Source organism: Capricornis sumatraensis, chromosome X (assembly GCF_032405125.1).
Source record: "Capricornis sumatraensis isolate serow.1 chromosome X, serow.2, whole genome shotgun sequence".
NCBI lineage: Eukaryota > Metazoa > Chordata > Mammalia > Artiodactyla > Bovidae > Capricornis > Capricornis sumatraensis.
The window spans coordinates 16,414,687-16,558,865 of NC_091092.1; the positions used below are offsets into that span (position 1 = coordinate 16,414,687).

The 144,179-nt window shown below is 40.3% G+C and overlaps 2 protein-coding genes and 1 pseudogene across 2 annotated transcripts; 2 read left to right on the plus strand and 1 right to left on the minus strand.

The window, feature by feature from the left end:
• Nucleotides 1–12,200: 12,200 nt before the first annotated feature.
• LOC138071124 (histone H2B 1/2-like) lies at nucleotides 12,201–12,728 on the plus strand. The gene has a single exon (XM_068962543.1). It carries the CDS (start codon nucleotides 12,201–12,203, stop codon nucleotides 12,726–12,728), a length of 528 nt encoding a protein of 175 aa, XP_068818644.1.
• A 4,595-nt stretch (nucleotides 12,729–17,323) lies between these two features.
• On the minus strand, nucleotides 17,324–17,824 carry LOC138071125 (histone H2B 1/2-like). Its single transcript, XM_068962544.1, has one exon. The coding sequence runs from the start codon at nucleotides 17,822–17,824 to the stop codon at nucleotides 17,324–17,326; it is 501 nt and encodes a 166-aa protein (XP_068818645.1).
• A 14,048-nt stretch (nucleotides 17,825–31,872) lies between these two features.
• On the plus strand, nucleotides 31,873–118,118 carry LOC138071126 (large ribosomal subunit protein eL31-like; annotated as a pseudogene).
• The last annotated feature ends 26,061 nt before the right edge of the window (nucleotides 118,119–144,179 follow it).

A 144,179-nucleotide genomic window follows, 5' to 3' on the forward strand; every position in this document is an offset into this window, starting at 1 on the left:
ATGGCATCACTGACTCAATGGACTGAGTCTGAGTGAACTCCGGGAGTTGGTGATGGACAGGGAGCCCTGGCATGCTGCCATTCATGGGGTCGCAAAGAGTCGGACACGACTGAGCGACTGAACTGAGAACTCGTGTACAAAATGCTAGTGATTAGGTCAATTAAACACATTCATTTATTGTCTCATACTTGTGGAGGCTCTAAGTCCAAATCAAAATTTCAACGGCGTTGGATCTTTCACAAGGTGTGAATGCATAAGGGGCCTCCATTCCTGGCCACTTTCCTTGGCTTGTAAATAGCTGAAATCTCCCTATATCTCCCCACATTTTCTTCCCTATATGTATGTATCTATGTCTGATTTTCCCTTTTCCAGTTCAGTTCAGTTCATTTCAGTTGCTCAGTCATATCCGACTCTTTGGGACCCCATGAAACGCAGCACTAGAGGCCTCCCTGTCCATCATCAACTCCTGGAGTCCATCCAAACACATGTCCATTGTGTCGGTGATGCCATCCAACCATCTCATCCTCTGTCGTCCTTTTCTCCTCCCACCCTTAATCTTTCCCAACACCAGGGTCTTTTCCAATGAGTCAGCTCTCCGCATCAGGTGGCCAAAGTATTGGAGTTTCAGCTTCAACATCAGTCCCTCCAATGAACACCCAGGACTGATCTCCTTTAGGATGGACTGGTTGGATCTCCTTGCAGTCCAAGAGACTCTCAAGGGTCTTCTCCAACACCACAGTTCAAAAGCATCAATTCTTCGGTGCTCAGCTTTCTTTATACTCCAACTCTCACATCCATACATGACCACTGGAAAAACCATAGCTTTGACTAGACGGACCTTAGTTGGCAAAGTAATGTCTCTGCTTTGGAATATGCTATCTAGGTTGGTCATAACTTTCCTTCCAAGGAGCAAGCGTCTTTTAATTTCATGGCTGCAGTCACCATCTGCAGTGATTTTGGAGCCCAGAAAAGTAAAGTCAGCCACTCTTTCCACTGTTTCCCCATCTATTTCCCATTAAGTCATGGGACTGGATGCCATGATCTTAGTTTCCTGAATGTTGAGCTTTAAGCCAACATTTTCTCTCTCCTCTTTCACTTTCATCTAGAGACTTTCCCTTTTTATATGGATATAGCTCATTTGGATTAAGACCTATTCTAATGAACATATTTTAACTTGATTACTTGGTAAATACTCTATCTACAAATATCATCACATATGAGTATGAGTGTTTATGGCACAGATACATTAAGTTTAGAGGCACAAAATCAACCCATAAGAGATTCATATTTTGAACTAATTGTGGGCATATCTCCTTCCTCTTCCATCTTATTAAAAGAACACTGGTCACCACTTATGAGAAACAAGGTGGGCCCACCACAGTCATTTTCACAATTCTGTGAATGTTCAGTAATGCCATTTTAGTATTTTATCTCTTCTTCCCTCTGTGAGGGAGAAGATCGTCTGTCATTCGCAATTGGTACAAAGTATTCTTTACACCTACGTTTGTAATTATTTCCTACTGTGTAGGATATAAGAGCCTGAAAAGTACACCACTCTCAGCCAAACACTGAGATAAAATCCTGATAATTCACAAAATCAAACTTTTCCTGAGCCCTTCAGGAAAGGGACATGGCTCTACAGGACAGAAAAAAAAAAAACAAAAGATTTTCTTTAAACTGGCAGAACCTCATGAGATAAAGAAAAAGAATCGAGGTCCTCATTTCACGCCAGTCAGAATGACTGCTATCCAAAAGTCTACAAGCAATAAATGCTGGAGAGGGTGTGGAGAAAAGGGAGCCCTCTTACACTGTTGGTGGGAATGCAAACTAGTACAGCCACTATGGAGAACAGTGTGGAGGTTCTTTAAAACCTGGAAACAGAATTGCCGTATGACCAGCAATCCCACTGCTGGGCATACACACCAAGGAAGCCAGAATTGAAAGAGACACGTGTACCCCAGTGTTCATCGCAGCACTGTTTACAATAGCCAGGACATGGAAACAACCTAGATGTCCACTGGCAGATGAATGGATAAGAAAGCTGTGGTACATATACACAGTTACTCACCCATTGTAAAGAATGCATTTGACTCAGTTCTAATGAGGTGGATGAAACTGGACCCTTTTATACAGAGTGAAGTAAGTCAGAATGAAAAATACCAATACAGTATACTAACGCATATACATGGGATTTAGAAAGATGGTAACGATGACCCTATATGTGAGACAGCAAAAGAGACACAGATGTATAGAACAGTCTTTTGGACTCTGTGGGAGAAGGCGAGGGTGGGATGATCTGAGAGACTAGCATTGAATCATGTATAGTATCATATGTGAAACAGATCACCAGCCCAGGTTCGATGCATGAGACAGGGTGCTCAGGGCTGGTGCACTGGGATGACCCAGAGGGATGGGACGGGGAGGGAAGTGGGAAGGGGGTTCAGGATGGGGAACACATGTACACCCATGGCTGATTCATGTCAATGTATGGCAAAAACCACTACAATATTGTCAAGTAATTAGCCTCCAATTAAATAAATAAACTTTTTTTAAGTAAAATAAATGTATTAATTTTAAAAAACCATAACGAATTTATAAGGACTGAAATGAAACAGTAACTTCTCTCTTCAAATAGAGGGGGAAATCAGAAACTTTTATAAAGTGAATAAAATTATTCACTATTGAAATAGTTGAGGAATTTACATGAGTGGTGTGACTTTATTTTCCCTTAAGTGCTCACCAATGTTCTCTGTATTATTATTAATATGATATGAGTATGTACACACCGTTACTTATTATCAAGCATCCATTTTAGAATGCAGAGAAGTGTCTTATATACTATTAATTATGAAGCAATGTTATATAAGTTGTACAAGGGACCATGAAAAACAGAGGGAGCTACAAAAATCTTACACTTACTAGCACATCAGCAGAAACAGTCATAGATATATAAGAAATCATAAATAATCGCTCCCTTAATGCACTAAGTTCTGACATAATTTATAATGCATCCATCGATAAATGACTTGTGATTATCAAAAATTCAATATTTTCCAAATTGCACAAAGATTTGGATAACCTCATTCATCAAAAACTTCTATATAAGTAAGACTTTCCCTCAATATTCTACATTTATATGCTTGAAGAATTAAAAATTGCGACTATACCACCTAGTAAATGTCATATCAGCATTTATCTGTGAAAAAAAATTGGTTTCAATGCAATGGAAAATTCAACAGCTATGCCCACCTAAACTCAAAATTCTTGTCTTCTATGGGTTGAATTCCTTTCCCTAATACATCTGTTCAGTTCAGTTCAGTCGCTCAGTCATGTCCAACTCTTTGCGACCCCAAGAATCACAGCACGCCAGGCCTCCCTGTCCATCACCCACCCCCAGAGTTCACTCAGATTCGCATCCATCGAGTCAGTGATGCCATCCAGCCTTCTCATCCTCTATCGTCCCCTTCTCCTCCTGCTCCTAATCGCTCCCAGCATCAGAGTCTTTTCCAGTGAGTCAACTCTTCTCATGAGGTGGCCAGAGTACTGGAGTTTCAGCTTTAGCATCATTCCCTCCAAAGAAATCCCAGGGCTGATCTCCTTCAGAATGGACTCTTTGGATCTCCTTGCAGCCCAAGGGACTCTCAAGAGTTTTCTCCAACACCACAGTTCAAAAGCATCAATTCTTCGGCGCTCAGCTTTCTTCACAGTCCAACTCTCACATCCATACATGACTACTGGAAAAACCATAGCCTGACTAGACGGACGTTTGTTGCCAAAGTAATGTCTCTGCTTTTGAATATGCTATCTAGTTTGGTCATAACTTTTCTTCCAAGGGGTAAGTGTCTTTTAATTTCATGGCTGCAGTCACCATCTGTAGTAATCTTGGAGCCCAGAAAAATTAGGTCTGACACTGTTTCCACTGTTTCCCTATGTATTTCCCATGAAGTGATGGGACTTGAAGCCATGATCCTCGTTTTCTGAATGTTGAGCTTTAAGCTAATTTTTTTCACTCTGCACTTTCACTTTCATCAAGAGGCTTTTGAGTTCCTCTTCACTTTCTGCCATAAGGGTGGTGTCATCTGCATATCTGAGGTTATTGATATTTCTCCTGGGGAAATTAAATAAATACTCTTGTTTAGGCTTCAGAGACAGCACAATAGGCCTCTGACTTTGCTTCTGACCAACCTGGACACTGCCCTGACTACTGCTGTGGCTGTCAGCCACATCTACTGTGAGTGTGGAAGAGAAACACAATTGATAGATAGGAAGTGGATCTTGCAGTTTGTTAAGTGCCTGGAGGAGGTCTGGCCAACCATTCCAGGATTTAGCAACTTTCCAAGATTTGCAGAACAAAGCAAACAGCATTGGAAAAAATTAACATCGTACCACAGCTGCAGTTTTGCTTACAGATTGAAGATGATAATCAGTCTGTGGCCTGGGATTATAAGCAGGGAACCCGGAACTGCAGTCTTTGAAGTCTCACCCATGGAGTGGACGGGCTGCCTGGGACCTTTTCCCAATTGGGGCTCCAGATGTGCTGTGTCACGTGACTTCCCAGAGCTGTTTAAGTCTGAATGCTGTTCGAAATCCAGATTGGTGATGTATCCTCTGCTCTATTTCTCTTCTTTTTTTAATGTTAGTAGATTGCAAGTAAGTTAGATAATTCTCTAATAACACTTGTATTGTTTACTTCTGTATAATGAGTAGCTCATTTTGTTAACAAATCCTTTGAACCTGCGATGAAAGTGAAAACTTTTGACGAAACGACTGTGGTAAAGGAACTCCTAAGAAATGTTTGTCACATCTGGTAGGCCGAGGAGATGTATTTTCTTAGTCCATTTCTTAGGTTTCTTGACCTCCATTTAATTCTTTGATTCTTTTTATGAAGTATTTTGTAGTATTCCTTTCATCTATCTTCTAGATCATATATTCTCTCTCCATTTTTGTCTCAGCTGTTTAAAATTTCTTTACCCTTCTGTTATGATGCTCAGTACTAGAAAGCTTATTTGTCTTCTGATAATTAGTTATTTATTACTCATGTCTTATGCATCTTATCATCTATTTAAATATGTTAGGTATATTTCTTGTACTTCGTATCTGATTATTAGTCTTTGCAGGTTTCCATCTTGGTTTATAGTTTATGCTGATGCTGTCATTTTGGAGGGGGAAGCAGTATTTGCTCGGAGAGGGGGCATTAATTGTAGGAATACTTGTAGAAGCCTCAATTAGGGTTAAGCTCCTCTAGATGCAATTAGATTTGCATTTGCCATACGTTTGCAAACAGAAATTACTTGGGCCATGCTGACAGTATTAATTAGAATACCAAAGCTACATTGGGGCACTCTTTTGGTTACAAATGCTTTATCAACATTTTATTCCCCACCCATAGCTAAAGACAAAAATTAGAATTTTCTTTGGTCCTTTCTTAGTTATGAGAAAGAAAGTCCAGTTTTGCACTATGGGTATAGTCAATTAATCAGTTAGAATTATGTGTGTGTGTCAGCTGTCTATTGATTTGAGCCACTTTTCAAGCACATCTGAGTATTTAAAATACTCTTTAGCATAACTTTGCATATTACAATTTATAATGGGAACATTTAAAAATTTTCTAACACAATTTCCAAATGTGAAATATAAATATCTGTTAAAAATATGAACCATCCTAAGACCACTCAGTGATAATCACCTGATACCTAAGCTACATTGCAAAGTTCCAGGCAACCTTCACACACATATCTGGTGCTGAAAGGGGCCTCTTTTCTTGTGGGGAGGTCTAGCAGGACAGACTAACCCTTTCCATGGTAGCTCTATGTCCTCAAACAGCAAGGCAGAAGGACATTCCTTCTTAAACCTTAGGCTGGTAAATGGCCTAATACAATTTCCACCAGTTTTATTTATTCATTGCTCAAAGTAATCAAAAGCTTCATCAGCTCAAGAGGAGGGGGAAACAGACAAGACTTCTTATTGGAAGGAGTACTCAGGGACAAGCAATATTCCTGAATCTAATAGCCACGGAAATTAAAGTCAAGCTTCTTGCAATATTTTTGTGTGCCATACACAGGGTAAGGCTATAGAAATAAGTGTTCACTGTAATATGATGATTTCCTTGGATTGGCTTACTATTTACTTACTACTAGGAGAGGGACACCTACTCTTTAGTGGAATCTTATACTGCATGCCACAGCTTTCACACCAAAGTGGACTGAAATTTCTAACCATTATAGACATCGTAACCATTTATATAGACAAAGAAACACGCAGATAGACAGCAAGGAGAATGTAAGTACAGATTTCTTGGTGAAAGGAACACAACAGACCTGGCCTGAATAACTAACTTTTCTGATTTAGGAATACAGAGTTTTCTCATATACCTCATGGCCTTCTTCTTTTTGGGTCCTCTAATATCTGACATTTATTTGTAATTCGCCTCCTCGATTGTGGAACGTGCATAGCCACAGAGTCATAAATGGGGCAGTTTTGAGGAAAAAAATTAGGGAGAGGGAAAAGCATAAAAAACTGTCCTTGTATGATGTTGGAGTTTGGTTAAGGGAAACACTTTATTATATGTTTTTCACTTGAATTATTTTCCAGAGGATTATATGAGATCATTGGAGGTTATGCTTTTATATCGAGATATTTCCTATGAAGCAGGCTCATCAAGAGAAGCATGGTTTCTGTAATCCTCTGATAGAATCACTCAAAGGCAAAACCATGCATAATACTGGATCAGACACTGAAGTGAGATTCAGGAAATCACCTGGATCCTGGTGTCAGTTCTAATTCAGTAGCTATGTGGCTCTGGGTAATGCTCTTCACCTACCAGAGTATGGTAAAGGACTCGAGTTTTCAGACAGTTATATTACACGGATATATTACATAAGCCAATCGATTGACTTCCACAAGCACAGTAACCTTGCATGTTACTCCTACTTAAAATAAATTTCCCTCAGGTGCATGACAAAATACCTGCTCAAGCATCAGCCCTACCATGCTCTATGACTTCTGCTTATCTTCACTTCTCAAAGATCGATGAATCTCACAATGCCTCTGTATAGAGGAATACTGCAGTTATTTCTGCAATATTTTGAACTGAACGAATTTCAGCTCTCGTTTATGTTTTACAATAAATTCTATCATACAGATGATGTTGAAAAAACATTTGAACTATTTCCCTGGGGTTGAGACTTCTAGTTTGTTATTTAAGCAGTAAAGCCCTTGTGCTAATTTGTGTTTGCAGCAGCCAACACCACTAGGTCGTGATTATTCTTTAGGTGCCTGTTTTCTTCAATCACCCTGTGAAGTGAACAGTTACATATGCTCATTTCCCCTCTTGGTCTTCAGCAGTGAACCTCATTTCTCTCCCTCCTTCCTAGGTGGCAAGTGTCAGTCACCCATGCACTTCTGTCTTCATGGACTACATGATGCGGTTGTACAACTGGTTTCCTAACGCCTGTATTTGATTATTGGATTCACTAAATGTGAAACACACCTAGACCAGTAAAAATATGCTAGTGGGTTAGGTTTGCTGACAGGAATTCTCACATAATAACAATCTATAAGAACTGACTGGAAAAACATTTGTATGTCATATGGGTAAACACTGGGATATTGAAAGCAGCAACAATGAGCACAATAGAAATGAAGTTATCTGTGAAATAATGTCTTTTTCCTATGGGTCCATAGTTCTCTTTTCAAAAATGCAATGGCTCTGAAATGAGCTTTTCATTTCCAAAATTATATTCAGCTTGTCTACAATCATCTCAAGGTCCCACCTAGAGATATTTTCTTGCCATTGCTTGGGTGGAAGAATTTCCTGCTCTCCTTTGGAATCATATTCTTTTCTAAAAGTTCTCTCATGAGATTTCTCTAATTTTCCACCCAATGCTAAATACTATTCTTGATAATTGGACTCACATTTCCTAAATATTTAGTGCAGTGACCAAAGAGAGCCCTGGAGGTATAACAGCCCATCACAATTCTTCTATATTGGACCAAAAGATACAGACCTTCATTGCCCATTCTTGAAAAGGCACTGTCCACTTCATACCTGTACTACTCAGCGAGGATCTCTCTAGTATCTTGCCACAGGACCTAAATTCTTTCTCCTTATCTCATGAGGTTCTGCCACTTTAAAGAACGCCTTTTGTTTTTTCTGTCATGTAGAGCTGTGTCCTTTTCCTGAAGGGCTCAGGAAATGTATGCTTTCGTGGATTATCAGAATTTTGTGTCAATGTTTGGCTGCTGCTGCTGCTAAGTCACTTCAGTCGTGTCCGACTCTGTGCGACCCCATAGACAGCAGCCCACCAGGCTCCCCCGTCCCTGGGATTCTCCAGGCAAGAATCCTGGAGTGGGTTGCCATTTCCTTCTCCAGTGCATGAAAGTGAAAAGTGAAAGTGAAGCCGCTCAGTCGTGTCCAACTCTTCGCGACCCCATGGACTGCAGCCTACCAGGCTCCCCCATCCATGAGATTTCCCAGGCAAGAGTACTGGAGTGGGTTGTCATTGCCTCCTCCTCTTATATCCTACCCAATACGAAATAATTACAACTGCAGGTGTGAAGAACACTTTGTAACAATTGAAAATGACCCACTATCTTCTCGCTCACAGAGAGAAAAAGAAATAAAATACTAAAATGCAATTACTAAACATTCACGGAATTGTGAAAACGACTGTGGTGGGGCCACCTTGTTTCTCATAAGTGGTCACCAGTGTGCTCTCTTTTTATTTATTTATTTTACTTTACAATACTGTATTGGTTTTGCCATACATCAACATGATGGAAGAGGCAGGAAATGTTCCCAGGTTTAGTTCAAAATACGTATCTCCTATGGGTTGAATTTGTGCCTCTAAAATTAATGTATCTATGCCATAAACACTCATATTCGTATGTGATCATATTTGGAGATGAGCATTTACCAAGCAAACAAGTTCAAATATGTTCATTAGAGTAAGTCTTAATTTAAATGAGTCATATCCATATAATAAGGGAAAATCAGACATAGACACATACACAGAGGAAAGAAAATGTGGACAGGTATACGGGGATTTCAGTTATCTGCAGGCCAAGGAGAGGCCTCACACCTTGCATAAGATCAATTCAGATGAAACCTTGATTTGGACTTAGAACCTCCACAAGTATGAGACAAGTGAATGTTGTTTAAGTGACCTAATCACTAGCATTTTGTACAGGAGCTCTAGAATACTTGAGAAAGTGTTGAAAGTGTTCCTCGCTCAGTCGTGTTTGACTCTTTGTGACTCCATGGATTGTAACCTAGCAGGTTCCTCTGTCCATGGAATTTTCCAGTCAAGAATACTGGAGTGGGTTTCCATTTCCTACTCCAGGGAATCTTCTGGACCCAGGGATTAAACCTAGGTCTCCTGCATTGCGGTGGATTCTTTACTACCAAGCCATTTCCTAACACTGATAATATATATAAGTGACCTTGATTAGTTTTATAAGACCAACTATAGATAATTGTGCTTGTTACCCTACTGTCAGAGTAGATAAATAATCAAACCTGTCACCTGCTGTCACCAGACCTGAACACCCCAGGAAGACAGTTATTGGTTCAGTCAGGAAAACCTCACTGTAGAGTGGTTCAGTGACTGTGCCTACCAGGTTGAGTCCCTCCTTGGCTGACATGGAGTCAACATGAACTTTTTTAGCTTCTCTGACTGAATGGATGCTCTCACCATCCCTATGGTGTTAAGTTGCAAATCATGAAGGTTTTCCACTTCAAAAACAATAGAATGAGGGTTGAAAAAGAATGACATTAGATTAGCTGAACACGTTAGGGTAGAAACTTGTGATTCTAGGAAGTGTGAAATGGGTTTTGGTTTTTTTTTTTTTTCCTGAATTTTCTGTTGCACTTAACTTCTATGCTGTGTCGGAGTCCTCTTTTTATGTGAATCCATAAACAACGGTAATGTTGAGAAGGTTTCTGAATGGAGTATGCCTATCCTATCAACACCATCATTCGTGAGTTGAGACCGGCAATTGTTATTTAAGCCGTGAAGCCATTTCCCTTATTTTGCCTTCACAGTGATCCACAACATTGCAAGGTGATTGCTCACTAGGTGCTCTTATTTCCTCAATCATCAACTGAAGTGAATAATTACCAGTGTTACTCCTCCTTCCAATCTTCAACATCAAACTCTGCTTTTCCCATCTGCATCCTAGATTTCCTGTGTGTCAGAGACTTTTGAGGTCCCAGTTATCCCCTCAAAACCCAACTGTGGTTATTTTCAGTGGGTTTTTTTTTAATATAACTGATGTGTTCATTTAATGTCTGAATTTACAAATGTGAAAGAAACACAGCTCATTAAAATATCTAATGGAATCTTAAAATGACTTCCTACACAACATATGTATTATATTTAGGTCTTCAGTCCATTTTGAGTTTATTTTTGTATATGCTGCTAGAGAATGTTCTAATTTTACTTTATTGCATGTAGCTATCCAATTATCCAAGCACCACTTATTGAAGAGACTGTCTTCTCTCCATTTGTACATTCTTGCCTTTTTAAATTGTAGATTAATTGATCATGGACTGCAAGGATATGCAACCAGTCAATCCTAAAGGAAATCAGTCCTGAATATTCATTGGAAGGACTGATGCTGAAGCTGAAACTCCAATATTGTGTCAAATGATGTGAAGGACTGACTCCTTGGAAAAGACTCTGATGCTGGGAAAGATTGAAGGCGGGAAAGAAAGGAATGACAGAGGATGACATGGTTGGATGGCATCACCGACTTGATGGACATGAGTTTGAGTAAGCTCTGAGAGTTGGTGATGGACAGGGAAGCCTGGTGTGCTGTAGTTCATGGGGTCAAAAAGGGTCACACATGACTGGGAGACTGAACTGAACTGAATTGACCATAAGCCCATAGGTTTATTTCTGAGCTCTCCTGTTCTATGGATCCATGTGTCTATTTTTGTGCCAGTACTACACTGATTGGATTACTGTAGTTTTCTGTTCTAGTCCAAAATCAGGGAACCCGATTCCTCCAGTTCTGGTCTTCTTCTTGAAGATTGTTTTGGCGATTCAGGGTCTTTCATCTTTCCATACAAAATTTAAAATTGTTTGTGTTAGTTCTGTGGAAAATGCCCTGGTATTTTCATAGGAATTGCATTGAATATGTGGATTGGCTTTGATAGCATGGTTTTTTTTAAAGAATATCAATTCTTCCAGTCCATAAACAAGGTAGACCTTTCCCTCTGTTTGTATTGTCTTCAATGTCTTTGATCAGGGTCTTATTCTTTCTAAGTACAGGTCTTTCACCACCACCTAGGTACATTTATTCCTAGGTGTTTTATTTCTCTCTTTTTATTCTTTTTCTCTCACTCTGGTGGCTTTCTAGCAATAAGAGTGATCATGTTTTTGAGCAATAATCACTATAAATCATTAATCAATTCCACATTGTCTGGTATTTGGGGGACCTAAATAATGTTTAAGAAAACAGTTTAAAATTTGCAAAATGTTAAATATTTTTAGTATGTATTCCTATTTCTGTTTGTGTTCTGTATTTGGCAAATGGGATTTTGCCGTTCTCTTCATAGTGATCATTGTCTTTGATAAGTTTTAGAGATAATAGCTGGTCAACTAATTCCTATGCTTTTCAGGAGCACTGTGCTGAGGATGTCAGGAAATTTCTGCTCCTGGCACTGTAGGTCAATCAGAAGGAAAAGATTCTGTGTTGGAGTAAAATGTCCCCCAAGTGACCTGAGTCATTCTGATGTCTGAAAGAGCTTGAGTTATGGAGATCAGTCAGACTCTTTCAGGAAGCTCTAACTGATTATTACATTTTTCAACTTAGATGACTTTGGTGACATCTTTGAAACTTCTCTTGCATCAACAATAGACACAAATCAGCTGAGGTGAATAGATGACTGGCTGTCTCCTTCATGGGGCAGAGTGCAAAGATTTTCCTGGTGGAAGTCACGGAATGTTTAAAGATACCACTGAGTTTGACTGTCTGTGTGGTTAAACGTGGGGGAGGGGCAGTGGGAGTTGGGCGTGGAGCGTCCAGTGTCACGTGACATGGGCTGCCATAGTAACAGGCCTCCTGCCTTGCATTTTATCCAATCAGATATGGACAGTGTTTGTGACTTCAGGGAGGGCAGGGCTTATAAACTCCGCCAACTGCCTTCAATTCCCGCATGTCCTTTCTTCTGAGTAGTGGGGACTGGTGGCTCTGACATGGCTCAGCCATCCTCTGACAACTCTGAGAAAGACCTGGGCACCAACGAAGCCGGAACCTCCAAAATAAAGCCCTCTGAAACGGAGTCCTCTGAAACAGAGACCTCAGAAACGGAGCCCTCTGAGACAGAGACCTCGGAAACCGAGCCCTCCGAACCAGAGCCCTATGATGCTGAGCCAAAGAAGGCGAAACAGAAGACAGCTAAAGGCCGCCGCCGCCGCCGCCGCCGTCGCCGCCATCTGGACAACTTTCCAAGCTTCGCCACATATTTCCCCAGGGTGCTGAGGCAAGTGCACACCGGCCTGAGTCTCTCTCACGAGGCCATGAACCTCATGGATTCGTTCGTGAAGGATATGTTTGAGCAGATCGCTGAAGAGGCCGGGAGCCTGGCCCGCTCCAACAAGCACTGCACCATCACGAGTGGGGAGATCCAGACAGCCGTGAGTCTTCTCTTGCCTGGGGAGATCGGCAAGCACGCAGTGTCCGAGGCCACCAAGTCGGTCATCAGATACAACACCCGCAGATGAACTGCCTCATGACCACTGCAACATCGCAAACCAAAGACTCTTACCAGAACCAGTTGAAGGGAAAAGACCTGTAGTGATAAAGAGCCACGTCCATCCACTCTGGCTTCTTTACGTAGGCCCTACTTTCCATCTTTAAAACGTTTCCATCCCAAGGAAAACATTAAAAACCTCATCAAGTGTGCTTCAAATACGGTCGGTTGTGTCATTTGTTTGATGGAAAAATCGTGTACTTTCTTTCTTAACGTATTGCAACTCGTCACTTTCCTAAATGGTTATTTCTGTTCGTGGTTTATCAGTCAGCGATTTTAAGAATCTTTATGGTCAAAATTCTTTCCCTAAAAGTTTCATTGGCCTTTTTCATTTTCACTCTCCCACCTATATTTAGGTATCGTCCAGGGATTTTTATATGGGATATGCTGCTGCTGCTACTGCTGCTAAATCGCTTCAGTCGTTTCCAACTCTGTGCGACCCCAGAGACAGCAGCCCACCAGGCTCCCCCGTCCCTGGGATTCTCCAGGCAAGAACACTGGAGTAGGTTGCCATTTCCTTCTCCAGTGGATGAAAGTGAAAGTGAAGTCGCTCAGTCGTGTCCGACTCCTAGCGACCCCGTGGACTGCAACCCACCAGGCTCCTCTGTCCATGGGATTTGCAACCGATAAAGAGCAGTGTGTGCTTCCCGGGTGGCTCAGCGGTAAAGATCCGCCTAGAATGCAGGAGTTGCAGGAATGGCAGGTTTGATCCCTGGGTCAGAAAGATCCCCTGGAAGAGGGCATGGAAACCCACTCCAGTAGTCTTACCTGGAAAATTCCATGGACAGAGGAGCCTGGTGGGCTACAATCTATAGAGTCTGAAAGAGTCAGAAACGACTCAAACCACCTAGATGCCGGCATCCATTTCTTGGGGCTTCGCAGTTGGAATCAGTGGTAAGAAACTTGCCTGCAATGCAGGAGACACAGGAGCCCCGGGTTTGATCCCTAGGTGGAGAAGGTTCCCTGGACGAGGGCATGGAAACCCACTCCAGTATTCTTGCATGGATAAGCCCCATGGACAGAGGACCGTAGTGGGCTACAGTCCATGGGATCACAAAGAGTCTGACATGACTCAAGAGGCTTTAGCACACACAGATGCATCCATTTCTTGTTGTGGGACATGTCCCTAGCTCTTTGCATCAGTAAAAGAAGAGGAGGATCAGCAGTTAAGAGAAATAAGATGACTCCTTCTTCTACCTCAAGTATTTGACTGCTAATGCTTAAGAGAATATTTACTGAATTTAATGTCCATTGTGTTGTATGCCTTTCTATGAAAATCAGACTGCAGATTAATGGGGAAGGAACTGTGGTACTGTGCCAGTTCACTAAGACACTGCTATCGTGCTTTGTGTATTTTGTGTTTGTAAATACAGAAATGCAATAGGATCACTGTTGAAAGATGTTACAGATGCAGCAAAATTGCTCTAGAGAGTGAAGACTGGGAGTGTAAGGGAGGACAACACATAAGAAATCTAGAGAGGAAAAAAAGAAAATTGGAATATTGTATATCAGTTTCTTCACTCTATCTATTGTATAGCACACATAAACTGCTTCTGAAGCACTCCATAGTACACTTTGGGAGAATGAGAATAAACTGGGAAATGAAATTGCTGGGAAAATAATTCAGAACTTACCGAACTCTGTCATGACTGACCTAGAGGAAATACTACAGCTATAGTCAGGAGGTTGGAATTTTGTAGATCCTCCTAGCTTTTCTCTCATTGTTTTGCTGAGAATCAAATACTTCACAGATTTTTACATCCAATAACAGTGGTACTAATAAATTCTTCTCAACTTTAAATTTTTTTATGGATATATTCATGAGTTGCAATATTATATTTGTTCAGGTTTACAACATTGTGCTTCAGTTGTTTTATATATTATACTCTGTTTACATTTATTATTAGATAATTGGTATATTTCTCTGTGCTGTACAGCATATCCTTGTTGCTTAAAGTTCAAAATGAATAGTTTAAAATATAATGAAATATTAAGTTCTAATGAAAACCATTGTAAATTAAAAAGGACTGAAATCGCAGAGTGCTTTCTCTCTCTCTAAGGATGTCGTAACCTTGAAATCAATCTTTTAAAAAAGAAATAGGAGAATAGAATTATGGACAGAGGGAAAGGGGAGGAGAGGGTGAGATGCAAGGAAAGAGCAACATGGAAATTTACATTACTGTATGTAAAATAGATAGCCAACGGGAATTTGCTGTATGGCTAGGAAACTCAAACAGGGGCTCTGTATCAACCTAGAGGCGTGGGATGAAGAGGGAGTTCCAAAAGGGAGGGGATATATGTATACCCTAGGCTGATTCATGTTGAGGTTTGACAGAAAACAGCAAAATTCTGTAAAGCAATAATCCTTCAATAAAAAATTAATTAATTAAAAAATAAAAAGTATCTCAAAACAAAAATAAAAGGAATAGGAAAATAAGCAACTAGTTTGAAATTCAGCAATATACTTATAGAAATAAAAATGTCAGTGCACCAAGAAGAAAACATATGGACATTAAATTCAGTAAATACTATCATAAGCAATAGCAGCCAAATACTTGAGGTAGAAGAAGAAGTCATCTCATTTCTCTTAACTGCTGAACATCCTCCTCCTTACTTTGATGCAAGGAGCTAGAGGCATGTCCCACAACAAGAAGTGGGTGCATGCATGTGCGCTAAGTCTCTTCAGTTGTGTCCCACTCTTCGTGGCCCTATGAACTGTGGCCCACCAGGCTCCTCTGTCCCTGGGAATTATCCAGGAAAGAATACTGGAGTGGGTTTCCATGCCCCCCTCCAGGGAACCTTCTCCATCTAGGGACAGAACCTGGGTCTCCTGTGTCTCCTGCATTGCAGGCAGGTTCTTTACTACCGGCACCACCTGGGAAGACCCAAGAAATGGATGCATGCATGCTAAGCCCCTTCAGTCGTGTCTGACTCTTTGAGACCCTATGGATTGTAACCCGCTAGGCTCCTCTGTCCATGGGATCTTCCAGCAAGAATACTGGAGTGGGTTGCCATGCCTTTCTCCAGGGCATCTTCCCACTCCAGGGACTGAATCCATGGCTCTTAGGTTTCCCACATAAGAAGGCAGGTTCTTTACCACTAGCACCACCTGGGAAGCCCCAAGAAATGGATGCCTGTACTTCAATCGCCATGGTTAAAAGCAGGTGCTTGAATGGAAAAACATCAGGGAAACTATCACCCCAAGTTCCCACTCCATCTCTAGGCTGAGTGTCACAGGAAGGTTGTTATTTGTTCATCTCTCCTCACTCCACCATACGTTTGGCCAATTGCTTTGGCTCACGGGCTGCCAGTCCCTCATTGGCTGCTACTGTGGAGACTGTGGCTACATTCTCTGTCACTGGACTATCCCATCATCCCTGCAAGTGTGCAATTCAGTCAAGATTTTTTCTTTCTTTCTTTTTTTTTTTTTAAAGCAAAATATTCTAAGTTGCAAACAAAAAAAAGGATCAGAGAAATCTGGATAAGGTAATTTAAAAAGATATGGTGCTTGATTCCAGAAATTTAGAATTTTCTTATTTTACACTGTGTTTGAGTCCTACTTTACACATGGAAGTGAATTGGGATTGAAAGAATAGAATGGGTAAATGTGATTTTTATATCTGCTACTGCTGGTGCAGTGGTCAAGAATCTGACTGACAGTGCAGGAGACAAAAGAGACACAGCTTCTATCCCTTGGTCAGAAAGATCCCCTGGAGTAGGAAATGACAACCCAGTTCAGTATTCTTGCTTGGAAACTTTCAAGGAGATAGGAGCCTGACAGTCTCCTGTCCATGGGGTCAGAAAGAGTTGGTCATGACTGAGTGACTGAGTGTGCACACACACACACACACACACACACACACACACACACACACACACTGCTCTTTGTGAGCCTGTGTGCTACCTTGCTTCAGTGGTGCTCGACTCTTTGCAGACCCTATGGACTGTAGCCCACCAGGCTCCTCTCTCCATGGGACTGATTCTCCAGGAAGGAATACTGGAGAGAGTTGCCATGCCCTCCTCCAGGGATCTTTATGACCCAGGGATGGACCCTGTCTCTTCTGCGACTCCTGCACTGAAGGCAGATTCTTTACTGGTGAGCCACCTGGGAAGACCACACTGTTTTTGTTTTTTGTTTTTTTTCTTTTTATTATTATTATTTTTTAATTTTATTTTTTTTACTTTACAATACTGTATTGATTTTGCTTTATCAGTTGCTATACCCATATAAAAATCTCTGGATGATACCTAGATAGAGATGGGAGAATGAAAATGGAAAAGGCCAATGAAACTTTTAGGGAAAGAATTTTGACCATAAAGATCCCTAAAATCACTGAGAAACCACGAATAGAAATAACCATTTAGGAAAGTGACGAGTTGCAATATGTTAAGAAAAAAGTACACGATTTTCTGTCGAACAAATGACACAACCGACACATATTGAAGCAAAGTTAATGAGGTTTTTAATGTTTTCTTTGGGGTAGAAATGTTTTAAAGATTAAATGTAGGGCCTAAGGGGAGAACCCTTAAGTCTGGTTTGCAATGGTCAGACAGTCCTGAGGCAGTTCATCTGCAGGTGTGGTATCTGATGACCGACTTGGTGGCCTCGGACGTGGCATACTTGCCGAGCTCCCCAGGCAACAGAAGACGCACAGCTGTCTGGATGTCTTCGGTCATGATGGTGCAGCGCTTGTTGCTGTGGGCCAGGCGCCCGGCCTCTTCGGCAATCCGCTCGAACATATCTTTCACAAACGAATCCAGGATGTTCACGGACTCACGGGAAAGACTCAGGCCTGTATGTACTTGCTTCAGCACCCTAGGGAAATAGGTAGCAAAGCTGGAGAAATTACCCTGACGGCAGCGGCGGCGACGGCAACGGCGGCCCTTAGCTGTCTTCTGCTTTGCCTTTCTTGGTTCAGCATCATACGGCTCTGGTTTGGAGGTCTCTGCTTTTGCCATCTCCATTTCAGAGGGCTCAATTTCGGAGGTGCTGGTTTCTATGGTGATCACGTCTTCCTCATGGCTGTCAGAGGATGGTGCAGACACGGTAGAGCCACCATTCTCCATAGCGCAGCCCAGAAGAACAGTGAGACCGTTGAAGGCCGTTGGCCGAATTTATAGGCCCGGCTTTCCCTGACGTCACAGACACTGTCCATATCTGATTGGATGCAAGGCAGGGGGGCCTGTTACTATGGCAGCCCATGTCACGTGACACCGGACGTCCCACCTCCCCACTCCTGCCCTGCCCCTCCCCCGTGTTTAACCCCCAGTCAGCACAACTCCCCCTGGTGGCTCTGATGGTAAAGTGTCTGTCTACAATGCGGGATACCTGGGTTGGATCCCTGGGTCGGGAAGATCTCATGGAGAAGGAAATGGCAACCCACTCCAGTACCGTTGCCTAGAAAATCCCATGGACAGAGGAGCCTGGTGTCCATGGGGTCACAAAGAGTCGGACACGACTGAGTGACTTCATTTTCACTTTCAGCCAAACTCAGTGAAAGTCACCTAAATTGAAAAATGAAATAATCAGTTAAAGCTTCCTGAGAGAGTATGACAGACCTCCATAGTTCCAGCTCTTTCAGGCATCAGAGTGACTCTGGTCACTTGGTGGACATTTTACTCCAACACAGAATCTTCTCCTGGTTGACCTACAGTGGCATGAGCAGAATGTCCTGGCTTCCTCAGCAGAGTGCTCCTGAAAATCATAGGAATGAAATGAACAGCTATTATCTCCAAAATTTATCAAAACCAATGATCAGTATGAAGAGAATGACAGAATCCCATTCTCCAAATACAGAACACAAACAGAAATAAGAATACTTACACATACACACTAAAAAAATTTAACATTTTTCAAATTATAAATTGTTTTCTTAAACATTATTTAGGTCCCCCAAATACCACACATACTGGCATTGATTAATGATTTATAGTGGTTATTTCTCAAAAAATGATCACTCATTGCTGAAAAGCCACTAGGGTGAGAGAAAATGAATAAAAAAAGAGAGAAATAAAACACCTAGAAATAAACGTACCTAAAAAGAAAGTGAAGAGGAACTAAAAAGCCTCTTGATGGAAGTTAAAGACGAGAGTGAAAAAGGTGGCTTGAAGCTCAACATTCAGAAAATGATCATGGCATCTGGACCCATCACTTCATGGGAAATAGATGGGGAAACAGTGGAAACAGTGTCAGGCTTTATTTTTGGGGGCTCCAAAATCACTGCAGATGGTGATTGCAGCCATGAAATTAAAAGACACTTACTCCTTGAAAGAAAAGTTATGACCAACCTAGATAGTATATTCAAAAGCAGACATATTACTTTGCTGACTAAGGTTCGTCTAGTCAAGGCTATGCTTTTTCCAGTAGTCATGTATGGATGTGAGAGTGGGACTGTGAAGAAGGCTGAGCACCAAAGAATTGATGCTTTTGAACTGTGGTGTTGGAGAAGACTCTTGAGAGTCCCTTGGACTGCAAGGAGATCCAACCAGTCCATTCTGAAGGAGATCAGCCCTGGGATTTCTTTGGAAGGAATGATGCTAAAGCTGAAACTCCAATACTTTGGCCACCTCATGCGAAGAGTTGACTCATTGGAAAAGACTCTGATGCTGGGAGGGATTGGGGGCAGGAGGAGAAAGGGATGACAGAGGATGAGATGGCTGGATGGCATCACAGACTCAATGGACATGAGTCTAAGTGAACTCCGGGAGTTGGTGATGGACAAGGAGGCCTGGCGTGCTGCGATTCATGGGGTTGCAAAGATTCAGACACGACTGAGCGACTGAACTGAACTGAACTGAAGGTGGTGAAAGACCTGTACTTAGAAAAAATAAGACCCTGATCAAGGAAAGTGAACATAATACAAACAGAGGGAAAGGTTTACTTTGTTTATGGATTGGAAGATTCATATTGTTAAAATAAACATGCTATCCAAGGCAATCCACATACTCAATACAATTGCTATGAAAATACCTGGGCATTTTCTACAAAACTAGAACAGACAATTTTAAATTTTGTATGGAAAGATGAAAGACCCTGAATCGCCAAAACCATCTTAAGGAAGAAGATCAGAACTGGAGGAATCAGGTTCCCTGACTTTGAACTATATCAGAAAACTACATTAATCCAATCAGTATAGCACTGGCACAAAAACAGACATGTGGAACAGAAGAGAGAGCCCAGAAATAAACCTGTGTGCTTATGGTCAATTAATCTATAATAAAAAAGACAAGAATATACAGTGGAGAGAAGACAATCTCTTCAGTAAGTGGTGCTGGGGTAACTGGATAGCTACATTTTGGATAGCAAAGTAAAATGAGAACATTCTCTAACAGCATATACGAAAATAAACTCAAAATGGACTAAAGACCTAAATATAATACATATATTATGTAGGAAGTCATCTTAAGAAACAGAATTCATTAGATATGTTATTGAGCTGTGTTTCTTTCACATTTGTAAATTCAGAAATTCAATGAACATATCAGTTATTAAAAAAACATTAAAAATACAAAACAATTGGGTTTTAAAGAGATAATTGGGACCACAAAGGTCTCTGATACAGAGGAAATCTAGGATGGAGAAGGGAAAAGCAGTCTGATGTTGAAGACTGGAAGGGGGAGTAACACCAGTACTTATTCACTTCAGTTGATTATTGAGGAAATAAGAGAGCCTAGTGAGCAATCACCGTGCAATGTTGTGGTTCACTGTAAAGGCAAAATAAGGGAAATGGCTTCACGGCTGAGTTAACAACTGCAAGTCTCAACTCACGGATGATGGTGTTGATAGGATAGGCATACCTCATTCAGAAACCTTTTCAACATTACCATTGTTTATGGATTCACTTATAAAGAGGACCCCAACACAGCATAGAAGTTAAGTGCAACAAAAATTCATGAAAAAAACTCATTTCACACTGCCTAGAATCAGAAGTTTCTACCCTATCTCATTCAGATGATCTATTGTCATTCTTTTCCAGCCCTTATTCTCTTGTTTTTGAAGTGGAAAACCTTCATGATTTTCAGCTCAACATCATAGGGATGGTGAGGGCATTCAGTCAGAGAAGCTGAAAAGTTCACGTTGACTCCATGTCAGCCAAGGAGGGACTCAAACTGGTAGCCACAGTCACTGAGCCTCACTACAGCGAGGTTATCCTGACTAAACCGATGATGGTCTTCCTGGGGTGTTCGGGTCTGGTGACAGTAGTGTAAGAAGTATGATTATTTATCTACTTTATTGTTCATTTTATAAAACTAATTAAGATCATTTAAATAGTATATAAGTATTAGAAAATGGTCAAATAGTAAAGAATCCACTAGCAATGCAGGAGACTCAGGTTTAATCCCTGGGTCCAGAAGATCCCCTGAAGTAGGCAATGGAATCCCACTCCAGTGTTCTTGCCTGGAAAATTCCATGGACAGAAGAGCGAGGCAGGCTACAGTCCATGGAGTCACAAAGAGTCAGACACGACTGAGCGACTAATGCTTTCAACACTTTCAAATATTCTAGAGCTCCTGTACAAAATGCTAGTGATTAGGTCAATTAAACACATTCATTTATTGTCTCATACTTGTGGAGGCTCCAAGTCCAAATCAAAGTTTCATCTGAGTTGGATTTATGCAAGGTGTGAATGCATAAGGGGCCCCCATTCCTGGCCACTTTCCTTGGCTTGTAAATAGCTGAAATCTCCCTATACCTTCCCACATTTTCTTCCCTATATGTATGTATCTATGTCTGATTTTCCCTTTCCAGTTCAGCTCAGTTATTTCAGTTGCTCAGTTGTGTCCAACTCTTTGTGATTCCATGAAACACAGCACGCCAGGCCTCCCTGTCCATCAGCAACTCCCGGAGTCCATCCAAACACATGTCCATTGTGTCGTTGATGCCATCCAACAATCTCATCCTCTGTCGTCCTCTTCTGCTCCCACCCTTAATCTTTCCCAATATCAGGGTCTTTTCCAATGAGTCAGCTCTCCGCATCAGGTGGCCAAAGTATTGGAGTTTCAGCTTCAGCATCAGTCCTTCCAATGAACACTCAGGACTGATCTCCTTTAGGATGGACTGGTTGGATCTCCTTGCAGTCCAAGGGACTCTCAAGAGTTTTCTCCAACACCACAGTTCAAAACCATCATTTTTCGGTGCTCAGCTTTCTTTATAGTCCAACTCTCACATCCATACATGGCTACTGGAAAAAAACCATAGCCTTGACTAGATGGACCTTTGCTGGCAAAGTAATGTCTCTGCTTTTGAATATGCTATCTAGGTTGGTCATAACTTTCCTTCCAAGGAGCAAGCGTCTTTTAATTTCATTGCTTCAGTCACCATCTGCAGTGGTTTTGGAGCTCGGAAAAGTAGTCAGCCACTGTTTCCACTGTTTCCCCATCTATTTGCCATGAAGTGATGGAACCAGATGCCATGATCTTCGTTTTCTGAATGTTGAGCTTTAAGCCAACATTTTCACTCTCCTCTTTCACTTTCATCAAGAGACTCTTTCCCTTTTTATATGGATATAGCTCATTTGGATTAAGACCTATTCTAATGAACATATTTAACTTGATTACTTGGTAAATACTCTATCTACAAATATGATCACATATGAGCATGAGTGTTTGTGGCACAGATACATTAATTTTAGGGGCACAAAATCAACCCATAAGAGATATGCATTTTGAACTAATTGTGAGCATATCTCCTGCCTCTTCCATCTTATTAAGGGAACAGTGGTGACCACTTATGAGAAACAAGGTGGCTTCACTAAAGTACACCACTCTCAGCCAAACATTGAGATAAAATCCTGATAATCCACGAAATCAAACTTTTATTGAGCCCTTCAGGAAAGAACAGGGCTCTACAGGACAGAAAAAACAGAAGATTTTCCTTAAACTGGCAGAACCTCATGAGATAAAGAAAAATAATTGAGGTCCTCATTTCACGCCAGTCAGAATGGCTGCTATCCAAAAGTCTACAAGCAATAAATGCTGGAGAGGGTGTGGAGAAAAGGGCACCCTCTTACACTGTTGGTGGGAATGCAAATGAGTACAGCCACTATGGAGAACAGTGTGGAGGTTCCTTCAAAAACTGGAAATAGAACTGCCATATGACCCAGCAATCCCACTGCTGGGCATACACACCAAGGCAGCCAGAATTGAAAGAGACACGTGTACCCCAAAGTTCATCACAGCACTGTTTACAATAGCCAGGACATGGAAACAACCTAGATGTCCATTGGCAGATGAATGGATATGAAAGCTGTGGTATGTATACACAATTACTCACCCATTGAAAAGAATGCATTTGAATCAGTTCTAATGAGGTGGATGAAACTGGAGCCTATTATATAGAGTGAAGTAACTCAGAACGAAAAACACCGATACAGTATACTAACACATATATATGGAATTTAGAAAGTAGGTAACGAAGACCCTATATGTGAGACAGCAAAAGAGATACAGATGTATAGAACAGTCTTTTGGACTCTGTGGGAGAAGGCGAGGGTGGGATGATTTGAGAGACTAGCATTGAAACATGTATATTATCATATGTGAAACAGATCGCCAGTCCAGGTTTGATGCATGAGACAGGGTGCTCAGGGCTGGTGCACTGGGATGACCCAGAGGGATGGAATGGGGAGGGAGGAGGGAGGGGGTTCAGGATGGGGAACACATGTACAGCCATGGCTGATTCATGTCAATGTATGGCAAAACGCACTACAATATTGTAATTAGCCTCCAATTAAAATAAATAAATAAAAGAATTTGGCAATAAGCCCCCTCAAGAAGTTCATTTCTTATTATTATTCTGTAATGTTGAAAATTAAATTGAAGGAATTTGAAGGGGAAAAAAAAATCTTACTCTGCGAACTAAATTAAAATCAACCATGAAATCCAGTGCATACCTTATTGTTGCAGCAATTAGAAATGGGAGTATCCGCTGGGGGGAAAAAAATCAGAAGTGTACAGGTGACTTCTAGGAGAAACAAGTGTGAAATTTTCAAGTTCAAAACTGTGAAATTTTCAAGTTCAAAACTGTGAACTTTTCAAGTCACACTTTGAAAAGAGTGACTTCAGAAAATGCCTTAATGTCTACGTTGCTAATAGTTGCTGCTTCAAAACATCAGTTTTTCTTCCTATGAATCAGAAATGCATTACCAAGCTGGATTTAAAAAAGGCAGAGGAACCAGAGATCAAATTGCCAACATCTGTTGGATCATCGAAAAAGAAAGAGAGGTCCAGAAAAATATCCACTTTTGCTTTATTGAGTATGCCAAAGCCTTTCACTGTGTGGATCATAGCAGACTGTGGAGAATTCTTTAAGAGACGGAAATACCAGACCCCCTTGTCTGCCTCCTGAGAAATCTGTATGCAGGTCAAGAAGCAACAGATAGAAATGGACATGGAACAACAGACAGATTCCAAATTGGGAAAGGAGTATATCAAGGCTGTGTATTGTTACCCTGCTTATTTAACTTATATGCAGAGTACATCATGCAAAATGCTGGACTAGATGAAGCACAAGCTGGAATCAAGACTGCCAGGAGAAATATCAATGAACTCAGATATGCAGATGACACCATCCTTATGGCAGAAAACGAAGAGGAAGTAAGAGCCTCTTGATGAAAGTGAAAGAGGAGAGTGAAAAGGTTGGCTTGAAACTCAACATTCAGAAAACGAAGATCATGGCATCTGGTCCCATCACTTCATGGCAAATAGATGGGTAAACAGTGGAAACAGTGGCAGACTTTATTTTTTGGGACTCCAAAATCACTGCAGATGGTGATTGCAGCCATGAAATTAAAAGAATCTTACTCCTTGGAAGGAAAGTTATGACCAACCTAGATAGCATATTCAAAAGCAGAGACATTGCTTTGTCAAACAAAGGTCCATCTAGTCAAGGCTATGGTTTTTCCAGTAGTCATGTATGGATGTGAGAGTTGGACTGTAAAGAAAGCTGAGTGACAAAGAATTGATGCGTTTGAACTGTGGTGTTGGAGAAGACTCTTGAGAGTCCCTTGGACCGCAAAGAGATCCAACCAGTCCATTCTAATGGAAATCAGTCCTGGACATTCATTGGAAGGACAGATGCTGAAGTTGAAACTCCAATACTTTGGCCACCTGATGCAAAGAACTGACTTATTTGAAAAGACTGACACTGGGGAAGATTGAGGGTTGGAGGAGAAGAGGACGACAGAGGATGAGATGGTTGGATGGTATCACTGACTCAATGGACATAAGTTTGAGTAAGCTCCATGAGTTGGTGATTGACAGGAAGGCCTGGCATGGTGCAGTGCATGGGGTTGCAAAGAGTTGGACAAGACTGAGTGGCTGAACTGATGGTTATTTTTGCACACTGGTCCCAAAGCGATGGTCACTGCAAAAAGTAATTTCAAGATATCTAATACACTAAGACAGTTCTGTTTTTAGGTGATTTGGGTGTTTTGCATTTGTAGACACAGAAATGAAACAGGATCATTGTTGAAAGATGTTACAGATGCAGCATAATTGGTCTAGAGAGTGAAGACTGGGAGCGTAAGGGAGGACAACACCTAAGAAATCTAGAAAGAAAAGAAGAAAACTGGAATTTTGTTAATGGTTGTTGAAGATGGAAGGGGGAGTAGTGATTCTGATTATGCACTTTAGTGGGTCCTTTTGGAAAGAAGGGCAGCTAGTACCCAATCGCGATCTAACGGTGTGGTTTACTGTGAAGAGGAAATGAGGGAAGTCCTTCACTGCTTAATCAACAAATTATAATCATTAATGCATGTAAAATAGTATTGATAGGTCAAATGTACCCCCGTTGAAATTCTTTTCTCCATTACCTGTGTTATGCAATTCATTTGGAGTGTGGATTCAAACACAGTGAATGAATTACTAAATCATTTTAAGGAAAAAAATTATTACAGATTCTAATCTAACCGGAAAAATCTTAAATCTTCTAACTGAATGGTCTATTCTAACTTGTTCTGGTGAACTGTTTCTTTTCTTGTCCAGGCTTTACTCTTCTAATTTTGAAAATGACAACCTTAGTGATATTCCCCTCTGATGATGGACATCCAATCAGAGAAGTGCAAGGGCAACTCTTCTATGAGTTAGCCAATCGGAGATTGGCCTGAGTGAGCCATAGCCATTGGTCAGAAGTTCAAGCCACTTTTCTCGTGCCCAAGGAGTACATGCTTTCCTGGATGTTCAGCTTTGGTAACAGGGATGGTATCAGGTGCCATTCTTTGCCTGCACTGTCTTTGCTGAATTGCTTGAATGATTCTAATTGTGGTCATTTAATGATATCATATTAGTTACCTGGGATGATGTACAAAATGCCTGAGATTGGTTTACTTGAGATACTTAAGGTCTCACATATCTGGAGGTGAAAGTTCAAATCAAGATGACAGCTAATTTGGGTCCTTCAGAGTGGTATGAAGAAAGCATCTGTTCCAGACTTCTCATCTTGCCTTGTCAAAATGGCAAAGAGACCCTTACATTTGTTCAGTTTCCTTCCTATGGGAGAGTCTCTGTGTCCATATTTCCTCTTTTTATATGGCTATAGGTCATTTTGGATTAGGGGGCATCCTAATGAATATAGTTGAACTTCATTCCTCCAGGTTAGATTGTATCTCCATAAACAATCACATGTCAGGTACTAGGGTTTAGGACATCAGCATAGGAATTTTAGGGAGAATTAATTCAACTCACATAAGGCATGAATTTTGACTTGTAGGTGGGCATATCTCCTCACACTTCCATTATATTAAGAGCACATTGGTGTTTTTCACACATAAACTGTGGTTTGATGCTTACCAGGTGGTGTAGTTACAGTTTCTTCATTCTTCTAAGCCATGTAAGCATGAAATATTGATGGAAAGTCTTATTAAACTTTTTAATTTTGATAAATCAAAGTTTTCAAATAAGTCAGCAGTCTGTGATAAACTTGAATTTTCATAATATGTATCCTTTAGTGGCTGTTCCATTGTAAATTGTTTCAGAATTCAGTGAATTAAAGCAGCAATTATTTATCACTTCTCATGTATCGGTGGGCTGGCTGAATGCTTCTGTTGATCTGTCTGGTATGAATCAGTATTCTATTTGTAGCTCCCTCTTTTTTTCATGGTTCCTTGTATACTTTATATCACATTGCTTCAAAATTAATAGTGTACATGTAGGACTTTTCTCTGTTTGGTAAAATTGCTGTTTGGTTATAAGCAATGTTTCCTAGATTCTCCTATAACAATAATAAAAAAGAGAACAGTAGTGACTGCTGCTGAGCTCAGTAGCTCAGTCGTGTCCAACTCTTGGCAACCTTATGGACTGTAGCCTGCCAGACTCCTCTGTCCATTGAATTTTCCAGGCAAGAATACTGGAGTGAATTGCCATTTCCTTCTCTAACACTAACTTAAGGGAAAATAAGGTGACTGCACTCATGTAATTTTCCTCAACTATTTGAAGGCTGAATAGTTGTATTTACTTTTAAAAAGTTTCTCACTGTCCATCTCGGAAATGATGGAATGTATACTTTCAATTCAGTCCTTACAAATGCTTTAAAATATTAATTATCATTTGCATTAAACACTGATTATATTCTGTTATATTTGGTATGTGTTATTTGCTTGTAAAATAAGTTTAAATATCTCTATTGATTAGGATGTTTAAATCTCAAAAGGATGACACTCAGTCAGTGAGACAAATAATGGATAACCTACAGAAATCAAAACTATTTTTGAGGCCTTGAGAAAAGGGACAGCCCTGTCCTGAAGGGACAAAACAGCAACTTTTTAATATTCCAGAAACCCACAAACTCAGGAGAAAGACATGGGCAAAGCAGGATACTAGAGAGCTAAACCACTTCGAGTGTGTGCCGGTGAAGGGGACCATTTCCTGATCAAGGAGGACTCTTTCTTTTTTTTTTTTTTTGGTCCACAGTAGAACTCTGTTCTGCCATTACCTCTCAAATGTCTTGGGGACATTATACTAAGGATTATGACAGGTAAGCCACTGGAATGGGAATATAACATATGCTTGAATATCATAAGAATCTTATGAAAATATTTCCAAAACATTGACTTCCAAGGAGACCAGGAAAAGCTATCACCAAAGGACCTGCAGGTAAATAGCTCTTTGTAGTACCTCAGGATGCTCTTACACACCTGGAACAAAATTTTGCATGAGAAGAACTCTTGGTAAAGCTCAAGGACGACTGAATCACAGGAAATTTAACAAAGAGTGAAACAGTGGGGGTTGATGCTGAGAAGACTAAGGCCAAATAAGCACATATGTTACCTGACTTCAGTAGGTATTCAAGGAGAAAGGACACCTAGTGAACAATCATAATTTAACACTGGAGTTTGTGGAAATGACAACATTTGGAAAGAACTTTATGTTTAATAACAAAAGATGAACAAGAACTTGGAGAAAATAGTATTAATAGGATAAACATACCCCATTCAAACCTTGATGACAGTATTTGTATCATAGAATTCATTTGGAAATATAGTCAAGGTCCCAAACCCAGTGCTAAAATAAGTATAGCAAAATGTTCCAAAAGCAAAACATATCCAAAGTGGAAGAAACTGAAGTTACTTTTCTGATTGGTTCAGATCAATCTTATTTGTTTTTTTCCTGAAGAGTACATCCTCCCGTTTTGGAAAACTGGGAGCCTTCATGGCTTGCACCTCTGTATTGTGAAGATGCTGGAAGCATCCAATCAGAGCAGCCCAAGTGCCACTTGGGACTGGCTCAGCCAATGAAAAGCCTGCAGCTCCTGAGGCACAACCCTTCACTCAAAGTGGGAATACTGTCCTGGGCTGAAGCAATAGGAGTCTTAATGGCACCTGCAGCCTTTGATATTGAGGTAGGCAAGGGATGTGGTTCCTGGCCATTGGGCCAAAATGTTATAGTGTGACACAGGATACACCAATCACAGCCTTCTGGGGAGGTTGGCCTAGATTATGGAGTGTATTGGTATGGTTCACTCCCTGTGGTTTGTCTCTTGGCTGCTGTTTAATCATGGTGGTTTAATGATATGAATTCAGAGACTGTCCTGGATATGTCTTTTGTCCCTTGCATCAAAAAATGGCAAGAAGTTGATTGCTAATATTTCAGGTAAGATTTTTAAATTCTTAGTTGTAAATGGAACTCTTCAGATATTGAATGGTAAGATTTCACCACTGTAACTTTCCAGTACATTTTCTAGGAATAAAATCCAGCTTTTCCCACTTCATGACTGACATCATCTTTTTAATGGTAGAATTGGCTGTCCCTTAAATGTCCAAGAGGAAACACCATAGGAAGCCTAATCGTTGGGAATGAAACCACATTGATGAGTCCCATTTCTTCAATTCTTTCAAAGTCTTATTTTTGGTTCAATTTCTTATTTCTACATAAGTATATTTTTTAAATACCTTTGACTGCATTATTGTATATTCTTGAAAGTTATATGATTTTATTTTTTGTGTGTTTCTCCCTTATTGGTTCCCTTTTTCACCCCATGGTGGCTTCTTAAACAATGAGGTAACATTTTTTTTTCCCCCAAACAAGTACTCTTAGATACATTCACCATGTGGGTTATTTTTCAGCACCTAAATTATGTCAACATTTTTTTTAATTTGGTATATACTAAGTATTTTTAATAATTTGATACCAGCACATTTCAGTTTGTGTTCTCTACATAGAGACTCTGATTTTGCCATTTCACTTTCCTGATGTCATGAGAGTTTTGATCAGGCCTGGAGAAAATACTAGGCCAGTTATCTCCATGATTTCCAAGAGCACTACTCTGTGTACAAGGAGCTGACTTTGCACTTCTATGTCCATCTGTGTCTAGCAGGTTGTGGAGCACTTTTTCATTAAATTTGGCATTTCTTTAAACGTCATGTGTGAATGATTTTCTTAACAATATCATTGAGAGTTGATCAGATATGTTTCCTTCCTGGCTCTTTCCATCAAGGGCTTGATCCTCACCTCCAGAGAGATCCTCTGCACAGATCCTCTCTCCAGACAGCACTCTGCACCTGGTACTGCCAGGGGAGATTGGTGAGCACAATGTGTCTGAGGCCACCAGGGCTGCCATCAAATATGCCACCCACAGATGAGCTGCCTCAGGATCACCTGAACATCACAAACTGAAGATTTTTTTTTCTTTTCTTTTTTTTTTACAGAGCCACTCCCTTGGAGGGAAAAACTTGGAGCTCTCAAAACTAGGATGTGTTCCAGTTTTTGAACCTGTGCCATTTCCCCCTCTTTGAAAATCTTTAATGGTGAAGGAAACACTATCTCACATTATCAGATCTACAGAAAAATGGCTCTAGTGCAGTTTTTAAAAGGAAAATCATGTATTTTCCCTAAGCATATATGACTTCACCACTCTCTTAATGGTCATTTTATTAGTTATCAGTCTAGGTCTGCTTTTTGGGGTCTTTATCATTAAAATTATTTTCATAACATCTTCACTTATTTTTTACTCTCACTCTCCCACCTAGTGCAGTAGTATCGTCCAGAGTTTTAAAAATTCATGCCTCTTTTCAGTTCAGTTCATTCGCTCAGTCGTGTCCAACTCTTTGCGACCCCATGAATCGCAGCACGCCACACCTCCCTGTCCATCACCAACTCTCCGAGTTTGCCCAAACTCACATCCATCGAGTCGATAATGCCATCCAGCCATCTCATCCTCTGTCGTGCCCTTCTCCTCCTGCCCCCAATCCCTCCCAGCATCAGGGTCTTTTCCAATGAGTCAACTCTTCGCATGAGGTGGCCAAAGTATTGGAGTTTCAGCTTCAGCATCAGTCCTTCCAATGAAAACCCAGGACAGATCTCCTTTAGGATGGACTGGTTGGATTTTCCTTGCAGTCCAAGGGACTCTCAAGTGTCTTCTCCAACACCACAGTTCAAAAGCAACAATTCTTGGGTGCTCAGCTTTCTTCACAGTACAACGCTCACACCCATACACGACCACTGGAGAAACCATAGCCTTGAATAGACGGACCTTAGTTGACCTCTGCTTTTGAATATGCTATCTAGGTTGGTCATAACTTTCCTTCCAAGGAGTAAGCATCTTTTCATTTCATGGCTGCAGTCACCATCTGCAGTGATTTTGGAGCCCCCCAAAAGAAAGTCTGACACAGTTTCTACTGTTTCCCCATCTATTTCCCATAAAATGATGGCACCGGATGCCATGATCTTCATTTTCTGAATGTTGAGCTTTAAGCCAACTTTTTCACTCTCCTCTTTCACTTTCATCAAGAGGCTTTTTAGTTCCTCTTCACTTTCTGCCATAAGGGTGGTGTCATCTGCATATCTGAGGTTATTGATATTTCTCCTGGCAATCTTGACTCCAGCTTGTGTTTCTTCCAAAATTCATGCCTAGCATTCCTCAAAACTTTCAAATCATAATGCTCTCAGAAAATAGTCTTGTCATCTTCCTAATTCTAAATAGGAGTGACAGTAGCATTTTATCAGCAAACATTATATTGGGTTTTCCTTTGATGTCCATGTTTTTTCACAATACCATTTTTGGTTTCAAAGCATGTTAGTTACCCAAGAGATATCAAACATGCACTAGAGTCATTTTAACAGCGACTCACACGTCTTGTCTTTCTGCTTATTCATATAAATCACTAACATTTTTCCACTCTTATATCACGTTAGCATTCTGGGGAGGAAATACCTTACTCAGGTAGGTTTCCTGGGCCATTAATTAGGTCCTTTCCCACACAGACTCATGAGGACGGCTGCCAGCATTGTCAGAGCTCTCTTTTCTCATGACTTCTCTACCCTTGGCCACTGGATTCCTTCAACAGTCCCTGAAGTCCTACTGTGTCCTGGGGGTTTCAATTTCCCTGTATAAGTCCACACCCAGGGCCTAGCTAGACTCTGATTTAAGGCTAAGCAGGGGCTACTGGAGTGAGCCTGAACCCATACCTAGTCTTTTATCACCTGTTTTTGTTAGAGTCCTCAATTCTCCATGCTCCACATATTTTATGCACAACTGTGCTGAGAGGGTATCTGTATTCAATGGCACTGGCTCCCAAGTAGAGCACATTCTGCATTCCAGGCATACTTCTACCCCTGTTTCTTGACTGCTCAAGGACCAACAAACTAGAATGTACACAAAAACCCTCAAAAGCACCTTTACAATGTATTTCTCCTATATTCCATCTCATGGAGAGGTGTGCTACTCCCCTCAGGTCGACCTCGAATCTCACGCAGGAGCACCTGCCCAGCAGGTATGCCAGGGTTGCACAGGGACATGATGTGTGAAGCTGTTCACCTCTTCATAGGGATGATCACTGTATAATTTCTTGTCCAATTATGCAGACCCTTTTGAGAGTCAAAGGACCACTACAAAGAATTGTGCTGGGACAACAGGGAAAATCAGGGCATGTGGACACACTTCAAGGGAAAAACCCTGGGGAAAGAGTAAAGACATCACTTGGGACTGGGGAATTAAAGAGCACGAGGGGTGAGTGAGAAAAGGAGAATGCCTCACTCTTCCAAGTTTTGTTCTCCTCGGAATTCTGGTGCCTTTGATCTCTAGAGACAAATAGTACTGCATAGCACATGAACAGGGAATAGACACACAACAGGGTGACACTGTTTGTTTGGGTCCTGTAAATACTTTGAGCAGTGCGACTATAATCGGCAGTAAGAGTGATTAAGGACAGAAGTTTGGGAGTCCAGTTAGACCTGGATTGAAACGCCAGCTGTCCTTCCTAGATGTGGTGCTTTGGATAAGTGACTTGGCCTCTCTGAACTTCAGTTTCCTCCTCTGTGGAAGAGGGTCTATAAGATTGTTGTGAGGACTCAGTGAAATAACGCAGATGGAATGCCACGTTTCCTTGGTGTCTTTGGGCATTGCCAACTCAGGTCTCTGTGGGCCAGCTGTTCCTCCTCACTCCAGTGAAAATTCGCCCCTCGCCCTCTCCCTTCCTAATCTTATTCACCTTCCCAGTTTTGGCTCCAATCCTTACTCCTTGATGAAGATGACTTCATGACCACAGCCTACTGTAACTCCCCTAACCTTCAGCGTCTTCACCTGCACATGTAAAAAGGTGACAATGCCCCTACAGAGGGGCTGTGATCAGGACTGAATGAGAGTGTAGACGAAGCCTGACAAGTGCAGTGTCTGGTACAGGCCTACGGTGGGTTCTCAGGCTGTTTCTCTTCCCATTCCCTGAACCTTCATGATGTTCATCATGGTTGTGATCAGGTGCAGCCTTCTATAGGCACTCAGCTCTTCATTCATTTGTAATGTCATAGAGTTTGGGGTCACATTTTAACCCTCCTCACTCTTCAGGAGCCAGCTCCACACAAATCGCCATAGAAAACCTTTTTTATTTAAGCACTTTAGGATTCTAGGTAGCAGGTACTCTGCTGGATATGTTATGCTCATCTATCTAGAACTTAAACTCTGTTCTTATATTTTCCTCACAGGACAAGCAGGTGAAAGTCTCCCTGTCAAGAAGACTGAGGCTCTGAGACATTTGGTTAAGTACAACCCAAGCTCCCCACATAAGTAAGTGTCCTGGCCGGAAATCAAGTCTGAGTTGACTTCTATGTGAGATTAAGTAAACAAGGAATGGCTCTGAATGGGTGGGTGGGAGGACAGAGAGAAGTAGACACCAGAGGAGGGACACCTGCGTCCTTACTTGGACTTGCAGAGGGAGGCTGCTTGACAAAAACCTTTAGATAATAAAAGAAGTTGGATTCAGTGGGTCCCCAGCTATTTTCAAGAGAAATTGTTAAACAAACAGGGGTTAAACAAACATCCATTGAAGAGGATCATTGGCCTGAAAAGGCTTGCACTCTCTTGTAATCAAGGCAGAGCATTTCCCTCCAATAGGTCCTTGGTAAAAACGAGGACCGTTTATCAAGCCTGCATTGAATTATTAGGTATGGAGATAACTTCTGCTGCACGCCTGCATCACGTGTGGTGATGGAGAGAGCAGAGGGTATTTTACATTTCATTCGGTGGACTCCAAATTTGTATGCCTTTACACTGGCCTGAGAACCCATGATAATGATCTCACAGTCTAAAAGGCTGGTAATCCTCAGCAAAACACAATGCCAACACTTCCGGCCATTGGCCTGAGGGAATCAGGGTGGCGGGACTGGGCTCAGCTAGGACTTGCCCAGCCACTAGAGGCAGGTCTCCTACAGGTGAGTGCTTTAGGGGTCTATGAACTGTCTCATTGGGCCCGCCAGATGTTCCAGAGGCCTCCCACACTAAGACACAGGGAAGAGCCCATCCTTGGCTGAGTTCTAGGTTCCAGCTCTCCTCCTGCCTTGGCTGCCAGACGTTATTAGCCTTAGTGGGGGAGCAAGGATCACCCAGACTCTCCCCTGCCTTGACTGGCGGGCCTCGGGAGCATCCTACCCATTCCCTGCTTCTCCTCACAGTAGCCTCCCCTAAGCCCTGCTTAGGGAAGCCTTGGGACACAAGGAGCATGAAACTTTCCACGGGTGTCAGGGAGAGACCTGAGCTCTGATCCTGGCACACTTGTGTCCTGAACTGAGTGAGGCATGGAAGTTGACTCAAAATTCCACTAATGGGTCTATTCTTTGTCCATCAGCAACATAAACAGCACTCACCTCCCAGGCTTTTAGAGATCCTTTAGAAGGGTGATCATGTGCCTGCTCCCAACTTCCCAGAACCGGGGAAAGGTGAACTCTCAGAAAGGCAATAAAACTGTCAGATCTGTGTGAAATCATCCATGTAAACTGTGCAACATTATGTCGCAGTATTATTTTGTTTCTTCTTCTGGGCAACAGGATAAAAATTGGTAACTGCTTATTAGTACAGGGAAAAAAAGAAAAAAGTGCTATGGCCACTTTCAAGTCATTTTCAGTTCTCCAACCACAGTATTTTAATTATGCTATCCTCATGAAGTTCAGGAAATTTCATTGTAGGCTTTAGAGCCCACCTGCATTCCTTTAGTCAACAAACATTTACTGACTACCTACGACATCAGGCACTGCTAGCTGCTGGGAATCACAAAAGCACAAGCTGACTCTGTGAACTGGTTAGTGACTAGAAAAAGGAAGCAGATACTTTCGACTGATATTGAAAGTATATTAAATGTTGTGACAGAGCTGTGTCCTGTCGTTTGAGGAGCATAGCAGAAGGGAATCCATCCCCGATAGGGGGTAGTCAGGAAAACATGTGGTTAGAGGGGAAGCAGAAATAACCCTCAGTGTCTGGCATCCCATGTTGGAGGTGGAGATGTTGGTAGGAGAAGGGAAGCTAGGTTTTATTTCCTTTTATTTTAAACAATTCTCTGTCCAGTAGGAAAATTCAGAGAAGCATAGTTTCTAGGTGCCTCAGATATGCTCTAGAAATGAAAGGGTGATATGACATTGGAATGAGATTCCAGAGATCAGCCAGGTTCCTGGAGTCAAGTCTAGTCAGTAGCTCTGTGACCTTGTGTAAAGCCATTCACTACTCTGGGTATATCCCATCTAGAAAAAGTCACTGAGTTCCTAGAAGTAACACAACTCACTATGGCGTTGCAACCATTATAAACAGCACAGAACTAATGAACATAATTCCCCCTTAAGGGAATTAACAATGGTAAATTACCAACTTACCAATGGCGTATGTAAAATACTTGGAGAAGTATCATGTCTTCCCAAAGCCAAATAGTACTTGGCTGACTTCAACACACAAGATCTGACATTGTTTTTCACTACCCTTCTGTAGGAAGATGTTGGAAGCGCGAGAGTTACTTAAGGACGGCTCATAAGATTTCAGAAGAATCCTGATGCAACAGCAGAAGTCATGAAAATCAGTTCAGTTCAGTCGCTCAGTCACATCCGACTATTTGTGACCCCATGAATCGCAGCACACCAGGCCTCCCTGTCCATCACCGTCTCCCGGAGTTCACTCAGACTCACGTCCATCGAGTCCGTGATGCCATCCAGCCATCTCACCCTCGGTTGTCCCCTTCTCCTCCTGCCCCCAATCCCTCCCAGCATCAGAGTCTTTTCCAATGAGTCAACTCTTCACAAGAGTTGGCCAAAATACTGGAGCTTCAGCTTTAGCATCATTCCTTCCAAAGAAATCCCAGGGTTGATCTCCTTCAGAATGGACTGGTTGGATCTCCTTGCAGTCCAAGGGACTCTCAAGAGTCTTCTCTAACACCACCGTTCAAAAGCATCAATTCTGCAGTGCTCAGCCTTCTTCACAGTCCTACTCTCACATCCATACATGACCACAGGAAAAACCATAGCCTTGACTAGACAGACCTTAGTCGGCAAAGTAATGTCTCTGCTTTTCAATGTACTATCTAGGTTGGTCATAACTGGCTGCAGTCACCATCTGCAGTGATTTTGGAGCCCATAAAATAAAGTTTGACACTGTTTCCACTGTTTCCCCATCTATTTCCCATGAAGTGATGGCACCGGATGCCATGATCTTTGTTTTCCGAATGTTGAGCTTTAAGCCAACTTTTTCGATCTTCTCTTTTACTTTCATCAAGAGGCTTTTTAGCTCCTCTTCACTTTCTGCCATAGGGTGGTGTCATCTGCATATCTGAGGTTATTGATATTTCTCCCGGCAATCTTGATTCCAGCTTGTGTTTCTTCCAGTCCAGTGTTTCTCATGATGTACTCTGCATATAAGTTAAATAAGCAGGGTGACAATATACAGCCTTGACGTACTCCTTTTCTTCTTTGGAACCAGTCTGTTGTTCCATGTCCAGTTCTAACTGTTGCTTCCTGACCTGCATACAGATTTCTCAAGAGGCAGGTCAGGTGGTCTGGTATTCCATATCTCTCAGAATTTTCCACAGTTTATTGTGATCCACACAGTCAAAGGCTTTGGCATAGTCAATAAAGCAGAAGTAGATGTTTTTCTGGAACTCTGTTACTTTTTCCATGATCCAGTGGATGTTGGCAATTTGATCTCTGGTTCCTCTGCCTTTTCTAAAACCAGCTTGAACGTCAGGGAGTTCACAGTTCACGTACTGCTGAAGCCTGGCTTGGAGAATTTTGAGCATTACTTTACTAGCATGTGAGATGAGTGCAATTGTGTGGTAGTTTGAGCATTCTTTTGCATTGCCTTTCTTTGGAATTGGAATGAAAACGGACCTTTTCCAGTCCTGTGGCCACTGCTGAGTTATCCAAACTTGCTGGCATATTGAGTGTAGCACTTTCACAGCATCATCTTTCAGGATTTGAAACAGCTCAACTGGAATTCCATCACCTCCACTAGCTTTGTTCATAGTGATGCTTTCTAAGGCCCACTTGACTTCACTTTCCAAGATGTCTGGCTCTAGTTTAGTGATCACACCATCATGATTATCTGGGTCGTGAAGATCTTTTTTGTACAGTTCTGTGTATTCTTGCCACCTCTTCTTAATATCTTCTGTTTCTGTTAGGACCAGACCATTTCTGTCCTTTATTGAGGCCATCTTTGCATGAAATGTTCCCTTCGTATCTCTAATTTTTTTGAAGAGATCTCTAGTCTTTCCCATTCTGTTCTTTTCCTCTGTTTCTTTGCATTGTTCGCTGAAGAAGGCTTTCTTATCTCTTCTTGCTAGTCTTTGGAACTCTGCATTGAGATGCTTATATCTTTCCTTTTCTCCTTTGCTTTTGGCCTCTCTTCTTTGCACAGCTATCTGTAAGTCCTCCCCAGACATCCATTTTGCTTTTTTACATTTCTTTTCCATGGGGATGGTCTTGATCCCTGTCTCCTGTACAATGTCACGAACCTCATTCCATAGTTCATCAGGCACTCTATCTATCAGATCTAGGCCCTTAAATCTCTCACTTCCACTGTATAATCATAAAGGATTTGATTTAGGTAATTCCTGAATGGTCTAGCGGTTTTCCCTACTTTCTTCAATTTAAGTCTGAATTTGGTAATAAGGAGTTCATGATCTGAGCCACAGTCAGCTCCAGGTCTTGTTTTTGTTGACTGTATAGTGCTTCTCCATCTTTGGCTGCAAAGAATACAATCAATCTGATTTCGGTGTTGAACATCTGGTGATGTCCATGTGTAGAGTCTTGTGTTGTTGGAAAAGGGTGTTTGCTATGACCAGTGCATTTTCTTGGCAAAACCCTATTAGTCTTTGCCCTGCTTCATTCCACATTCCAAGGCCAAATTTGCCTGTTATTCCAGGTGTTTCTTGACTTCCTACTTTTGCATTCCAGTCCCCTATCATGAAAAGGACATCTTTTTTGGGTGTTAGTTCTAAAAGGTCTTGTAGGTCTTCATAAAACCCTTCATCTTTGGCTTCTTCAGCGTTACTGGTTGGGGCATAGACTTGGATAACTGTGATATTGAATGGTTTGCCTTGGCAACGAACAGAGATCATTCTGTCATTTTTGAGACTGCATCCAAGTACTGCATTTCAGACTCTTTTGTTGACCATGATGGCTACTCCATTTCTTCTGAGGGATTCCTGCCCACAGTAGTAGATATAATGGTCATCTGAGTTAAATTCACCCATTCCAGTCCATTTTAGTTCGCTGATTCCTAGAATGTTGATGTTCAACCTTGCCGTCTCTTGTTTGACCACTTCCAATTTGCCTTGATTCACGGACCTGACATTCCAGGTTCCTATGCAGTATTGCTCCTTACAACATTGGATCTTGCTTCTATCACCAGTCACATCCACAGCTGGGTATTGTTTTGCTTTGGCTCCATTCCTTCATTCTTTCTGGAGTTATTTCTCCACTGATCTCCAGTAGCATATTGGGCACCTACAGACCTGGGAAGTTCCTCTTTCAGTTTCCTGTCATTTTGCCTTTTCATACTGTTCATGGGGTTCTCAAGGAAAAAATACTGAAGTGGCTTGCCATTCCCTTCTCCAGTGGACCACATTCTGTCAGACCTCTCCACCATGACCCACCCATCTTGGGTTGTCCTGCAGGCATGGCTTGGTTTCATTGAGTTAGACAAGGCTGTGGTCCTAGTGTGATTAGATTGACTAGTCTTCTGTGAGTGTGGTTTCAGTGTGTCTGCCTTCTGATGCCCTCTTGCAACACCTACCAGCTTACTTGGGTTTCTCTTACCTTGGGCGTGGGGTATCTCTTCATGGCTGCTCCAGCAAAGCACAGGTGCTGCTCCTTACCTTGGATGATGAATGGCCTTATCACAATGCCAGAGGCCAAGGCCTGGATTCATGACCTGCTAACAGGGATCTGGGGTGCTTTCTTGCTCCACTAATGTCCACCAGTGATCCTACTTTTTAACTTCCTTACAATATGGAAAAATCATAAATGCACAGTTTTTTCAAAGTTGCTTTTCCCCCACCCCACACTCATTCTCCTCTCATCCAGGTGTGACAGAAGAATGAGGAAAACAATGGATCAGGAACCAGGAGCTGCCCATTTCCTTGATCCCTGTACTAAAAGCTGGGTGTGATTTCTTCCTGCCAAGACAACCTAGTGGGTTCTATTTCTGTCAGGTGGATTGCTTGGAGAAGAACAAAGAATACTTCAAAAATTTTATAGCTAGAGAAGGAAAACAGGATCTAGGCAAGGGGTGATTATTATAATAACTGTTAATGGCAAGGAATCACATCCCTTTCCCACTTCAATCTCAAAGGTTGGACGTTCCTGGAAGACTTCTTTTGCTTCAGCCCAGGACAAGTGTTCATCCTTTGAGTCAATGGCTGTGCCTCAGAATCTGCAGGGCTTTTCATTGGCTGAACCAATTCTTAGTGGCAATTGGGCTTCTCTGATTGGATGCTTCCAGAATCCTCATGATGCTGATCTGCAAGTCAAGAATGCTTCCATTTCTTCAAAGATAGGAGGATGTATTCTTGGGAAGAAACCAAATGTGATTAATCTGAAGCAGTCACTTCAGTTAATAACTTCAGTTTCTTCTGCTTTGGATACTTTTTGAAAGAATGTTTCATGAACATTTTGCTCTAGTTATTTCTGTGCTGTGTTTGGGTCCTCGATTCTGTTTCCAAATGATTTCCCTGACACAAGTAATGTTGAAAAAATTGAGTGGGGTGGTGGTTGTTTTGTCGCTGTCATGTCTGACTCTTGGGACACCCTGGGCTATAGCCCGTCAGGCTTCTCTGTCCATGGTATCTCCCAGGCAAGAACACTGGAGTGGGTTGCCATTTCCTCCTCCATTGAATAGCATCTGTGTGTCCTAGTAAAACTATTTTGTCTGAGTTGATGGTTTCCATTTGTTTTTATATCAGTAAAGTTCTTTCTCTTAGTTTATCATTTCGGTAAACCACACTGTTAGATCATGATTGCTCACAAGCTGCCCTTTCTGTTAATCACCTTTTGAAGTCACTAATCACATTTGCTTATTTGGTCTTATCCTCTTCAACATCAAATCCCATTGTTCCTCCCTTTCTTAGATTTCCTGTGTTTTAATCATCCTTGGACCTCCAGTCTTCACTTGCTGTCTTAACTGTAGTGTGTTTTAAATATTCTTTAGTATTGCTCCTGCTTTATTTCTGAATTTACAAATGCATAACGTCCAAGCATAATTAAGTATATTGTAGTGATGTAGGTTTCATAAAATGGCTTCTCACCAAATACAATGACCATGATAGAAAATACATCACTTACTAAAAGTGCTGTTTTCAAACTGGCCCATGACACTGTCTTTGACAATGCACAGGGCTTTACCAAGAGCTCTTCTTGCTGAAAATTTTGTTCCAGGTGTGCAAGATGATCCCGAGGTACCACACAGGCACATCTACTTGCAGGTGATCTGGTGTTAGTTTTTCTTGGTCTCCTTTGAAATTAAATTCCTTTCATCCAATGAAAGTGAAAGTCATTCAGTCGTGTCAAATTTTTGTGATCCCATGGACTATACAGTCCATGGAATTCTCCAGGCCAGAATGGTGGAGTGGGCAGCCTTTCCCTCTCCAGTGGATATTCCCAACCCAGGGATCAAACCCAGGTCTCCCGCATTGCAGGTGGATTCTTTACCAGCTGAGCCACAAGGGAAGTCCAAGAATACTGGAGTGGATATCCCTTCTGCAACACATATTCCAGACTCAGGAATCGAATCAAGGTCTCCTGCATTGAAGGCAGATTCTTTACCAACTGAGCTATCAGGGAAGGCCCAAATATTTTCATAAAATTCTTATCATACACAAGAATAAAAATGATCAATATCAGGGAATTCATTTACTTCAAATCCTTAGTCTAATTATCTCCAGGACAGTTCTTCAGTTCAGTTCAGTTCAGTTCAGTTCAGTTCAGTCACTCAGTCGTGTCCAGCTCTTTGTGACCCCATGAATTGCAGCACGCCAGGCCTCCCTGTCCATCACCAACTCCTGGAGTTCACTCAGATTCATGTTCATCAAGTCAGTGATGCCATCCAGCCATCTCATCCTCTGTCGTCCCTTTCTACCCCTGCCCCTAATCCCTCCCAGCATCAGAGTCTTTTCCAATGAGTCAACTCTTCACATGAGGTGGCCAAAGTATTGGAGTTTCAGCTTTATCATCATTCCTTCCAAAGAAATCCCAGGGCTGATCTCCTTCAGAATGGACTGGTTGGATCTCCTTGCAGTCCAAGGGACTCTCAAGAGTCTTCTCCAACACCACAGTTCAAAAGCATCAATTCTTCGGCACTCAGCCTTCTTCACAGTCCAACTCTCACATCCATACATAACTACTGGAAAAACCATAGTCTTGACTAGACGGACCTTTGTTGGCAAAGTAACATCTCTGCTTTTGAATGTCTAGGTTGCTCATAACTTTTCTTCCAAGGAGTAAGCGTCTTTTAATTTCATGGCTGCAGTCACCATCTGCAGTGATTTTGGAGCTCCCCAAAATAAAGTCTGACACTGCTTCCACTGTTTCCCCATGGTGGTAACTCATTAGAGTTCTACATAGGACCAAAAAAATTAAAAACAAAAAGAACATTCTATCCATCCTTGATCATGCCCCATTTGTAGCCCCATAGCACTGAGTGATTAAGGTCTTTCTAGTATCCTGCCTTGCCCAATTTTTTTCTCTTGAGTTTATGTATTTCTGAAAATGTTTTTCTTTTAATGTATTTCTGAAAAAAAAAAAAACATTTAAAAATACTTTCCATTTTGTATCTCCAGTGTGGTGCTGTCTCTTTGCTCAGCACCTGAAGAACAGTGTTGATTTATGTAGGTTGTCCATATTTTGCCTTTTGATGACAGTGACTTCCTTTAGAGGTTTTGATATTCTAATTGATAGGGAAAATTGCAACTTGTTTTAAAAGTTTAAAATGAACCCCAAACATAACTAAATAAACATTGGTGTTTAAAACAAAACCAGAATCGGGGGGGGGGGGCAGTCCTAAGATGGTGGAGGAATAAGATGAGGAGACCACTTTCTCCCCCCATAAATTCATTGAAAGATCATTTGAACGCTGAGGAAATTCCACAAAACAACAAACAACTTCTGAACATTGGTGGAGAATACCAGCCACCCAGAAAGTCAGCCCATTATCTTCGAAAGGAGGTAGGACAAAATATAAAAGATAAAAAGAGAGACAAAAGAGTTAGGGATGGAGATCCATCCCGGGAAGGGAGTCCTGAAAGAGAAGAAGTCTCCTAATACCAGGAAACACTCTCATCGGCGGGTCTGTGGGGAGTTTTGGAATCTCAGAGGGCAACATAACCGGGAGGAGAAAAATAAAAAACTAACTGCTCGGACATGGGAAGGGCACAATACGAAGGCCCAACCGAGTATGCACCTTTGCGGAGTACCCAAGAATCTGAACATGAGCGGCTTAGACCTGGGAAGTGCATGCAAGCCAGGGCCCACCTCAGACAGTTCCCCGGCAGAGCAACCTAGAGCCTGAGCAGTGTAGACCAGGAAAGCACACACACCACGAGTTGGGGGAAGCCCAGTGTGGCTGAGACACTGGAGCACTCCCCACAGATGCCAGTGTTATTTGTTTGCAGTGTTCCTCCCTCCCCACAGCACGACTGAACAAGTGAGCCTAAATAAGTGACCACCTTCGCCCCCTTGTGTCAGGGCAGAAATTAGACACTGAAGAGACCAGCAAACACAAGAAACTAAAATAAACAGAGGGAACAGCTTTGAAAGTGACAGGTGCAACAGATTAAAACCCTGTAGTTAGCACTGACTACATTGGAAGGGGCCTATAGATCTTGAGAAGTATAAGCCAGATCAAGGAACTATCTGAAACTGAACTGACCCCACACTGTCTGCAACAGCTCCAGAGAAATTCCTAGATATATTTTTACTATTATCATTTTTTAAATTAATTTAAAAAAATTTTTAAGTCCTCTATTACTCCTTTAATTTTCATTTTTATAATCTACTATTACCTTACAAAAAAAGACCCTATTTTAAAGCAAACATCATATATATATATATTTGATAATTTTTGTGACTTTGTTTTGTTTTTTTAATATTGTATTTTTGAGCATCTAGCATCTACTCTAGATTTTTAATCTTTGATTTTTGGTATTTGTTATCAATTGCATAGCTTTAAGAACCCAATCCTCAATACCCATTTTTACTTGGGAGTGTGATTACTGGCTTGATTGCTCACTCCCCCTTTTGACTTTCCTTTTTCTCCACCAGGTCACGTCTATCTCCTCCCTCCCCCTTCTCTTCTCTACCTAACTCTGTGAAACTCTTTGGGTATTCCAGGCTGTGGAAAACACTTAGGGAACTGATTACTGCCTGGATCTGTCTCTCTACTTTTGATTCCCCTTCTCCTCCTAGTCACCTCTGTCTCCTTCTTCCCTCTTCTCTTCTCTGTGTAACTCTGTGAACATCTCTGTGAACATCTCTGAGGGGTCCAGACTGTTGAATGCCCCAACCAAAAGACAAAACTGGCTGAATGGATACAAAAACAAGACCCCTATATATGTTGTCTACAAGAGACCCACCTCAAAACAAAGGACACATACAGACTGAAAGTGAAGGGCTGGAAAAAGATATTCCATGCAAATAGCGACCAAAAGAAAGAAGGAGTAGCAATACTTATATCAGATAAAATAGACTTTAAAACAAAGGCTGTGAAAAGAGACAAAGAAGGCCACTACATAATGATTAAAGGATCAATCCAAGAAGAAGATACAACAATTATAAATATATATGCACCCAACATAGGAGCACCGCAATATGTAAGACAAATGCTAACAAGTATGAAAGGGGAAATTAACAATAACACAAAAGAGACCCAGATGTATAGAATAGTACTTTGGACTCTGTGAGAGAGGGCGAGAGTGGGATGATTAGGGAGAATGGCATTGAAACATGTGTATTATCATATGTGAAATGAATTGTCAGTCCAGGTTTGATGCATGATACAGAATGCTTGGTGATGCACTGGGATGACCCAGAGAGATGGTATGGGGAGGGAGGTGGGAGGGGGGTTCAGGATGGGGAACACATGTACACCCATGGCGGATTCATCTCAATATAGGGCAAAAGCAATACAATATTGTAAAGTAATTAGCCTCCAATTAAAAGAAGTAAATATATACAAAAAAAAGAAACTGTCGCTACACAAGTGCAGACAGACAGGGGCACTGGCTAGCCACGTGGTCTTAACAAAGAGCAAAAAACTTCAGATTCACTGTAAGAGAAGGGGGGGAGGTGTTTCTCTGAATATCTATGTATTCAGTTATCACAGTAGAATGGAAAATATATCAAATCTGTATTCAGATGATTTGGGTTAAATATTAGATCTGTCACTCACTAGGTCTTGGACTTGGTAGCAAACTTTACTGAGCCTTGATTTTCAGATATATAACATTAATCTCAGAAATATTTTCATCATGCATCAAATGAGATCATACATGAAAAGCACCTGCTTAGAAATCATTTATCATTATTGTCATTGTTTCAGTGCACAAGTTTTCAATTTACTAAAACAAAAACTTACATTCCTCCAGGGTACTGTCAACTACAGATCAATATCAGGCCATCCATATGGCCTTTATTGTGTTAATTTGCAACTTCAACCTCATAATATTTACTCCCTGACAGTGCTTTCATTACTACAAGAGATTCTTTCTGGATTTTGGAGATATGTACTTCTTCTCTGCAGAGAGAAAAAAATTGGTCAAGGGTGGACTTTCCTAAAACGTGGAAATCCTTCATCCTTAGTATTGTTAAGAATTCACATTCAAGAACAACCGATTTTCAAAATACCCATCAATGGTGGCCATGCACTCTTAATAAGCTGATTGTTCAACATTCTGAATAAAAAACTTCAGGAAGAAAAGTATGGCTAGTTCCTAATGAAATTTGAGTAAAATTTATTAAAGTGAGAAGGACATGGTGTCCAGTTTGATATTTTCTTGTTTACACCTATGTGCTATCAGACCACAGATACAGCAGGTTAGTTAGGTGGTTCTGAGAAGGATAATGGATTTTAATATTGAATAACAGTACCTAGAATTTACAGAGCACCTGATATTCAAGTACTTCTCAGATATCATCTCATTAATTTTCAAGCCCATCTTATGAAGCAGATGTTGTTTTCAGTATACTCATGTGAAAAATAAGTATCCAAAAGGTCAAAAGGCAAGGTAAAACAAGCTAAAGATAGAGCTAAGGATTAGAATTCAGGCCCATTGACTTCCACTCTGTTCCTTTTATTATTTTCTGAAATGTCAGAGGTAATAATTTAAGTAAAAAAAAAGATGTTCTTTCAACAACATCAAGTTAACTAAAAGACTGTCATTGAGATGTCTCACATTTGGGCTTTGGTTCATTTGTTAACTGATTGTTAACAGTTTGTTTACTGTGCCTACCATAGTACAAAGTTAGAACCAAATCAAACAGCCTTCATACCTGGGATGATCAGAAAGTCCTTATTACAACACTTTCCTAGGTGTGTTTCCCAATTTTTTAATTTACTACATCTCTTCTACATTGAAACATGTATAGTGTCATGTAAGAAATGAATCGCCAGTCTATGTTTGATGCAGGATGCAGGATGCAGGATGCTTGGGGCTGGTGCACAGGGATGATCCAGAGGGATGGTGTGGGGTGGGAGGTCGGAGGGGGCTTCAAAAAAATAAATAAATAAGTATATCAATGATCATATGTTTATGAAAGAAGAAAATATTAACTAGATCTAAAATATTTGTTTTTCCTATTTACTATATCACAGATCTTTAAATGTTAATTTTCCATGTGAAATGTTAGTGGCCATGTCTCAACACAGTTTTAATCAAGTTATATCCACCAAGTAAGCCATGATCACTATCTGGTTATTGTTCAAGTGCTCCAAAATTAGTAGTCTACAATTCTAAGGAATCTGACATTGAAAAGATTCTTGGAGTCTTTTCACCCTTCAAAATTGTTCACTTATAAGCAGGAAAGAAACTTACTGAAGTTGTGTCAAAAGGCTAGAAAAATAATGGAGTAACTAATTTGCTTCCTAATTCCAAGTATTAGAATATAACTCATTTATATATATTTATCTCTTAGCTGATATTATGAGTGGACAATGCATTCTTTTCTTTTTTAATTTATTTATTTTAATTTGAGGCTAATTACTTTTTCTTTTCTTTTTAAAAGTTATTTATTTGTTTTTGATTGTGATGGGTCTTCATTACTTTGCATGGGCTTTCTCTAGTTGCAGCAAATGGGGGGTACTCTTTGTTGCTGTGCATGGGCTTCTCACTGCAGTGGCTTCTCTTGTTGCAGAGCATGGGCCTTAGGCTGTGGGCTCAGTAGTTGTGGTGCATGAGCTTAGTTGCTCTATGGCATGTGGGATCTTGCTGGACCAGAGGACATAAGTTGGCAGGTGGATTCTTAACCACTGTACCACAAGGGAAGTCCCAGTGCTATTTTCTATAGTTAATCTATTATGGAATAGTAACCAGGGGTATTTTAAGGTCTTCTGTTCTTGACAATAAAGATTAAGGTAAGGTGGTTCCATGTTGATTTCTTCCAAAAAGTTAGCTAACAATGATACTGATTATCTCCCTCTTCTTATTCATTAGCTACAATCATAAGGGAAAGTAGAGCCGGTGATGGGGGGGAGATGCAATGTTTTCAGTCTCATGCCACAAGTACCAGATTTCATTAAGGAAATGACAGAAATGTATTCATATCAATAAAGTAAATTGTAAGAATGGGATATGGAACCTGTCATCATTGGGCAGTAGAGTTTTCTTTTCTCTACCCAAGGATTTCTGGTTTTTCTCAAAGTGCTTATTTGTGGGAGAGAATCATGTGGTTTCCCTTTGCATTATATTCACCTTGGAATTTTCCCATTTTCATTATATCCAGTATCATTAATGAAATAGACATTTCCTCTAGTACTCTGACGGAGAAGGCAATGGCACCCCACTCCAGTACTCTTGCCTGGAAAATCCCATGGGTGGAGGAGCCTGGTAGGCTGCAGTTCATGGGGTCGCTAAGAGTCAGACACAACTGAGCAACTTCACTTTCAGTTTTCACTTTCATGCATTGGAGAAGGAAATGGCAACCCACTCCAGTGTTCTTGCCTGGAGAATCCCAGGGACAGGGGAGCCTGGTGGGCTGCCGTCTCTGGGGTCGCACAGAGTCGGACATGACTGAAGTGACTTAGCAGCAGCAGTAGCAGCTAGTACTCTGGAGCCATTGAAAAGTCAGGTAATGGATCTCTGTTCTCACTGATATGTGGGTCAAGATATAGCATATTACATCATAAAGTTACCAGGGTTTTAAGGGCTATAAATTAAAACAAACAAACAAACAAACAAAAAAAAACAAGCCTTGTTATTTTCAGTTCAATAGCGCTTTATTGAGCCATTACATTGGGACAAGCACTTTGTGAGGTGTTGGGATACAAAGATGAAAAGTCATAGTTGTTGTTGTAATGATGCTCCCAAGCTGATGGCAGAAACAGACATGGAAACATATAACTTCTAAACCAATTTGGTAAGTACAGAGATATGCAGAGGATGTTAGAAGAGCAGTCTCTTATTCCAGATGAGTCTGTTGTGAAACCCAGTGTATTCTTCCAACATCTACAAAAAAGTAATTTTTGATATCCTGGGAGATTGTTTGAGCAAAGGCTCTATTATAAACAACCCCAGACCCATTTCATGCCTCTGCTATTTGATTGCTATGTTTTGTCTCCTCCTTTTATACTAGCTTGAAAGATCAGTTGAATGACTCAAGCCCTAACTTGGATATACCTATCTATTTCAGGGAGGAAGATTATATCTTTCTCATTTTTTATCCCTGTGAGGTAAGTGTATGTCATGGATGAGAAAACTGAGGCTCAATGAGTAGGACTTTCCCAAAGCCACATAGCTTATAAGTGGCAGAGCAGGGGATTAAAACGTGGGAGAATTCTTAACTATAGCACAAATGTTTCCCAAATTTTGTTCTTTGGGTACCACTTTCATGATTTTGCCACGTCTATATTAACATCTATATTATTACTTACTTAATTTAAAAAATTACTCTTTCCTTTTTAGAAAACTTAATCTTATCCTAGGCAATATAATCTGAGTAATCACAGTTTTCTAATACCACCCATGTGTGTGTATACCCATTCAATAAAATAAATGTATAAATATTATCATCAAAGTAATAGTTTGTTGTTGTTTTTTAGTCGCTAAGTTGTTGCTGACTCTTTGTGACCCCATGGACTGTAGCCCACCAGGCTTCTTTGTCCATAGGATTTCCCAGGCAAGAATACTGGAGTGGGTTACCATTTCCTTCTCCAGGGAAATCTTCCCAACCCAGGGCTTGAACCCATGTCTCCTGCTTGGCAGGCAGATTCTTTACCACTGAGCCACCAGGGAAGTTCAAATATTAGTTTATGTACCACTTAAAATCATCTTACATATCACAAAAAGTATGCATGCCATTCTTTGGAAACAGTGCCCTACTCTATGCTATTTGTATATCTAGCTAATTTATCACAATTGCATGCTTGGTAATGGATATGTTGAATGAAACTTGGGTCATTAGGTGCTGTCTCTATTTTTTTTTTTTTTTACCTTCTCCAGAAGAAGAACTGACTGATTTGAAAAGACCCTGATGTGGGGAGAGATTGAAGGTGGGAGGACAAGGGGACGACAGAGGATGAGATGGTTGGATGGCATCACTAACTCAATGGACATGAGTCTGATTAAACTCCAGGAGTTGGTGATGGACAGGAAAGCCTGGTGTGCTGGAATCCATGGGGTCACAAAGAGTCAAACGTGATTGAGTGACTGAACTGAACTGAACCAAAAGAATTATTTACAGAACAATGAGGACCATCTGAAGAAGTGATTATGGCCCCGATACAAGAGAAAGTGAGGGCTGACTGATGGAGCCATAGCCAGGAAAAAAAAAATGTTTTAGTAAGAAGAAAATCTGGACTAAGGAGAGAACAGACTTCACTAGTAAGCAGTTAAGGGGTGGAAGCTGGAACTAAAGCACTGAAAAAATTGGCAATATTGAGGGACTTGAAGCTATGTACCAGTGATTGTAATATATAGATAAGTAAAGCAATACAAGCTTCTTTTACTCCAGTGTTGTCATAACTCAGTTTGAGGAAATGTGTCTGAAATCAGGGTCATCAATGTTTTCAACACTATTGCCACTCCACTTGAGAGACTCCCAAGCCTTCAGGTGCTGGCAGCTTGGGTGAAGAATAAGCAGTTAACTGGCTGCCTGACTGTTCTAGGGCTTCCTGATAGCTCAGATGGTAAAGAATCTGCCTGCAATGAAGAAGACCTGTGTTCGATCCCTGGAGGAGGGCATGGCAAACACCTCCAGTATTCTTGCCTGGAGAATCCCCATGGACAGAGGAGCCTGGTGGGCTACAGTCCATAGGGTCACAAAGAGCCAGACATGACTGAAGTGACTGATCATGAAAGAACACGGTGGCTGTTCTAAGAGCCAAGAAAACAGTTTGTATGTGTGAGCAGGCCTGTATTGTTATTATCTTTGCTTCTTTGGGATAAGGTAATGATTATAGATATTAATGAGGAGTGTTTGCTTGAACCTGGTGGACTGTACTCAGCTTAAACGTGAGTTGTTGCTGTTGTTGTTTTCAATTTGTACCATTAACACAAAACATTTAGGGAGAAACCATAATGTTAAGGATGATATCAGAAGGCTTGTGGTGAAACCCAATAAGGTAGTATCCCCGTTTTGTCTTAATTGGTTTTAACTAGCAATCAAAGAGGCCAGATGGCCTCCCCTGGGTAGGAGAGCATTACATTTTAGGGAAATACATGCTTGTCCTTCTTCATGAATATTCGTACTCTTGTTCCTGCCAACATCATAATTTTTCACTTTCTCTATCCAACAGCAATTCAGATTGCATTTGCAGTCTTTAAGAATATGACATTGATATTAAGACATCAATCTGTGGAATTTTTTTCATTAAGATGCTAGCTTTGTTAACCTGCATTTTGGTGTCCTGTTATAAATTGGGGAAAATATCCCTCTTTGGATTATACTGAGAACAATTTAGAAACACACTACAGAAAATGACAATAAAATAGTAAGTTTGCCTTTTGAAATCTGGAGTCATTTATAGCAAAAAAAAAAAGAAGAAGAAGAAGAAGTAAGAGCTGATGAATTTGATGTCAGATGTCGAGCTAGTCAACAGGATAGGATTTGGGGGGAAAACCAGGATAAAATTTTTCTGGAAAAGCCTTGGGAAGTGAGAGAGAAAGGCAGTGAGAGTTACACTCAAACTGTCAAATTGAGTTGGAAGTTTCAGTATGTACTTCTGTTCTTATGCTCAAAAAATGAGATTGATCATTCCATCTTCTAGGGTCTTCTCTATTTCCTTCCATTTGGTTTGTGTTAAAAGCTAATTTTGACACTATGCCATCATTTATTTTATATGCTCTTTCTGTGTTTTGCGAGTTTTTTCTATTACACATACTATGTTCTGTTCAAAACAGCTCAGATGAGATTTACTATTATTTTCACATCTAGGTCATAAGTCCCAAGAGAACATTTATCATATTGATTATCAATGTAAAGCATCCTTTAAACATTAGCTCTTTTCAAGGCACCAAATAGGGATACATATAGAACCATAAAGAAACTACAGTCCCTGGCTCTTAACATGTACAATTAAGCTGGCCAGAAAAGAAATTAATCCCTGAAGTGACAACTAATAGTCTAAAATATAGCCTCTGGTTTTTTAAAAAAACTTCAGACAAATATATTATAACTTAGGAAAATTATTTCTCAGAACTTCAGAGTTGTTCCTTTGGACCTTACAAACGTATTCTAAAGTGGCTACCACTGTTCAAAATGATCTTTGAAAATCCTCTTTAATATTGTCTTCAGAGCCTGTGATCCATTCTTTGGCATTTCCTCAGATGCCAAAAACATTTCTACTGAGAAGATGAAAATTGATTTCAGGGAACAGTTAAGAGTCATTTGGAGACAAGGGTGGTAAATAAGAAAGCCAAACAAGCTGAGTAATGCCACTTTGGGTTGAACTGAGACATGCCCACAAATCAATAAGGCTGGTTTTCTTGGATGGTTAGGAAAATGATTTTGACTTCCCAATTTTTTCCCCCAATATTAGTGTCATTGGAATAGTTGGATAGCCTCCAAGCTATCAACAGGCAATTCTCAATCAGGATACTTTGTCTTTCAGAGAATTGAGAGGGAGATTTTCCCCATAGAAACAATGTCATAAGTGGTAGTTTGATCTCCAGATAAGATAACAAAAAAGTATAGCTGAAGAGAGTAATATTGTTCTTTTAACCACACCTAGTCAGGATTTAGAGCCTTATTTCTATGGGGAAATGCAGTTGGTGTTCAAATTCTCCCATAATTCTTGCAGCAGAATCTAAGATTCCCTTATTTCCATGATAACATGGCTAGGAAGATCACATATTCCAGGGGGAGGCATACTGATAGATACTACAGGTACCACTGATTTGTTCTGTCTGTGTTTATGAAACAGTCATTTCTCAAGTGTTTTTGAAACAGTTCTCTCCTTTTCAACTTCTCCTAGTTCTTTCTATATCAATTCATCCTCTCTTGTGTTTTCTCTGTAGACTTACTCATTTTTTTTCCATTGAAACCAACAGGCCTCTGTCCAACTTGATATTACCCCCACTAGACTTCATGTTTGCTATGACGAAAAAAAAAAGCAAACACGCTCATCGAACAACACAAGAGGAGTCTCTACACATGGACATCACCAGGTAGTCAACACCGAAATCAGATTGATTATATTCTTTGCAGCCAAAGATGGAGAAGCTCTATACAGTCAACAAAAACAAGACCTGGAGCTGACTGTGGCTCAGATCATGAACTCCTTATTACCAAATTCAGAGTTAAATTGAAGAAAGTAGGGAAAACCGCTAGACCATTCAGGTATGACCTAAGTCAAATCCCTTATGATTATACAGTGAAAATGAGAAATAGATTTAAGGGCCTAGATCTAGAGTGCCTGATGAATTATGGAATAAGGTTTGTGACATTGTACAGGAGACAGGGATCAAGACCATCCCCATGGAAAAGAAATGCAAAAAAGCAAAATGGCTGTCTGGGGAGGCCTTACAAATAGCTGTGAAAAGAAGAGAGGTGAAAAGCAAAGGAGAAAAGGAAAGATATAAGCATCTGAATGCAGAGTTCCAAAGAATAGCAAGAAGAGATAAGAAAGCCTTCTTCAGCGATCAATGCAAAGAAACAGAGGAAAACAACAGAATGGGAAAGACTAGAGATCTCTTCAAGAAAATTAGAGATACCAAGGGAATATTTCATGCAAAGATTGCCTCAATAAAGGACAGAAATGGTATGGACCTAACAGAAGCAGAAGATATTAAGAAGAGGTGGCAAGAATACATGGAAGAACTGTACAAAAAAGATCTTCACGACCCAGATAATCATGATGATGTGATCACTCATCTAGAGCCAGACATCTTGGAATGTGAAGTCAAGTCGGCCTTAGAAAGCACCACTATGAACAAAGCTAGTGGAGGTGATGGAATTCCAGTTGAGCTATTTCAAATCCTGAAAGATGATGCTGTGAAAGTGCTACACTCAATATGCCAGCAAATTTGGAAAGCTCAGCAGTGGCAACAGGACTGGAAAAGTTCAGTTTTCATTCCAATTCCAAAGAAAGGCAATGCCAAAGAATGCTCAAACTACCACACAATTGTACTCATCTCACACGCTAGTAAAGTAATGCTCAAAATTCTCCAAGCCAGGCTTCAGCAATATGTGAACTGTGAACTCCCTGATGTTCACGCTGGTTTTAGAAAAGGCAGAGGAACCAGAGGTCAAATTGCCAACATCCGCTGGATCATGGAAAAAGCAAGAGAGTTCCAGAAAAACATCTCTTTCTGCTTTATTGACTATGCCAAAGCCTTTGACTGTGTGGATCACAAGAAACTGTGGAAAATTCTTCAAGAGATGGGAATACCAGACCACCTGACCTGCCTCTTGAGAAATCTGTATGCAGGTCAGGAAGCAACAGTTAGAACTGGACATGGAACAACAGACTGATTCCAAATAGGAAAAGGAGTACGTCAAGGCTGTATATTGTCACCCTGCTTATTTAACTTCTATGCAGAGTACATCATGAGAAACGCTGGACTGGAAGAAACACAAGCTGGAATCAAGATTGCCGGGAGAAATATCAATAACCTCAGATATGCAGATGACACCACCCTTATGGCAGAAAGTGAAGAAGAGCTAAAAAGCCTCCTGAGGAAAGTGAAAGAGGAGAGCGAAAAAGTTGGCTTAAAGCTCAGCATTCAGAAAACGAAGATCTTGGCACCCGGTCCCATCACTTCATGAGAAATAGATGGGGAAACAGTGGAAACAGTGTCAGACTTTATTTTTTTGGGCTCCAAAATCACTGCAGATGGTGACTGCAGCCATGAAATTAAAAGACGCTTACTCCTTGGAAGAAAAGTTATGACCAACCTAGATAGTATATTCAAAAGCAGAGACATTACTTTGCCGACTAAGGTCCGTCTAGTCAAGGCTATGGTTTTTCCTGTGGTCATGTATGGATGTGAGAGTTGGACTGTGAAGAAGGGTGAGCGCCGAAGAATTGATGCTTTTGAACTGTGGTGTTGGAGAAGACTCTTGAGAGTCCCTTGGACTGCAAGGAGATCCAACCAGTCCATTCTGAAGGAGATCAGCCCTGGGATTTCTTTGGAAGGAATGATGCTAAAGCTGAAGCTCCAGTACTTTGGCCACCTCATGCAAAGCGCTGACTCATTGGAAAAGACTCTGATGCTGGGAGGGATTAGGGGCAGGAGGAGAAGGGGATGACAGAAGATGAGATGCCTGGATGGCATCATGGACTCGATGGACTTGGGTCTGAGTGAACTCCGGGAGATGGTGATGGACAGGGAGGTCTGGCATGCTGCGATTCATGGGGTCGCAAAGAGTCGGACACGACTGAGCGACTGAACTGAACTGAGACTTCATGTCCTCTTCTTGTCTCCTCCTTGTCCAACCTTTTTCTATCAATCGATAGATATCTATTTAAATAGATATGGCTCTGTATATATCTAATAAACATAAAGACATATTCCTTTATTTGGCTCATGTGATTATGGAGGCTGACAAGGCCCAAGATCTACAGGGTAAGTCAGCAAGCTCCAAGCCCAAAAGAGCCCATGCCATAGTTCCAGTTTGAGTCTGGAGACCTGAGAACTAGAACCTGATGATATAGTTCTAGACTGAAGTCCAACAAGTTCAAGACCCAGGAAAAACTGATGTTTCAGTTTGAGTGCAAATACAGGAAAAAGCCAGTGTTCCAATTTGAGAGCAGTAAGGCAAGAGCACTTCTGTTTTACTGCGAGAAGGTCAGACTTCTTTTTCTATTCAGGCCTTCAGCTGAATGGATGTAGGCCACTCACATTAGGGAGCATGATCTGTTTTACTATTTACTGATTATCTCATCCAAAAACATCCTCACAGAAATACCCATTGTTAAAGTGTTAGTCACTCAGTCATATCTGACTCTTTGCAACCCCGTGGACAGTAGCCCACCTGGCTCCTCTGTCCCTGGAATTATCCAGGCAAAAATACTGGAGTGGGTTTCCATTGCCATCTCCAGGGATCAAACCTGGGTCTCCTGCATTGTAGGCAGATTCTTTACCGACTGAGCCATCAGGGAATTGGCCAGAATCATGTTTAACCAAATATCTGGGCACCCATGGCTCAATCAAGTTGACACATAAAATTAACCATCTCAGGAAGTAAACCTAAAATAAGTTAAGGTAGAAAGAAACCTTAAGTTTCTTCTGAGAGCTCCAATTCAAGGCCACACTTTGGTAAGCTAGCTACCAATTGAATTTAGGGTATAAAAGCTACAAAAGGCAGTGGAGCACTGAGGCAAATAATTTTAAAACTCTGCTTTGCAAATTAGCAGCTCTCCTGTTTGTAGTTCTGAAAAATCTTCATTTTGAACCACATTCTCCATCAGCTTACATTAGTGTCCAAGCCTGAACATGGGCAGACCCACTCCTAAGAGATGATGAGGTTGACCATGAGTAGTATTATAACTTTTTCCATCTTGACATTCTTGTAAATATTTCAAGTAGCTGCTGGTATTTTTCTGAAAGATCACCATCATCAAGCTTCCATTCAGCAGGACTTAAGAGCCCATTTCAGAGATGTGGATGATTATGAATAATGGCACTCATTTTAAATAAAAATTAACCAGCACGCCATGTGACCCTAGTAATAGGCTCACTGTTTACTGCTAAAATATTTATGAGAATCTCTAGGTGCACCTGGACAAATATAATGTTTTTGTATTTTTCAGACTGACTCAGTCTGTAGCTTGGTTTTGAAAATGCTGTTCTTCATGTCATGAAAAATTTTCTTCAAATAACTACTCATTGGAGTCCTTTTATACTCAAGGGCCATTTTTTTTATACAAATGTACCAAGTATTCATTTTTAAAATCTTTTTTCACTGCTTCTCTTATTTTTTTTTTTGCTTATTTCCTTCTCATCATATTTTCATGCTTTTTAAAAATTGTGATAAAACATACATTACATAAAATTTGCCTTTTTAAGCCATTTTTATTGAGCTTTTTTATTTTTAATTGGAGGATAATTGCTTTACAATGTTGTGTCGGTTTCTGCCATAAACAATATGAATCAACTCAAGGGCCATTTTTGACTATTGCTTTCAATATTGATCATGATTTCTAGTGTCAACCGACTGTATATATTGCTGAGGTCATCCTGAATTTATGGCTGCCTGCAGTAACATTCTCTAGCATACTGTCACTGGGAGATGTGTGTGTGTGTATATATATTTGAAAATAACAGCTCAGAATGGGTTATCAAGTATGGAATTGTTAGTAATGTGGAAGCATATAGCAAATATACACTGTTCTTCAATTTAAGTAGTCACATATGGACCAGTCACCATGGGCCACATTAACAAGACAGGACAATTCCTGAATATTTTTGTGTAGTTTCCAGGCTGATTCTGGTAAGTGTTACAGAGTCACAGAGGTGTTGTTGCATCCAGAACAGGACAACCAAGAAGATTCTGCTCATACTTTCCCCATTAACCCCAGGCAAAGAGGGTACACCAGTCTTGGCCTAAGTCTCCAAACTTTATGTGCAAGTTCAGGATCAGAGGGGGTTCAGAATCTATAGAGAACACGTAAACTCTTTGTTTACATGCTGTTGTTCCCAAAAGTACTCTTATTGGTTTAACTTAAATATTATAATTTGAAAAATCTTCCAAAGCTCTTTATGGCTTCTCTTTAACTGGATCAGTATAACTTGGTCCCTCATTGGACCCCAGTGTGGAACTTTTCATGATTGCTTGACCACTTACTTAATGGTTCCTCATACCAATATGACTGGTGGAACCTGTATGGGCCATCTGATCATCTTATTTTTAATCCACTCATTAAACCAGCTTTGCTTTCAGTTTTCATTCCTGAGTAACATTTTGCATAATGTCTATTGGATAGATATTTAATATGGTTCCAGAAAGTAACCAACATAGGAGTGAAGCTAGGTATCACTGAATATTTGGTCTTGTCTGTGCACATGTTCATCAAAGCCTATAGAGCAATCTGCATCCTGTTATTATCATTTAAATTTGGGTGTAAAGATCCCAAAGTGCTTCTATGTACCATGTTTTCTGTGTTCTCCACAAAAGGTATTCTTTGCAGACATTAAAGGCAGCACTGAAGAATGACATGCACCTAATGTATAAAATCCCACTCCCACAACTATTTAAAGGCAACCCACCTTTCTTTCATGAACCCACACCATATCTGGACAATTCAGGCTGAGAACAACCACATGACAGTCTAAAATAATTTGTATAAAAGCAGAAGATTTTTGCCTAAATTACCTAGAGAATGGTACATGAATAAAGAGGGTGCTAGGGACATTTCATTTGGGTGAAAAGACAATTAGACCATCCAGTTTTATTGACTATTAGTGTCATTCGAAATATGATGTGCTTAATTCTCAAAGATGATTAAACATCCTTTTCTTTTATCTGTTATGAGGCCAGTCTTCAGGTTTCAACTTCCTGGAAAGGTAGCTGAGCTGTACAGTTCAAAGGAAATATTTAGATGAAAAAAAAAAATCACAAAGATGACCATTGTTGCTTCTGGGAAACAGAGTGAAAAATGGGGTACTTCTCATGATGTCATAATAATATGGATGTCAGTCAACATTTTGTTGTATAAAACAGTGTAAGGACCACAAGTATGCTATCTAGAGCCAAATGCTTTCAAAACTTATGTTTCCAAGAGCCAAAGACTGAACAAAGAGCAATGTCCAAAACAAGAAAATAATAATAAATTCATTAATTCATTTTTTTCACATATTGTTTCTTTTTAAATATAAATTTATTTATTTTAATTGGAGGTTAATTACTTTACAATATTGTATTGGTTTTGCCATACATCAACATGAATCCACCACAGGTATACACGTGTTCCCCATCCTGAACCCCCTCCCTCCTCCCTCCCTGTACCATCCCTCTGGGTCATCTCAGTGCACCCACAAGACAGTTGTCTAAGTGAAGCTTTCTACTCAGATCAACACTATAAATATCTAAGAGTATGAGTCTGGTATTCTGGTATAAAATGCAAAATTGTGAAATGCCAATATACTTGAATTTCTAACATCCTGCTGAACATCTCCATAATATTTCTCCAGACTCTTAAACTCAGTACATCCAAAAAGAAACTGGCAACCTGGCACTCTGCCCCCTCCTTCTTCCTAAACACTGGTTTTATCTTGTTCTACTAAGTTAAGAGGATCTCCAATTAGTTTATTAATGCAGAATTTTTCTTCATTGAAGTTTTTACTAAGACTCCTGTTCCTGAAGATACCAGAAGAGAAATGTGGCAAGTGTTATACACACAACATCACCTCAGAATTTGTTTTGATTTCAGTGATTTGGAAGGATAGATTTGGGGTGTGCATGTGTGTGTGTGTGTGTGTGTGTTATTTTGATAGGGAGATGATGGGGAAATATTTTAAGAATGCCCCAAGAAGAATAACTGAACAGCAATTTTTACTTGATGCTGGGACAAATGAGGATTAAGGACCCTATCTATAGTTCAGTTTTAATTTTCGTCTTCTCCTGAATATAGTGCAAAAGTACAGGACCAGGTATTTTTATTACAGAAAGAGGTTATTACATGTACAGATAGGGGGAGAAGTGCCTTTTTGTATAGAATCATTATTGTAGAGAATTTGTATAAGCAATTGATAAACAAAGAAATGTTAGAATGGGTCACCTACCCAGGCACTAAAATGGTTCTGTTACACTGAATGTTTCCCAATAGCAACGTTTTGCCTTTAGAAGTTTTTACTGAAAGAAAATTGATTGACTTTGCCTATTGGGAGCAACAGAATTGTTCTTTTCTTCCACCACCTACCTATGCATATAGTCTTCTATTTAAACACAGCCCTTCAGTAGTATTGCTACAGAGTCTGGATATAAAGTGTGTAGTTAGATTGATTAAATGGCCTTAGCAAGCAGTACATATATGTGGACTTCATTTAGTTTGCAATTTTATGAAAGGAATCAGGGTAGGCTTCTACAAATTTAAATTGCCTTTTGCACAGGGATGGAATAGAAAAATGTTCTGGGAACAAATGTTAACAGCTGGATTTATGAACAAACCATTGATTTCCTCCAGAAGTGAAAGAAAGCAGAGGCAATACCTTGAGAGTCAGGGACATTTTAAGGCAGGATTTGAAAAGGAAGAGGGAAGAAGCCAGTTAGACAGATGAACAAAGGTTCACCAGAGGATCAGGGTAATCATTCTCCAAATAACTGTGACATCCTAAAATAACAAATGAGAATGGCAATTTGAATTTGTCCAGAGTGGCATCTCCTGGAGTCTATGACAAAACCAGCTTCTCCTTGGATCCTAGTGCTAGGGCTTTCCTTTGAAAAAAATCATGGGATGGTGAGTGCCTCTAGCTTAAAGCCCTGGACTGCATATGTCACATACTGAGGCAACCCTTGTAAGAGAAGAAGAAATGAGTGGTGGAAGCAAAGTGATGTGGCAGTGAGCTTGTCAGATAGAAATAATAAAGCTCCATTCTTGATAGCAAGCAATTTGAGAGTCAGGGGTCTGAGGAGGGATTGATTAAGGTGGCCATGGTAACAAGAATTGAGGAAAATTTTAACAGAAACATTTGATCCATTTCAGAGAGAGAAGATGGGCTGGATATGAGAAAAGACACAGTAGAGAAAGAAATTATAAAAAGTATAGATCATGATTTCAGCTGTCCAGATAAAGAAGGAATGGAGGTTAAGGAAACTGAAGAAAAGACATTTAGATTTTGCAATAGCCTAAACTTTAGTTTTGCCTTACTAGTGCTTTATTGATCATAGAACAGGATGAGATTTCTCAGGGTTCCTCACTTTCTCTCCTCATCTCAGGGACAGTTTTGAGCACTGGTTCTGAACTTGGGATCTATGACCCCCCCAAAGAGTCTATGAATATGGACCCCAAGAGTGCCCTGAATTTGTAAGGGAAAAATTTATATCTTTATTTTAACTAATCTCTAATTGAAATGTAGCATTTTCTTTATGAAAATAGGCAACACACTGCAGTAGTTTTAACCATCCCAGTAACTTTTCTAACAGTAATAATCACAGATATTTGCATATTATACTAAACTTTTACCAGATATTTTAAAATACAACTTATATTCATCACTATTTTGAATTTATGACATTTCTTAGTTATCACTGTCTTATTATCAATATTTAATGCACGTGTTCCCCATGCTGAAACCCCCTCCCTCCTCCTTCCCCGTACCATCCCTCTGGGTCGTCTCAGTTTGTAAAGTAATTAACCTCCAATTAAAATAAATAAATTTATATTAAAAATATATTTAATGCATTAATTTAAAAGTATATATGTTAATATATCATAGTGTGTGTAAATGTTTTGAAAGCTGTATATTTCAATTTAATTAGTTTCCTTTGGAAACATGTGTATTTAATTTTACCTATTTGAAGAGATTTTTAGAGGAGATCAGCTTCTGACATGACAGTGTGAAGAGCTCTGCTGATCTGCTCCCCAATAAAATGGAGATTATATATTATATAAAATTATACATTTACATATATTATATGTAATTTTATATATTTATGTATATAGGTAATATATAGATATAGATGTCCCCATTTAAAGCCTCTGGAAATGGTCATAATGTAACCGAAAAGGGTTAATTTAAAATTTACTCTGAATCTCTGTGACTTTAACCCTTTTTTGTTATTATAAACATACATAATGGCTGCTTTGGGGAGACAACCTGAGCTGCCCACCCACCTGTGAAGAACTGTGAGAAAATGAAACTAACACATTCCCCTGCCTGAGGCTTGTCATTTTTGAGGACATTTGCAAGGAATGAATAATAGCCTTTTTTCTCTATTTCCTCACCTCCCCTCCATCTCTGATTGATTAAAAAAAAAACCTGGCGACCCGGCCCTGACAAGATGGTTTTATTTTGAGGCACTAGCCTGCCATCTTCTCCATCAGCTCCTTTCCGAATAAAGTCGTTTTCCTTGCCTCAACACCTCGTCTCTTGGATCCACTGGCCTGTTGTGCAGCAAGCAGAGCAAGCTTGGACTCAGTAACAATAAGGGCAAATGAGGAATGAAAAATCAGCTATTCAAGAAAATGTATGGAAAATTTTTTCTTAATACATATATTTTATTGAAGTATAGTTGACTTACAATGTTTCAGGTGCACAGCAAGGTGATTCAGTTATACATATATACAGATAATATTTTTGAGATTATTTTCCATTATAGAGTATTACAAGATATTGACTATAGTCCCCTGTAAGAAAGTCTGGTATTTGAACCAAGACCACTCTCTCCCTCTGCCCTCTCAGTTCAGTGAGGAGACTCCACTCCAGATTGCTAGAGCCAAGAACACAGGGCTCCCTCTCCCCACAACTTTCAGCTTTCTTCCCAGGAGGACCAAGGTGTCAGTGTTTTCTCATCCTACTCTCAGCTGTTATTGCTGAGGCTAAGCCCTGGGCAGTGCAGTTGAGGTGGGGATTCCTTTCTTCTCTCTACTCCACACTTGTGAAACAGTGGCTGTACGTTGGCTCTGGCATGCTGAAAATACTTGGGCCTCAATAGCCCATGCCCCAGTTCATAAGGTGGTGTTTCCATACCAGGAGAGACAAGCCAAGAAAACCTCAGATACTGCCACCCCACCTTACCTGAGCACTGAGCTCCTAGAATGGGGTTGTCACTCAAAAGAGAAGGTTACCTTCGTCCCCACCCCTGGAACTAGAGCCCAGGCCCAGAGATTTTCCTGGGATGGGGAGAGAAGGAGAGAAGTAGACCATTAAGCAGCTCGCTCCTGTTTTAGTAAGACTTTCTTTGCAGTAGAGCATGAAAGTGAAAGTGAAGTTGCTCAGTCGTGTCCGACTCTTTGCGACCCCATGGACTGTAGCCTACCAGGCTCCTCCGTTCATGGGATTCTCCAGGCAAGAGTACTGGAGTGGGGTGCCTTTTCCTTCTCCAGGGGATCTTGAACCCGGGTCTCCTGCATTGTGGACAGACACTTTAACCTCTGAGCCACCAGGGAAGCTCAACATGGAGAAGTGTAAATCTAAAAAAAGAGTAGAGATTGTGGTGAAGGAAATGGGGCAGAGGACTGAGAACCTAATGCCTATACAGGCTACACTATAGGTCAGCTAGTTTGTAGGAGAAATCAAGGTAATGAGTGAGCTGGGGGGAACCCTGAAGCTGCTGCTGCTGCTAAGTCACTTCCATCATGTCCGACTCTGTGCGACCCCATAGACGGCAGCCCACCAGGCTCCCCCGTCCCTGGGATTCTCCAGGGAAGAACACTGGAGTGGGTTGCCCTTTCCTTCTCCAATGCATGAAAGTGAAAACTGAAAGTGAAGTCGCTCAGTCGTGTTCGACTCTTAGCGACCCCATAGTCTGCAGCCTACTAGGCTCCTCTGTCCATGGGATTTTCCAGGCAAGAATACTGGAGTGGGGTGCCATTGCCTTCTCCAACCCTGATGAAATCAGAACAAATATCAAGTAGTGACCGCGGAAGTTACTGATTAGATTAGGCTGTAGAGGAATTCATGCCTCAGGGCTGTTGTAATGGCTAATAGAGCAATCAGCAGGCAAGTAGTGGAGCTTAACAGCCGAGTGTGGTCAGGGAAAGAGTAGAAGAGTTGCTGGTGTTCAGTTGCTTCAGTTGTGTCCAACGCTTTGCAACCCCATGGACTGCAACATGCCAGGCTCTTCTGTCCACGGGATTCTCCTGGCAAGAATACTGCAGTGGGTTGCCATTTCCTCCTCTGGGGATCTTCCCGACCCAGGGATAGTTCTTTACCGTTAGCACCACCTGGGAAGCCCTCCTGAGGTGGTTAAAAAAATGTTCTAAAGTCAGCTGTGGTAATGGTTGCATATATCTGTGATTATACCAGAAACCACTGATTTATATAAAAGGGTGAATTGTGTGGCACGTGAATTATATTTCAATAAAGCTATATTTTAAAAGAAAGGAAAAAAAAGACTTTAAAGAAATTGTCCAGTAGGTTCCACCAAACTTCCCAACAGGTCCATGGCACTTCAAAATGGATAAGAACATCTAATTCAAAGCTACTTTAGTAAGTAACATTTAGTCCGCTAAGGCTGTGCTGTGGCTGTATGACACCCAGTAGTCACATATGGCTATTTACCTTTGATTTTAAATTTAAAGTTCAGTTCCTCATTCACATTAGGCACATTTCAAGTGATCAACAGCCACATATGGCTAGTGGCTACAGAATTGGAAAGTGCAAATACACAACATTTCCATCATTGCAGAAAGTGCTATTAAACAGCACTGTAATTGCGCCACTTTACCCAGATCCAACTATCACCAAATTAGGTGAAAGGAGCAAATGGATTTCTTAGAAAGCTGACATCAGTATCAGTCATAGAGCACCACTGTGTTCTTGGAACTTTACATGTTTCATTTAATCCTCTAACAACTGCATGGTATGCTATTTCTCATGTACAAATGAATTTCTGAAACCAAGTAGACTTTAAATTGGAGCTAAAACCTCCCACCACTTCAAGAGGTGGGGTCAGTCATCAGAGATCCTAAAAAAGGACTTGGAGCTTGCCTGGAGAACTCCGGCAACCTTATATTAAAAGCTGCCAGGTATTTCAGATCAGTTGAAGTATGCTTGGTTGGAATATCTGAGGCTGGATGCAGTTAGAAGATGAATATAAAATGTCTTTAATAGGAGCATAAAGAGCACAAGCTGATTAACAATATTGCTCTGCTTTGTCTTGCCACTGTATTTGGATCACTCTCACATTGTTTGCTTCACAACTATAGCTGTAAAAATAGCAGCAACTACAACAACAGAACAACTTGCAGTTTAGCCAAGATTTAATGAAAAGGCTGTCACTGACTTGTCTGACTGCCAGACTGTGATTTTAAATTCGTCTCCTGGATTTTAGAAACAAATGCATTTCCCACCCTGAAGCCATCTTGTAGATATATTTTCCAGTTCTTCTTCGTTTTCACACTGAAATGTGCTCCTTGATATGCATTACAATTTATGAATATTGGAAACAGCGAAAATATGAAAATATGCATTACAATTTATGAATATTGGAAACAGTGAAAATATGAAACTAAAGCTAGGAGCAAATTTGACAATGTAAAGAAATTGCATCATTACAGGCTTCCAAAATGAAATGTTTATAATGCATTTATCACTGTCATTTGGCATACACTGGCTTCTTCATTGTAGCAGATATTTTCCTGTGGTTGCATGGGGATTTTTTTTTAAGCAGTCAAGTCATAATGACCTTTAACAATGATTTGATTCAGACGTGGACCACCAATAAGAGTCAAACATTCTGTTATCGCCAAAACAGCTTTCCATTTTACTGTTTTGTTTTTTTAGGAAATAGGAAATGATATATTAATTATGTTTATTCCTACTTGCAAAATGTCAATTTGAATTTCATGATTTGAAAGAGCTTCACTGACGGCTTAATTTATATCAAAGTTGCTTCTAATATTGCTTCACATAATACTTTAAAGAAGGTGTATAAAGGAATGATTCTCATCTATAAGAATGAAAGTAAAGAAGGGACTGAATTCAGCATTTCTTTTCTGAACTAATGTACACCAAGCATTTGAGCGAGTATTCTTATTAATCTTCATTCTTCTCCATCATGAAAAAAATCTTTGCAATAAAGTGCATAAAGTGCACTAATCTGGAATGCACATCTCGAGTTTTTCCATATGTCTACACCCGTGTAACCATGACCTAGATCACGAGTCAGCAAACTTTTTTGTAAAGGCCAGAGAGTAAATATTTTAGGCTTTGCAAGCCATATGGTCTCTGTCGCAACTACTCAACTTTGCCTTCTTTGCACAAAAGCAGCCTTAGACAATATGTAAACAAATGGGTGTGGCTGTGTGCCAATAAATATTTATTTAGGGACACTGAAACATGAGTTTCATGTAATTTTCGCATGCTATGAAATATTCTATTTTTTCATTTTCCCCCAACCATTTAAAATATAAAAATTCTCTGACGCCAAAGAAATCTTCCTCAAGCCCCTTCTTAGTTTATACCCTCCCTACTGAGGCAATAGTCATTCGAACTTCTATTACTATTACCATTCATGAGATTTGCCTGCTTTTGAACTTCATACAGGGCTTCCCATGTGGCTCAGTGGTAAAGAATCCACTTGCCAAAGCAGGAGATGTGGGTTCCATCCCTTGGTGGAGGAATTGGCAACCCACTCCAGTATTCTTGCCTGGGAAATCCCATAGACAGAGGAGCCTGGCAGGCTACAGTCCATGGGGTCGCAAGGAGTTGGAATCGACTTAGTGATTGAGAATGCACGCCTGAACTTCATAGAGGTGGAATCATACAATACGTATTTTTTTGTGTCTGATTTCTTTCACTTATGGGCTTCCCTGGTGGCTCAGACAGTAAAGAATCAGCCTGAAATGCAGGAGACTCTGGTTTGATTCCCGGGTTGGGAAGATGTCCTGGAAAAGGAATTGGTTACCCACCCCAGTATTCTTGCCTAGAAAATCCTGTGGACAGAGGAGCCTGGCGTGCTACAGTCCATGGGATCACAAAGAGTCTGACACGACTAAGCAACTTTCACCTTTCCTTCACTTATAGGTCCTGTCTGCTGTGCGATTCAACTAGGTGGTTTTTGTTGTTGTTGTTTAGTTGCTAAGTTGTGACCCCGTAGACTGCAGTCTTCCAGGCTCCTCTGTGCATGGGATTTCCCAGGCAGGATTATTGACCTGAGTTGCCATTTCCTTCTCTAGGGGATCTTCCTGACCCAGGGATCAAACCGTGTCTCCTGCATTGGCAAGTGAATTCTTCACTGCTGTGCCAGGAGGGAAGCCCCTGTAATGTGGTATACATGAGTAATTCATTTATTGTTGTGAAGCATTCTGCTATAGGAATACATAATTAATTATACATTATTTATTTGCTCTACTTTGTATGCTTGAGTTGTTTCCAGTTTGAGGCTATTATGAATAAAGTGAGCTTTCCTGGTAGCTCAGTTGGTAAAGAATCCACCTGCAATGCAGGAGACCCAAGTTGGATTCCTGAGTTGGAAGATCCCCTGGAGAAGGGATAGGTTGATGACTCCAGTATTCTTGAGCTTCCCTGGTGGCTCACATGGTAAAGAATGCTCTTGCAATGTGGGTTGACCTGGTTCAATCCATGGGTTGGGAAGATCCCCTGGAGGAGGGCATGGCAACCCACTCCCCAGTATTCTTGCCTGGAGAATCCCCATGGACAGGCTACAGTCTGTCCTCCTGGTGGGCTACAGCCCATGGTCTCGCACAGAGTTGGACACTACTGAGTGACTAAGCACATAAATAAAACTGCTATGAACATTCTTGTGTACATTTTTGGTAGACATAAGCATTGATTTCTCTCTCTGTGTCTCTTTTTCTCTTTGAGTGTGTGTGTGTGTGTGTGAAAAATGGCTCAAAACTGTTATATGTGCTTGTCAGAACCACTTGCAAAATATGAACTTGTGAGACCATGTGAGCCTCTCCCTTTTTTCATTTTTTTATGGTGAGAACTATTACAGCATCCAGTGTTAGATGGCATTGGGAAGATTCCTGGCAGAAAAGGTAAGATGGAGAACTCCCTGCTGAAGTGAGCACTGCTCAAACCAAGAGCACAGAGAAAATCCTAAGACTGCAATGAGCTCTAGGCACACAGACATTGAAAATGGGCTACATTCAGCCCTGTATCTGCCTTACAAGGAGTACACCCCCCAGAAATCACATAGCCCTGCAGGGCTAAGGAGGGCTGTAAATGTCTGGCACTAGAGATCTGGAAACCTGCTGGTCAATTCATCATGTTGATCCCCTGTCAGCCCTGGCTTCAGCTCTGGCTCACATACTACCGTAATTGTGATTCCCAAACAATTGCATTTGTTAACTAAAATGGGAAAAAAAAACATATTTTCTAGAGACAGATTATAATAATTTGTTTCTGAGCAGGAGATACTGCTGTAAGCAGTTTGCCTCTGAATAGGAGATAATAAAACTTAATTTCCAAGTTACATGGAGCACAAAAGAAACAAACATTGAAGGTTTCCAATGAGAAAAAAAGTAATGGGAGTGATTTCTCTCTTCCCTGATCACCATGATTTTCCTTCTTGTATGTCTCAGTTTTCTCCATCACTCTCAGCCTCCCTCTTCCTCTCAAAGATTTTTCTTTCGTTTCCTTCTCTGTGTAGATCTGTCTCTCGCTCTATTTTTTGTGTGTACCTCTCTCAGTTTCTCAGTCTCAATCTTACCTTCTCTCTGTTTCACTCTGTGTATGTGTTGCTGTTTTTTATCTTGACATTTTTCACTGTCATTGTCTCTTTCTCTCGTATCATTGTATGTGTGTGTATCTCTCTGTATACGTGTGTGTGTCACTCTCTGTGTTTCTATTTCTTTTTATTTCTGTGTGTGTGTGTGACTTTGTGTCAGTCTTGTGTCTTTGTGTGTGTCTCTCTCCATGGATGTCCTCTGTCTCTCTCACACCACACATACTCACACACACAGGCCTAAAGGCCTTTCTCTCAATCATAGAGAAAACAAAGCGAAGTATTCTGGAACGTTGCACCTATTCAGAAAGAAGTTCAGTAAAGTGGAAACCCCTAAAGAAGAGTGGGGGCACCTTTCACCCTCATTCTGCTTGTTCAAATCTCAAGATAGAAATGGTCTAAATGCAAATTCTTATTGAGGTTTTGTCTGAAGCCACTCTTTTTAAATGAGCCAGCAGGGTTAGGCTTAAATATTGAGTAAATATGAGGTTGCCTATAGCGTGTAATTTGAGGAAGGCCACACGCAGCAAAATTTGCCATGGTGCTGTCATGCTATCTTTAGTGATTCACTTCATTAGTTTCACCATTGCTGTCTTCCTACTTTTCTCTTTGGAAATGCAAATATTCCTGGAAGATAGAATGTAATAAAGACATTCACAGTGAGATGTTAGCAGGTTGTGAGAGGCAAGAGAAGCTTCTAATGGCCACCTGGGATGGTGCGTGTGTGTGTGTATTTGCACATGTGTTTCTTTTGCTAGAGATACAGTGAAAGTGGAAGTCACTTAGTTGTGTCCAACTCTTTGAGACCCCATGGACAGTCCATGGAACTCTCCAGGCCAGAATACTGGAGTGGGTAGCCTTTCCCTTCTCCAGGGGATCTTCCCAACCCAGGGATCAAACCCAGGTCTCCCACATTGCAGGTGGATTCTTTACCAGCTGAACCACAAGGGAAGCCCTAGAGATATAAGGGGGTAGAAAATGGAGGTGAGGATGGCGAAAGAAAATTAGGAGTGAAATTAACTCTAAGAGTGTTAATTGGAAATTGACACACTTATTGTTGAGGGAACTAGGCCAAGTCACTTAGTTTCTGTAAACCTCAGCTTCTCTGGACAACAAATGTGGGAGAAGGTGTGGTGAGGGAGTACACTAGGTTTTAGACTCCCTGATCCCTACTTTAATTAGAGACTCTCCTTTTTACGAGGTTCCTATATTGTTCTTTCCTATGTTGATTGAAGAAATTTGAAGAAAAGAAACTTGAAAAAATAATGCTAGATAATCTCTAAAGTCTCTTTCTACTCAGAACATCTCTGATTCCAATCCTAAAGCACACAGGTGTGGGACTACTTCCAGGATTCAGATATGCTTCATTTAAGAACATGTATACTAAAAGATATGCCAAACAGTTTTAATATTCAGTAATTCTTCAATTTGTATATTTCACTACTTTTGATATACTCTTTAAAACTCTCTTAAATCACCCTTGGTCATTTTACAGATTTATTCATATGGACTTGTAAGCAGAAATTTGTAAACAAAATTCCATTTTCTCTTTGATTTACATTCTAGTGTCAAAACTCAATATACCCATAGAAAATATCAGAACCTCAATATGAATAAAAACATACTTAGAAGGCAGCCTTGCTTGCTTTTAAACTATGGTACATAAAAAGCAAGTACTTTTCTGAAAAATCTTGATTTTTATCTATATAACACTAAATTTGATTGTGCTACCATTAGAATATTGTGCTAATTTGGCATTTGGGGAGATAAAGGTGGGGGGAGGGAACTTGGACCTTTTTATCTTCTTAAACTCCTAAATAGAAGTCATCATATTCTCATCTCCATGATATTCTCATCTCCATGATATTCTCTTCTAGAACATGTCCCTTTGAAATTTGCAAGCAGATGCTTTCCTTTCAACTTTTCCTTGAAAGTTGTCAGGTATGGATCACTATTCTTGAATCCAGTAACCTCACCCCATTCAGTATAGTCTGTTAATAATGAATTCCTGTTGCTCCTTTCCAAGCATGATGTTTGTTTGAACTCCAAAGCATAGAACTTCACACTAGTGGCCCCATGACCTTGTTCGACAAATTTAGTGACTTTTGAATAAAGTTAATCCCTTCAAATGTACTTCTAATGGTTTGTAAGCAAAAGTTCCTCCCTTATTTCCCTAGTTTTGGCCTGCTGAACAATTTCAAGGACCCCTTTCATGAATCCTTTGGGTTAAAACTGAAGACTCTCACAGTTGCAAGAAGTACACTCTGATTAATGATTTTTACAAAAAGGTAGCAGTTTTATATCAATCGACTTCCCTGATAGCTGAAGAAAAGCTCGTATGATGTTTCCATAGCAAGACATGGAATATCTCCATTCTGAATGGCAAAGAAACACTCTAAGACTACAAGGTAAACTATGGTGGAATGTTCCTTTTTGTCAGTTACCCACTTATCTCCACACTATCAGGGATAGAGAGTCAGGATGCATAGAAATTCAAGGACCCTGGCCTCCTAATGGTCCAGAGAGACTTTTGTAGAACTCATCCCTCATTTTTTCCCATTTTTGGTTAATTGTACAGGAAGAAATTATTGCTGAGCTATGAGAAAGGTAGGATGGGAGAAGGCTGGTTCAAATTGATGGGAAGCCTTGATTATAAGCTATTCAAAAAGAAAATAGTATGGCTATTCACTTCCATACACAATAAAGTAAAATATGCCAAAGAAGGCTTCTTAATAGGACTTGCTCAAGGGAGCTGCTTCCAGAAATTGGTAAGAAATTTAGCTAATTAACGGTTATACTTAAATGAAGGAGGTGCTATTTAAGTGTTAAAAACTTAATAATTGTACTTAAATGAAGGAGGTGTTATGTAACTATTAAACACTGCATGGAAAATTGGTGTTTTAAGGAATTTTATAAATCTTTGCAGGAAAATCTTATTTACTATTATAATTAGCTTACCAAATTGGCTTCTTGCAGCATAAAAATAAGGTAGGCTGGTTCATCAGTTTTTACCAATTCTAAATTAGTAGAGTCCAAACTAAGACCATTTGAGGTTTGGCTATGCTTGTGTCCATCCAATATCTTGCAATACACCTCCTCATCCTCACCCTCAAATAATGAGGCCATAATAGGGATTTTTTCTTTCACTGACAGTAACTCTTGCATAGAAGAGAAACAGAAAAACGAGTACTTTTGTTGTTGTTCACCATTATTCCTTTTGGAGAATTGACTGAAGAAAGCACTCTTCCTAAAGGTCATGTGGCATAAGGCAATGGGTCTGAAATGCTGAACCCTTCTAATGAGATTGTACCTGTGTCTGTGATGAAAGAGCCTTTTTCGCAAACTAATTGTGTAAACAAGGGAAATATTAGCCTACTTCAGTGCATAGACCTCAGCATCAGGATTTGTATCTCCAAACTGAATGTCCTAATTATAAATGAGCCATGCTTATTTGTCAAAACACTTACAGATCTCTGAGACATATAGCTCTGCCTTTTATCCTCTTGTCTTGGTCATTGGGACTACTTTATGCACTTGAAAGTAATGAGATTGCATTTTCTCCCCCCAGATATCCTATCACTCATACTTTTCATTTAAGGCAGACTGACCTTTCCCCCCAATTAGAACAAATTAGTGATGTTTTACTTCATCTCAACACCACCGAGCCATTGTAAAAGCAGAGTCAGTGGTGGGGCCCTAATGGGGCCTTGAAAGCTGAGCAGAAGACAAATAAACAGAAGGAGCAGGAGGAGTAAAGGAAATGGGGGTGGGGGTGCAAAAGATGGTCGCAGAGGGTGGGGTGGGGGTGCCAGTGGTGAGGAATCAAAGGATAGGAAGGGGAAATGAGGGTGAGGTGGCCCAGAGCAAAGAGAAGAGCCTAGGGATTGCAGAAAGGATAGGGCATTGAGATTGCAAAAGGAGCGAGAAAGAATGAACAGGAGACAGGTGTGAGGTGCATTGGGCCTCTGAATGGCAGAAGTGGGGAGGGCAATGAGGAGGCCAATCCATCTGCTTTTAACTGACTCCTTTCCCCTTTTCTATACAGGAAAGAGCTTGCGCTTGCTCACTGGCATTCAATTTTTCTGTTTGTCCCAGGGTCCTTTCTCTTTCATTTCCTAATACATTAGGACAAAAGAGGTAGATAAGTGACTGCCCAGGGCACAATGATGTTGTAAAAAGAGGATGGCATTGGAGTCAGACAGTGTTATAGTCAATTCACTGTGAGGTTTGGTAAGCCATCTAATCCCTCCAATCCAAACTTTCCTCATTCAAAATTAAGGACAAAAATATTATTCGCTAATATGTGTGTGTATGTGCATGCTCAGTTGCTCAGTCACGTCCAACTCTGCGACTCCATGGACTATAGCCCACCAGGCTCCTCTGTCCATGGAATTCTCCAAGCAAGAATACTGGAGTAGGTTGTCATTTCCTACTCCAGGGGATCTTCCCAACCCAGGGATCAAATCTGCGTCTCCTGCATTGGCAGGAGGATTCTTTACCACTGTGTCTCTAATATGTGGTTGGTATCAAATAAAATCTTGTGCAGGCATGTGTCTAGCACAGGGGCTGGCTCATAGTAAGGGCTCAATAGGTTTGTGCTGCATCCTGGCACCAACTTTTACAAAAATACAGAATCGTGTTGTGGCCATTCGGAGTAGGTAAACCCATTTGATTTGTGATATCATTTGACAGACTGAGGGAAGGTTTGCTTTGCAGGATTTCTTCTCCTTGTGGAACTTGTTAAAGTTTCTGAAATCGCATACTAGAGACCAGAAGCTAATGGCAACAAGTCATTCTTGTCATTTAACATACTCTTTGGAGACAAATCTCTTTCAAATCTTACCATGTTACATGTGGCCACATACTTTCTGTCTCAATGCCATGCTTTTTAAACAGTGCACCCTAAACCCTGGGAGGAAAGGAAAACAAAGATATACACAGCACATCTTAGAGCTTCAGTTTTACTTCAAGATTTAGGGGAAAGCAGTGAAGTAATTAAATTGATGCATAACTGAAAACTCTGTTATTAAATTCAAAGAAAGTCAAAGTGTTAGTTGCTCACTTGTGTCCAACTCTTTGTGACCCCATGAACAGTAGCCTACCAGGCTCCTCTGTCCATGGAATTTTCTAGGAAAGAATCCTGGAGTAGGTTGCCATGCCTTCCTCTAGGGGGTCTTCCTGACACAGGGATCAAACCTGGGTCTTCAGCATTGCAGGCAGATTCACTTTTACTTCCAGATTTAGGGGAAAGCAGTGAATTCAATTCAGAGAAGGCAATGGCACCCCACTCCAGTACTCTTGCCTGGAAAATCCCATGAGCGGAGGAGCATGGTGGGCTGCAGTCCATGGGGTCGTCAAGAGTCGGACACGACTGAGTGACTTCACTTTCAGTTTTCACTTTCATGCATTGGAGAAGGAAATGGCAACCCACTCCAATGTTCTTGCATGGAGAATCCCAGGGACGGGGGAGCCTGGTGGGCTGCCGTCTCTGGGGTTGCACAGAGTCGGACACGACTGAAGCGACTTAGCAGCAGCAGCAGTGAATTCAATTAACACATAATTGAAAACACTGTTATTACATTCAAAGAAACACAAATACACCATGAAGTAGGGATAAATTTGAGTGAATTTTGAAGATGAAGCATTAACACGAAATTTGAAAGCTATTTTACAATGAAATCACTTTGGACTGTGTTCTCACATCTTCTAGATCAATCTTGTAATAGTCATGCAGCTGTTGCTGCTGCTGCTAAATTGCTTCAGTCGTGTCTGACTCTGTGCGACCCCAGAGACGGCTGCCCACCAGGCTCCACGGTCCCTGGGATTCTCCAGGCAAGAACACTGGAGTGGATTGCGATTTCCTTCTCCAATGCATGAAAGTGAAAGCTGAAAGTGAAGTCAGTTGCTCAGTTGTGTCCAACTCTTCGCAACCCCATGGACTGCAGCCTACCAGACTCCTCCGCCCATGGGATTTTCCAGGCAAGAGTACTGGAGTGGGTTGCCATTGCCTTCTCCGAATAGTCACGCTAACCTGTCATAAATAGAACTCAAGTTAAAATGCCTCAGCCACAAGAGAACTTTATTCTTTGTTCACTGTGGGGTGAGTATTCCTGGTCAGCAGGTGGTTTACTTCCAAGCGATGGTTCAGGACACAGGCTGCCTCTAGCTCAAGACTCCATTATCTCCCAGATCAGCGTTTCTCAAATATTAATGTGCATTTGTGTTACGTGCAAGTAAGTTCAGTCGCTCAGTCATGTCTGACCTTCACGACCGCATGAATCACAGCACACCAGGCCTCCCTGTCCATCACCAATCCCAGAGTTCACTCAGACTCACGTCCATCAAGTCCGTGATGCCATCCAGCCATCTCACCCTTGGTCGTCCCTTTCTCCTCCAGCCCCCAATCCCTCCCAGCATCAGAGTCTTTTCCAATGAGTCAACTCTTCGCATGAGGTGGCCAAAGTACTGGAGTTTCAGCTTTAGCATCATTCCTTCCAAAGAAATCCCAGGGTTGATCTCCTTCCGAATGGACTGGTTGGATCTCCTTGCAGTCCAAGGGACTCTCAAGAGTCTTCTCCAACACCACAGTTCAAAAGCATCAATTCTTCGGTGCTCAGCCTTCTTCACAGTCCAACTCTCACATCCATACATGGCCACTGGAAAAACCATAGTCTTGACTAGATGGACCTTTATTGGCAAAGTAATGTCTCTGCTTTTCAACATGCTATCTAGGTTGTTCATAACTTTCCTCCCAAGGGGTAAACGTATTTTAATTTCATGGCTGCAGTCACCATCTGCAGTGATTTTGGAGCCCCAAAAAATAAAGTCTGACTCTGTTTCCACTGTTTCCCCATCTATTTCCCATGAAGTGATGGGACCAGATGCTATCATCTTCACTTTCTGAATGTTGAGCTTTAAGCCAACATTTTCACTCTCCTCTTTCACTTTCATCAAGAGGCTTTTTAGTTCTTCTTCAATTTCTGCCATAAGGGTGGTGTCATCTGCATATCTGAGGTTATTGATATTTCTCCTGGCAATCTTGATTCCAGCTTGTGCTTCATCCAGCCCAGCATTTCTCATGATGGACTCTGCATATAAGTTAAATAAGCAGGGTGACAGTATACAGCCTTGATGTACTCCTTTTCCTATTTGGAACCAGTCTGTTGTTCCATGTCCACTTCTAACTGTTGCTTCTGACCTGCATATAGGTTTCTCAAGAGGCAGGTCAGGTGGTCTGGTATTCCCATCTCTTTCAGAATTTTTCACAGCTTATTGTGATCCACACAGTCAAAGGCTTTGGCATAGTCAATAAAGCAGAAATAGATGTTTTTCTGGAACTCTCTTGCTTTTTCCATGATCCAGCGGATGTTGGCAATTTGATCTCTGGTTCCTCTGCCTTTTCTAAAACCAGCTTGAACATCAGGAAGTTCATAGTTCACGTATTGCTGAAGCCTGGCTTGGAGAATTTTGAGCATTACTTTACTAGCATGTGAGATGAATGCAATTGTGCGGTAATTTGAACATTTTTTGGCATTGCCTTTCTTTGGGATTGGAATGAAAACTGACCTTTTCCAGTCCTGTGGCCTCTGCTGAGTTTTCCAAATGTGCTGGCATATTGAGTGCAGCACTTTCACAGCATCATCTTTCAGGGTTTGAAATAGCTCAACTGGAATTCCATCACCTCCACTAGCTTTGTTTGTAGTGATGCTTCCTAAGGCCCACTTGACTTCACATTCCAGTACCTCTAGCTCTAGGTGAGTGATCACAGCATCATGATTATCTGGGTCATGAAGATCTTTTTTGTACAGTTCTTCTGTGTATTCTTGTCACCTCTTCTTAATATCTTCTGCTTCTGTTAGGTCCATACCATTTCTGTCCTTTATCCAGGCCATCTTTGCATGAAATGTTCCCTTGGTATCTCTAATTTTCTTGAAGAGATCTCTAGTCTTTCCCATTCTGTTGTTTGCCTCTACTTGCAGATCTTATTAAAACACAAACTGTGATTCTGCACCCCTTTGGGTTGAGGGCTGTAATTTTGCATTTCTTTTTAAAAAAATTTTATTGAATTATGGTTAATTTGCAATGTTGTGTTCATTTCAGGTATACAGTCAAGTGATTCAGTTATATACATATATATATATATATATATATATATATATGTATGTATACACTCACTTTCCTTTCACATACACATATAACTTTTAAAATTGGGGTATAGTTGCTTTAAAACATCATGTTAATTTTTGTTGTACATCCAAGTGAATCAGCTATATGTATACATATATCCCCTCCCTCTTAGACCTTCCTCCCAGCACCGCACCCATCCCACTCCTCTAGGTTGTCACAGAGTACCTAGTTGAGCTCCCTGTGTTATACAGTAAATCCCCACTAGCTATCTATTTTATGCATGGTACTGTATATGTTTCAGTGCTACTCTCAATTCGTCCCACCCTCTCCTTCCCCTGCTGTGTCCATAAGTCCATTCTCTATGTCTGCATCTCTATGCCATTTTTCTAGATTCCATATATATGCATTTATATGTGATATTTTTTTTTGTCTTTCTCACTTTACTCTGTGACAGACTCTAGGTCCATCCGCATCTCTACAAATGACCCAATTTCATTTCTTTTTATGGCTGAGTAATATTCCATTTTATATATGGTTTAACTTTGAGTTTACATGTTTGTTTATTTTATGTATTTTTATATTTTTTTGTCTGGTTGCTTGCTTTCTAAGTGTGTGAAGTAACAAGTTTTGGAATTGAGCAAGAAACCAGTAGCAACAGATGGGGTATTAAGTGGTAGACAGGAACATCTTTATTTTTGCCCCTTACTGCACCTGCCAAATCAAGATCGATGATGAGTATGGGCTCTCCCTCACCAAGCTAAAGCATCTATGATTCTGTTTTCTGGCCCTGTCATCATCAACTTGATTAAAATTGAATAAGTCCAGAAGCTAACTGTGCCACAACTCTCCTCTGACTGTCTTTAAATGGGTTGAGGATAGGGTAAGGAGAGGAAAAGTTGAGAGAGAAAGAAAAATGGTTGTGAAGAAAGATGGAGAAGGGTAGGTAGTGGTCATCCAGTTTTTGTAGGTCACATTTGACTTTTAAATGGAAAAGTCATTTTGCATGCTAACTTTAAATCTATATCTAATGTCAATTGTGACATTTTCAATCTCTTTTTACTTTTGTCATATTATTGGGAAGTGACTTGATGTGTCTGTGGACATTTTGGAATCCTATAAATAAAAGATCACACAGTAAAATAGCAACCCATCAAGTATAATTTGTTCTAAAGCTCTTTAGCTTTGAGAAGGCTCATTATCAACCAAAGCACAGTGTCAATCTGGCAGGAGACAAGTTAGACTATAGATTAGCAACACTATGCACCAGCCACTGCACACTTTTTCTGTGATCTGTGATCTTTGTAACCCATCTGAGCTGTGGCTTCTCATATGTTTTGCATCATGGCATATATCCTTTTTATCTGGACGTGTGTCATGGATTTTTAAATGATTTTGTATAGTGGAACAACAGAAGTCCAGTTATAGGCCATCTGTAGCAAAAACTATCATTATCTTTGCCTCATTCTACCAATCCCTGAAAAAGGGTACCAGTTGGATAGTGGGAAATAAATACTGAATATTCATTTGTAAATATTACTCATTATCGAGATTAGTGGGACAAATAGCACTCTTCCTCTCTCACTCTGTCTCCCCCTTTCTCCCCCTTTGGATTCTCTAGATGAATACACTCAACACAGTCTACTGCAAACATTTAGTAAGAGACAGTAGTATGAGAATAGCCAAGGTATGTATTTCTTCCCATCTGAGTCTTTTTATGCTGGAAAAAAATGGAAGATGCTCAAACTGATGTCTCAACACTGCTTTTTGAATGCAAAGGAATGGAAATTGAATGGCGTGATCTATACCCCAGTTACTAAGGCAGTCAGGTGACTGAACTACTGAAAAGACTTTTTTCTCAAATCCTGAAGAATAGAAATGAGAAGGAGAGAGAAACATTTATTTTCAGATATGAACAACAGAAAGTACAGTATTATAGCTCCTGAGAGAAATAAAACAAATGATGTTAACCTTGGCTTTGTACCTAGAGGTACTACTAGACCATGGTGCAAGGGAGGGGAATCCAAGTAGAGCATAGTGACTTCACTGAGTTGAGGACAGAGAGATCAATATTCAGAGAGGCTGAGTTAGAGAAGGAGGAGGAATCTACACAGAGAAAGAACTCTAGAAACTTGCCCAGAGGGTCCCTGGAGTCTATTGCTAAGTAAGAAGCCCTGCATGCACTAGGCAGAACTCGGTGAGTCTTGGCAATGAATGATCAGAGAACTGTGAGTGGAGTGAAAAAATTCTCAGAGTTCATACAGATTTGGGAGACATTTAAGTTCCTACCAGCCAGAGTAAAGTAGCCTCATTTAGCAACCAGGCCTTCCTATTAGATAGTAGGGCACTAAGAAAGATCATGTCTGGCTAGTAGGACTAAATTGGCTGAGAGTAGGGATTATCCTACATCCATCTCACCAACTTAAAATAAGGGCTTGAAAAGATCAAAGTAATATGCAAGTAAGTCAACTGTCTTCCAGAACAAAATCCAACAGTCCTTAAAGGAAGACAAGAAAATTCCATCTTCCAAAAAAAAAAAAAAGTTCAGGATGGGGAACACATGTACACCCGTGGGGGATTCATGTTGATGTATGGCAAAACCAATACAATATTGTAAAGTAATTAGCTTCCAATTGAAACAAATAAATTTAAATTAAAAAAGAGAAAATTCTATCCTCCAATTAAAAAAAATTATTAAACAAACAAAATAGCTGTAAAATGCAACCCATAACTGGGAGAAATGTCAGTCCATAGAAATAGACCCAGAAATAACAGAGGTGATAGAATCATCAGAGAAAAAATGCAAAACAGATATTATAAATATGCTCAGGGCTTAAAAGTATACATGAACACAGAGAAAGTAAATGGAATTGTTAAAAAATAAACTCATGAAAATTCTAGAGCTGAAAAATACAATACCTGAAAAATGCACCAGATGGAAGTGAAGGCAGATTAGTTATTACAGAAAAAAATAGTCAATCTGAATAGATAATGATGGAAATTTTTCAAAATGAACCACATCGTGAATAAAGGCTAAAATAAAATTAATAAAGAGGAGTTTGTAATCAAGCTGAAGGAAAGGTCTAAGCAAATGACACGGCGGCTTTGAATTTTGGAATAGTATATTGCAGTTTGGCTAGAGCATAGAGAGTATGAAGAAAAATGCTGGAAAATGAGGTTATAAAATTAGGTTCAGGCCTAGAGCTTATTATACAACGTGAGGTCAGAAAGAGAAAAACAAATATCATATATTAATGCATGTATATGGAATCTAGAAAATGGTACTGATGAACCTATCAACAGGGCAGTAATGGAGATATAGACAGAGAACAAACTTTTGGACCCTGGGGAGAGAGAAGGTGGGATGATTTGAGACAGTAACTTTGAAACATATGTACTACCATATGTAAAATAGATAGCCAGTGGGAATTTGCTGTATAACACAGGGAACCCAAAACCAGTGCTCTGTGACAACCTAGAGGGGTGGAATGGGGTGGGAGGTGGGAAGGAGATTTAAGAAGGAAGGGGAACATATGTATACCTAAGACTGGTTCATGTTGATGTATGGCAGAAACCATCACAATATGGTAAAGTAATTATCCTCCAATTAAAAATAAAATAAATTTTTTTAATTAAAAAAGAATTAGGTTCAGGCCTACCAAGAAGCACTTCATACACTATGCTAAAAACTTTGAAACTTATCCTATGGACAATGGAAAACAATCCAAGCTCAGTGGTTTTGAAGGTCAATTTGGATGAATGATGATTTACAGGCATAAAATACCCAAGTCAGGGAAACAATCTGTGCAGATTTTGTAGAAGTTGAAGTGAAACAGGACAAGAGCCCAAGCTTGAGCAGTAGATAAAAAGAAGAAGGGAAATTCATAAAAAATTTCAAGTAGAACTAATATTATTTGGTGCTAGGGTTTTAAGGAGTATAGGAAGAAGACCAATAAAGATGTTAATATATTTTTAAAGGAAGTATAATTGATTTGCAGTGTTTTATTAATTTCTGCTATACAGCAAAGTGATGCAGTTATACATGTATATACATTGTTTATACACACACACACACACACACACACATATTCTTTTCCATTATGGTTTATTATGGGATATTGAATATGTCTCTCTGTGCTATACAGTAGGACATTGTTGTTTATCCATTCTATATCTGAAAGTTTACATCTGCTAACCCCAAACCCTTTTCCATCCGTTTCCTAACCCATCTCCCTTGGCAACCACCATTCTCTTCTCTATGTTCATTATTCTGTTTCTGTTTCATAGATAGGTTCATTTGTCATATTTTAGATTCTACATATAAGTCATATCATATTTTTTTTGTCTTTCTCTTTCTGACTTACTTCACCTAGTATGATAGTCTGTAGTTGCATTCACATGGCTGCAAATGGCATTATTTGGTTCTTTGGTGGCTCAGACGGTAAAGCGTCTGTCTACAATGCGGGAGACCTGGGTTCGATCCCTGGGTCAGGAAGATCCGCTGGAGAAGGAAAGGGCAATCCACTCCAGTACTATTGCCTGGAAAATCCCGTGGACAGAGGAGCCTGGTAGGCTACAGTCCATGGGGGTCGCAAAGAGTCGGACACGACTGAGCGACGTTCCTGTACGTTCCTGTGCATAATACTATTCCATTATATATATATGTACACGTCTTCTTTATACATTCATTTATCGAGGGACATTAGGTTGTTTCCAAGTCTTGGCTATTGTGAATAGTGCTGCTATGAGCATAGAGGTGCATATATCTTTTTGAATTACAGTTTTGTCCAGGTATATGCCAGGAATGGGATTGCTGGATCATACGGCAACTCTATTTTTAGTTTTCTGAGGAACCCGCATACTGTCTTCCACAGTGGCAAGAGCAAGGATGTTAAAGAAAAAGAGAATCATTTCTAGGTTTCTGGATTGAACAAATGGGGAAATTCACTGAGACAGAAAATGCAGCAAGAACATCAATGTGGGAGATACAGTTTTGGACATACTGAGTTTGAAGTTCCTATGGAACATCAAGGCAAAGGGGAGAGCTGGAGATAAGACAGATGGAATTAGTACCATTCACAAACAGACAGTGGGTGAAGGCATTAAAAAAAATAAATCAGAAGGAAAAGATGTCTCAATTCATATGAGAAGAGAATCAAATTGGAACCCTTGATAATATCAACACATAAAAGTCAGATAGAGAAAGAACTAGTCAGAGGTCAAAGAACTAGGTGAGTAATATTGTGGAAACAGAGAGGTACTTTCTAGGAAAGAATGGTAAAGAGTGTTAAATATTGCCTAGAGGTCGGGTAGCTTATCTTACTTGGGGAAAAGAGATCATTTGATTTGGTTTAATTATTCACCAGTGCCTCTAGTGAGAATGGTTTTAGCGGATAAAAGCAGACACCATATTGCAGTGGATTGGGTAATAAGTCAAGAGACAAAGAAATAGAGCCAATGAGTACAAATTGCTCTATTCCAGAAGCTTAGCTGTCAAGAAAATTAAGGGAATAAGGTGAGAGCTTGAGGGAGAGGCACTCTTGAGGGAAAGTGATTAATTTAAGATAGGATTTGAGCATGCTTGTAGGCAAAAGGGGAAAAGCCAGTGCAAAGAAGAAGGGTTAGAGACACAGAACTAGGTGAGGAGGGATAACTGATAAAGTAGTGATTCTGTGGAGGCAAATCATGAGTGGAATGATTTGTCTTGGCAAAGGTAAGGACATATCTTCCTCTAATACAAGAGGAAAAGAAATAAACATAGGACAATTAGTCTAGGGCACTTCTTAGGTGGCTTCTAATTTCACTGTGAAGGAGGCAAGACCATCTACTGAGAAGTACAAATTCAGGGGTCTTGAGAAGAGTAGAATAAATGGCTGTGACAGACATTAGTGACAAGTGAAAGAGAAGGAACTGATTGAGACAAAAGCATAAGTTTTACTTAGCAATTTGGAGAGTATATGTGAGTTTGGAAATCTTAATTTTGGAAATGGTAACCATCAGTGTGCTGCTTATGCTATTTTCTGCAGGAATACTCTGCAACCTAGGATTCAAATGAAAGAAAAAGGATCTCTATAATCATTTGGTGTTGGAGTTTTGCGTGGCAGGAGTGATGGAACGATAAGTGGGTGAGGAAATTAAGGGCAAAAGTGAGGGTATAAGAAGAATGAGAATTTGCCCCAGATTTGCATGGAACATGAAGCCAGAAGGAAGTGAGTAGTTTTGAGAATAAGGATTTGGAAGTCTCAAAGATATTGAAGAACAACTTTAGTAAGAGTGGGGGAAATTGAGAGTACAAATATTAGGATGCTTTGACCAGAGAGTGAAATATCTGAATTATGTTTCTGGAACTAGATGAGTTCTATAAGATGACAAGCTCTAGAATGTGGTGACTGAATTGCTAAAGTGGAGTAGAGGTGATATTTGCTGGAGCTGAGAGAGCTTAAGAAATGGTAAGGCTACATTTTGAAGTTATTAAGTGAATTAGGGTAACTAATGCTACCTGAGGGAGAAGGCGATGGCACCCCACTCCAGTACTCTTGCCTGGAAAATCTCATGGACAGAGGAGCCTGGTAGGCTGCAGACCATGGGGTCTCAAAGAGTCGAACACAACTGAGTGACTTCACTTTCACTTTTCACTTTCATGCATTGGAGAAGGAAATGGCAACCCATTCCAGTGTTCTTGCCTGGAGAATCCCAGGGATGGGGGAGCCTGGTGGGCTGCCATCTATGGGGTCGCACAGAGTCAGACACAACTGAAGCGACTTAGCAGCAGCAGCAGCAGCAGTGCTACTTGAAACAACAAATAAATCTGGAAGTATGCAACAAGGGTTTGTTTTGCACTCATATAAAATCCCACGTAGGCTAGTAGGATTTCTCCTCCATCCAGTAACTTCAGATTCAGGCTCCTTCCTTGTTGAATTTTGACAATTCAACACATAGCTTCCAAAGTTGCTACAGCAGAGGAAGAGAAGAGATTGCTTAGGCCTATCAGCTCTTAACTACATCAACTCAGAAGTAAGATATGCCATTTCAGCTTATAGTTCATTGCATGCATTGTAAGTCACTTCAGTCATGTCTGGCTCTTCGCAACCATATTAACCATAGCCCACCAGGCTCTTCTTTCCATGGGCTTCTTAGGCAGGAATACTGGAGTGGGTTGCCATCCCCTTCTCCAGGGGCTCTTCCCAACCCAGGGATCGAACCTGCATCTAAGTCTCCTGCATTGGCACTTTACCACTAGCACCACCTGGTCAGTACAATTTATATGGCCCCAATTACATCAAGAAATGTAAGGAAGCCAGTGAGATATTTGGTAAGTACTATTTCACCTACATTCAGAGAGACAACAGAACTTGGAGTAGTGAAGAGCATTGCAGGTCAGAGGTCAAAGTTCAGGATGGTCATGTGTATGTGTGCATCTTGGAAGGGAGAAGAGGCAACCAAATAGATGGGGAGAAAACAGTATATCCAGAATGGTTTTAAAACGGGAGAGGGTTTTTAGGTTAAAAGGATATAATCTAGAAACTTCTATAGGAAACCTAAGAAATTGTTATGCTATGTCCAGGTTCTGTGCTATATAGTTAAGGCTTGAATTGGGACCAGACTGTGGTGGGGATTGAAACCAGATTAAAGCTGTTGGCCAATCATGGAAGCTAAAGGATAAAATGGCATGATAAAAAGTACCATGTAGAGAGATGACTTTGGCAATGACACTCAGAATACTTTGGAGAAGGTAGATACTGGAGGCAAGAAAAGCAATTAGCTAATGGGGCCTGCCCCACCATGGTCGCAGTGGGAATCTAGTGTCATATACAGGAGACACTAAGGGAAAAAGATCAGCAAGTTTTGACAACAAAGAGTTGCTGTATATTTTATCTGCCTCCAGCATGCATTCAAAGAAAGAACAGGCTGACCTTGGAAGGGGGTAGGACACCAAAGAGAGATGGATGAGATATTTATGAAAGGGCTAATAAGAATCGACTAATGGGCCAAAAGATTAAAGGTGAAGGAAAAAAGAAGAAAAATGGCTTGAAGTAAAGGACTGATGGGCTCCAGGAGCACATGACCTCTAAGCTAGGAGGCATAAGGCAATGGTGATTATTGGCAACTGAAGATGACACTCTGGGTCTTCTGGCATCTAAGTCAGGGGTTGGCAACCTTTCAGAATTGGCTTGCCAGGTTAGTATTTATTCACTCTTAATTTCAGGCTTTGCCAGTCAATAATAAATTTCTCCATTTAGGAACTCTGTGTAACTAAACTGTTGTTGCATGTGAAGTTATTTTTAAAAGTTTCAAGAGTAAGAAGTTGCATTTAAAATTAAATTATAAAGCAGAGTTAATGAGGTTCCTTTTATATTTTCTCTTTCTCTTCTTTTGCCCTAAGTTCCTCCAAGTTTCTGTACAAATTTGTATACTCAATGCTATGCTTCAGTCGGTCTTAAACTCTCTTTGTTCCCAGCCCCAACCATACTAGCTCCAGAATTGTTACTATCATAAAACACTTCTTAGAGCTTGAGGCCTGAGTTAGGGCCACAAGAGGCCACAGATTATAGTTTTGTGGGTCTGAAACTGCCTGAGATCAGGGGTACAAATGATAAGGAAGTGCAGAGTGCTATGGGAGCACGAAGCAGGGAGACTTCCTCCAGGCTGTGACTCAGGAAAGCACCTCTCTGAAATCTGAAGACTCAGTAGGATATAGTGTGGAGGCCTGGAGCTGAAAGAGCATGTAGTATACTTAAGAAACTGAACAAAATTCAGGGCAACTGGAATATAGAAAACTAGGAGATAATGGTGTGAGGGGAGAGTCGGAGAGGTGGACAAGGTTCAAAGCTTGGAAGTTAAGTCCAAGTCCAAGAAGAAGACATCCTTCTTAGTGGCATAGAATGCCAGCACAACAGTTTAAGTTGTATATTATTTGGGCCAATAATAAACCAAATACTGTTCTAAATGTTTTATAGATATAAAGTCCTATCATTTTCCCCATATAAGAGATGAGAACACTGAGGAATAGTTAAGTAACCTGTCTGAGGTCACACAGACAAAACTGACTCAAACCCAGTGTGTCTGGCTTTAGAGTTTATGTTCCAAAATACTCTACAATATTCTCTTATGCCAATGTAATGTGCCTTCTTGGGACAAGCAAGTAAGATTTTCTCCAGACTTGTTAGTGGTACTAATTCAGAAGCAAGACAATTTTCAGTATAGAGCCATGGACTCTAGGACACTTCATGGCTGCCAGAGGTCCAGAAAAATCTACCGAAAGGAAAAAATGCATGGGTTCATGTGCATGTATGAGCACATACAAGCACGCACACACACACACACACACACACACACGTATAAATTAAGTTTTGTTAAAAGAGAAGCTTGATTACTTCTGATTGTGGGAAGATGGAGTGGATTTACTTTTTCTATTCTTTTCAATTAAGTACAAGTAAAAACCCTGGACATTATGTATGAAACAAATAAGAGAAGACTGAAAATTGGAGGAAAGAAAGCAGACAGGCTAGGAAATTTGGGACCTGAAGAATGACATGTGGGTGAGTTCCCTGGGTTTTTTTTTTTTTTTTTTGCCTCACATATCAGAGACATGGAACAGAAAGGAACCTTTAATTAGTAAATGCCTACAGGTGGAAACAAAAAAGTCCCCACAAAAGCCTCCTCTCTTTAGCCAAATGGCCAGGAAAAGGACAGCCTAACAAGACAGAAAACATTTTAGGTAACACCCTCTCTACTCCAGCTCAACACTACAGATAAAATGGTAACACCCCCTCCATGCTAGTAAAGGACATCCAAGCCTACTATCCAAGCTGGAGTCTGTAAACAAGAAGCAAAACACCCTCCGCTAGAGACTGAAGTCAAAGAAGGCAAAACAGGGAGTTAGGACTTTCATCACTGCCAGCTGGTAACAAGGTCAAACACTTACCAGCCACAGTGTCCCTGGAGACTATGTGGAGAACCTGGACTTTCACCCCTATTAGCAGTGATGAGGCACTTCACCCCCTCCCAGCTTGTGGTGGTGTCAGAGGAGGCCTAGTGGGGAGTAGGGTTTTCACTATTAACCAGCAGTCATAAGTCTCCACCTCATGGTGTCATTAGATGCCATATGGGAAGCAGTAATGAGGCACTCTTCCCCTCCCAATCAGGGATGTATCAGTAGTAGGGAGCTAAAAATACCACCGCTAACAATAATGAGGACACCCAACTTGAGTGTCAAAAGAGGCTAAGTAGGATTATGTATAAAATAAGTTACAAGGATATATTGTACAACATGGGAAATACAGCCAATATTTTATAATAACTAAAAAATGATTAAGACTGCACATTTTAAGTTAAAGATATTTTAACACAATAGAAATTTAGAAAAAAAAAAAAAGTGGTTGAGAGGGAAACTGGAATCTACTTCCAGCTGGCAATAACAAGGGACATTCCACTTCTCAGCTAGAACAGAATCAGAAGAAGCCAGCTAAAGCAAATTTAAGTAAGATCTAGAATCTCATATAATAATACCCCAAATATCCAGGTTTTAATAAAAAGTATTACTTATCATACCAAGAATGAAGAAAATCTCAATCTGAATGAAATGCCTATCACAGATGTTTGTATATGCCCAATCTCCTCAAAGTATCCATGTTAAATATGTACAGTTCTTTGCATGTCAATTATACCTCAATAAACCTGGTTTTAAAAAGACAGTCAATAGGTTCCAACACCAAGATGATAGAAATATTAAAAACCCATGACAAATATGTCAAATAAGCCCCATAAAAATACTTTAGTATACAATTACATACATGCTTGGAACAAATGAAAAAATAGTTACCAAAGAAATAGAAAGCCTCAGCAAGAAATAGGCGATATAAAGAACAAAATGAAAATTTAAGAACTGAAAAATCCAATTACCAAAAACAAAGAAAAAAAAAACCATCATAGATAATTCTCAACAGCAAAATGGAGGGAACAAAGGAAAGAATAAGTAAAATCAGTGAACCTGAAGAGAGAAAAACAGAAATTGCCCAATCTGACAACAGAGAGAAAATAGCTGGGGAAAAAAGTGAATGAAGTCTCAGATCTAACAGTCATGCCATTGGCATCTCAGAGGACAGAATAAAGAGGTCAAGATGGAAAATGTACTCAAAATGTAACATTTGAAACTTGCCAAATTGGGCCAAAGCTATAAAACTACACATTCAAGAAGCAAACACTCCCACCCAAAAAAAAGAAATCCACACCAAGACACATCAGAGTCAAATTTCTAAAAACATAAAGACTAAAAACAAGCATCTTAAAAGCAATGAGAAAGAAATGACACCTTACTTATAGAAGATAAACAATTCAAATGACACATATTTTTCTTAAGAAATCATGGAGACCAAAAGGAAGTGGCATAGTGCTGAAAGAAAAGAACTGTCAACCTAAATTCCTATATCTGATAGAAATAACTTCTCAGGAACAAAAGGAAAATTGAGACATTCTCAGATGAAGGAAAACAAGAGAATGTGTTGTCAGCAGCCCTACCTTAAAAGAATGGCTAAAACAAGTTCTGTATACAGAAAGATAACAACAAAAGAATGAATTTTTCAACTTCAGGAAGATAAAACAAAAGAAAGGAAAAAAATGGATAAATAAAGTAGACGTTCCTTTTCATCTTGAGTTTTCTAATTATATTTGCTGTTTGAAGCAAATATTATAATAGCGTTTAATGTGGATAGAATTGTATACTCCAGTAACCCACAGTAAGGCATGAAAAAGAAAAACAGAGAGAACAAACAGAAAACACAAAGGAACTAGGCAGACATAAGCTCTAACAAATTACTGATTACATTAATTGTAAATAATCTAAGTACATTAGCAATAAATAAAGTGGAAGAGTGAATTAAAAAACATGACCCAACCATATGTTGCCTACAGAAGACTTACATAAGTTAAAGCAATTTAGACAGACTGAAAGTCGAAGGGTGGAAAAAGATATATCATGCTAACATTAGTCAAAGAGGCAAGAATGGCTATATTAATGTGAGATAAAGTAGATTTTGGATCAAATAAAATTCCCAATGACAGAGAGAAATTACAAATAATAAAAGGGTCAATCCACCAGTAGGACAGAAATCTTAAATGTACATACACCAAGAAACAGAATTACAAATTGTGTGAAGCAAAATCTTACAAAACTGAAAGAAATAGATAAATACAGTATTGTAGTTTGAGACTTTAACACCCCTCAACGATTGATAGAACAACTAGACCAAAAATCAACAAAGACATAGAAGAATTGACAGGGTCTAATTGATATTTATAGAACATTGTGTATAATAACAGCAGAATACACATTCTAAATACATATTCTTTTCAAGATTCCACAGAACATTTTCCAAGCTAGACCATATCTTGGGCCATAAATCAAACCTTAACAAATCTGAAAGAATTGAAATTGTTTAGAGTATGCTCACTGACCACATGAAATCAAACTGGAAAATTCACAGAAAAAAATTCAAACACATAGAAACTGAAGAGCACACTTCTAAATAACCCATGAGTCAAAGAAGAAGCTTCAAGGGAAACTTCAGTTCAGTTCAGTCACTCAGTCATGTCCGACTCTTTGCAAACCCATGAATCGCAGCACGCCAGGCCTCCCTGTCCATCACCAACTCCTGGAGTTCACTCAGACTCACGTCCATCGAGTCCGTGATGCCATCTAGCCGTCTCATCCTCGGTCGTCTCCTTCTCCTCCTGTCCCCAATCCCTCCCAGCATCAGAGTCTTTTCCAATGAATCAGCTCTTCGCATGAGGTGGCCAAAGTCCTGGAGTTTCAGCTTTAGCATCAAGGGAAACTTAAAAATACATTAAACTGGATGAAATGAAAACATGCATATCCAAATCTATGCGACATACCAAAAGCAATTCCGAGAGGAGAATTTATAGCACTAAATGTTTACTTTGCCAAGAGACAACGTCTCAAATCAGTAATATAAGTTCTACCTCAAGAATCTAATAAAATAATATCAAAATAAAGGAAGCAGAAAGAAGGAAATAAAAAACGCAAGAGCAGAAATCAATACAATTAAAAACAAAAACAATAGAGAAAAATCAATTAAACAAAAGCCTGGTTCTTAGAAAAGATCAATAAGATAGACAAATCTCTAGCAAGACTGATAAAGAAAACAGATAAAGCATAATTTACCAGTATAAGGAATGAAACAAGGAATTTTGCTGTAGATGCTGCAGGCATCAAAGGAATAATAAAACAATGCTACAAATAACTCTACACACTTACATGAAATGGATCACTCCTACAAAAAAAAATACAACCTACCACAACTCACTAAATATTAAGTAGATAATTTAAATAGCCCTATAAACTAGGGCTTCCCTGGTGGCTCAGACAGTAAAAGAATCTGCCTGCAATGCAAGAGAAAAGAATTTGACCAAGTTCAAAATTTATTCATGATAATATCTCTCTGAAAAATAGATATGAATAGAACTTTCTCAAAATAAAGAGCATCTTAAAAAAGAACAAATAACCTAGAGCTAACATTATACTGAATGGTAAAAGAATGACTGCTTTCTTGCTAAGATCAAGGCAAGGATGTACATTCTCACAGCTCTTATTGAGCATAAGACTGAAATTCTAACCACTGCAATAAAGCCAGAAAGGAGAATATAAAAGGCATATGCATCAGAAGAAATAAAACACTTCCTTTTTGAAGATGACATGATTGTCTACATAAAAATTCCCAAGGAATCTACAAAAATATCCTAGAGCTAATAAGTTCAGCAAGATCACTGGATATAAGACAAACACAGTAAAATCAATTATTAGACTTTCTATATATTAACAATGAACCTGAGGTCACCAAAATTAAAAATACAGTATCTTTTATAATTTGTCAAAAATGATGTATTTAGGTGTAAGTCTAACAAAATTGGTATAGAACTTGTATACTGAAAGTTACAAAAAGCTGATGAAAGAATTCAAAGAAAATCTAAATAAATGGAGATATGCTTTGTTCATGGACTGAAAGAGTCAACATCATAAAGATAGCAATTCTCCCCAAATTAATATACAGGTCTAATATAATTCCTCTTAAAATTCCAGCGAGATTTCTTGTAGATATAGACAGGATTATTCTCAATTTTATTTGGAAAACCAATAGAAACAGAACAGCTAAAGCAATTTTGGAAAATAAGAACTAAGTGGGAGGAAACACTTTACCCAATTTCTTTTTATTATTATTACTTTTTTTTAATTTAAATTTATTTATTTTAATTGGAGGTTAATTACTTTGCAATATTGTATTGGTTTTGCCATACATCTACATGAATCTGCCACAGGTGTACACGTGTTCCCCATCCTGAACCCCCCTCCCACCTCTTTCCCCATACCATTCCTCTGGGTCATCCCAGTGCACCAGCCCTGAGCATCTTGTATCATGCATCGAACCTGAACTGGCAATCCGTTTCATATATGATATTATGCATGTTTCAATGCCATTCTCCCAAATCATCCCACCCTCTCCCTCTCCCACAGTGTCCAAAAAACTGTTCTATACATCTGTGTCTCTTTTGCTATCTTGCATACAGGGTTTTCATTACCATCTTTCTAAATTCCATATATATGTATTAGTATACTGTATTGGTGTTTTTCTTTCTGGCTTACTTCACTCTGTATAATAGGTTCCAGTTTCATCCACCTCATTAGAACTGATTCAAATGTATTCTTTTTAATGGATGAGTAATACTCCATTGTGTATATGTACCACAGCTTTCTTATCCATTTGTCTGCTGATGGACATCTAGGTTGCTTCCATGCCCTCGCTATTATAAACAGTGCTGCGGTGAACATTGGGGTACAAGTGTCTCTTTCAATTCTGGTTTCCTTAGTGTGTATGCCCAGCAGTGGGATTTCTGGGTCATATGGCAGTTCTATTTCCAGTTTTTTAAGGAATCTCCACACTATTCTCCATAGTGGCTGTACTAGTTTGCATTCCCACCAACAGTGTAAGAGGGTTCCCTTTTCTCCACACCCTCTCCAGCATTTATTGCTTGTAGACTTTTGGATCGCAGCCATTTTGACTGGCATGAAATGGTACCTCAATGTGGTTTTGATTTGCATTTCTCTGATAATGAGTGATGTTGAGCATCTTTTCATTTGTTTGTTAGCCATCTGTATGTATCCTTTGGAGAAATGTCTGTTTCGTTCTTTGGCCAATTTTTTGATTGGGTCGTTTATTTTGTTGGAATTGAGCTGCATAAGTTGCTTGTATATTTTTGAGATTAGTTATTTGTTTGCAGTGTCCCTCCCTCCCCACAGCATGACTGAACAAGTGAGCCTAAAAAACGTGTCCACCACCAGCCCCCCCTCTTGTATCAGGGTGGAAATCAGACACTGAAGAGACCAGCAAACAGAAGAAGCTAAAACAGAGGGAACCGCCTTGGAAGTGACAGGTGCAATAGATTAAAACCCTGTAGTTAGTACCGACTACATAGGAAGGGGCCTATAGATCTTGAGAAATATAAGCCGGACCAAAGAACTATCCGAAAATGAACTGACCCCACACTGCCCACAACAACACCAGAGAAAGTCCTAGATAATATTTTTACTATTTTTATGATCATTCTTTTTTTTTAATTAAAAAATTTAAGTCCTCTATTACTCCTTTAATTTTCATTTTTATAATCTACTATTACTTTGCAAAAAAAGAAAAAAGACCCTATTTTTAAAGCAAACTTCATATATATATTTTATAATTTTTGTGAGATATAATTTTTTTATAATTTTCATTCAGAGAACTATGCTGAATAAAAAAAGCAAATGCCCAAAGATTACATATTGTTAGATGCTATTTGCATATTTTTGAGATGGCAAAATTTTACAAATGTAGAGTAATGGTTGCCAGGATTTATGAAAGGGAGAGGGGCAGGAGGGAACTGGGTGTGGCAATAAAAGGGCAATATAAGGAACCCTAGTGGTAGAATTTTGGAGAAGGAAATGGCAACCCACTCCAGTGTTCTTGCCTGGAGAAGCCCAGGGACAGAGGAGCCTGGTGGGCTTCTGTCTATGGGGTCACACAGAGTGGGACACGACTGACGCGACTTAGCATCAGCAGCAGTGGTAGAAATATTTTGCATCCTATTTGTATCAAGTCAATATCCTACAACATTGCACTATAGTTTTGCAAGTTGTTACCATTAAAGAAACCTGGATAAAGTGTGTGTGTGTGTGTGTGTGTGTTTAATTGATAAGTGTGTCTGACTCCTTTTGAGACTCCATGGACTGTAGCCTGCCTGGCTCCTTTGTCCATGGGATTTCCCAGGCAAGAATACTGAAGTGGGTTGCCATTTACTTCTCCAGAGGATCTTCTGGATCCAAGGACTGAACTCATGTCTCCTGCCTTGGCAGGTGGATTCTTTACCATGAGCCATCAGGGAAGCCCTTGGTTCATTCTGTATTATTTCTTCGAGCTGCATGACAATCCACAATTATCTCAAAAAGAAAATTTTGATTAAAAGAGATATCTGAATTGTTGAATGACCCATAAAAACAAACTAATAAAAGATAAATGTTAGGAACATCAAAATGTATTCCATAAATACAACAAATATTTTAAGATATGTTATTTCCATTGCTGCTATGCCCTTGGGCATTCTGTAATCTTCAAGGTGTTACCTCTTATCACTTTCTTTTGAAATTCTGAGTAGCTGATTAATCACTATTATAGGTCTCTTAATCTGCCTTATCTTCAGATTTTCAATTTCCTGTAAAATGGCCACATGAGAGCAAAATTTTCAGTAGGTGCAGCAACAGAGATTAGAACAATATTGCCTTGACAGCTAAGTATAATGAGAAAAAGGATAAACCTGGAGCTTAATAAACTGCATCTAGTCCCAGTTCTGTCATAATTAGCAGGGTGATCTAGGAAAATCTACTTCTTATCTCTGGGTCTCACTCACTTCAGCTGTAGGACTATGATCTCTAAGGAACCCTTTAGCTCTGACATCCTAGGAAATCAAAGGCAGGCTGCCCTGGGGAACAGAATTTTCCCCACCCTGAGCTAATTGGACTGGCTGTATGAATACCACTCCAGTTCCTAGGTATCTGTAATGGGCATCACCGATTCAACGGACATGAACTTGGGCAAACTCCGGGAGATAGTGAAGGACAGGGAAGCCTGGTATGTTGCAGTCCATGGGGTCGCGAAGAGTCTGACATGACGCGGCAACTGAACAACAACAAAATGACTACCTTTTCTCCAGAAATCCCTGTGACTTTAGGGTCTGTTCTGTCTCCTGGAGAACATGGGGCTGAAGTTGCAGATATAATATCTTGTGTAAGTGTAAGGGGAAAAAATCTTGGAAAAATCCCAGGAGAAGCAGTGGGTAAGATAGTCTCATGCCAAGTAAATGTGTTGCTGACTCTAAGCTCTGAGCCAATCACAATGGGAAGTTAACTGAGCAATACTTGGAAGAGGTTAAGTGCCTTGAAACAGGACCAAAAGAAAATTTTTCAAGCAATGGCTACTGAGTGGTGACTTCAACCTGAACCTGCTAGAACTGGACATCGGACCCCAACAGAATCTTGCTTCACCAGTGACCCAGGGAATAGAGAAGTAGGTGGTATGTGTGGGTGTGCCTGTGTGTGGGGAGGGAAAGCAACAGGGCAGAGTGATCATACAAAATATACTACGAGAGCTTTCTAATTGACTTCCCCAATCTCTCCTTACAACAGTTCATCTTCCGTATTGCTATCAAGTTCAATTCATAAATCCCATATCAGATTGTCTCTTCTGGCTTAAAAATTTTCAACAGTTTCTCACGACATTCAGAACAAAGTCTTATCTATCTAGCATGGCTTTTGGCACCTTTGCAGATATGACTCCGATCTATCTAATCCAACCTTTTATGCAACTACGGCTTTACCATGTATTCCATACTACTCTCCAGCCCAACCACTTGCTATTCCACAAACAAATCTCTTGGCACTGCCAACCTATATTTTGGTGGCTTCACATATTTCTTCCCCTATTGCAAATTTGCCAACCCTTCCCCTATGAAGTCCTACTTGACCACTCCAGTTAGTGTATATTTTCTCCCTCTCCTGAATTCCTACAGTACTTTGCATCTGCCTTGGAAGGAGAAGAATTAATCATCACAACTGACTTCACTTTCTCATCTTACAAATTATTCCTCTCACCCTCATTACTCCACAGTGAAAGTTTTGCTTTGCTTGACTTTCCGGAAGAACATGCATCTATCTCCTCAGGCTATGAAGACAAAGGCAGACTCTCATACTATTTTGCATGCTCCATGGTGGTAACAACACTACACAGTTAAGAGGCCCTCAAGTTTTATGGGTTTTACATGGATGACTAGCTGTTGAATGGGTCCCTTCCTCTCCACCCTTCTACTTAGCTGATTCACTCCTCACCTCTGTCAGGTACCACTGCCACAGTCTCTTCAGTGGTTCCTACTGGGATGATTTGGCTTTCTAAATGTGAGGAAGACCCATTCCTCCTCTCCAATAAAACCACCAATGGTTCCTCACCACCTACAGAAAAGCTTCAAGGCTTTGGCATGAAAAGAAATTGCACCAGAGTCTCCTAAGAGCTGACACCATGTCTTATTCATTCTTGTATCTGACACCCCCATCCCACCCCTGCCAATTCACTCTCTGACACATGGTACATGCTCAATTGATATTTGATGACTGAATGAGTATATAAATGAATTTTAAATCATTGAATGTCAGAAATAGAAGGAACTTCAGAGAGTATAGTCTTAGAGATGTAGTTCAACCCTCTTGATTTACAGATGAGGAAAACTAGGCTCAGGGAGTTTAACACTAAGGCAGTGTTCATCTCAACCCTCTGTACTGTGCTGAACTTTGGTAAATAATAGAATGGGTCTCCTAAAGTGGAATATGATGCTTATTCTCTGAATAACTTTAAATATAGAAAACATGAAGACTCCAGGGATGGAACTCATTGGTCTTGGTTAATTCTAGAAAATGTTACAGCTTGGCACAACACAGTGTGAAAAAACAGTGGTATTTCCCTCCTTCTTAGTAAAGCTTTTTAAAGGCCCAGAATAGTTTTTCCCAAATAAACCAACAGAATATATTGGAGAGGGGAAAAAGCCATGTCCCAAAAAAAAGGAGCAAAAAAAGAAAAAAAAAAGGCTTGAAATGTTAGATGCAGACTAGCTTCTACTCAAGGGGCGCTTTACCCTGGCACCTACAGTTAGGATGCACACAACAGGCCAGGTCAGGAGGTGGTTCTGTACTGATACAGTGACCTCATACCTGCTTTGGTTTTCTAGAACACCCATCTTTGTGAGAACCCCACTCCAAATATAATAATATCTTTGCCCCCCACCCCTTTTAGTCAAGAGACAACTCTTTAAATACCAGAAGTCTTCAGATACCTCCCTCCAGAACAACCAGGAATCTTTGAAAAGGAACATCCATTTTCTAAGGTGCTCAAGAGACAGCAGTAGCTTTAGTAAGAAAGGGACATTATTTGGCCTGATGCACTTATGCCTTAGTGGCCACCCTTCTCCCTAGGGATATTATGACTGCAGAGACTTTCCTTGAGGTGAAAGAAACCAGTGATTTAGCAATTGAGAAAGGTGGGGACTTTCTTGGTGGTAAAGTGGATAAGAATCTGTCTGCCAAAGCAGGGGACACGGGTTCAATCCCTGGTTTGGAAAGATTCCACATGCTACTGGGCAACTGGGCAACAAGCCCGTGCACCACAACTATTGAGTCTGTGCTCTAGATCCCACAGGCTGCAACCTCTGAGCCCAGGCAATAAGAAGCCACTGCAATGAGAAGCCCATGCACCGCAACAGAAGATTAGCCCCTGCTTTCAACTAGAGAATGCCTGCGTGCAGCAGTGAGAATCCAGCACTGCCAAAAAATTTAGAAAGGTGTACACATGTTGGGAGGAGGTGAAGACCCTGATCATAGGAAGGTGAGGACCCTTCAAGAGTCAAAAACTCACTGAAGAGATACAACTTTCTGTGCCCCCAAACTCATTTTGTATAGCATCAAAAGACAGTTAAATAAAGCCCAGGAAAAGAGTTGCTGGATTGACCATACCTTTTCAACTTATTAACCTTCAAAGATGACATGGGTTCTTTCTTGCTTCAAATATTATCAGGGAGCGACACAACTTCCTTGTGTCCTAAAGAAATATGTGTCTTAAAGTAGTTGTGTGGAAGCAACTACTTTGGAACTTCACTATTTATGAAAAGAGTTTGATGTTATGATAAAAAGCAGCTTATAACTAATTAGGTTATTCTGATATATGTTCAATTATCTAAAATAGAAATAACCGTGCTTTATGGTCATGGGGAGGCATACTTTAGGAACTCAATGTAAATGACGAATTTCTCAAACTTTGACATATAGCCAGGTGAAATGCCTAGATTTTTTGTCCCTAGATATTGGGCTGCAGCACCAGGTATTTCCAACCCCTTTGTATTCTCTCAGAACCCCTGGCTTCCCTCCCTGATTACTCTCTGAACAATCAGAGAGTGTTGTTCCTCTTCTGAAGGACCACCCCTGGGTATCTAAGAGGCTCCTGGGAACAAAAATTCTGGGCCATCTGGTTGTGCCTGATTGGTGTGTGTGTGAGGGGTTGTTCTTGGAGGACCACAGAGTGGGTAGGGAAGGCAAGGCAGGGGAAAGGGGTGGCTCTACTATGTATGTATGGGGCTAAGGAAAATCTGAAAGTGTGAGGAGGTGAAAACCCAGGTCGAGTTTTCAATGGACTCTGGGTGTACAGAGTCTCCATGTTTTCAGGCAGATTGAGAATGAGGATTCTGATAAGGCTGTCAGTTCAGGGATGAACCAGAAAATCAGGAAAGGCTCCAATTTCCCAGGCTCCTTGGCTCCCAACAGTCTAGGGCAATAAGTAAACAGGCACTGTCTTAATCCCTGCCAAAGGCTGATTGAGTGTAAGGGATGGCAAACCCACATCTGATCAATCTTTTCTCTAATAAGGAGAATGAGGAAGAGAGCAGAAGGGCATTGGAGCATAGAAACAAACACTGCTGATTTCACACCTAGATGTTGGATATTGTTTTGACCTGTTTACCATTAGAGTTTTCTAAGAGCTGGGACCATGTCTTATTCACACTTGTAATCTGAAATCCCTACACCCCGCCCCTGTCTAGTGCAGTGTCTCACACATGGCAAATGCTTAGTAAATATTTTCAGACAAACAAAAGCTAAAAATATATGGAACTGGACAGTGGAGTGGAGATAGGGGAAGTATTGGAGGTTCTGTCCAGCACTGGAAAACATTCAGTTCAGTTCAGTCACTCAGTCGTGTCCAACTCTTTGTCACCCCATGGACAGGCTTCCCTGTCCATCACTAACTTCCAGAGCTTACTCAAACTCATGTCCATCGAGTTGCTGATGCTATCCAACCATCTCATCCTCTGTCATCCCCTTCTCCTCCTGCCTTCAATCTTTCCCAGCATCAGGGTATTTTCCAGTGAGCCATTACTGGAAAACATTACTAGTTATGTTTCCCCCAGAGGGAAAAAGTTCCAGTGATCTGAGAACTTAAAAACTCTGTCTACTAATGCTTGAGCTGTGCTTAGTCCCTCAGTCGTGTCTGACTTTTTCCAACGCCACGTACTGTAGCCCACCAGGCTCCTCTGTCCATGCAATTTTCCAGGCAAGAATACTTGGAGTGGGTAGCCATTCCCTTCTCCAGGGGATCTTCCCAACCCAGAGATCAAACCCAGGTCTCCTGCATTGCAGGCAAATTCCTTACCACTGAGTAAATGTAGTCTTCATGAGAGCATCAAAACAATGAAGATTGCGAGCATACTATCTTCCCCCAAAGTTTTATCTTGTTCATTTCTAATCCCTCCTTCCTGCTTCTTCTGCCACAGGCAACCATCCATTGATCTGCTTTCTACAGATTAGTTTGCATTTTCTAGAGTTTATATAGAGAATCACAAAGTATGAACTCTTTTGCATCTGGCTTCTTTCCACTGAGCATTATTATTTGAATATTCAAATATGTTGTGGCATGTATCAGTAGCTCATTTGTTTTTATTGCTATGTTGTATTCCCTTGCATGGATACACTAGAATTTGTTTTTCCATTTACCTGTTGAAGGATACTTAGGTTGTTACCAGATTCTTGATTACAATAATGCTACTATAAACATTCATATACAAGTCTTCACATGTACATAGGCTTTCATTTCTCATGGGTAAATAGGAGTGGATCATAAGGTAAGTATACACTTAACTTTCAAAGAAACTGCCAAATTGTTTTCCAAATTGGTTGAAACCTTTTACATTCCCACTTTCTATACATCCTCTCTAACACTTGCTATTTGTTGTTTAGTTGCTCAGTCGTGTCTGACTCTTTTGTGACCCCATGAACTGTAGCCCATCAGGCCCCTCTGTCCATGGGATTTTCCGGGCAAGATGGAGTGAGTTGTCATTTTCTCCTTCAGGGAATCTTCCTGACTCAGGGATCAAACCCACGTCTCCACATTTCCCGCACTGCAGGTGGATTCTTTACTTCTGAGCCACTGGGGAATTCCAACACTTGCTATAGTCAATAAAAATTTATTTTAATCATCCTAATACTATGAAGAGGTATCTCACTGTAGTTTTAATTTGCATTTCCTCAATGACTATTTGAAATGATCATCTTTTCATGTGCGTATTTGCCATTGCATATTTTCTTTGGTGAAATGCTATTCAGACCTTTACCCATTTTTAATTGAGTTGCTCATTTTCTTATCATTGAATTTTGAGGGTTTTTTATATATTTTGGATACAAGTTTGTTATCAGATATATGCATCACAAAGATTTTCTCCTAGTTGGTAGCTTGCATTTTCACTCTCTTAACAGTCTTTAACAAAACAGAAGATTTTACCTTTAATTTTGGTGACATCCAATTTATCATTTTGTTCTTTTACAAATTGCTTTTTGTGTCATATCTAAGGAATATTTCCATAACCCAAGGGCATGGTGATTTTTATACTATGTTGCTATCTAGAAGTCTTATAGATTTTGATTTTACATTTAGATCTATGATCAATTTTGAGTTAATTTTCGTATGTGGTACTAGATAGGAATCAAAGCTCATATTTTTGTGTTTGCATACATAATTGTTATGGTAATATTTGTTGGAAATATTCTTTATTCAACAAATTGCTTTTGTTATTTTGTCAAAAATCAGTTGTACACATATGTGTGTCTATTTCCAGACTTTCTACTCTGTTACATTAATTTATTGTCCATCTTTATAGCAATAAGGGCTTCTCTGGCCTTATTGTGGGTAAAGAGTCTGCCTGCAGTGTGGGAAAACCATGTTTGATCCCTGGCTTGGAAAGATCACCTGGAGGAGGAAATGGCAATCCACTCCAGGATTCCTGCTGGAGAATTCCATGGACAGAGGAGCCTGGTGGCCTACAGTTCTTGGGGTCACAAAGAGTTGGACACAACTGAGTGACTAACACTTTCACTTGCACTTTATAGCAACACCACACAGTCCTGATCATAGTAGTTTTTAAGAATTGATGCTTTTGAACTGTGGTGTTGGAGAAGACTCTTGAGAGTCCCTTGGACTGTAAGATCAAACCAGTCAATCCTAAAGGAAATCAGTCCTGAATATTCATTGGAAGGACTGATGCTGAAGCTGAAACTCCAATACCTTGGCCATCTAATGCAAAGAACTGACCTATTGGAAAAGACCCTGATGCTGGGCAAGATTGAAGGCAGGAGGAGAAGGGGACGACAGAGGATGAGATGGTTGGATGGCATTACTGACTTAATGGAACATGAGTTTGAGTAAGCTCCGGGAGTTGGTGATGGACAGGGAAGCCTGGTGTGCAGCAGTAGATGGGGTCTTAGAGTCAGACACGACTGAGTGACTGAACTGGTACGTCTTGTAGTCAGGTAGTGGTTGTCTCTCAACTTTGTTCTTTTTAAAGTTGTTTTACCTCTTCTAAGACCTTTGTATTTCCATATGAATTTGAGAACCAACTTGTCAATTTCTACAGACAACATTTCTTATGTTCAGTTGAGAGAGTATTGAATCTATAGATGAACTTAGGAAGGATTGACATCTTAACAATATCAAGCCTTCTAGCCTTGTGAACAAGTCTATTTCTGCACTTATTTAGGTCTTTAATTTCTCTCAGGAACGTTTTATGGTTTGCAGAGTGTAGATCTAGTCCATCTTTCATCAGCTTTATCACCAGGTATTTATTATTTTTGTGGCATTATGTTATATTTTTTACAGTTTAATTTTCTATTCACCATTGATAACATATTTATGGATTTGGTTTGCTAGTATTTTGTTGAGGATATTTGCAACTATATTCATGAGGGATATTAAGGGATATTAGTCTACACTTTATTATTTTTTTCTGGTTTCCATATTAAGGTAACAATAGAGCTATTGAATAAGTTGAGAATTACTAAAAATAATACTATTTTTAGTATTTCCTCCTTTTACTTTTTGGAAACGTTTGTGAGGAGTTGATATTAATTCTTTTTTGAATGTTTGATAGAATACAAAAGCAGGGCAATCTAAGCCTGACGTTTTCTTTCTGGGAAAATTTTTGAACTACAAACTCAATTTCTTTAATAATTAGAAGGTTGTTGTATTATCTATTAATTTTTTATGAAGCTTTGTTAAGTTGTGTCTTTCAAAAAATTTATTCATTTTATCTAAGCTGTCAAACTTATTGGCATAAAATTGTTTAAATTTCCCTTAATAGTTTTTACTAATCTATAGTGATGTTACTTCTCTCATCTTCCATATTGGTTATTTATTTTTTCTTTCATTTTTTTCCCTGATAAAACAGGCTAGAACTTTGTTCATTAATCTCGCAAAGAATCAGCTTTTGGTTACATTGATTTTTCTCTATTTGGAAGGATTTTTGGAAGGATTTTTCTCTATTTTGTTTTCTATTCCATTGATTTTTGTGTAGATATGTATAATTTTGTTTCTTTTGCTTAGATTGGTTTACTTTGCTCTTCTTTTTAGAAAAATAGTCAGTGCTTATTTGCATAAGAACTTGGTTCTTTCTAATATAGACATTTAGTGCTATAAATTTCACCATAAACAGTGCTTTAGTATCATCCCAGGATTTCTGAGATGTGTATTTTCATTTTCATTCATTTAGGACAGTTTAAATTTCCCTTAATTTTCTTCTTTTATCCTTTGGTATTTAGAAGCTTGTTATTTCGTTTTCAAATATTTGGGGGTATTTTATAGAGGGTATTTTGTTATTGATTTCAAGTTTAATTGCTTTGTGGTAAAAAAAAAAATGCTTATTATAACTTAAAACTTTTAAAATATATTGAGATTTGTGTTTTGGCCCAGAATATAGGGTATCTTGGTAAATATTCTGTGAACATTTACACTTGAAAAGAATGCATTCAGCTGCTGTTGGGTGCAGTATTCTATAAATGTTAATTAGGTCAAGTTGGCTGATTGTGTTGTTCAAGTCTACTATATTCTCTCTGATTTCACTCTATTCTATTAATTATTGAGACAGATATTGAAATCTTAGACTACAATTGTAGATTTTTCTATTTATTCTTGCAGTGCTGTCATTTTTTTCTACATGTTTTTGCAATATCTTTTTAGGGACATAAACATTGAGGATTATTATGTGCTCTTCCTTGTAGACCTCTTTATCATTCAGTTCAGTTCAGTCGCTCAGTCGTGTCTGACTCTTTGCGATGCCATGAATCGCAGCACACCAGGCCTCCCTGTCCATCGCCATCCTCCGGAGTTCACTCAGACTCACATCCATCGAGTCTGTGATGCCATCCAGCCATCTCATCCTCGGTCGTCCCCTTCTCCTCCTGCCCCCAATCCCTCCCACTATCAGAGTCTTTTCCAGTGGGTCAACTTTTCGCATGAGGTGGCCAAAGTACTGGAGCTTCAGCTTTAGCATCATTCCTTCCAAAGAAATCCCAGGGTTGATCTTCAGAATGGACTGGTTGGATCTCCTTGCAGGCCAAGGGACTCTCAAGAGTCTTCTCCAACACCACAGTTCAAAAGCATCAATTCTTCGGCTCTCAGCCTTCTTCACAGTCCAACTCTCACATCCATACATGACCACAGGAAAAACCATAGCCTTGACTAGATGGACCTTAGTCGGCAAAGTAATGTCTCTGCTTTTGAATATGCTATCTAGGTTGGTCATAACTTTCCTTCCAAGGAGTAAGCATCTTTTAATTTCATGGCTGCAATCACCATCTGCAGTGATTCTGGAGCCCCAAAAAATAAAGTCTGACACTGTTTCTACTGTTTCCCCATCTATTTGCCATGAAGTGATGGGACCGGATGCCATGATCTTCGTTTTCTGAATGTTGAGCTTTAAGCCAACTTTTTCTCTCTCCTCTTTCACTTTCATCAAGAGGCTTTTTAGCTCCTCTTCACTTTATCATTATGAAATAGCTTTATTTCTGATAATTTTCACACATTGTTTCTTCAAATATCTGACCCCCTCAATTTTGTTCTGCAATTACGTGTATAATAAGTAGTCTCACAGATCACTAATGCTTTTTGTATTTGGTTGTTTAATTCTCTTTTCTTCCTGAGTTTTATTTTTGTTAGTTTTTACTGTTACATCTTCAAGTTCACCACTCTTCTGCAATGTTTAATCTGCCATTATTCCATCCTGTATATTTTTCATCTCAGAAATGGTATCTTTCATCTCTAGAAATTTTGAGATACTTCCATATCTTATCTTTTTGAATATCTGGTGTATAGTTATAATAATGGAATAGTGTTAAAATAACTATTTTAATATTCTTATCTGATAATTCTAATATTTGTATCAATTCTGGATTTACTGATTTGTTGATTTTTTTTATTATGGATTGTATTTCCCTGTTTCTTTGTTTGCCTGATCTGATATGTAATTTATCAGATATGCAATGTGAATTTTACCTCGTTTTGTGCTGGATATTTTTTTCAGTTTTACTGAGGTGTAATAGACATGAAATTGTATAGAAATTTAAAATTATATATGTACAACATGATGATTTTACATATGTTTACTTTGTGAAATGATTACTATAATCTGGTTAAATAACACATTCATCATCTCACATAGTTGCCTTTTTGTCTGGTTGTAGTTGCTGAGAACACTTAAGTTCTACTCTCTTGGCAAATTTCAAGTACACATTGCAGTACTATTAACTATAGTCACTTTTCACTTTCATGCATTGGAGAAGGAAATGGCAACCCACTCCAGTGTTCTTGCCTGGAGAATCCCAGGGACGGAGGAGCCTGGTGGGCTGCCGTCTATGGGGTCGCACAGAGTCGGACATGACTGAAGCGACTTAGCAGCAGCAGCAGCAGCAGCAGCAGCAGCAGCAGCAGCAGCAGCAGCAGCATGCTGTACATTAGATAGCCAGAGCTTATTAAACTAATAAATGAAGGCTTATGCCCTTTGAACAGCATGTCTCGATCTCCATGTTCTGGTAACCATTCTACATTGTGATTCTATGGGTTTGGCTTTTTTCTTTTAAGATTCTACATGTAGATAAGATCATATGATATTTGTCTTTCTGTACATAATTCCACTTAGCATACTATCCTCTGTGCTATGCTTAGTCACTCAGTCATGTCCAACTCTTGCAACCCTATGGACTGTAGCCTGCCAGGCTCCTCTGTCCATGGGGGTTCTCCAGGCAAGAATACTGGAGTGTGTTGTCATGCCCTCCTCTAGGGGATCTTCCCAACCCAGGGATTGAACCATGGTCTCCCACATTGCAGGCAGATTCTTTACTGTCTGAGCTACCAGGGAAACCCAAAAATACTGGAGTGGGGAGCCTATCTCTTCTCCAAGGGATCTTCCCAACCCAGGAATAAAACCAGGGTCTCCTGCATTGCAGGTGGATTCTTTACCAGTAGGCTCAGTCAGTGGTGTTGCAAATGGAAATATTCTATTCTTTCTTGTGGCTGAATGATATTCCATTTATATATACCATATCTTCTTTATCCATTCATCTGCCAATAGACATTTAGGTTTTTTCCATATCTTGGCTATCATGAATAACACTGAAAGGTACATGGGAATGCAGATATCTCTTTGAGGTACTGATTTAGTCTTCCTCGGATATATAACTAGAAGTGGGAATGCTGAATCGTACGGTATTTCTGTGCTTAAAATTTAATGACCTCCATACTGTTTTCCATAATGCCTGCACCAAAAATTTTACATTCCCACTAATAGTGTACAGGGTTCCCCTTTTCTACACATGCTCACAAACAGTTGTTACTTGTCTTTTTGATAAAAGCTATTCTAACAAGTGTGAGGTGATATCTTATTGTGCTTTTGATTTGCATTTTCCTGATGATTAATGATATTGAGAACCTTTTCATGTAGCAGTCTATATGCCTTCTTTAGAAAAAAATATGTCTAAGTTTTTAGCTTATTTTAAATTGGATTATTAGAATGGTTTTGCTATTGAGTTTTGTAAGTTCTTTATATATTTTGGGTATTAATTCCTTATCAGATACATAGATTTCAAATATTTTCTCTCATTTCATAGGCTGCTTATCATTTGTTGTTTCCTTTGCTGTAGAGAAGCTTTTCAGTTTGGTATGGTCTCATTTGTTTAGTTGTGCTTTTGTTGCTTTTACTTTTGGTGTCAGGTTCAAGAAATCATTGCCAAGATCTATGTCAAGGAATTAACTGTCTATGTTTTCCTGTAGGAATTTTACAGTTTCACATCTTACATTCAAGTCTTTAATCCATTTTGAGTTAATTTTTGTATATGGTGTATGATAGCAGTCTTATTTCCTTTGTTTGCATGTGGCTGTTGAATTTTCCCAGCACGGTTAATTGAAGAGACTATCCCTTCTCCATTGTAATTCCTGGCTTCTTTGTCATAAAGTAATTGACTAAATATTTGCGGATTTATTTCCGGGATCTCTATTCTATTCCATTGATCTATGTGTCTGTTTTTAAGCCAATACCATACTATTTTAATTGATATAGCTTTTCAATTTTGTTTGAAATCTGGAAGCACAATGCCTCCAGCATTGTTCTTCTTTCTCACTATTGCTATGGCTATTTGGGATCTTTTGTGTTTCCATACAAATTTTAGGATTGTTTGTTTTATTTCTATGAAAAATGCCACTGGAATTTTGATAAGGATTGCATTGAATCTGTATATTACTTTGGGTAGTATGGACAGTTTAACAATATTAATTGTTCCAATCCATTAGCATCAAAAATATTTCCATTTGTTTGTGCCTTCTTCAATTTATTAAATTAAAGCCTTGTAGTTTTAACCTCTTGATTAAATTTATTCTTAGGCATTTTATTCCTTTTGATGCAATTATAGATAGGATTGTTTTCTTAGTTTCTCTTTCTAATAGCTCATTATTAGGTGCAAAGAAACACAGTAGAATTTTGTATTGATTTCATATCTTGCTGGATTGTTTATTAGTTCTATAGTTTTCTGGTGTACTTTTCAGACTCTCGTGTACATAATATCATGTTATCTGCAAATAGAGACCGTTTTACTTCTTCTTTTCCAATTTGCATGTCTTTTATTTATTTTTCTTACCTTATGGCTCTGGCTATACTATGTTGAATAGAAGTGCTGAGAGTCTTGTCCCTGATCTTAGAAGAAAAACATTCAGCATTTTATTGTTGAGTATGATGTTAGCCGTTGCCTTATCATTAGTTCAGTTCAGTTCAGTTGCTCAGTCATGTCCGACTCTTTGCAACCCCATGAATCACAGCACGCCAGGCCTTCCTGTCCATCACCAACTCCCAGAGTTCACTCAAACTTATATCCATTGAGTCAGTGATGCCATCCAGCCATCTCATCCTCTGTTGTCCCCTTCTCCAGCCCCCAATCCCTCCCAACATCAGGGTCTTTTCCAATGAGTTAACTCTTCGCATGAGGTGGCCAAAGTACTGGAGTTTCAGCTTTAGCATCAGTCCTTGCAATGAACACCCAGGACTGATATCCTTTAGAATGGACTGGTTGGACCTCCTTGCAGTCCAGGGGATTCTCAAGAGTCTTCTCCAACACCACAGTTCGAAAGCATCAATTCTTCTGTGCTCAGCTTCCTTCACAGTCCAACTTTCACATCCATACATGACCACTGGAACACCATAGCCTTGACTAGATGGACCTTTGCTGGCTAAGTAATATCTCTGCTTTTCAATATGCTATCTAGGTTGGTCATAACTTTCCTTCCAAGGAGTAAGCATCTTTTAATTTCATGGCTGCAATCACCATCTGCAGTGATTCCGGAGCCCCAAAAAAATAAAGTCTGACACTCTTTCCACTGTTTCCCCATCTATTTCCCATGAAGTGATGGGACCAGATGCCATGATCTTCGTTTTCTGAATGTTAAGCTTTAAGCCAACTTTTTCACTCTCCTTCTTTCACTTTCATCAAGAGGTTTTTTAGTTCCTCTTCACTTTCTGCCATAAGGGTGGTGTCATCTGCATATCTGAGGTTATTGATGTTTCTCCCAGCAATCTTGATTCCAACTTGTGCTTCTTCCAGTCCAGTGTTTCTCATGATGGACTCTGCATAGAAGTTAAATAAGCAGGGTGACAGTGTATAGCCTTGACATACTCCTTTTCCTATTTGGAACCAGTCTGTTGTTCCATGTCCAGTTCTAACTGTTGCTTCCTGACCTGCATACAGGTTTCTCAAGGGGCAGGTCTGGTAGTCTGGTATTCCCATCTCTTGAAGAATTTTCCACAGTTTCTTGTGATCCACACAGTCAAAGGCTTTGGCATAGTCAATAAAGCAGAAATAGATGTTTTTCTGGAACTCTCTTGCTTTTTCGATGATCCTCTGGATGTTGGCAATTTGATCTCTGGTTCCTCTGACTTTTCTAAAGCCAGCTTGAACATCTGGAAATTCACAGTTCATGTACTGATCAAGGCTGGCTTGGAGAATTTTGAGCATTACTTTACTAGCGTGTGAGATGAGTACAATTGTGTGGTAGTTTGAGCATTCTTTGGCATTGCCTTTCTTTGGGATTGGAATGAAAACTGACCTTTTCCAGTCCTGTGGCCACTGCTGAGTTTTCCAAATTTGCTTGCATATTGAGTGCAGCACTTTCACAGCATCATCTTTTAGGATTTGAAATAGCTCAACTGGAATTCCATAACGTCCACTAGCTTGCCTTATCATATTTATCTTTTATTATTTTGTGTATTTTCCCTCTATACCTGCTTTGTTAGGAAACTATCATAAATGGATAATGGCCTTTTCCATTTTTTTCTGCATCTATTGAGATAATTATTTTATATTTGTCCTTTTTTTGTTGTTGCTAATGTGGTGTATATACATATTGACTGATCTGTGATGTTGAACCCTTCTTGCATCCCTGGGATAAATTTCAACTTGATGATTGTGTATGATCCTTTTACTGTATTGTTGAATTCAGTTTGCTAATATTTTGTTGAGGATTTTTGTCTCTATATTTATCAAGGTTACTGGCTTGTAATTTTCTTTTTGTATAGCATCCTTGTTTGGTTTTGCTATCAGGGTAATGCTGGCCTTGTTAAATGTGCTTGGAAGAGTTTCCCTATTCTATTTTTGACCAAACATATTTTTTTATTATATCACACCTATTCTACTAACACCAGAGGAGTTCATTTTCTCTGGCAGTCACTGAGACAGCTTCACACAAGACATGCCATCGATTTCCAAGCTCAGTATTGCCAGAAACAGGTGGAATGTCTATCCCAAGTTTTTTCTTGATTTCCTTAGACTGTAGTAAGTATCCAAAAATATTTGGTAAAAGAAAGAAAAGAAAGAATGGAGAGGGAGGAAAAGAGGCAGGAAGGGTAGATATAGATATCATCCTCAAGGAGCTCTAACTCTAGTAAAGAAAATAGATAAATGAATAAATAATTTTTATACAATCTAGAGGATGGATTAAGTCTTTAAAGATGAGTGAATGTTAAATAAAGGTAGGAAGTGGATTCTAGGCAGAGGACTTACATTCAGTAAGGATGTAATGAAATACAGCACATATTTCATCACATATCAAGAAGGCTTGATATTAACCAGTTATTTACTTATCCCTTCTTGCTAGTTCTCTTCCTTTGGCTTTTACTACCTTTCCATCCAGTTCTGCCCCTAGTTGTCTTCAGGCTGGGCCATTACTCAGCCTTTCCTATCTTCAAGTCTCCTCCTTGAACTTCTGTCTCACCTCCCTCCAATGTAGGATGCATAGGTCAGTAGGAATCTTTCTGGAGTGTTTTGATCTTCTCTTGCTCAGATAATGACCACTCATAGAAAGTCCTCACTTCCCTGTCAAAGCCCTCTCTAAAAAAAATAAATAAAAACTTGTTAAACTTCCTTCAGTTCTTGCTACTGTCTGACTTCAACTCATTGTTCTAGCCAAGTTATCTTATTTCCTGAGACAATAAATATGACTTGCACACTCATGTCTCTAAACTGTCCTACATGCCAGGAATCCTCTCTCTTCCTCTCCCCTCCTCTGTGAACACAGCTCTGGCAGGAGATCTAACCGATAACTGAAATAGAGCCCACTGCAGTGAGCAAAATGCAAGTTAGCTCCCTGCAGATCTGAAACAGGCAGAACAATTTTGTGTGGGCACTTGGGTCTCCAATTACAAATTCTGGGCCAGTTCTGATCCTGAGGGCCCCTGAGGATTCCTAGGAGAAAGAATTCATGCAGTTTTGATCTCCCCAGGTTAGGTTCAATGTTCTGAGGCTGCCCTGAAGAAGACTGTGAGATGATCAAGTTGGTCTCACTAGCTTCATTTTCTTCTTTTATATTTTTCCTTTTTTAAATTCTCTAATCCAGAACTCACCATCATTCCCCTTCATCCTGGCAAAAAGAAAAGGGGATCCAATAATTTTACTCATATTGCTGTGTTGGGATTGAATCGGCTACATCTCACAGGAGGTTGTCAGGGGTTAGAAGGAACTTCAGCCACTACTGGCTGTGGGATCTTGGGCAAAGAGCATGACCTTCTGTGCCTCAGTTTCCTTATCTGTAAAAGGGGAATAATAAGAGTATTTATATCACTGTTAGATATAATTATTACCTGTCAATCCCTGATATGGTAACCCTGTCTAGTAGGGTTAGGCAGCCTATGCTTCAGTGCCTTCAATAATAGGAGCACTCTGTCTCCCAGGTTAGCCCATTTCTTTTGCAATTAAAAAGTTGTATCAGAGAGGAGGGGCAGTATTTGCAGGATAGGAGTGGGTCCCTCTCAGATTTCTAGCATAAAGGTAGTCCCTACCATGGATTTTCTGAGGCTGCCTCATTTCTTCTGAGATCAATACTTGCATAATCTTAATTGTTGTAGAATATTTATAGTAATAATAATTCATCTATTGAGTGCTTACTATGTGCAAGCATTGTGCTAAGTATTTTATATGCATTATCTAAATATTTGAGATAAGCCTATTTTATCATTGTTAATAACTAAATTTGAGATAGTGCTTATTATGAGCCAGGCACTTCTCTAACCCTAAAAATAGATATTACTATTTGCTCACGTTACATGTGAGAAAACTGTGGCACTAAAAGGTTAAGTAATTCTCTCCATTTCACACAGCTGATTAGTGGCAGAGGTAGATTTTGAACCCCAGCAGTCTTCCTGGTAGCTCAGTGGTAAAGAATCTGCCTGCCAGGCAGGTGACCTGAGTTCAATCCCTGGGTTGGGAAGACCCCCTGGAGAAGGAAATGGCAACCCACTCCAGTATTCTTGCCTGGGAAATCTCATGGACAGAGGAGCCTGGCATGCTTCAGTCCATGGGGTCATAAAAGAGTCAGATATGACCTGGCAACTAAACACCAACAACAAAGTCTGACTCGCAGTCTGGCTCCAGAAATACTCCTTAACCGCTAAGTCATACTGCATCCCTTGTTGTTTAGTCACTAAGTCATGTTAGGTCCAGCTCTTTCTTGACCCCATGGACTGTAGCCTGCCAGGCTCCTCTGTCCATGGGATTTCCCAGGCAAGAACACTGGAGTGGATTGCCATTTCCTTCTCCAGGGGATCTTTCCAACCCAGGAACTGAACATATGTCTATCTCTTGGCATGTGGATTCTTTACAGCTGAGCCACCAGGGAAGCCCGCTGCAGCCCTTATGAGGTGACAATTCTAATCAACAGGGTCTCAGAGAGTGTAACAACTGCCAACATTCTATTATTACTCCTGCCTCCACCCCACCCCTCAAGGGGAAACTTTGTTTTGCTTTTCATGTTACCTCAACTATCCTTTTAGGGATCATTCCCACCTTCCCGTCTTTGCTAGTGATGAACTGTGTGCCATAAGACAAATTGCTTGACATCTTTAATTCTGTTTCCTCTCCTCCAAAACAGAAATGATATCCACCCAGGAGGATTGTTATTACTGTCTACCCCAGCCCATACCAACGAACTCCAGTCAACCCACCCACACACTATTCAGCTGGCAGCCAATAAATCCAAATACCAGCCCTCAGGGCCCTTTTCATGGCAATCACCTTGAACCCACTCACTTGCTCCTGGTCTGGCTCTTCATTCACTCTGAACTGGTTCCTATGGGTTCTTGCCTCCTGACCTTGGCTCTGCACACTGTGTTTGCCTTCACACAGATCTCCCAGACTTGACTATCTCAGTGCTTCCTAAGCAAAGAGTAGCTTCACCTTCTGGTTCTGCCTGTTCCTGGCTATTCCAGTTAGGTCCAGCCAAACCCCAGACCTAACTCCCAATGTGGTAGCCCTGGGTCACTGTCAAGGGCCATCAGATTAAACCCCTGCTAGTATGTGTTGTATAGCAACATGATGGATTTTCCTACTTTACTACCACTGAGTTTCCATTCAGGTTATTTTCAATGTTGAATGCACCCTTAACCCACTTACTGCAATGACAGTTTCCATTATTTGCCACTTTGCTGCATTAATTCAGTTCAGTTCAGTTCAGTCATTCAGTCATGTCCGACTCTTTGCGACCTCACCGCAAGTCTCCCTCTTCATCACCAACTCCCGGAGCTTACTCAAACTCATGCCCATTGAGTCAGTGATGCCATCCAACCATCTCATTATCTGTCGACCCCTTCTCCTCCTGCCTACAATCTTTCCCAGCATCAGGGTCTTTTCAAATGAGTCAGTTCTTTGCATCAGGTGGCCAAAGGATTGGAGCTTCAGCTTGAGCATCAGTCCTTCCAATGAATATTCAGGACTGGTTTCCTTTAGGATGGACAGGTTGGATCTCCTTGCTGTCCAAGGGACTCTCATGAGTCTTCTCCAACACCACAATTCAAAAGCATCAGTTCTTCAGTGCTCACCTTTCTTTATAGTCCAACTCTCACATCCACACATGACTACTGGAAAAACCATAGCTTTGACTAGGCTGACCTTTGTCGGCAAAGTAATATCTCTGGTTATGAATATGCTGTTTAGTTTGGTCATAATTTTTTTTCCAAGGAGTAAGCGTCTTTTAATTTCATGGCTGCAGTCACCAACTGCAGTGATTTTGAGCCCCCCAATATAAAGTCTGTCACTGTTTCCACTGTTTCCCCATCTATTTGCCATGAAGTGATGGGACCAGATGACATGATCTTAGTTTTCTGAATGTTGAGTTTTAAGCCAACTTTTTCACTCTCCTCTTTCACTTTCATCAAGAGGCTCTTTAGTTCTCCTTCGCTTCCTGCCATAATTACTAAGCACCATCCCAAATGCTGTTGATTCCAAGCACTTAAGAAGAAAATTCAGATAGCAGATCATATCCAGCATTCTCCCCAATAAAAAGAAATGCTATCATCTACCAGACATTTACTCCATCCCAGGCACAATGCTAAATATTTTAGATGAATACCCTCACATAAGCTGCTCAGCAGTCTTATGTGATAAATAGTATTATCCTCATTTCCCAGCTGTAGAAACTGAGGCACAGAAAGGTTGAGTGACTCATCTAAGATTACACAGTCATTACATGGGAGAGCTGGGATTTAAGTTCAGGCTTCCCTGATGGCTCAGGCAGTAAAGCATCTGCCTGCAATGCAGGAGACTTGGGTTTGATCCCTGGGTTGGGAAGATCCCCTGGAGGAGGAAATGGCAACTCACTCCAATACTCTTGCCTGGAAAATCCCATGGATGGTGGAGCATGGTGGGCTACAGTCCACGAGGTTGCAAAGAGTCAGGCATGACTGAGCGACTTCACTTTCTTTCTACATCCCACACTGAACACATCCCATGTTAACTACTGAACACTGTTGCCTCCCAATTTACATCATCTCCACTAAGTGCTTGAAGACCTTGCTGGGCCTATTTACAATTCAAGAAACTGTGAACCCTTTGAATTATCTTTCCTGTCAATACTAACCCTGCCCATGTGGTGGGTATGTGGCTTCCAGCACTCTAAAAGAAGCCCAACCTACCCATATGTCTGTCCTTCCATGACAACCAGGGACTGGGGGAAGAGGAGGTGCTGAAATTCTCTGATCCACAGAGCTGGTTGAAGGAGTTGGTGCAAGAGAAAGCCTGTGGATTAGGAGAGTGCTGGTGGGAACCAGACTTTTACCTCAAGAATGCTCTGGAGCAAGTCACAACTTCTCACTGGGCAAACCGGGAGAAGTCCCAGCTGTGTGCCATTACACTGGGCCAACTCACCCACACACTATGAGGCAGGTGGCCAAAGAAAATGAGTCACAGACCTCAGGACTTCATTTGAGGCAGTTACCCCGAACCCTCTCACTTCTGTCTTGCCCTTGCTCTGCACTCCCTTCTCTGTTCCCTGGCATATCTGGCTTCAGACCTTCTTGGAACTATCTCCTCTTTGTGACCCTGCATTCACCCTTTAGGCTTGCTATGCTCAGCTTGCCCTCATCCCCTGGCTCTTGCTTATCTTCACAGTCTTAGGTCACTACCATGGCCAATTTAATCTCCTGTCCCTGGAAACTCTATTTTGGAACTGGCCCACCTGACCAGTGCCTCAGCCCACAAGGTAGTGAGGGGTTGGAAGAGAAAAGGGGATCAGAAAGTAATGAGACATCATGGAGAAAGATGCCTAGCCAGTGCCCCCACCCTACTGTAAATGCGTCCTTCATGGTATATTAACCCTAATCCCCTTCCACTATTTGGAAACTTTTTGTGGCCAAATAATTTTCCCACAAAACAGACATGGTTCGGGAAACTGAGAATGCATACAGCTGCCATATTCTTTAGACTATAAATTAGAATACATGAACTAATGCTGTGAATGTACTTACAGCAACAATACAATGGAATGTTTAAATTCATTACTGCCCTAGAAAATCTCTGATGTGCCATAACCATGCTTATAAAGGATGATGGAAGGGTACCACATATGTTCGTGTGCTCAAAAACAGTGCCTGCTAGACTGACGTGTTGACTATACCCTACCACACATGGCTCATTCCTTGCACTCTGGTCAGACTCATCTGCCTTCAGTTCATCATATTTGCATCACTCCCTCCTGCCACAAGGGGCAAGCTATTTCCTTTTCTAGCAAGTTCTTTCTCTCTTCTTGAGAATTAACTCCCCATCTCTTTCCAGATCTTACCTCCATCATCACTTCTTTGCAGGTGTTTTCCCTGCCTTCCTTATTAATAGTGTCATGATCTTACCCACTGGATCCATTGTAGCACTTATGGCAGTTGCAAGTATGCATTTATTTATATGATAATGTGATTGATGTCTGCCTCCACCACTAGAATGAAAGTTCCATGAGAACAGGGGCCATGTCTTCTTGTTCACTGCTATAACCTTGGAATTTGGAATAGCCAACACAAAGTAAGTGTGTTTGTTTGTCTGTTTAATTGTTCAGCAAATAGTTGGCCAGAACTGCTCACCAACCAAGTCCTCCTAAGATCCTTGGCTAAATGCATCAAACCCATGGGAGGAGAAGGAAGGTCCTGGAATACATTTGGGCTGATTTTCTCCAATCAACAAATTGGTAACTATAAGTTTAGCAGTTGAGTAAAGTACAAACTCCTAGCAAATGGGATACAGACTATGTACCTTTCTAGAAGAGAGAAATTGTGATAGGCAGGGCACAGAAATGTAAGCAACATGCCCAAGTTTACTTAACTAGTAGATAGCAGAGTCAGTATTTAGACCCCAGCTATCGAGTTCCACTTGATTAATCTTCCTGAACCTCTGTTTTCTCATCTGTAAAATGGGTGCAATCAGTGGTGCTAGCTTGAACAGTTATAAGAATTAAATATGATAATGTATTGAAAGTACTTGCACATAAGTATTCATTGTATGGCACCTATTACTGTTAGTTTCTTTGAAAATAAAGGGAAGTCAGAGAATCTGTATGCTAGGACGTGGAGAAATAGCTGTTTTTCCATAAAGCCCTCACCCACCCTTGTCTTGTTTGCTCTCCCTTCCTTTTTCCTTCCTCTGTCCTCCTTTACTCTCTCTCTCCAGCTATAATCTCCAAGAGAGTTGCTTTTAGGGGTTAATAAGACAGAGGAAGACAGAGGAACAGATGGCGAGAGCTCAGATTTATCTCCTTAAGAAAGGAGATGAAAAGAACACTGGAAGGAGGAAGAAATAAATGAAAGGTAGGAGTGAAGGGTTTTTCCAGTAGTCATGTATGGATGTGAGAGTTGAACTATAAAGAAAGCTGAGCACTGAAAAATTGATGCTTTTGAACTGTGGTGTTGGAGAAAAGACTCTTGAGAGTCCCTTGGACTGCAAGGAGATCAAATCAGACAATTCTAAAGGAAAACAGTCTAGAATATTCATTGGAAGTTCTGATGCTGAAGCTGAAACTCCAATACTTTGGCCACCTGATGTGAAGAACTGACTCATTTGAAAAGACCCCGATGCTAGGAAAGATTGAAAGCAGGAGGAGAAGGGGCCGACAGAGGATGAGGTGTTCGATGGTATCACCGACTCGATGGACATGAGTTTGAGTAAGCGCCAGGAGTTGGTGATGGACAGGGAGGCCTGGGCGTGCTACAGTCCATGAGGTCGCAAAGAGTCAGACATGACTGAGTGACTGGACTGAACTGAGGAGTGAAGGGACAACACATGTAAGATGGTTATGTTCTTCCTCTGCTAAATAAAAGTATGGCTGTACACAGCTTTACTACAGGACTTTCTTCTCCATTTTAAAAAGGGTTGAGGTGAAGGTGAAGTCGCTCAGTCGTGTCTGACTCTTTGTGACCCTGTGGACTATAGCCTACCAGGCTCCTCCATCCATGGGATTATCCAGGCAAGAATACTGGAGTGCGTTGCCATTTCCTTCTCCAGGGGATCTTCCTGACCCAGGGATCGAACCCAGGTCTCCCACATTGGAGGCAGATGCTTTAAAGGGGGATTTTAATACAGGATGCTGGGGGATGGTGCACTGGGATGACCCAGAGAGATGATATGGGGAGAGAGGTGGGAGAGGGGTTCAGGATTGGGAACTCACGTACACCCGTGGTGAATTCATGTCAATGTATGGCAAAACCAATACAGTATTGTAAAGTAAAATAAAAATAAATAAATTAATTTTAAAAAAAGGGATGGAGAAAGGGGAGGCATAAAGCCATGGGCTTGGAAAGGTACTGTCTATTAGTACCATTTAATTTATAGTCATCTCTACCCTACATTTTTTGGAAAGGAGAAAAGCCTAGAAAACATTGCCTTAACTTAGGTAGCTTTGAAACACACACACACACACACCCCATTGTTCAGCGCTGCCCCTTTAGCATTTCCTAGGCATGTCATTTATATTTGTGTGCCTGTTGGTTGAGCGTGTCACTGGTGCTCACAGCACAGGAGCCACAGGAGTCAGGGGAATGTGTCTTTCCCTTTGAAACCAAGTGCTTAATGTCTTTGCTGGGAATTGTGGTGAAAGATGGATGAGAGGAATGGCTCTTCTGATAGTGGCAACACAAGCAGCTCCCCATTCCCTACTGGGTTTGTTTAGCTGTGCCTTAGATACCAGCATACCTGGGCCTCTTAGAAGACAACGGCCCAATTGAATAGATTCCCTGGAAGTCCAAGGGGCAGAGCACAGCAGGAGAAGTGATTTTGGGGAGTTTGTTAGGCTAACTTGGCAGACTGGAAACTAGGGAAACCTCTGGGGTACATAACCAAACCAAACTTGTGAAATACTGGCTCATCCCCAGGTCCTCTGTTAAGGCCTTGGGGGAAAGTCCTAAATGCAAGCCAGTCAAGTTGAACTTTACACTATTTATAATTACAAGGTAGGAAGAAAAAGACAGGAGAAAAGAAAGGGGAGACAGAAAGCAGGAACATAATTAAGGCCTGGCTAGCAATGGCTTAGATACAGTGTCATTAAAGGTAAAGCATGCTTCTATAAATCAATGAATGAAAACTTTTAAAAAATATTTTTAAGAAAGAAAACAAATGTGCAAGAAGAACCATTGTAGTACCTGGCATTTCATAAAATGAAAAATATACTTGTATTCAAAGGGAAATGTGCCATGAAAATGTAACAGATGAAATGTTGCAGGATTCTAATCAAGAACATACACAAAGCATTATTATATTTAGCATTGTTACAGTTCTGTATGAAATATAATTTAGTTGGGGAGGGTGGAGTGGAGGCAAGCATGTTACATCTGATCAGTCACCATAAAGCTACTTCCCTATTCCTGCTTATGGCGAACTGAGTGGGCTTTATATTAGTAATACACAGAGCTGTCTAAGATTAGGAACAAGACAGTGGTGCCCACTCTATCATTCCTAATCAACAAATTACTAGAAGTCTTAGCTAGAGCAATCAGGTAAGAAAAAAAATAAAAAGATAGTAGAATTGAAAAGGAAAAAGTAACATTGTCTCTATTTGCAAATGACATGATTTTGTACATAGAAAATCCTAAAAGTTCAGCCAAAAAACATATTTGATCAATGAATTCAGTCAATTTGCAGGATACAAAATTAACATACAAAAATTGGTAGCATTTGTGTATACTAATGACTTTTCTGAAAAAGAAATAAATAAATCAATCCCACTTACAATAGTATTTAAAAAAAAACCTTTAGGAATAAATTTAAATAAGGAGATTAAAGATTTATACTCTGAAAACAGTAAGACATTGATGAAGGAAATTGAAGAAGGCACAAACAAATGGAAATGTATCCTATATTCATGGATTGGGAGAATTAATATTGTTAAAATGTCAATAATACCAAAAGCTATCTGTAGATCCAGTGCAATCCCTATCAAAATTACAATGGTGTTGTTTATAGGAATAGAAAAAACAGTCCTAAAATTTATACAGAGCCAGAAAAGACTCATAGTCAAAGAAATTCTAATAAAGAGGAATAAAGCAGGAGACATCACAGACAATCAATCATAGTTCTTGATTTCAAGCTATACTATAAAGCTATAGCCATCAAAATAGTATGAAGTGAAATGAAGTTGCTCAGTTGTGTCCAACTCTTTGTGACCCCATGGACTATAGCCTACCAGGGTCTTCCCATGGGATTTTCCAGGCAAGAGTACTGGAGTGGGTTGCCATTTCAATAGACCAATGGAACAGAATTGAGAGCTCAGAATAAACTCAAACATATATAGTCAACTGGGGAACCAAGAACCTACAAAGGAGAAAAGATAGTATTTGTAATAAATGGAACTAGAATAATTTCTATTCAGAATGAAAATGGTAATTATTAGAGAAATGCACATCAAAACTACAATGAGGTATCATCTCACACCAGTCTGAATCAGTCAGTTCAATTCAGTCACTCAGTCATGTCTGACTCTTTGCAACCCCATGGACCACAGCATGCCAGGCTTCCCTGTCCATCACCAGCTCCTGGAGCTTGCTCAAACTCATGTCCATCAAGTTGGTGATGCCATCCAACCATCTCATCCTCTGTCATCCCCTTCTCTTCCCAACTTCAATATTTCCTAGTATCCAGGTCTTTTCCAATGAGAATGGCCATTATTAAAACATCTACAAATAACAAATGCTGGAAAGGGTCTGGAGAAAAGGGAACCTTCCTACACAGTTAATGGAAATATAAATTTGTACAGGCAGTATGGAGAACAGTATGGAGGTTCCTTAAAAAAAAAATAAAGTTACCATATGATCCAGCAATCCCACTCCTGGGCATATATCCAGATAAAACTATCATTCCAAAAGATGCATGCACCCCTGTGTTCATAGCAGCACTATTTACAATAGCCAAGATATCAACGTAAATGTCCATTGACAGAAGATTTGGGGTGTGTGTGTGTGTGTGTGTGTTTGTGTGTGTGTATACATATATATATAGATATAATGAAATATTACTCAGCCATAAAAAGAATGAAATAATGCCATTTGCAGCTACAAGTATGGACCTAGAGATCAGTATATTAAGTGAAGTTAGAAAGAGAAAGACAAATACCATATAATATCACTTATATGTGGAATCTAAAATATGATGCAAATGAACTTATCTATGAAACAGGAAAAGACTCACAGACATAGAGAAGAGGCTTGTGGTTGCCATGGTGGGGAAGGGGGGGGGGAGGGCTGGATTGGGAGTTTGGGTTTAGCAGATGCAAACTAGTGTATATAGAATGGATAAACAAGGTCCTACTGTATAGCACAGGGAGCGATATTCAATGTCCTGTGATAGGTGCCCAGAAATCATCCTAAGAGTGGCTGTGTGATGCTGGGCCAGGAGGGAGGCCTTGACTTGGGTTTGACACACTCACCCTGAGCATCCTTGTCACCTGGTTTTGTTTAGGTGGCTCCCACAGAGAAGGGCGGCAAGAAGAAGGGCCGGTCTGCCATCAATGAGATGGTGATCAGATAATACACTATCAACATTCACAAGCACATCCATGGAGTGGGTTTTAAGAAGCATGCTCCTAGGGCACTCAAAGAAATTTGGAAACTTGCCGTGAAGAAGATGGGAACTCCAGATACGCACATCGACACCAGATTCAACAAAGCTATCTGGACCAAAGGAATAAGGAATGTTGCATACCAGATCCATGTGCAGTTGTTCAGAAAACGAAATGAAGATGAAGACTTGCCAAACAAGCTCTACACGTTGGTTACCTACATGCCTGTCACCACCTTCAAAGATCTACAGACAGTCAGTGTGGTTGAGAACTAACTGCTGACTAACCAATAAAGTTATTGAACTGTAAAAAAAAAAATCCTGTAATAAACCACCATGGAAAAGAATATATACATATATATTATATACATTACATATATATAACTGAATCCCTTTGCTATACACCAGAAACTAATACCATGTTGTAAATCAATTATATTTCAATAAAAAAAGAAAGAATGAAGCTGAACACATGCCTTATACCTGATACCTCTCGTAAATACTAACTCAAAATGGATGAAAAACTTGTATGTAAGACCTGAAATCATAAAACATCTAGAAGAAAACATTGGAATAAATCTCCTTGACATGAGTCTTGGTAATGGTTTTTTGGATATGACACATAAAGCACTAACAAGAAAATGAAAAGATAAGCAAGGGGGACTACCTCAAAGTAAAGAGCCTCCTCACAGCAAAAGAAGCCATCAGTAAAATGAAAAGAAAACTTATGAAAATATTTGCAAATCATACATATGATGAGAGGTTAACATATAAAATATTAAAGAACTCACACAACTCAATAGCAGAAAAACAAATAACCCTGTTTAAAAATGGGCAAAGGACTGTAATAGACATTATTCCAAAAAAGACATATGAGAGGCCAACAGATATGTGGAAAGATGCTCAATATCACTACTCATTAAAGAAATGCAAGTTAAAATCAAATTAAAAATTCACATTTGTTTGAATGGCCATCATCAAAAAAAGATGCGGGTGTGGATGTGGCAAAAAGAGAATTCTTATGCACAGCTGGTGGGATTGTAAATTGGTATAGACACTATGAAAAATAGTATGGAAGGCCCTCAAAAATTAAAAATAAAACTACCATGTAACTGAGCAATTCTACTTCTGGAACATATCCAAAGGAAAACACAAACTAAAAAATATATCTGCACCCCAATATTCATAGCAGTATTATTTATAATAACCAAGATGTGGAAGCAATTTAAATACCCATCAATAGATGAATGAATAAAGAAGTTATGATCTAAAAAATACACACACACACACACACACACACACACACAGTGGAATATTACTTAGCCACAAAAAGAATGAAATCTTATCATTTGCAACAATATGGATGCATCTTGAAGGCATTATACTAAATGAAATGTCAGAAAATGATAAATAGTTTATGACCTTATTTAATGTGAAATCTTTTTTAAAAACTCATAGAAAAAGAGATCAGGCTTTTGATTATTAGAGATGGAGGCAGAATTGGAGGAAGTGGTCAAAAGGTCCAAACTTCTAGTTGCAAAATAGATAAATACTAGGGATATAATATGGGCTTCCCCAGTATCTCAGATGGTAAAGACTCTACTTGCAATGAAGGAGACCTGGGTTCAATCCCTGGATTGGGAAGATCCCCAGGAAGAGGGCAGGGCAACCCACTCCAGTGTTCTTTCCTGGAAAATCCCCATGGACAGAGGAGCCTGCTGGGTTACAGTCCATGGAGTCACAATGAGTTGGACATGACTGAGGGACTAAGCACAGCACAGAATGGGGTTGTAATATACAATCTGATAACTAGAGCTAACACTGCTATATGATATATAGGAAAGTTAAGAAAGCAAGTCCTTATTTCTCATGATAAGCAAAAAGTTTTTTCTTTCTTTCTTTCCTCTTTACTGTATCTTTATAAGATGGATGTTTGCTGAACCTATCATGGTAATCATTTCACAATATATGTATATCAAAGCATCATGCTCTGTGCCTTCAACTTACACAGTAATAAACGTTAATTATTTCTAAACAAAACTGGAAAAAAGACAAATATACAAAACAATGCTTTATAAACATTGGACAGCAAGACCTCACAGGATCCCTGAGAGAAGGGAAACACTCAAGGTGAGCCCTGTGATTGCCCTAGCTTACTTCTGGGAAAGAGTTTCCAGCACATAATGTAGGAAGTGCAAAACTGGAAAGAGTCTGGTATTCTCACTACGTTGAGGAGATAAGAGTGGAGGATTTCAGGAGGCCAAGGCGTTAGAATACGCAGGGCACAGTAATAGGAGGCGTATACACAGAGTGAGAGCTATGAGAACGTGCAGATGCCACCCCTTCCAATTTTCCAGTGAGTTCTGAGCATGTGTTGTGAGGAAACTACCCTCAGACCATCAGAAAGGAGCAGGCAGAACAATTCTTGGAGCTCAAACAGAACTGTTAAGAGTTCACATTCCTAAAAGCCAAAGTCAAGAAATCTCTTAATGATTGGGACATCAGATAAAGTACACAAAAGAATATTATCTCAGTAGAGAGGACAAATTTAACCCTAGACTAAAATATTTTGGTAGCTTTTGGCATAATCTAAAAACTCCTAAAAGCAAACCTCAAAATGATCAAACTGTTTCCAAGTGTCTCAATTATGTCTTAAAACAAAGCTTTAAAAAGGGGAATTTAAAAAAAAATCCAGCGGCCAACCATGTAAAATTCAAAGTGTCTGGCATCTAGTCAAAAAGTACCAGGCATGCAAAGGAGCAGGAAAATACAGTTCATAATGAGGAGAAAAATCAATCAGTATAAATAGTCCCCAAAATGCACAGCCAAGAGAATTAGTGGACATGGGTATTAAAACAGCTACTCTACATGTTTATTGCCTAGCCATAAGATCACAAATATACTATTTTATTAACCCACATGGGATGAACTTTTATGTACATGCAAAATAGAAGTTGAGTCACTTTTTTTTTTTTTTTTACTATATGGATATCCAACTGACCAAGCATCATTAATTGACAAAGAACATTCTTCCCTTGCAATGCAGATGTAATCTGTGTTACAAAAAATGGTTCATATATGAATAAATTGTTTTCAGAAAGAAAATGAATGTGCAAAAGGAACCATTATAGTACTTAGCATTTTATAAAATGAAAAAGATGCTTGTATTCAAAGGGAAATGTGCTGTGGAAATACATAAGAGATGAGATGTTGCAGGACCTTAATCATAAACGTATGCAAAGTTAGCATTGTCACATTCTATATGAAGTTCTTGGAAATACAACTTAGTCATGGCTGGGGAGTGGGCATCTTGCATCTGATGAGTCACCATAATGCTACTTCCCTATTCCTTTTTTGTTCAGTCTCTCAGTTGTGTCCAGCTCTTTGCAACCCCATGGACTGTAGCATGCCAGGCTTCCCTGTCTATCACTGTCTCTCAGAGTTTGCTGGGAGACTCATGTCCACTGAGTCGATAATACCATCCAACCATCTCATCCTCAGTCACCCCCTTCTCCTTCTGCCCTCAGACTTTCCCAGCATCAGGGTCTTTTCCAGTCGCATCATGTGGCCAAAGTATTGGAGCTTCAGCTTCAGCATCAGTCCTTCCAATAAATATTCGGGGTTGATTTCCTTTAGGATTGACTGGTTTGATCTCCTTGCTCTCTAAGGGACTCTCAAGAGACTTCTCCAGCACCACAGTTCAAAAGTATCAGTTCTTCAGTACTCAGTCTTTTTATTGTCCAGCTCTCACATCCATACATGACTATACGAAAAACTATAGCTTTGATTAGATGGACCTTTGTCAGCAAAGTAACGTCTCTGCTTTCGAATACGCTGTCTAGGTTTGTCATAGCTTTTCTTCTAAGGAGCAAGCGTCTTTTAATTTCAGGGCCGCATCCGGCTTATGGTGAATTGATCACCTTTATATTAGTAGTATGCAGAACTATCAAACTGGAATTTCTTTTGTCACCATTGTAAGCAGGGGAATGAAATTATTCTCTAGTAGAAGAAAAATTAAAATATTTGTTTTATGTTCTTACCTTCCTCCTCATCCTACTATAGAAGCTCAGTAAGTCACTTCACCTCAGTGAATCTCAAACCCTCCATCAGTCACTTAAATTTAATGCATGTTATAGATGGTGCTGGCTTTTGTCAAAAGGGTATTTTTTCCCAACATGTATCATGGTTGTAGCTCCAATACAATGATTTGAAAAGTCCTGAAGATCGGTACAGGCTGTGTTACTAGCCTGTCTCCAAGCAAAAATCTATATGGGCTTAATGGAAGCTAGCCAGTGGCTTCAAAGAATGTGACTTCATTTTCCCTTCAATTCAGTAAGCATTCCATGAGCATCTATCATATGCACAGGAGGCTGAAGTAGTATATGTAGAATTTGGAGACCACTAAACTTTCTGGAGAACTCTCAGAATGGCCTCTTCCTCTTCACCCTCAGGCACTACCTCTGACTTCTTTAACCATTAAGACTCTGCATAGTTCAAGGAGGCCAACAGACTCCTTGGTCCTTCCCTTCTATTCCTCCAGATGTGAGCTTCAGAAGCAGCAGAAGCCTAGGTGAAAGAAGCCAACTGAGCCTGGAAGACTCAGAGTGCCTTTGAGCCTCTGAGGAAGACCTGACTTTAGAAACATCTCTGACAGTGTTTTCTACTTATTATTCCAGTCTCCAGGAGGGGAGAGAAATGGCTAGAGACAGAGAGTATTGCTTCCTACATTCCCTTCTCGGTGGCCCTTTGGGTACAAAGAAAGACATGGTTCCCCTAACCTTCCATAATCTGTAGGAGGTAACTCCTAGTACAAAAACGCCACCTCACCCACATCCCACAGCCGCCTAGTATGATGGGAAGTGGGAGAAGGAGGTTGCTGTTGAGAAAGGATGAAGGACTGCTGGGTAAGATGAGATTCCTTCTGTGCTCTCCTTTTTGTTAACGCTAGCCCCATTCCTTTTAAGTTATTCATGCCTACTTTTTTAAAATTGGCATATAACTGCTTTACAATGTTGTGTTGGTTTCTGCTGTACAACAATATGAATCAGCTATAAGTATGCATACGGCCCCTCCCCCTTGAGCCTCCCTCCCACCCCTCTAGGTCACCACAGAGCGCCATGCTGGGCTCCCTGTGCTATGCAGCAGCTTCCCGCTAGCTATCTGTTTTACACATGGTAGTGTATATACGGCAGTCCTACTCTCTCAGTTTGTCCCACCCTCTCCTTCCCCCATTGTGTCCACAAGCCATTCTCCAGGTCTGCGTCTCTATTCCATCTTCTTTGTTTGGGTTGCTATCAAAGCTCCACCCTGTGCAGGGGAAGTTCTTACAGAATATCAGATGGGGTAATAGGGAATAGTCTGGACGCCAAGGAGAAACAGAGAAATTCTATCGTAACAGGTCACCCACAGCCAAAGCAAATTATTCCCTCCGACTCCACTGGGAACCAGAGCCCAAACCACTGAGCAGCTACTGGACTCCGTGTGCAGCGCTGGAAAAACACACAAAGCATACAGCTGCTCACCCTTAATTGATGAGCTGATAATGAACACCGTGGATGTAGACTTTGGGCCCAATACGTGACTTAATTTGTGAAAAGAGTGTCTGCCAGCAGCCTCTTGGTTCTGAGGGACACCAGCTGGGACTGAGATAAGCCAGAGCCAAAGGAAGACTAAAGAGGACCACTGACATCCTTAAAACGCAGTCAGGGGGAAAGGCAGGGAGAGGCAGGATTTCCTAGGAGAATGAGAGCAAGAGAGGAGACAAGTAAGGGAGAGGAGAGAAGGGAAGTACAAGGGAGAAAAAGAAATCAGCAAAACATTTCTCAGAGAGCCCCAGACAAGCACTTTAATGTCATGGAAACTGTCATCCCCCCAGCCTCCCCACTTCCCATTCACATTCACTACACCTTTATTCTTTTTTATCTTAAATCTTTAATTTTGTATTGGTGTATAGCTGACTAACAGTATTGTGATAGTTTCAGGTGAACAGCAAGGGACTCAGCCATTGATATACATGTGTCCATTCTCCCGGCAGTCCCCCTCCCATCCAGGCTGCCACATAACACTGAGCAGAGTTCCATGTGCTATACAGTAGATTCTGGTTGGTTATCCGTGTTAAATATATCCGTGTGTACATGTCCATCCCAAACTCCCTTACTAAGCCCTTCCCCTCATTCCTCCCCCTGGCAACCACAAGTTCATTCTCTAAGTCTGTGACTTTCTCTTTTGTGAGTTCATTTGCATCATTTCCTTTCAGATTTCACATATAAGGATGTCATATGGTATTTCTCCTTCACTGTCTGACTTCACTCAGTATAACAATCTCTAGGTTCACCCATGTTGCTGCAAATAGGATTATTTCCTTCTTTTTAGCAGCTGGGTAATATTCTATTGTTATATATACACCATGGGCTTCCAGGTGGTGCTAGAGGTAAAGAACCTGCCTGCCAATGCAGGAGATGTAAGAGACAAAGGTTTGATCCCTGGGTCGGGAATATCCCTGGAGGAGGGCACAGCAACCCACTCCAGTATTCTGGCCTAGAGAATCCCGACAGAGGAGCCTGGAGGGCTACAGTCCATGGCGTTGAAAAGAGTCAGACACGACTGAAGCGACTTAGCATGCATGCACACACTGTCGATGGACATTCAGGTTGCTTCGCATGTCTTGACTGTTGTTAGCAGTGCTGCAATGAACTTTGGCACTGCACCTTTATTCTTGTTCATTCTCCCAACTCTCTCTCCAGACTCATTTTTTGGGGTAACCAAACCCACATATCTACAAACGGCAAGACATGTCAAATCCTTTTGTGGTTAAAATCTAGCTCTCAGCTACCTTTTAGTGGCTGACAAAGTTGCCACATTGCAAGTAGATCTCTTTTGCTGCCAAATCTCCTGCTGCCATGCTATTCTCTGTAATTGTGTCACTCAGTTCTCTCGGGCGAGCCAGGAATGCTGAAGGGTCCCTTTTTGAAGATTCTCCTCTGAGCTCATCTCCTGTACAGCAGGGATTGTCTTTGGCCTCCTTCTACCTGTCCTTTCAGCACCATCATTCTCCTTGATCCTGATTCCCTCTATCCAGCCTCCTGGCTCAAGATCCCTCTACTATTCAATAGTAGATATCCTAATCCCTCAGGGAACTGCTTTCCCTTCTGCCAACTAGCAAATAAAATGTAGTTGGTGGCTTAATGTATCACTCTTCCCTTGCGTAATTGCTGCATTTTTGTAATGGTTGAACTGAAGGAATAGCCCACATATGGCAGAATAGTAAGTATGATGGTAGATAAGGAAATTGGGGGATAGGAAACCTCCCTATTCTTCTTCTGGGAAAGGTTGGTCTTGGGTGTGAGGATAGCACTATCAGGTCACCAGGGATATTTGCCAAAGCTGAAAGGTCACCTTGTGATTTTCTTAAACTGGTTTGAGGGAAGAGAGAGCAAAGCCAATGGAAGTGAGTTTTACTTTTTACCTTGTTGCTCAACTTGTCAAGAGCACTTACCTTCAAGAGTTCCACATAATGGCTATCTCCTGCCATGGGATTTACTCAGCTGACTAAATTTTCTAAAACTGTATTAATGACAATGCCAACAAGAGAAAACCCAGAATCATGAATAAACCTTGGTGCTTCCAAACTATGCTCCTGATTCAACTCACAGACTAACTGGACAAAGCAAAGTGATATGCAAGCTGATCAACATTCACAGAGACAGAGAGAGAGGACTCAAGTCAAATCCATTCTGATCCATCCCTGGACTAGTCATGTTGGTCTGCCTTTGCACTTTTTGGCCACACACCTGTGCCTCTTGTTCCACTGAGTCCTGAGCCAGGCCAGAAAGGCAGGTACATCACTTCTTCCAAGAGAGATGGCATAGTTCCAAGTGCAGGAAGGAAGCAATTTTATCAGACCTCTGGCCCATTGATAAAACCACAGAAGGAAATCATTCAGTTTCAAATTCAGAAAGGAAAGTCTTAGATAAAACTAGGAATTAATTGCCTAGGGAGTTTCCACTTTAAAGTCATTTTTCTCCACATCAATAGAAAAGCTTTTTATCAGAGCTAGGGTAATGGTCTTAGAGTTGAAGCACTGTCTGCCTGTTTACCGCTGTTTATAGTCTTCAGTAAAAGCTAGTCACTTCCACCCCCACAAAATAGCCATTCTTTTCTCCACCCCACTTCCTTTTTTTAGATTCATAATGCTTTTTTCTCTCTGAGGATTCCCAGGACTTAATTTAGATTTCACAATAGAGGAAACTGCCAGATGAGGCAAGGAGACTGGCTGTACCACATAGCAAAAGGAATTATGGGGACTTGCCCTGCTGTCCAGTGGTTAGGACTCTGCCCTCTCACTGCCACTGGCCCAGACTTGATTCCTGGTCAGGGAGCTAAATTCCCACAAGCTGCACAGCACAGCCCCATCCCCCCCCTAAAAAAAAATCAACTACAGTGTCTAACAAAGTTAGAAAAAAACAAGAAATTATGAAATTGCTCTCCTGTAGATATGTTCATGCAAAAGATTGTCTATTACCCATCTGAGTTTGTCTAGAGTATATTACTGCATTTCAAGGTCCTTTCTAACGCTAGACTTTGGGAATTCTCTGTCGTGTTTTGGGTTTGTTAGTTAGCTGGCTTGTGTGTGTGTGTGTGTGTGTGTGTGTGTGTGTGTGTGTGTGTGTGTGTGTGTGTTCAATGATATTTGTCTTTAACAACAGTCAGGAAAAGACCAGCTACACTGAGGAGAGTGGCCTGGAGTAAATGATGAGGTAGGTATGCAAATGAGCACTGAAGCCAGGGAGACTTTTCTGATAGACACACAACTGGAAAGGAGCGTTCATGCTGAGCAAAACTCTTTAGCCTTGTTTGTGAGCTTAAGCTGAATTTCTAAGGGGCAGTGGTCTAAAGGCTTTCTCCAGAGATAGAGAAGAATGAAGGTTACACTAAAGAACAGAAATCTTTAAGTTTTCTCTTTTTCCAACTTTGGGAAACGATGCAGTACAGAGGGTTATTTCTGTTTTATAAATTCATTTTTAAATAGTTTTATTGAGATATAATTTACATGCCATGCATTTGACTCATCTATAGTTCAGTGGCTTTTAGTATATATTCACAGAGTTGATCAACACTACCTAATTCTAGAATATTTTCATCACAGCAAAAAGAAACTTTATATCCATTAACAGTCATTTCCCATACCTCCAAATTATTCTTGCAATCTTTTGGCAACCAACCAGTAATATAAGTTCTGTCTCTCACATTACCCAGTCTGGACACTTCATATGAATGGATTCATAAAATATTTCTCATAGCTTTTTGGAGGTGTAATTGACATGCAAAGAATGGCATGTATTTACATTGTACATTGTAAATATATACAATTTAATAAGTTTGGACATATGTAAGCATCCATGATAACATCACCACAATCAAGGAAATAAACACGCCCAACAACTCCCAGAGTTTTCTTGTGTTCCTGTGAGTTCATTGGTTTGTTTGTGTATGTGTGGTCAGAACACTTAAGATGCGATCTACCCTCTTAATAAATTTTGAAGTGCACAATACCACATGGTTAACTACAGCAGATCTCTAGAACTTATTTATTTAGTGTAGCTGAATCTTTATACCCAGTGAATAACAACTCCCCATTTCTCCACCCTCCACCTCCTGGCAACCACTACTCTATTTTCTGCTTCTATGAGTGTGACTTTTTATATACTCTTATAAGTGGAATCATGCAGTATTTGTCCTTCAAGACCAGTTTATTTCACTTAGTCTAACGTCCTTCAGATTCATTCATGTTGTCAGAAGTAGTCAGATTTCCTTCTTTTTAAGGCTGAATAATATGAATATATATGTGTGTGTATATATATATGGCATCTTCTTTATCCATTCATCTATTGATGGACACTTGGGTTGTTTCCATGTCTTAGCTATTGTGAATAATGCTACAGTGAGCATGCGAATGCCAATTTCTGTTTGAGATCCTGATTTCAATTTTTGTGGATATATACCCAGAAGTGGGATTGCTAGGTCATATAGTAGTTCAAATTTTAATTTCGTGAAGAATGTTCATACTGTTTTCCATAGCTGCTACAACATTTTACACTCCCACCAACAGTGTGCAAGGGTTCCAATTTCTCTACAACCTTGCCAACACCTGGTATATTTTGCTTTTTTTTAAATAGTAGCCATCCTAATAACTGTGAGGTGATATCTCATCGTAGTTTTGGTTTGCATTCCCTTGATAAATGTTGAGCATCTTTTTATGTAACTTTTTATGTAACTATTGCCATTTGTATCTCTTATTTGGAGAAATGTATGTTCATGATACTCTATTTTTTTATTTTTTTTTAATTTTAAAATCTTTAATTCTTACATGTGTTCCCAAACATGAACCCCCCTCCCACCTCCCTCCCCATAACATCTCTGTGGGTCATCCCCATGCACCAGCCCCAAGCATGCTGTATCCTGCGTCAGACATAGACTGGCGATTCAATTCTTACATGATAGTATACATGATAGAATGTCATTCTCCCAAATCATCCCACCCTCTCCCTCTCCCTCTGAGTCCAAAAGTCCGTTATACACAGCTGTGTCTTTTTTCCTGTCTTGCATACAGGGTCGTCATTGTCATCTTTCTAAATTGCATATATATGTGTTAGTATACTGTATTGGTGTTTTTCTTTCTGGCTTACTTCACTCTGTATAATCGGCTCCAGTTTCATCCATCTCATCAGAACTGATTCAAATGAATCAGTTGGAAACAACCTAGATGTCCATCAGCAGATGAATGGATAAGAAAGCTGTGGTACATGATACTCTATTTTTTTAATCTGGCTTCTTTCACTTTCACTTTTCAAAGTTCACCCATATTATAGCATGTATAGGTACTTCATTCCTTTTTATTGCTGAATAATATTCCATTGTACTGAGTATAACACATCTTGTTTGTCCTTTTGTCTGCTAATGGACTTTGTGTTTTTTTCTACTTTTTGGGCTAGTATAAATACTATTATATGACTATTCATGTACAAGTTTTTATGTGGGCATGTTTTCCTTTTTGGAGAGTATAAGAATAGAATTGCTAGGTCATATAGTAGCCCTATGCTTAACTTTTTGAGGAATTTCCAGACTGTTCTCCAAAGCTGCTGCACCATTTTATATCCCCACTAGTAACAAATGAATTTTCCAATTTATCACATCCTCAAAACACTGGATATTATCGGTCTTTTCAGTCATAGCCATCTTTGTGAGAATAAAGCTGTACTTCATTGTGGTTTTGTTTAACATTTCCCTGATGACTAATGATGTTGAGTGTCTTTTCATTCACTTATTGGCCATTTGTACATCTTCTTTGGAGAAATGCCTATTCAAATAATTTCCCCCATTTTCAAATTGGGTTATTTTTCTTTTAATTTTTGAACTGTAATATGTGTGTTAGTCGCTCAGTCATGTCCGACTCTTTGTGACCCTATGAACTATAGTCCATCAGGCTCCTCTTTTTCAGAGGATCTTCCCAACCCAGGGATTGAATGAACCCAGGTCTCCCACATTGCAGGCAGATTCTTTACCATCTGAGTCACCAGGGAAACCCGTTCCATTGTAATAGTTCTAGATGAAAGGCCCTTAGTTAATTCACTTAAAAAATAAACTGGATGTATGGAAAAACCAATACAATATTGTAAAGTAAAACAATAAATAAATAATAAAAAATAAACTGGAATCCTCTTGGATCAATTTTATTTCCCACATTTCTTCCCAACACCTAATGTAGTTAGACAATCTACCTCCTGACATCTTTAGTGCTTTCAGGCTGCTGCCCTCTTTTCAGGTAGACACCATCACCTCTGGCCACTGTTGATTCTTTGCAATGGATAAAGACCCTACTGTTGTTATCTTGAGGTCTATTTTACCCAAGACACAAGATGTCTTCACTGTCTTCTCTGCTTGCCAACTAAAAACTGTTTACAATCCAACCTTGAATCACAAACAAACAAGAAAAAAAAATAGAGCAATCTGGGACTTCTCTGGTGGTCCAGTGGCTAAAATTCGACTCTCACCATGCAGGGTGCCTGAGTTCAATCCCTGATCATGGAACTAGATCCCACAGGCCAAAGCTAAAGATTCTGTGTGCTGCAACTAAGACCCAGTGCAGCGAAAAACAAAAAAAGAAAAACCAGCACCCCCATTTCTACCCCAATGACTGAACAACTGGAAAAGAACCTACCGACCTCCAGCTAGGCTGATGGCTGAAACCACAATTGTTCTAGCTCCTCTCAGACATTAATCAAATGAGCCACATAGACAGTTCAGCACCTTGAGTCACCTCCTGAAAGTGTCTTTCTCTACTTTCATTGCTATCTCTGCCAGAAGATGGTATCTTCTTCAATGAAAACAAGAAGCCATTCAGGGTGACCATCTAAACTACCAGTCATAAATCAAAATACTTACAGGCATTCGACAGGCAACCTGATGAGTAAAGCTACCCAAGTGTAGGATGTGCTGAAGGCTTTGGGAAACTGGAGAACAAGAACCAGTATAACGTGTAACCTGGCTCCAGATGACTTTGTCATGCAGGATTGAAGGCCCTATGTTGCCAGATTTTTTTTTAAAGAGAAGCTGGAATGTGGAACTTTTATGTGAAAATTTTATTTTTAAATACTGGAAATAAATTTGATATCTTAGAAAACACTGTGCTGGCCAAACAAAACATATGTGCTGTCTGGATCTAGCCCATGGGCCACCAGTTTACAGTCTCTGTTCAAAACACTGCTTAAATCTTCCTCCTACATTCCCTGTCATTGGCAGCAACAACCTAGGATCCCATTGCTGCCCACATTCTTAAGTCTTTCTCCTTCAGACTGTTAGGCTTTTATTGAAAAAACATTTTTCCTCTAGCTCTTTCTTCTCTATGTGCACAGTCAGATGCACCCATCCTTAAAGAACAGCTTAATATACTAATGAAGAGCATGAGCTTTGGAGTCAGTGAAATCTGTGTTCAATCCTAGCTCTGCCACCTACTAGCTATGTCTTTGGGCAAGTTACTTTACCTCTCTGAACCTCAGTTACCCCATCAATAAAATGGGTACAATAATCTCTAGCTCATAGGCTTGTTCTGAAGCAATATATTTTACAAACCTGGAGCATAATAGATGCTTAATAAATATTATGGTTCATCCTAACTTCTTAACTAACAAAATCTAACATTTGACACATTGATACTTAACACGCTGACATCTTTTCCCCTTCATAACATTGAGTTCTTATAGTAGCACTGTTTATACTCACATTGTGAAATTCACAAGCCCTGGCATTTATCTGGACCCTTCCACTGTCATTTGAGACCCCTGATCCTGACCCTAAACTCCATCCCAAATTATGTGCAATTTTCCCATACATTTTTCATTGTTACATCCAAATGACAGTTGTTTGTTTTCATACTTGTCTATCTCTCTGAAGCCTCTGATAGAATAAACATCATATATATCCTAAGCCTCTGATAGAATAAACCTCATACATATCTTTGAATGGGCTTCCGGATAACAGTCATCAGGCATCTTGGACCACCCAGTGATCTCTATCTATTCAATTTTGTATCATCCAGTTCCTTCTGACAGCTCTCCTGCTTTTGTCTCTATCCATTAAGACCTAGATGTAATTCATTCGGCCACATGGAGTCTATTTCATAAACAGTAGAGAGGGCAGAAGATTTTTTATCTAACTGCATTTAGTTCATTTGCAAGCAAGCACACTCGGGCAGGATGATACACCATCAGCTTAAGATAAGCATAAAAAGAGAGAGTTATACCTGAGAGATGATCCCAGAGGCCATATGAGTCTCACCACTTTTAATTAAGTAAGATAGCTCTGTTTACCATATTGGTGTAGGCGATCACCTTGCCAGCTTTCCAAGTGATCATCAAAGGTGGTGGCTAAGAAACCATGAGTCATAGTCTAGCCTTAAGAGTCTTCTTCCATTACAACTAGCTATTTCCACTTTCTCTCTTAAAGGAATGGGGACAATTTGCAACTTTGGCTCTGAAGGCTAGATCAGAAGAGAATATTCAGAGGTACGTTGAGCTTCATTAAGAATCTATACTCCCAAGATGTCTGCTTTGAAGAGGACAACACTGCTGGGAAATTAAGTTCTGGTATGTTTGTATCATAGCATAGGAACCTGGAATGTTAGATCCATGAATCAAGGCAAACTGGAAGTGGTCAAACAGGAGATGACAAGAGTGAACATCAACATTCTAGGAATCAGCGAACTAAAATGGACTGGAATGGGTGAATTTAACTCAGATGACCATTATATCTACTACTGTAGGTAGGAATCCCTTAGAAGAAATGGAGTAGCCATCATAGTCAACAAAAGAGTATGAATGCAGTACTTGGGTGCAATCTCAAAAACAACAGAATAATCTCTGTTCGTTTCCAAGGCAAACCATTCAATATCACGTTAATCCAAGTCTATGCCCCGACCAGTAATACTGAAGAAGATGAAGTTGAACAGTTCAATGAAGACCTACAAGACCTTCTAGAACTAACGCCCCAAAAAGATGTCCTTTTCATGATAGGGGACTGGAATGCAAAAGTAGGAAGTCAAGAAACACCTGGAGTAACAGGCAAATTTGGCCTTGGAGTACAGAATGAAGCAGGGCAAAGGCTCATGGAGTTCTGCCAAGAGAACACACTGGTCATAGAAAGCACCCTCTTCCAAAAACACCAGACAAGACTCTACACATGGACATCACCAAATGGTTGACACTGAAATCAGATTGATTATATTCTTTGCAGACAAAGATGGAGAAGCTCTATACAGTCAGCAAAAACAAGACCTGGAGCTGACTGTGGCTCAGATCATGAACACCTTATTGCCAAGTTCAGACTGAAATAGAAGAAAGTGGAGAAAACCGCTACACCATTCAGGTATGACCTAAATCAAATCCCTTATGACTATGCAGTGGAAGTGAGAAATAGATTTAAGGGACTAGATCTGATAGACAGAGTGCCTGATGAACTATGGACGGAGGTTCGTGACATTGTACAGGAGACAGGGAGCAAGATCATCCCCAAGAAAAAGAAATGCAAAAAAGCAAAATGGCTGTCTGAGGAGGCCTTACAAATAGCTGTGAAAGGAAGGGAAGCAAAAAGCAAAGGAGAAAAGGAAAGATATACCCATTTGAATGCAGAGTTCCAAAGAATAGCAGGGAGAGATAAGAAGGCCTTCCTCAGTGATCAATGCAAAGAAATAGAGGAAAACAATAGAATGGGAAAGACTAGAGATATCTTCAAGAAAATTAGAGATACCAAGGAAACATTTCATGCAAAGATGGGCACAATAAAGGACAGAAATGGTATGGACCCAATAGAAGCAGAAGATATTAAGAAGAGGTCACAAGGATACACAGAAGAACTATACAAAAAAGATCTTCATGACACAGATAATCACGATGGTGTGATCCCTCACCTAGAGCCAGACATCCTGGAATGTGAAGTCAAGTGGGCATCACTATGAACAAAGCTAGTGGAGGTGATGGAATTCCAGTTGAGCTATTTCAAATCCTAAAAGAGGCTGCTGTGAAAGTGCTGCACTCAATAAGCCAGGAAATTTGGAAAACTCAGCAGTGGCCACAGGACTGGAAAAGGTCAGTTTTCATTCCAATTCCAAAGAAAGGCAATGCCAAAGAATGCTCAAAGTACCGCACAATAGCACTCATCTCACACAATAGTAAAGTAATGCTCAAAATTCTTCAAGCCAGGCTTCAGCAATATGTGAAACATGAACTTCCAGATGTTCAAGCTGGTTTTAGAAAAGGCAGAGGAACCAGAGATCAAATTGCCAACATCTGCTAGGTCATCAGAAAAGCAAGAGTTCCAGAAAATCATCTTTTCTGCTTTATTGACTATGACAAAGCCTTTGACTGTGTGGATCACAATAAACTGTGGAAAATTCTGAGAGAGATGGGAATACCAGACCACCTGACCTGCCTCTTGAGAAACCTGTGTGCAGGTCAGGAAGCAACAGTTAGAACTGGACATGGAACAACAGACTGGTTTCAAATAGGAAAAGGAGTACTTCAAGGCTGTATATTGTCACCCTGCTTATTTAACTTCTATGCAGAGTACATCATGAGAAACGGTAGGCTGGAGGAAGCACAAGCTGGAATCAAGTATGCCAGGAGAAATAGCAATAACCTCAGATATGCAGATGACACCACTCTTATGGCAGAAAGGAAAGAAGAACTAAAAAGCCTCTTGATGAAAGTGAAAGAGGAGAGTGAAAAAGTTGGCTTAAAGCTCAACATTCAGAAAATGAAGATCATGGCATCCGGTGCCATCACTGCATGGCAAAAGATGGGGAAACAGTGGAAACAGTGGCTGACTTTATTTTTCTGGGCTCCAAAATCACTGCAGATGGTGATTGCAGCCATGAAATTAAAAGACGCTTCCTCCTTGGAAGGAAAGTTATGACCAACCTAGACAGCATATTGAAAAGCAGAGACATTACTTTGTCAACAAAGGTCCATCTAGTCAAGGCTATGGTTTTTCCAGTAGTCATATATGGATGTGAGAGTTGGACTATAAAGAAGGCTTAGCCCTAAAGAATCGATGCTTTTGAACTGTGGTGTTGGAGAAGACTCTTGAGAGTCCCTTGGACTGCAAGGAGATCCAACCAGTCCATCCTTAAGGAGATCAGTCCTGGGTGTTCATTGGAGGGACTGATGTTGAAGCTGAAACTCCAATACTTTGGCCACCTGATGAGAAGACCTGACTCATCTGAAAAGGCCTTGGTGCTGGGAAAGATTAGGGGCAGGAGCAGAAAGGGATGACAGAGGATGAGATGGTTGGATGGCATCACTGACTCGATGGAAATGGGTTTGGGTAGACTCTGGGAGTTGGTGATGGACAGGGAGGCCTGGCCTGCTGCAGTTCGTGGGGTCGCAAAGAATCGGATATGACTGAGCGACTGAACTAAACTGATGTTTGTATCAAAAGAAGTCACATCCATCACTTCATGGTTATACCTTATGTGTGAAGGCATACCTGTTTCAGGTTCCCTGCAGGCACATCCCATTCCAACCACTGAACCTTTTCCAAAACAATATATTCTCTATGGAATTCTTTTCCTTTAGGCAGTCAAAAGGTCTTTCCCATCTTTTAGACAGCTCTGAAATCCCATCAGTCCTCCACACTTCTAAGATTGATGGGCCAACTGACAGGTTTTTTGGCTCAGCCTGGACATGAAACACACATCTTTTCTCCCTTCCCTAATCATATACTTAGCCCTCATTGCCTCACCTGTACTTAAGCATACTTACTTTTCCTTTACATTGGTAGAATTTGTTCTGGCCAAAGATTGAACAGAGAGTAATGTCCACTGCACAAACAAATAGCTTATAAATCTGAGACTCAGAATTCTATCCATAATGCTATTGCACAATGCATTAATTTAGTAGCTTAAGTAAAATCGTAGGTTTTGGTTATAGATATTAGGGTATAAAAGTGTTGTCAGAGGCCGGTCCCTGTTGTGAAATATAAATTTTAAATGTACATGTGTGTTAGAATGAGGCTTCCCTGGTGGCTCAGCAGTAAAGAATCCACCTGCAATGTAGGAGACAAGGGTTCAATCCCTGGGTCAGGAAGATCCCCTGGAGGAGGGCATGGCATCCCACTCCAATATCTTGCCTGGAGAATTTCATGGACAGACGAGCCTGGCGGGCTACAGTCCACAGGGTTGCAGAGAATCGGACACGACTGCAGCGACTGAGCACACATGCACGCATGTGTTAGATGCAGTAACATTACCTAAGATTTACTAATGATCTCGATGAAGGTAGAACAGCATAGTAAAAATTAATAAGATATCACACCTAACAATATAGGTGAAGCCAGGACTCATGTATTGATCATTGTATTTTTTCATCTGTCACATACACTAAATAAAGAGTAGAAAAGTAGCTCAATGAGAAGTAACATGCCGCCGGCTTTGAACAGTAGTTCTACTACTTACTATCTGTTTGAGCTTGAGCAAGTTAATTAACTTCTCTGAGTCTCAGTTTTATAATCTTTAAATGAAGCTAACAGTAGTACCTACCTTGCAGGGTTAATGGGGGAATCATTAAGAAAAAATAGTGTTAATAGACCAAGTATTTGGAATCAGCCATTGTTTTAAGCCCAAATGGATTATCTCATATAATCCTCCCAATCACCTAATAAAACAGGTACTGTTATTATCTCCAGTTTATAGGACTTCCTACACAATGAGAAGTTAGGTAACTTGCCCAAAGTCATACAACTGGTGAGTGGTGGCACTAGAGTGTGAATCTAGGCACTCTATTTCTTAACCACAACCCTGCAATACTTCCAAAGAGAGTAAAAGATGTAAGGCCTGCAAAGCACTTAATACAGTGCCAAGCACATAGTAATGCTCAACAATTGTTAACTGCCACTATAATATTTACTATGACATTAAGAATAACCTCTCACAATTTTATTTCAGTATATTTAGCAATCTGTCTCATACAAATATATACTCTTCAGGTCTTTTTAACTTTAGAGTCTTACTCTCAGAAGTCAGATCCCATAGCGATGTGGCTCCCTTTGTAAATCACCAAGTAGAAGTAGGTCCTTAAAATGCTTTGTGAAAAAGTAGAAGTTAGAGGAGAAGAAGAGAGGGAGGAGAGGGAAAAGTTCTTAATTTTTGAGGCAATGGCTTCAACAATTACATGGGGGTATGTGGGGCTAGAGGCTTCCCAGGTGGCACTAGTGGTAAAGAACCCACCTGCCAATGCCGTGGACTAGAGATGCGTGCCCCATCAATCTCTGGGCCAGGAAGATTCCCTGGAGGAGGGCATGGCAACTCACTCCAGTATTCTTGCCTGGAGAATCCCAGAGGAGCCTGGTGGGCTACAGTCCATGGGGTCGCAAAGACTTGGACATGACTGAAGGGATTTAGCACACAGGCATGTGGGGCTAGGTTAGATTTCTACTAACCTAGACTCCTATGGGAGTCTTGGGGTTCAGTTTAGTGGTTGTGGCTAGGGTGGTGGTGATTCCCTGCCATAGCTACACCACACCTCCAGGGTGATTCTCACCCTTCTATAGAGCCTAGTGAAAGATTGTTGCTGAACTGTGAAAGATGCTGAGATTCTTGGCCTCCAGAGGAGAGGAATTCAATCTGCAGCCAGTGACGAGGACTGATTGCTCAGAGTTTTGTGTAATAAAGTTTTATTAAAGTATAAAACAGATAGAGAAATCTTCTGACATAGACATCAGAAGGGGGCAGAAAGAGTGCCCCCTTCTAGTCTTTAACAGAAAGTTATATACCTCCTAGCAGGCTGCTAATTACAGAAAGGAAATGTCTCTAAACTCAGAGAGTGGCACCAGGCCCCTCACCCAATATCTGCATTTTGAGATAACATTGGCACAAGGTGAGTCATCAACAGGCCATAAAACGATTGACATGAATCCTGAAGAAAGGCAGTGTCCAAGCAAATGCTTAGTCTCATTAACATAGATTAAGAGAACATTTGTATGAGAAAAACTTACTGGTTTGTTGAGTTCTGAGTCGGTTTGTCAGTTCTGAGTCTTAGGTGGAACCGACTTGAAGAAAGACAGAGTCTAAGGTAAATACATAGTTCATTAACATAGCCTAAGAAAAGCATTTCCATAAGAAAAGCACATTGGTTAGCTGAAGGTTTGAGGAAAGTTAAGTTAGGTGGAACCAGGTGTCATCATGGCAACACAGAATTTTAAAAGAAAACTCCTTTTAATTTTGTATAGAGAAGGGGAAAAAAAAAATCTGACACTTGTTTGTTTCCTCCTGCAGCTTAAGAGAGAGAAAAAATGCCTGACACTTGCAGCCTATTTCCTCTGCTTGGGGGCCTCTGGCTTTCCTGCCTGTTACCCTCTCACCAGCATCCCTTATGTCAAGGGAAAGCCTATGGCATGTTGCATTATCACAACATGATATGATCTTTGTTGAAAACAAAAGTGAGCACCAGAAGAACTGAGTGCTCATATCAGTACATTATGAACACGGGAAAGAAAACTAATTATTTATGTGCTGTATCTGGAGAGGCCCAGAAAGCCCAGGGGCCCCAGATTTCTGTTAAACTCCTACCATTTGAGAGCTATTTCTTTTTAACAAGTGCATTTTCCAAATGTACATTTATTTTGGAAGATAGACACATTGAGCCAGGTATCATTCACGTCTTAAATCAAGTTAATTTAATCAGAATGCTTCCTCTCTACCACACAGCTGATCTCCACTGTGGACAAAATGGGAGATTGTCTCCAGCCATTAGCAGAGAGATTAATTTCAAAACGTAAAGGCACTGCTTAAGCGTGGGGAGGAACATCAATCTGTTCCCGGGCCCTCTATTTGAAATGCCAATACACACGGGAAAGGTTAACCGACGCAGTTTAGGATGGGTCAATCTGATCTGCTTTGCTCCTAGCAGCAGTGAGGCGGGCCTAAGGTAAAGATTGTAAGGCAGAGAGGAGAGCGAGAGGAAAGAGATGGTCTTTTTGTGCCTGGTCCCCACACCCAACCTAGAGACTTCAGGTGGTCGATGCTTGATTATGGGCTGTTGACTTGAAATTAAGGAAAGGCAGAAAGAGGAAGGGAGGATTGTTTGTCCTTAATGCATCCCTTCCCTCAGTGACAATTTAAGTTTCAGCAGAATGGTTCTGGAGGTTCCCAAGACTCTTCAGAACTGGAGGATATGGGTTCCCCTGGTGGGACAGAGCCTTGGCACTCTAATATTACAGGGGTGCCACAAAGCTGGGCTTCCCCGATGGCACAGTGGGTAAAGAATCCACCTGCAATGCAGGAGACACAGGTTCAATCCCTGGGTTGAGAAGATCCCCTGAAGGAAGGCATGGCAACCCACTCCAGGATTCTTGCCTGGAGAATCCCACGAACAGAGGAGCCTGGTGGGCTATGGTCCAAAGGGTTGTAAAGAATCAGACACTCCTGAGCAGCATGCGTGCATGCCGCTGAGCTATGTCTGCAGCACAGGGAAAAGCCTGACCGGACACAAGACCTAATGGTGGACCTTCAAGTGCTCTGATGGGCCAGTGTGAGAACAATTTCTGGGGGGAGAGGACTTCATGTTTATTCTAAGATCAAACCACAGAGGTGCACACCTGCCTCTCAGTTGGTCTCTGGTGATTCTCCAGCCTGTACATTCTTCCTTTTATATGCTAATGTGCCTCTCCGACACACAGGGGCCCAAATCTGAGCTCACGTGAAATGAGTTCACAATTTGTCTCACAGCCAAGGACTGCTGTCCCACCTGCTTCAGATGTTTTTCTCCCTGATGTTAGTGAAGTGAAAAGCCAGTAAGGCTGTAAATAAAGAAGGAAAGGGAAGAGAGGAGCAGGAACAAAGGAAGCAGGAGAAAGGAAACAGCTAATTGTGAGCCAAGGAGTTATTGGTTCTAACATACACACACCACACACACACATACACACACTGCTCACAAATCCATAAAAGAAAGTAACATAACCAAAGCATCTCCAGTACATGGACCACCTAAACAGGGTGAAATCAAGGCCAAAGAATTTAAGGTATTGCTGGAAATGGAAACGTCGTGCTTAAAGTGGTCTTCACAGCCAGGCTTGGGATCATGAATTACAGAAAGCACAGTGATATTCATTCATTCATGCAGATATGGCACATTTCCTTCATACATACAGACTCTCACTCACACGTAGATACTTTCACTTCATACATACAGCTGCGTAACAAGACTTCAGTCAACACTCACACAGACACACACAGAGACATATCACCAAACACCAAAATATACACCCATATACCCAGGTAAGTCGTCGTTGTTGTTGCTGTTTGATTACTAAGCCACATCCAATTGTTTGGGACCCCATGAACTGTGGCCTGCTGTCCATGGGATTTCCCAGGCAAGAATACTGGAGTGGGTTGCCATTTCCTTCTCCAGGGGATCTTCCCAGCCCAGGAATCAAACCCCGGTAAGTACATGGATACAAAGTCAGATACAGACACCTGGAAAATCTAAACCTGAAGCTACAGACAAGAATACACAACCACAAATAAGATGTCTGTGTAAAATGGAATGCATGTGTGCACGCTAAGTCACCTCAGTCATGTCCGACTCTTTGTGACCCCAGTGACTGTAGCCCTCCAGGCTCCTCTGTCCGTGGGATTCTCCAGGTAAGAATACTGGAGTGGGTTGCCATGTCTTCCTCCAGCAGATCTTCCCAAAGCAGGGATCAAACCCATGTCTCTATGTCTCCTATATTGGCAGGTGGATTCTTTACCACTAGCACGACCTGGAAAACCCCTCCATTTTGGGGGATACTACTATGCCCAGCTTTAAATATGCGGGCTCATTAATCCTCCCAAACACTCCTCTGATAGGGGTGTCATCAAGCTCATTTTACAACTGAGGAACTAAAACTTAGAGGAGATGGTCACTTACCAACAATCAGGCAGGTAGTGTGCCTTCTAGCAGAGCAGAAACTCAAATTAAGTCAGGCTCCCTGCAAGGTTGCAAGTCTCAAACACCTTATGCTGCAGCTTCTCATGACTGCTCAGAGACAACCGCCCCCCCCCCCACACACACACCCATTTTACAGGCACTCATGCTCCCTGGCCAAGAATTTTAAAATATGATTAGCATAGTTCAGGCTCTGTTATCAACATAATCATTTGTTTGAACTAAACAATGTGGAATTCCTTTGGGTCATTAGTACCCATGAGTAAATTATCATGTGTTTAAATTATGTCTGGAGTATTTAAATTTAAACACTCTAGCACCTTGGACCAGGGCCAGCCAATATTTTTACATAATAACACTATAATTAAAGCTAGGGTAAGCTTAGGATCTCATTCAAGTTAACAAAAGATTACTCTTCAGAGCAGAATTAAAAACAAGATTCTAATTAATTAATGTGCTAATTGTTCTTCCTTTTTGCAATCAACGTGGCGATTTCATCTGAGAAGATACTGCAAAATATGAACACAAAACCCCAGCTGATGCCCTGGTTTATGCATGGCCCAGGGAGATATATCACCTCCTCATGCTGTTCTGGGCATCTGTGGGCACTCTGTGATCCAACATGGGCCTAGAGTAGGACCCTCAACTGTTAATTCACACCATCAAGTTTTGGAGAGCTTTATCTCTAGGACAGGGAAACTAGCTTCTCTAGTTTGCCCAAGACAGTTCAGTTCACTTCTGTTGACTTAATTCACCAAACAGTACTCTAAAGAGTATCTTGATTTGGATGATTACTTATAGAGGGACCCAATTTCAGATCATTCATGGAGACATGAGTCTTTCTAACACGAAGAGGTGTAGACTATTGACTTTCTCTGTAAGCCTCCACTGTCATTGGTGTCTGGGCCGTGGTGTGGATTTCCCATCACCACTTCCTCTTTTATGAAATAATAATCAATCACATATGGCCCCAGTTACTCAAGGCTTCCCTCTACCCGCAGCACAGCCCAAATTATAGTGTTTGCTGAGAACTAATTCAGTTCAGCTCAGTTCAGGTGCTCAGTCGTGTCCAACTCTTTGAGACCCTATGGACTGCAGCACATCAGGCTTTTCTGTCCATCATCAACTCCCAGAGCTTGCTCAAACTCCTGTCCATTCAAGTAGGTGATGCTGTCCAACCATCTCATACTCTGTCATCCTCTTTGTTGACAAAGTAATGTCTCCGCTTTTGAATATGCTATCTAGGTTGGTCCATAACTTTCCTTCCAAGGAGTAAGCATCTTTTAATTTCATGGCGGCAGTCACCATCTGCAGTGATTTTGGAGCCCCCCAAAATAAAGTCTGACACTGTTTCCACTGTTTCCCCATCTATTTCCCATCAAGTGATGGGACCAGATGCCATGATCTTCATTTTCTGAATGTTGAGCTTTAAGCCAACTTTTTAACGTTCCAGTTCCACTTTCATCAAGAGGCTTTTTAGTTCCTCTTCACTTTCTGCCATAAGGGTGGTGTCATCTGCATATCTGAGGTTATTGATATTTCTCCCAGCAATCTTGATTTCAGCTTGTGCTTCTTCAAACCCAGCGTTTCTCATGATATATTCTGCTACTGTGTGAGATGAGTGCAATTGTGTGGTAGTTTGAGCATTCTTTGGCATTAACTTTCTTTGGAATTGGAATGAAAACTGACCTTTTCCAGTACTGTGGCCAATGCTGAGTTTTCCAAATTTGCTGGCATACTGAGGGCAGCACTTTCAAAGCAGCCTCTTTTAGGATTTGAAATAGCTCAACTGGAATTCCATCACCTCCACTAGCTTTGTTCATAGTGATGCTTCCTAAGGCCCACTTGACTTTGCATTCCAGGATGTCTGGCTCTAGGTGAGGGATCACACCATCATGATTATCTGGGTCATGAAGATCTTTTTTGTACAGTTCTTCTGTGTATCCTTGCCACCTCTTCTTATCTTCTGCTTCTGTTATGTCCCTACCATTTCTGTCCTTTATTGTGCCCATCTGTGCGTGAAATGTTTCCTTGGTATCTCTAATTTTCTTGAAGATATCTCTAGTCTTTCCCATTCTATTCTTTTCCTCTATTTCTTTGCATTGATCGCTGAGGAAGGCTTTCTTATCTCTCCTTGCTATTCTTTGGAACTCTGCATTCAAATGGGTATATCTTTCCTTTTCTCCTTTGCTTTTGGCTTCTCTTCTTTTCTCAGCTATTTGTAAGGCCTCCTCAGACAGCCATTTTGCTTTTTTGCATTTCTTCTTCGTGGGGATGATCTTGCTCCCTGTCTCCTATACAATGTCATGACTTCCATCCATAGTTCATCAGGCACTCTGTCTATCAGATCTAGTCCCTTAAATCTATTTGTCACTTGCACTGTATAATTGTTACAGTGATTGGGTAGCTACACATATATAAATCTGATAATATGACAATTGAGGTAACCAAAGTGGATCAGATTAACTGTGAGCCAAACAATTTGATGATCAGTACCTTGATACAATCAGATTCCAGCACTTATGTTGAACCACACATTTCTGTGGTTTTAGGTACAGAGAAAGGATTCTCCATTATCAGGATATGGTGGAAGTTCATTTCTAGAGACTTAAACAGGAAGGCAGTCTTATTTAAAGCCTACTAGGGTCCCATGAATGAAACTTAAGGTGACCTAAAATGTAGGGGGAAAAAAACAAAACATGTTGGGAGGAACATGATGTCACTGAGTTTTTCTCCAGGGGAGTTTAAAGTATATGACATTTTACACTCAATTCTAATGCTTCTTTTCCAAGGAGCAGGTTGGAGAGGCAGGACAGTATGTAAGCACCTCCCTCTCCTCCCCAATCCTTGCCGTTCCCAGAAAACCCAGGTCTGGCAGCTTTGGACTGTGTGGGCCCATCTTACAGATGCTGTTGGGTGAGGTACTGGAGTTTGCTTGCACTTCCCTTAAGGGCCAAAGATGTTCATCTCTTTTTCAACTCCAGATTTAGCGATGTCATGCTGTTAGCTTGCCTGCAATGGTGACAGTATTTTCACTATGGAAAATGGCAAATGTGACAAATCAGAGCTAACTCCCTCCCCCCACACCCCACAGAGCCAGTTGTTCAGCATTTACCAGCACATCTCTGGGCCAGATGAGCTGTCACTGCTCAGATACAGCTCCCTTCTATGCTCAGGTAAGATGGGACCATTTCGGGTCTTGGCAAGTGTCCAAAGACTTTTACCAACTGAAGAGCTTCACTGGGCTAGGATTAGCCTGCTTTGGTTCCATTTCTGATTTCAGGCTTGTTTGCTGTGACCATCCTAACAGCATATTCCCAAGGGGCACTGAATTACCCAGCTTCCCTCCACATCAGAGGTCTCTGCCCATCAGAGAGGAATTTGAGGCCCAAGATGCTGGACACTGCTGTAATGAGCAAATCCAAAGGAAGGTAAATGGTAGGAAACTGAATGCAGGGAAGGGAACAGTAACTAGCTTGCTTTCAACTTTCCGACCATCACTTTGGGAGTAAGATCGATTCTGTTATTAAAGAAAGGAGAGTGTACACAAAGCCAGAATCAATTTGAAATTTAATGACCAAAACAGAGAGAATTGGGTTAAAGCCAATTTATAGAACCAACGAAATGGATGGAAGTTGAAACAATACAGGCACAAAACAAACAGGCTTTAGGCCACGTGTAAATCTAGGCAAATACAAAACACATGGTGTAGCCTCAGCACACAGGCATTGCTCTCTGCTTCTTCCCCCTCCTACTCCTTCCCTTAAACTTGGTCAGTGACCTATTGATAGTACTGGAAGAGCAGAAAGGTATCTATTGATAGTGTGACCATCTTAGATTCCAAAGAAGACAAGGCCCTAGC

Bases quoted from the DNA above. Each gene is read 5' to 3' on its own strand.
- LOC138071124 (XM_068962543.1), top strand. From the start codon at position 12,201: ATGGCTCAGCCATCCTCTGACAACTCTGAGAAAGACCTGGGCACCAAC.
- LOC138071125 (XM_068962544.1), bottom strand. From the start codon at position 17,824: ATGGAGAATGGTGGCTCTACCGTGTCTGCACCATCCTCTGACAGCCAT.